This window comes from Populus trichocarpa, chromosome 2 (genome assembly GCF_000002775.5).
Source record: "Populus trichocarpa isolate Nisqually-1 chromosome 2, P.trichocarpa_v4.1, whole genome shotgun sequence".
Classification (NCBI taxonomy): Eukaryota; Viridiplantae; Streptophyta; class Magnoliopsida; order Malpighiales; family Salicaceae; genus Populus; species Populus trichocarpa.
In genome coordinates, this window is record NC_037286.2 from 6,443,993 (window position 1) to 6,565,888 (window position 121,896).

Below are 121,896 nucleotides of genomic sequence, written 5' to 3' on the forward strand. Positions count from 1 at the left end.
CGATATATTGTGACATAGCCCCTGGAATCGCCTCGTTGCCTACTGTAATATAAGTGAAGTTAACATCAGATCTGTAGGGGACAATATTAGCGGCGACCCATGAATTAGCTGCATCAAGGGTTGTTGCAAGGCTTTGTATGTCCTCGTTTCTTGTACCCAGAATAACTTGTAAAGGCTTCCCTCTCAATGCTTGAAGCACTTCTGGTCTTGGTTCAAAGAGCCGAACAGATGGAATGTGGCATCGTTCATAAAGGCCTACAACTGCTGGTGGGGCTGGAAGATTGTCTCCATTCAGTCCATAATTAATACCAATTGCACCTGCAATGATCATTAAAAATTAGCATTTTAATTCTAGGGCTCAAATACAGAGGAATGCCTAAGATGAAACCTTTAGGCAGTGTTTAGTTCGTGGGACTGAACAGGGCTTGAGAATGATAGTTTTACTCAAGTTGTTCTTGGTGTATACATGAGAGAGGAAAAGAAGCATGTTTTTTCCGGTCCTATTTCTAAATTTCTGGGCCACCCTCTTCCATGGGACATGGTTCTCGGTCTGGTCTAGTCTCCTTTGCTCACGAAATGTGTGTCCTTAGTCTTTCAGAACGAGAAAATCGGACTCTAGTCTTACACATGCTATTGAAGAACAAATAAAAAGAAAACAAGAAAGATGAAGCTCACTGATAAACGGAATCTGCAGAAGGACCCGCAATGTTGTTGCCACTAGAAAGATTGCTTTACACGGTGGGGACTCCATCAAGACCTAACTTTGTCTTATTCTGAAAACTGAGAGAGACAGAGCTAAGAATGTATGTGTGTGTCTATATCGACGGGACCAAGATTTTTAGAGCAAATATTTTGTCTAGAGGTCAAACAGGGAATTGAAGGACCTAAACAGATAAATATTTCTGCTGTGGTAAAGATTCTTATTTCTTTATGTCGTCTAAGCAGAGATTTTCCTCTTTGCTTGTCTGCTACTTTGTTTTGAGACTTTTCGATTCCTTTATCGTGTGTTTATATGCACATGGCAAGATTTATAACGTGGTTGGTTAGCCATTGATTCCTTCAAATTCAAGAAAATCTTTCTGATCTCGAGATTTTAATGACCAAAATTGTGCTCGGTTAATGTACAGGTAATCTTCGTTGCTTTCTTGATCAAATCCCAAATGAAATTAAAACGAATCTTTAAAACCAGGCCAAGTTTTAAGCAATCGCTAGTCACCATCAAAATTGCATGCCTAAATTTGTAACTGAGTAGCAATCTATGATATCAATTAATTAAATGACTAGTTGACATGATTTCTGAAGGCATGTTGCCTTGTTAAATTAAAAAAGATTTTCCAAGAACTAGAGCTTTTAGCATATTCACTGGATGTGCCGTGCGCTTCGCTGGGCCATACTAAAATTCTCATGAACATTTCCGTTATGGCCTGCACATTTCCAGCAACAACAAAAATCATAATCTTTATCTCTTAATCAAGTTTCATTTTTAAAAATTATAATAAAAAAATACTATCTAAGTATGTTAATAAATAGCATATGCTCCGTTGTGAGTTGGACAAAAATATTTTTAAACATTAAAAAAAACTCTCCAAGTCACAGGGAAATTTTTGCTCGTGTCATTAAACTCAACCTATTAGGTTAGCATTGAAACTTTTTAACCTTAATTTTTATCTAAGTTTTCAAATCAAACTATTTTGAAGTTTTTTTAACATAATTTGGTGACTCTAAAAGCAACTTTGATGATTTTTAAAATGTGGTTTGGTTTTTACAAAAAAAAAAATCAAGATTAAAACATTGATATATTGGACTCAGGTTTTGTGGTTTGACCAGCAAAACATGCGACCTAGTTCATGGACTCCACTGAGTTTAATAATTTTTTAAAATATTTTATATATAGTTATATGCTAACAAAAATAGTTGCTCGCAAAACCTATCATCAACCCAATGTTGAGATACTTGCTTGAGACTACAATATCTGTATAAAAAACAAATTGAAACTAAGTATAAAACTTAATTCCTAATCAACCCAAACTAACCCGCCAAACGAATGACCCGGGTCATGGACTTCATTGAGTTTAATAACTTTTTTTCTAAAATATTTTTTATTTAATTATCTGATAATTAAAAAGAATAATTGCAAAATCAAGCATCAACCTAATATCGAACTTTTGTTTGAAATCACGATAACCCAATAGAAAGAAAAATAAAATATATTATGAAACTTAATTCTCAATTAACTCAAATTAATCCGTCAAACTCGTGATCTGGATCATAGACTCCACTTATTTTAATAACAATGTTTTTTTCTAAAACTATTTTTTTATGTAGTCATACAACAACAAAAAAACAGACGCATGTAAAATTAAGCATCAACTATAAGAATTTTATTTGAGACGACAATAAACCTATAAAAAAAATTATGAAACTCAATTAAAAACCAACCAAATGTTGAAGAATGTAATTGACAAAAAAATAGTAAAAAAAACAATATTAAATAATAAAATCAACAAAAAAAATTCAAAGATAAAGATACATCGCTTGTTGTGGCAGGCAAGGTGTCACTTGCTATTCTATTAGCCGAAAATTGAGTTGTCATCTTTTAGGCCTGAAAAAATCCATTTTCACTTACTTTTCAACTAAAAACACCATAGGACCCTTAATAAACCTATTTATAGTCTTGGATTAGCATTTAATCAATCAAATATGAAAAATCAACTTCGGCAGAAAAAAATCACTAGGCTTGATCTATTTTTTTTTACAAGAAAAAATCTAAAAGAAACTTTCTTTGTTAAATAAAACTCTTTGATACAAAGAATAACTAGTTTCGTTTTCAAGAAATGACAATCCATCAACCTTCTATTTTCTTCTTCGTAATTAGATGACTCTCTCTCTCTCTCTCAAACTCATAGATAAAAATACAAGTAAAATAAAGTTTTAAACTAAATCATTTTATGTCCCGACTAAAAGGACCAAAGAGGAAATTTAGCATAAGTGCTCAGACACTCATGTGTGTGTGTTAAAAAGCCTCCCAATTCCTCCTCTAATTCAATTTTGGTTTATTTATTTTTAATTTTCCTTGAATAATAAAATCAAATCGAACACTAATCCAATAAAAAAAATTTTGTTTTTAAGATCGAGGTAGCTATATAAAAAATATATTAAAACAAATCACCAACCTCAAATTCCAATAAACACATTTATTGAAGAATAACACATTTATTGAAGAATCAAATTAAAGATAAAAATGTTGATGACCAAAAAGAAAAGACTGACCACTATTTTTTAAAAATAAAATGTGCCATTTTTTTTTAATTTTAATACTCTCATTTTTAATTTCTTGAAAACAATAAAATCAAAATCTTTTGTTGTTAAATCGATTACTAACCCGATATCAGAATATTTTTTAAGACCTTGATAGGTATATAAAAAATAAATATAAACAAATTACCAACCCTAAGTTTGACATGGTCAAGAGCAAGGGATAAAAAAATTTGTTACAAGTCAAAACTCTCAAAGACCAAAAACACTATAAGTATAGAAAGATTCTTAAAATAATTAATTTTATTTATCCACGTTTCCACTTGTTAAAAGGCTATTACAACCTTTATATGGAAAAAAACTAGAAAACATTAATTATATTGAATCCAAAAAATAAACTAGGAAAAAATATTATATTTATAAAGAAAAGAAACTAGAAAAGCATCATAATAAAGAAAAATGACGTATTACAAAAGGGGGGAGCCAGACATGAACAATAGCATGGGATCCGAGGCAAACTGAAAGAGGTAATAGTATTTTGAGCATTCTGTGACGAAACTGAGACTAATTGTGTGAACAACCTGAAAATAATAGAATTTGGCTTCTGCACAAGGCCATTGAAGAAACACCAGAGTTTATGAGATTTCAATTTATTACGTACCAAACATCTCAAATTCCAGAAAAGTTCCGCGGGTCAGCTTTTATGCTCAATATTGTTAGCACAGGATAAAAATTTACACAATGTAGAAGTATGTTCTGTCCCGTGGGTTAAGTAAGGATACATGCACTGCCAACTCCCTCCGTCATGATTCCAAGCTCCAAACATGTAAATGTACTTATCACCACAACTCATTCAGAATGTGAGGTCCAATAAATTAGCCCACTGCAGGAAACAAGAAAGAATGGGGACATCATTTAAACAATGAGAAAGAGAAGGAGCAAATGGTACATCCAAATTGGTTCAGGCAATGTGAAATAACATCTCTAAAATGGACATGACTGCGCATGTGAATCCACATTGTTATGCCTATTTGAATCTCCAGCATGAAATTGTTATTGTGACAGAGAGAGGTAGACCAGCAGATCCAAGTGACAACAACTTTTTCATAGCTCAAATCGACATGCATGGAACTATCATCTAAATTCTAAAATTGCATGTTCATCAGAGGCTAGGTGAAGTGATTATAGGAATAAAGAAAAAAATGAACGGCCACTTTAACTAGATCATCCAAAGATGACCAGACCAGAAACCTGAATAACTCAGGAAATTCTTCAGTCACCGCTACGAAACAAAGGCAAAGGATAAGCAGTTCATGGCAAAGCAAAGGCACTAACATCATGACCTAACAGTATGCGACAGATGAGAGACTCGCAGAACAAACCATTTACCTTATCAGCACGAACACACACTGCAAAACGCCAGCAGTTCCTGTCCACACTGAAGGCCCTGTTTTGACAATTGAATCTTGAATCAACAAACCCACTGATGCTGCTAAAGAGACGAAGGAGACGACATATGCAAAGAAAAGCCAAAGCTTCAATCTGCAATTAAGAGAAGCATTAGCAAACACTGAGCCCAAAAGCCAAGAGGAAAATTTAAACAATTTCATCTAGAAGCAAATGTGGCAATTGCTAGGAGGATTTCTAAATTATTTCAAACAGAGATGGAGGGAGAGAGTCTAAATTTTCAATTCAAATCTTTTAGCATAAAAGATAGACATAATAAATTAACAGTGCTATATCATCAAAGGTTTCGGATCATTCTAACATAATCACTGTCAATTCCATTGAGAACCCAGCACTCGGAAAGGAAGGAAAAACAAGAATTTTTAACAGTTTTGCTCCAGAGAAAATAACATCAAAATTAATCATAAATTGCTGCATCTCCTGTACAAGAGAACAGCTGCTTCTCAGGTTCATTCGTGTGTATAACATCAATGTATAACAGCTCATAACAATTTTAAGTATTCGATTGCATGGTAAAGATCCAATTTAGCAATCATGTACCAAGATTGCAACAGCACCAAACAAAGCCAAGATCAAAAGGGTGAAGTAAATGCAGAAACAAGAAGAGAAAACAATACAATCATCATAAAGATTGTAATGCCCGTCTATAATCTATTGGCATACAATTGGCTGAAAATCACTGAGCATAGCAGCAGATTTGACAAAAAATACACTGGAGAAAACATTTTGCACAGTCGCACACTGAACTGCACTCTAAGATGGTGACACTTTTTTATATCAAAACCATAGCTTCTAACGTCTCAGCGTTGCAGGAATGAACACGAGATAACAAGATCATTGTCAAAATCAGAAATAAATACTCGTGGTGCTCCGAGGCATTGTGTGCTACATAATAAATTGATAGTACAACAATGTCCCTTCAAAGTAAATTTCCGGAAAATATAGTTGCTAAGCAGATAATAATGCAACCCAGATTTTTTACTTTTTTATATTGTTTCTTAAAGGGGTTTCTAACAGAAAATTGAAGAATTAAAATAACATCGTAAGCAATGGAGAGAAAAAAAGGAGGAGGGAGAGATAGGAATTGCAGACCTCCACTCGCCTTCCTCGTAAGGAGAGTAATCAATATCCTCTTTTCTAACACAATTAAACATCAGAGCTGCAATAGATGCAAATATGCCTACAGTTGCAAAACCCTAGAAAAATCAATCAATCCGAAAACAACCACATACATAATTATATCGTGAAATTGAGAGATAGAAAGAGAAAATTAAAGAGAAGGAGAGATGACCAGGGAGGTAATGAACGAAAGAGACTGTAACGGAGCTACAAACGACGGCGTCGATCCAAAACCACCATCCAGTCCCAAATACCGCACCAGCGACTGCAGGACCGAGGATTGCCCACAGCTCCGGTAAATCCATTCGTATCTCTCTCTCGAGATTGCTTTTTTGGTTACTTGATACGGTGGTTAGTGCTTTGACTGTTGCTACTGCTCAAAAGTTCCAGGCTCTTATGAATTGCGTGAAATTTGCATTCTACAAGAGGGTGAGTCTTCGTTATCGGACTTAACCCCCGAAAGCTACACTCGTCACAGTGAAACGAAGGAATTTATTTGCCGTTCGGTTAATATTTGGTAAGAAATCTATTCTCGCGTAGCTCAATGATATTTTTGGAAATTTTATAAAAGTACATTGCATCACAATTACGCTACGTCAAAAAAAAAAAAGAGTGGTGATTTCCTTGTTCATCATCTTTTATAATATTGTGTCGATCTAAAGTATTTTGTGATTTTTTTATTATTATCATGTTTTTTAAATTTATATTTTATGTTGAATTAATTAAGAATTGATTTTAATAATTTATTTTATATAAGATTATTATTATCTCAAGAAAAATAATTGATACTCAATTTTATAAAAAAATCTAGTTTTATAGCTTGAAAAAATAAAAAATACAGGGATACAATTTGACATTAAAGCAAAAATGAAGGATTTATTTATTTAATATTCATCACGCACCTTTTTAAGATTTTTTTTCTTTAGAATTCTTTCACTTTATTTTTTATCCCTTTACTTTTAAATTTTTATATTTTGACCCAAGACATTAATTTCTTCACATTATAGCCCCTATGTTTCATAAGAGAGAGAGAGTCGTTGGAAAATTTGTGAGGAAAGAAAAAATAACTGGTTAATTTGATTTCATTGATAAAAATTATCAAATTTAGAGTTAATATGTTTTACTTAACGAGATAACTGTTATTAAGGTGTTTTTTAGTTTTTAGTTTATCTAAAAAAACATATCATGTTCAAGAGAGGGTTTTTAATTTGATTTTGTGTTTTTTAACCGATTTAAAAATATTTTAAATTGAGAAATTACTTTATTGCGGTTATAAGGGTGTTTATTTGATGTTTTTTTATGTGAAAATAGATTAAAAATTTATATTAAAAAAAAACAGCCCAATTTTCCAATCATATTTTTTGTGTCAAGAAACTAGGCTAAAAAGTCACAGTAATTTGCTTTATTTTTTTAAAAAAAATGTCAGGCAAATGAAATTAACCTTGTAAGCCTATAGACATCGAGTCTTCTTGTTATTCACCATGTAAACCCCGTAATAAATTGTTTAAATCGCAATTCAAAAATAATAGAATTAAAAAAATTATGAATCTCGGTAAATTAGTGTGAAACCATAAATAAATTAAAGTATGAATTTGTGAATAAAAATATCATATCATTGGTCAAGGTAAAATAGCACTTAACTACATAATTTTTAATGGAAAAATAATAAAATTTAAAGCGATTTTATTATTGACAGCGAAAATTTTCAAGTGAGTTGGTATGAAACTTGAAAAAAATAGTTAAAAAAATTATATGAAAAAAACACGACAAATAAGGATTTGACAATAAATACTTGCAAGAAATAAATGAGTGGAATTGTTCTGATTATAAAGAAAAAATCCTTCCTCTTCCCCTTAAATAACGCCTGACCATTGTCACGAAGAGAGCTTTGGAAAATTTGGTTCATCTCATCCATTATTCTCTAAATCTACTTGGATCATGGACATGGGAGAAGGAGTATGTGATTTCTATCCATTATAATAAATCAAGTTAGAGGGAGGGAGGGGTTGGAAGTTAGTGAGAGAAGGCATGCAGGGTTGAAGAGCAAAGGGAAAACTATGAAATCGTTGCAAGTAACTAGGGGCATTTGGCTTGCATTGTGCCCGCCCATGAGAGGTAACTAGGGGAAACGAAAACTTGCTCTAATCCTGTGATATTGATGTCAATGAATTAATGTGAGGCCTAAGATAATGAATTATATATATATATATAATCTGAGCATTGGTCCCTGCCAAATCCAATTAATATTTTGCTGATTTTGATGATGAAGTCCCTAATATTTAACCTTTCAATTTATAATTGATTGTTTGGATTGAATTCATATATATCCACAATTTTTATGTTGATGGTTGATCCTGTTTCGGGTGTGTTTGGTATTGTGTTTTCGAAGTGCTTTTGAAAAAAATTAAAAAAAAATTATTTGTTTTAAATTAATATTTTTTGAAATTTTCAAATCATTTTAATGTGCTGATGTCAAAAATAATTTTTAAAAAATATTATTTTAATGTGTTTTGGAATGAAAAACACTTTGTAAAGTAATTATTACCACATTTCTAGAAACATATTTCATGACGAAGTTGTCTTGCATAGATTTCCAGCAGAGAAAAAAAATTACAGGTTTGATTCAATAAATTTTGTTAGACTTGAAGGAATAAGGGCCTAGTTGCATGATTTTTCATATGAAGGATTTTATTGAGAACTAAGGATCAAGGGTATTTATATTTTTAATAATTAATAATTTATTAATTTTACTGTACTATTATAATTTTTATTTTCGTATGAGCAATCATTTGATCAATGATGAAGCTAGCTTCAAGCTAACCACAAGGTCAATAAAAAGCTATATTAATTTTTTATAGTTTTGCATGTGTAAAAACAAATCAACTAGGAAATAAAAAGCCAAGTACCAAGTGGAGAACAGCCAACTGGTTTTTGGACATGAACTTACAATTGACAAATGGGCATTGAACCCTAACATCACGTTCTTGCCTGTCTAGGCTCCAATGACCTAAGAGACTGGGATTTCTCTAGTCCTTAAATTACCTTAGTTAGGGTTTGATTACAAAAGACCCCCTAATCAACTCATAAATCAGAATGTTAATTACATCGAAGTGACAAATTCCCTTGAGCTAGAACAATGGTAACCTCGTCAAGGGAATGGTGGGGTGGCCATGGTCTTTTTAAATCGTGAAATCAACTTTCTCGGTTAAATTTTTCAAGTTACATGTGGTTAGTGTTTTAAAATAAAAAATATAAATATAAAAAATATTTAATTGAAAAAATAAAAATATAAATATAAAAAAATTACGAGTTTTTAAATAAATTTATATTCTTTTAAAATATAAGAACAATATAGCATGCTTAAGGAAAAAAAAAATCTTTCTCGTTCTTTATCTTTATTCTTAATTTCTATGTAATAATAAAACTATATTTGGTTTTTTTTATTATCACTTTATTTGTTTCAACCAAACTTTCTCTATTTGCATCATTTCACTCCTCACTTTCAAACACGATCTGCATTAACTGCGATCGCAACCAAACAGAACATGTTTTTCTTTTAATTGTTTTTGTAAGTTTTTTTCTCATCAACTTTATTGTATTGTAAGTCTGTGATGGATAATTGGTCGGTTTAGATTTTACCTAAAAAATAACTAAACTAAATTAAAAAAAAATGAAATTAGTTCAAACCGATCGGTTTCGGTTGTTTTATATTAAAAATAAAAAACTACATTGTTTCTTGGGGTTTTTTTTGTAATTTCTAATGAGTTTGGTTTAGTTTTTTTCGGTTTGACTCGATTTTTTCGGTTTGACTTGGTTATTAATTTCAGTTCGGTTTTTTGGTTTTAGACTTATAAAATCGAAACCAAACCAAACCGGTCGGTTTTTTAACTATTCTAATCTGGTTTTTTTACAGTTTGGTTTTTTCAGTTATTTTTTTCTAATTTTCTCAGTTTAATCGATTTTTTGATATTTTTTCACACCCTTAAGTAACAAACGAAAACTATTCATGCCAGCATAAAATTACAAAATCACCGTTAACTTTTGCCCTTATCTCCCTTGCCATTAAATTAGGAAAAATAAAAATAAAACGTGGAGATCGTGGTAAACTCTTTACATTGCCTTAGAGTACAATACAGTGACCTTACTGATAAATAATTGCATTGGTATACTATCTAGAGAGGTGGTGGTCCAGTGATAAAAATTTGGGATAAAAAAATTTGCTCGTTCTGTGGTTTCATATTCGAACCCTGTGATTGCTCATATGATGATCACTGAAGGCTTACATGATCGTTATTTTCAGGACCTGTGGGATTAGTCGAGGTACGCTCAAACTGGTCCGGACACCCACATTAAACTAAAAATAAAATAATTGCATTGATAATTCACTGTAGGCATTCATCATGCACATAGATTATAATGACTATTGATTATTTTTCTTAATGCTCGTTGCACAAGAAAAAAAAAAAAAACTTTTAACAAGTCGAGAACAGGGGCATGAGAAATTATCGGATATATATATATACACAGACACCTGATGGGACACAATTCTAAAATCACAGAGTATTCTGTCATTGTTTTCATTACAAAAATTTCTTTATGGCATAATTTTTTATACTTGTTGATGGAATATTCTATCAATATTTTTAATATTTTTTTGGCAATGATTTGTAGGTGAATAAATAAATAGTATACATGGTGAAACATGGCAAGAATCGCTAATAATCATTAGCCTTGTCAGTTAGATTATATTACATCATTGTTTTTGCTCTGTTGTCGGTTATCTTTTCTTTATAATATAAAAAATTATTTATGTGTTTTTAATATGTTTTTTTTTAAATTAAATTATACTGGGATTAATTTTATATTATCCGGTCGACTTGATTGACTAAAAGGCATTTCAAATTATCAATAAAAATATAATTTGATTTAAGAAAAATCAAGATGGTGTATTATTTAAAAAATATTGAAATAACAATATATTAGATTGATCTGAGTTAACTTGTCAATTCCACTACTCGAATTACGAGACTATGATAACCCTATAAAAAATAAATTAAAAAATATTAAATTAAATTATCAATCAATCAATCCAATGTTAATTGATGAAATTTAAAATAAAGTTCAATTATAAAAACGAGTCAAGTCAACTTGGGTTAACTTGCTAAACACATGGCATAAAACTTGGATAACCCGTAGAAAGTAAGTTAAAAAAATAATTATGAAATTAATTTCCAATCAACCCAATATTGAGGGATGAAATTAAAAAAAAAACTCAATTAAAAAAAACATAATAAACCACCTGAGTCAACTGACAAAACTCGTGATCCAGATTGTTAGACCAGGATAACCTTATAGAATGTAAATGAAAAAAATTACAAAGTCTAATTCTTAATCTACTCACTGTTGAAAAATGAAATTAAAAAAAAATCAACTAAAAATGACAAAAAACCTCGAATCAACTAGCATAACCCGCAAACCAGGTTATAAGATCGTGATAACCACATAGAAAACATATAAAAAAATTCAAATTCCCAATCAACCCAATTTCGAAGGATTACATTTAAAAAAATATAAAAAATAATAAAAAAATAACCCGAGTAAACTCGAGTTAATTTGTCAAACCTAGATTAGAAGACTGAGATAACTCTATAAAAAATAATTCAAACAAAAATATAGAGTTCAATCCTCAATCAATCCGAGTGATGAATTTGAAAAAAAAATGTTTAGAAAAAAATTGATTCAAGTCAACATGAGTAATTCGAAAAATTTACAACCTGATGAGAATAACTTCATAAAAAATAAATTAAAATAAATTATAAAATTCTATATTTAATAAATTTAATATTAAATAGTAAAATTAAAAAAAAATAAGTATCAAAGAAAAAAAAAATTCACTGTTTATTTCTACAGTGAAAAGCCAGGCCTTAACTAATTGTAAATGTATATACCTTTGCTGTGGGATACTGTGATGATTCTTGCTCAAGTAGAGTAGAAAAAATGAAGAATACACGCGCGCGAGGATTCTTTATCAACTTATTCAATAACAATTTTTTTTAAGAAAACTTAGAAACCAAAAAGCTCATTTCCTTTACCAACATACCCAGGGTATTATAAATTTAAAATCTCATACATTATTTAATTTAAAAATTACCGATTACCCATAAATCAATTCAACCCATTAAATTTCTAGATTATTTCAAGTTTAGTTAAATCAAGTTTTAAATTGAAACACTAACCCTCATGAGTCATGATTTCAATTTTTTGAACAAATTTGAATAGGATTCGTGAGTTAATATAATTAAATATAAATACACAAAATAAATTTATAAAAGCATAGAATCTCAAAAGCAATCATTGAACCATGGATGTCAAATTGATATTTATATTAATAATTAATATTTCCATTTTTATGAGAGCAAGCAAGCAGATGCATCATGCATGAACTAACCTCGACTTACTTAGAGTGTTTTTTATTGTTTTTGTGTTTAAAATTATTATTATTTAATTATTATGAATTATTTTAATATATCACTATCAAAAATAAATTTTATAAAATAAAAAAATTATTTTAATATATTTTAAAATAAAAAATACTTTTAAAAACAATTAAAACCATAATCCCAAAACAAGCTTAATCCAATTTACCAAATTTCAAGAGGTAAATGGAGGGAAACATTAAAAAAAAAAACGGACGAAAACAACTATAAACCACGCATAAGTAAATTGTCACCGAGGCTATCAACACCGACATATAGAAAGATGTCACGTGTAAAATTCCTGCAGCCACACGAGTACCTCTTTATCGCGTCACTACATGGTATCCTAACCCAATATAAAATATCTACCCCTACACCTGCTGTCCTCTCCCCTGCAAAAAACCCGAATCTCTCTTTCTCCATCCTCTCATCGAAAGCGAAATCGAAAAAAAACAAAAAAACCACTCGGAAATTAAACAACAAAACGGATCTCCAACATCACGAACCTGAGTAACTGAAACCCTAATAGCTGCGAAACTCTTTATCCTCTCTATCTCTAAAAGTCTCTACGCACGTGAAGGAACGAAACTAGGGTTAGGGTTAGGGTTAGGGTTAGGGTTAAGTTTCAGCTTAGAAAATTAGGTTTTTTTTGGTCCGAGAGATTTGAATTAGACCTAGACTGGAATTAGGATCAGGGTTGGTTTTGTGATGGAATGCGACGGTTGTGAGGGTGATAGAGAAGGTTGTTGTTGCTATCGTCGGGAATGACCGGAGGCCGATGCCACCGGCGAAAGAAGATGATGGGTAGGGGTCCTGATGGAGGTTGCGGCGCTGATGAGAGGCCTTGCCGTTCAGTTTCGAGGGTTCCGGCAGCCAATTCCCTCGCAAACGAACCTGAAATACCTCAACCAACAGTAAAGAAACCGACTTCACTCGAAGTCGATTTCTTCTCCCAAGCTAATAAGGTCTTAAGCGTGCACTCGCCATTCGATGTCGCAGAGAACGCGTCTGGTTCTGGTGTTCCAAGTTTTCCAATCTTGTCTACTTTGCCTAGCCGGCTGGCTAGTTTGTTGAGGCAATCAGATGGCAGTAGAAAGAAACATAAAAGGTCTCATTCTGGCGTGGACAAGAAGTCTTCATCACGGGTGAGTGACAGGTCTAAAGGAGGGAATATATGGGTCGAGACTGAAGAGTTCTTTAGGGGATTGACATTGCCTGATATTGATGCTTTGTTTGAACTATCTTCTTTATTTAATTCTTTAGGTTATACTAAGTGTTTCTATATTCCTTATATTGGAAATGAGAAAATAGAGAGAATTGAGACTACTGCCACAAATGTGAAAACTGAGGAAAATCTGAATGGGAAGGCTGAAGGAAACAACACTAATGAACAATCTGACACAAGTGCCAATGTGGAGAATGCAAATGATAATGTGGAAATGGATTGTGTGGATGGAAATGGAAAAAAACTCATAGTGAAAGATGAGGGCAGTCAAGAGGATGGGCAGTTTATGGAAATCGACAGCGTGGCTACTCAAAGCGATGGAGCTGAGTGTTTGACCCAGGAGGAAGCAAATGGTTGCTCTGTTTCTGATTTTTCTAGCAGTGTAGAATGGCTTTTAGGCTGTAGGAATAGGAATATATTGACTTCTGAAAGGCCTTCCATGAAGCGGAAGCTTTTAGGCAGTGATGCAGGATTGGAGAAGGTTTTGGTTGGTCGTCCTTGTGAAGGAAACTTGTCATTATGTGATTTTTGCTGCAAGGGCGAGACGGGTAATGTTTCAAACAGGTTAATTGTTTGCTCTTCTTGCAAGGTTGCCGTTCATCTTAAGTGTTATGGTGTGCAAGGGGATGTAAACAAGTTTTGGTTGTGTTCATGGTGCAAGCAGAAGAGTGATGACAACGATTTAGTCAAGCAGTCTTGTGTGCTTTGTCCAAAGGAGGGTGGAGCTTTGAAACCTGTTAATGTAGAAAATGGTGGGTCTGTTCTTGAGTTTGTGCACTTGTTTTGTTCCCAGTGGACGCCTGAGGTCTATATAGAGGACTTAACGAAGATGGAGCCAGTTATGAATGTGGGGGGAATTAAGGAGACCCGAAGAAAATTAGTCTGTAATGTATGCAAGGTGAAGTCTGGTACCTGTGTTCGGTGCAGTCATGGTATGTTTTGTTGCTTCCTTATTTTGTGCCATCATGCATTTATCATTTTTCTCTGGTACCCCGTGTTGGTGTCTATCACAACTGGAGCCTGTTTGGCAGTAGAGCCAGTGTCTAATGCAGCTTACAAGTCATATTGTGCGAATGCTTTTTGTCGCTCAAGCTAAATTGTATCTGTCTTTTATTGAATTGAAGAATGAGAAAGATTGTTCTTTTTTTTTTCATTTCATAATTGATTGTTTTTTTCTCAATGACTAGCTGCCTATGATTCATTTGCATCCCATTTTCTCCTAATTTTTTCCTTCCGACTAAGTCGTAGCATGGTGCACCATATTTATTTCTTAAAAGGATGGACATAATCATAGTAATCAGCACGAGATAATGTCTGTAGAACATTGAATGAATTCCTTTGGAATTTCATTGCCGAAGTTATTCTTGGAATGAACTGTGAAATTTAACCATGGTTGGGCAGTTAATTTTATGTCCACTGTTATAAAAATAGATAATGATTATTGAACCACCTTCTTTTATCTGTGATAACACTGTTGATCTCCCTTGTATTCTTGAGCACTCACCAGGAAATGTCATTTTATTGCTCTTTTGTCAACTCAAGCTGATGATGTTCATGTTTGATAAGCTTATGGATATTATGATTTGCTCCTGAATTGAATCATCTGCTGTCATGAATGTAAATTTCTGAATCTTTTGCATCTTTCTCCTTGGACATTCTGCAATCAGGTTGTTGATGCGTAACTTCATACACTGTTTAACTTCCTTACCTTTTATTTCTGGCGACTGTATCTGATATTTTAGTTTTCAAACTGTATTCATGGGGGCTGGGAGGATTTGATGTATGATCACGCGGAATGGTGCAAAATGATCCATATAGCCAATCCAAACTAGTTTGGGATGAGGCCTGGCTGTTGTTGTTGCATATTCATGGGGGGTGGGAGGAGACTGGAGATGGATTGGGGTGGAAAATGTTTTTTTGTAGAAGGATGTAAAACATACCGTTTGCAGTTTGGTATATGAAATCTCTACATTCTCAGGACTGTAAGATTCCCAGGAAAGTAACTCACGCTTCTTGAAGGGGAACGTTTGCTCTTCATGGAGGATATATTGCAGGCGATTTGACATCCTGAAAAAAAAGCAATAAACAATATCTCTCACACTTGTGGAACTCTGACATTACCTGATACAAGCTCAATATTGCCTCAAATCTCAGAATATAGTCTCTCATAAATCTTTATTTCCTGTACGCCAAACACCTAACTGATTGCAGTTGCATTTTTGCTGGATGCTGGATCACATGTTACATTTTGGTCAATAAAAGAATTAATAAAAAAATTCTATTAGGTGAATATCCCATTTCATTGTTATAATTTATGTTATGACCAGCACAATCTGGAAGATTGCATGAATTTTGTTTAATTGTGAGTGAAGTCAATTAATCTAAATAAGTGTAGGATGTATTAATTGTGTTCATATGTGATGAATTCCATGTTTGTATCTAATGAAACTTTTGCAAAAACAAGGTCGAGGGCTTGGTCTAATGTCTAATACATTTGATAGACCTGTCACTGCATTTTGTGAACAGAGAATATGGTGATCGAGTGTAGCAAGGCATTGCTATGTAAAGTGTTTGGTGATGTATTGAGCACTAGTTGATGTTTGATGATGTATGTAGCAGCACTAGTTGTGATTGGGCATATTTTGGTTTGCTGTTTTACTTTCTTGCCCTCACTGTTTGGATGGATGTCTGTTAGCATTTGCTCTCTAGTGCTGAATCTTGTCTTTTTTGTACAAATCATGGAACCATGTGTTTCATGAGCCTTCACAGAAGAATGCCTGGTTGGATCTTGCCATGGTTTCTGGCTGGTGTTATTGCTATTTTACACCCCGATTTAGATTCTGTGTTGGCTCTATCCAGCAAAAACATTTTAGGGCTGTTCTTTGTTCTGTTTCTACTCAAGTTAATTGTCCAGTGTCCTTTCACCGTTTTCATTTTTTCCTGTCAAGATGATAATTACTAATATTGTTGTGCTGTAATTGTGCTGGTCTTGGGTGCTGCTCACTCTTGCTTTGGCAGTTTTTAGCTTGAGAGTTTACCTAAAAAATTATTGGTTATGATGGCCAATACTGCATTGTTAAGATATGCTGGGCATCTCATTGTATCATCTTCCTTAACTCATTTTAACAGCCTCATTCCTGTTTATTCCTTGCGATATTTTATTCTCAAATCTTGTTTTTTTTTTAGCCTTTGGGCATTAGTTAAAGCGTTAGCTAGATTTGGATCTTTTGTGAATAAGAAAGGGCACTGCCACTTTCTGTTCTTCCACTCTGTTAGTTTCCAACAGCCCTTTTAGCACTGCTCCTCATCTCTCCCCTCTATGTGTGAGTGTACATGTAAATGGATGTGTGTTTTTGTCTGTGCTACATTATTCTTAATAACTGAGTGATTGGATCTGTGATTATGGGTACTTCGCTACTAGAAATGAGGCAAGTCTTGCATGAGCACCTGGTTCACAATGGAGACAACAAATTGTTTACTGCAGCAGTTCACTGACCTGTATTGGTAATATACTTAATGTTGTTGTGTTTTTGTTCGTTGGTACATTTGCCAGTGTCATGTCTTCATCTTGGAAGGATGAGTTTGCCTTTTCCTTTGAGAAGGATGAGAAGTCTTTATTATGGTGTGAAGTAGAAAGCTGAAGGGAATCAATGTTGTGACGATTTGCTTTAATAATTGCATCCAGCTAGGCATTTTTGATTGCTGAGGCTTGCTTGCTGTGGGATTTTTGAGATCACTTACATATATACTTGCTCTTGATTTTTTGAGGTCACTTCAAATATACTTGCGCAGTCATTTCCTCCAATTTTCACTTGTGATTATTTTGCTACTCTCTTTAATGAGCCAATATTATATCCTCAATTTTTAAGTCTCTAATTTGTCAATTCTTGTACCGATAGCTGCAGCGCAGCTTTTCTTGTTTCCTTGGCCATTCTTGAAATGCTTTGATTAACATATAATGTTACCTTAGCACTCTTACCTCCTGTATCCTTTGGTTTAAAAATGTGAGCAGCTCCACATAGTAATGCCTTTCTGTTGTTCATGTGGTTTATTCAGGAACCTGCAGAACTTCTTTCCATCCTATATGTGCTAGGGAAGCAAGACATAGGATGGAGGTCTGGGGAAAATATGGTTCCAATAATGTAAGCCTCTTTCTTTTTCTCATCATGCAGAAGTTATAATTGCTCACTATTTTTACTAATGTTAGTACTACTACGGCTGCCTCCACCATAACCACCAGTGCTAGAAGGACGTTGTCGACTTAATGCTGTGACTTCTTGCCAGGCATGTTCTCTAAAATTCCTTATTGTATGTATCAACAGGTTGAATTACGAGCTTTTTGCTCAAAGCACAGTGAACTCCCTGATGATAAGGATACCCATCAATTAGGAGAGGCTTTTGTGGCTGCCAGCCACAACTGCTCTGTTGCCAGCCATGATCCATCAGAATTGCAAATGGACAAACAACACAAGTTAAATAGTGGCCGAAATGGAGATAAACTTGCAGTCCACATAGAAACTTCTGATACTAATTCTGGTAAACCTGGTGATGGTGAATCATGGGAAATAGAATTGAATGATTTGAAATCAGATGCCGTACCTTTGTCAGAATCTGGGGATGTGGACCAACTCATTGATACAGGGATATTTGAGAGAGGTGGCTATGGGGATGCTAGCCCTTCTGACTTCCAAAATCTTTTGCTGATTTTGAAGAAGGTACTGAAAAAACATATGTGCTCATGCACTTGCTTGGGCTTGACTTTTGATGAGTACAAGTATTGCTACATGCATGGCTATATTGTTTCTCTTTGTTTTTTTCCCTCACATTTTTATTTGACCTCTGGGGAAATTTGAATTGTGCAGCTAATCGATCAAGGAAAAGTCAATGCAGAAGAATTGACAACGGAAATTGGCATCTCACCTGATTCTTTAATTCCAACACTCGCTGTAATGCTTCTGATCACGAGTTTTACTTTCTGTTCATTTTTAGAAAGATGTTTTTATCCACTGACTGTTGCTGTTTGTTCGCTTCTTGACCTTTTCTCCTCAGGAAGTTAATTTGGTCCCTGATTTTCAGGCCAAATTAGTCAGGTGGTTTCAAAATCATGTTCACTTGGCTAGTCGACATAAAAATTTGAAAGTTCAACTAAAATCCACAATTTTTCCAAAGGCTGAGATTGGAACAGCAGATCATTCTGATGGTATAACTGTATCAGAGAGTGATATTACAGATGCTGTTGCTGTTAAGTCAGTTCCCCCAGGGAGAAGAACCAAAAGTAACATTAGGATTTTGAGGGACAACAGTGTAATTTGCTCACCTGAGGAAATTTTGAGCGCCAACGGTATCATAATGAATGGGATTAAAGCCGTTGATCAACTGGGAAGTGAAGAACCAGAAAATTTTAGGGAAGTATCCATCCCTAATGTGGCTGAAAAGGTAGTCCTATCACACTGTAATTATTTGCCACAAAAACTGTTTAGGAGGAAGTTAAATGGTTTGCCAATTTTGTGTTACCATATGAAGATGTTAATTTCTTTGTGATGATGAGCTAATTTTGAATTTTGAATTTCTTTTTTATGCTTGTTTATATTGCCATTAGAACATGGATGAGTGATTTTTATTAGTATTTGCAACTTGTCTAAGTGTTGTAGTTTACAATTTCCATAAGCTGAGCTGTGGGTGCCTGTTACAAGTGTTCCTATATTTGGAAGCCTTTTCATTTTCTGCATATCATCTAGTTCAAACTTTTGGTATGTTTCATTCTTTGGTCCCTATGTTTCCCCATAAATATTCCATATCTGTAGTGCTATTTTTCTCCTGTTCACCTAATTTACCTTTGTATCAAATGATAAAAGCATGGCAAAAATCTTTGATCTGGCAGTTGTGTATGCAAATGAGGTGAAGATGTCAAGGAGCTGTTTTTTCTTTGTGTTTTGATTCTCCACCAGTTTTTCTTTTTATGGTAACTTGTTCTTGATGTTATGCCATCCTTTCTCAAACTATGCTGACTATATTTTTTGTTAGTGGATATAGTACTAATGATAATTTACAAAAAAAAGATGATATGACTGCTCATGTGTTTTTTCCTTTGCTTAAATGAAAATTCTCCTTGTGATTACGAAATTGATTTTGTAGGAAAAAGAATATTATGGCAGCATTTGTTTCTTGTAATTTTTTTTCCTAGTCGACAGAATAGATCTTATTTAAACGTCATGTGTTATAAACATTGTATTTGTAGGTATAAACTATATAATTTATTATGTCTCTGAAAAGTTGGTTTCTTCAAATTCTTTTTTGCCTGTTATTTTTTTTCTTAAGAAACCTGTCCTCCATCCTCCTGAAACCTTCTTGTCTACCTGCACTATTCTAATACTCTTGAGAAGAGCTGTGCAGTGTGTTTGCCTTTCATCTCACACTTTCTTATGTTCTTTCTAAGTGACTTTTTTTTTTTGTTTATTCAAAACGGAAGTTGATCTAGAACACTTTTATATAGAAAATGATTTTTTTATGTTGAAAAAGTAGGGAAGATTTACAGAGATGGTGGATGAGAATTTCCCCAAAGCAGAAAGAGAAAATCTGAAACATAAAAATTCTAAGATAAAATACTATAGCTCTCCAGTCTCTCTGCAGTACCCTTAGGGAACACATCCAAAATATCTGAGGCAAAGTGATTGGGAACAGAATTAACTTTCCATATGGCCCTTGCTGCAACCTGTGAACTCAAACGTTTTCCTTGTGTGGGAGGCAGAATGCATAAGCTATCACATATCAGCACTAGCCCTCCTTCCAAATTTCATATGCCTAAATGTATAGTATTTGTAATTATATTTTCATTGCTTGAAATTGTTGAATGTATGAATTGACTGATTATAGTTTCCATCAGTGTCTAGTTATATTTTTTCTCCTATTAATAGGGTATGCTTGTGTACCATTGGAAAACTGATGACAGAGACACCTGCTATTTATGTGGTTCATTTCTGTAAATGTTAGGTTTTCTGTCCGTCATTTGTCAGTTTAAGACATGGGTTTTAGGTACTGAAGCTATTCCTTTACTGCTGATAGTCTATGCTTCTATTTTCATGTCCTAGTTGTTGATTGCTCAGCAATTTGTTCCACTTGTTTTCCTAGACTGCACATATTCTTGTCTATTTATTGACTTAGCCCAAATTGTTCAACCATCATTTGTGAGCCAAAGGAAGTTGTAACCTGTGCATATGTTGTCTGGATTTCCTGAAGCATGCATATAAATTTATTTGCTAGTTAGATGATATTCACACTTCTGAACAGCGTAGGACTGATAAATGCTTTGTCATGACACTACAAGTGGACCAGCTAAAAGGAAGTTTTGCCAACCTATGCATGATATGCAAATGGAAAAGGAGAGAATAAGAATTGCTAATTTAAATGATGAATTATTTTAGCATCATAACATGCATAAAAAAGCTTGTTTTTTCCATAAAAAAAGAAGAAGCATGCAGCAATCGAAGTGTTCAACGCTGTATCATCTTGAGAGAAGTTTGGGTAGTGGAATCCTTACCAAGAACCATTATGTTGTTTTTTAGACATTTCCTGGTTTCTCATTTGAGGTTCATAGGACATAGAGTTGATGCATTTTTCAGAAGGTTTCATATTGATTTTGATAAGAGGTAGCAGTGAGGTTTATTTTATGTTGGACTGGGAGTGACTGATAATGATATAATTTGTTATTTTTCTTTTCTGAATCACCTATCAGCTTTAAGATACAATCTTGGTAGGAGTGAAAAGAAGTAGCTTGTGGTTGTCTCTTACTGTAGTGGAAGTTACCACCATTTGCAATTTGTACCAAGATTCAATGTGCCTGCCAATGTGTTCTGTTCTGTCCTTTTGCTTTTAGGTTCTACTCACCATTTGGTAGTTTTGATTGTATATATAGAGATATATCCTTTCTGCTTGCCTTTTTTCTTTAATTTATATGTTTTGTTTTATTTATGCAGATTCCTGATGTGTTACAAGACTCTTCGGTTTTGCATTTGCCTAAAAGTGAAGGTATGCTTTTCAGAATAATCCTTCTGTATTTGGTGTTTCCAATGAACGCCCTTTCTATTGGATAAGGTTGCCATATTTTGTTAATTAGTCTTGTTTGGACTAATTTTATTCATGTGTTGTTTTCTACTTTTCTTTACTTGAGAAGCCAGTTAATTTTTTTTTCCTGGATAATTTCCTGGAAATCAGTTGATTTGTAGAGAGTTCAACTTTCCAAACCTTCTCTTTACCTTTCTTGACAATGAAAAGGTATAGTCTTAACATTAGAGCAAACCTGCTGCTGATGAATTAGGAAAGCATCCTCTTGGTCTTGGCTGTTGGATGTTTAATATGCAGATTGTTGTTCTCTGTATGCCCCAACTGTGTTAGTGGATTTATTTCATGGGGATGTTAAATCATCTTGAGTGAGAATAGAAGAATATCCCTGGTGAAGAGGGGAGTGGTCTAACTAATTTGCAACTATTGCCTCCAAAACCTCTACCTTTCACAGGAAGCTTAGAGAGGAACTGGAAAAAGAATAGGAGGATATAATTAAGCTTGAATGTTACAGATAGGATGAGTGTGTGGACAGTCTAGGATGTAATTAAATTTTATGATAAGATTGTGTGTTTTCCCCACTCATGAAGCTGGTGAACATAAGAGCCATGGTACATATTCGAAAAAATCAGAAATCTTCTTTCGAGGAAAAGCATCAAGCATATAGATCAGGCGAAAATATTATGTAAAAAGATGGTGACTTTGGAGTGATAGTTAACACCATCTTAGTTATGGACCCACTTTCACATGGAAATTTCTCATGCAAGACCTTATCCTTTCTTACTGAGTTTTGGGTGGGTACCAATTCAAGAAGGAAATCTTATGTATGCACATACTTTAAGGTTTGGTTGGGGAAGGTTGTGTAATTTAATGGAAAATGTGTGATACACTTTTTTTTGGTGGGTTGGAGAGGGGGTGGGGTGGTATTTTTAGAGTCTTTAAGGAACAATCATGCGGGGATTAAATATCTGTTTTTTCACCCTCTAGGGAGTATGATAGTGAGGGAATAACGAGTCTTGCTGTCCTTTATCTGGAGGGTTTGGAAATCTCTAGTCTTTCTTTTTGTTCTAGAAGGATGACAAGTATGCATCTCATATTGAGGAAGTGGAAATTTCATTCTCCTCTACCATTTTCCCTTGTTCATGGCTGACAATATGCATCTCATATTTTATGATTGAGTTTGCTTGCCTGCTGGCATATCTAGAAATTTTCATTTTATTACAGTACTCAAGTATCGTATGATCTTAAATGTTACTTGATATCATTGCATGATATTAAAAGCCATAGCTTAACCTTGTGATGTCCGGTGATGTTCCACGAAAAAAAGCAAAAGAAAAGAAAATAGAAGGCTGTAAATGTGTGTATTTTCAGATTGTCCCTTCTTTCTGAAAGTAATAATGATCATCTCAAGGTTTATAATCCTTTAACCTTCTATATGCTCTGATATGTCTGTTGCTAAGAAAGTTCAGATAATGTCTCAGATGGAAGCCTTTCTGTAAAAATTGAACAAGTGCACGCTGCTATTCCAGACAAGAGTAATTCAATTAATACAGATGGGGCAGTTTCTGTTTTTTCAGATGTTAACTTTGTCATCCCTAATCTCATGTAAGATTTGCGAAAGCTCTTTAATGTAGAATTTTGTGTTTCTTGATACTTTTTGGATGCTCCAAAAAGCTTCTATTTTCAGTACGGGACACTGATTTAACAGTATCTGATGAGATCTTATGCAAAATTATATATTATTTGCTACAGAGAGCCAGAAGCGTATTCTAATTCTTATGTCCATCCATGTATACATGAGAAGCTGTCACAGATACAAAGTGGAATGCTTTTGCAGAAAGGAATTTCTGAACTTGAAGGTAGAAATTGCACTGACATGAAAATTTGGTGGTCCAGGATTTTCTTCTTTTTGTTGCTTATAATTGCAAGCTTTTTTCTTTTTTATACATTGTATTATGTGTGAACCACGCTGGACAGGTTCAAAAGACGGAGAAATCTCTCGTTTGGAGGCCTCTTCCAATGCCAGTGTCTGTTGTAATCATCGGCATAAACACTCCAAGTGCAATGACTTGATCTGTAGTTCCAGTGAAGTAAATCCAGAGCAGCTGGCTAAAGCTAAGAAACTGGGAATTCTCAAACTATCTCCGGTGGACGAAGTGGAAGGAGAAATTATCTATTTTCAGAATAGGTTACTTGGCAATGCAGTTGCAAGGAAGCACTTTACTGGTCCTTTCCTTTTTCCTTTCATCTTTTGTTTTTTTGGATATGCTGGTTCTCTTTTATTTATTCCCCCCCCCCTCCCAAGTCTTGCATTATTCTAATACTCCATCCAAATTTATTTTTTTATTGAAAAAAGTAGCTTTAAATCAATATACATTTGCATGACTTTTTTTTCTGGTGAATTGTGCTTGCAGATAATTTAATATCTAAGGTTGCTAGGCATCTACCCCAGGAGATAGATGCATCTAGGGGGCAAAGGTGGGATGAAGTACTTGTTAACCGGTATCTTTGTGACGTTAGAGAAGCAAAGAAGCAGGGCAGGAAAGAAAGAAGGCATAAGGAAGCCCAGGCTGTTCTGGCTGCAGCAACTGCTGCTGCAGCAGCTTCTTCTCGGACTTCATCATTTAGGAAAGATGCCTTGGATGAATCTGCTCACCAGGAGGTGGTTTTTTTTTTCCATTTCCCTTCTGTATATTTTCTCCTTTTCACTTCTGGTTTTTTTCCCTTGCCTTCTAGAGAAAACTTGCAGTTATTTAATGCAGTTATCCACCTTGTCACTCTTACCTGGTTCCAGAAATATAATACTTCTAATGGGAGGGCTGGCATTTCTTCTCAGTTGATGCCACGTCCAAAAGAAATGCTTTCAAGGGTGGCTGTTCCAAGGATTTCATCAGAGAAGTACTCTGATTTTGTTCAGTCAATTTCAGATTTTTCTAAAGATCACCCTGGACCATGTGATATATGCAGACGATTTGAGACAATACTGAACCCTATTTTAGTCTGCTCTGGCTGCAAGGTTTTCTCGAATGGACCTTGGTATTTCCTCTTAGCAGCATACTATCTGCTTGCTTCTTGTTGTTGACAAAAGCTCTTCTGCCAACAGGTTGCAGTTCACTTGGATTGCTATCGTTGTGTGAAGGAATCTACTGGTCCATGGCATTGTGAATTATGTGAAGAATCATTGTCATCTAGATGCTCTGGAGCTCCTGTCAATTTTTGGGACAGGGCAAATGGTGTTGAATGTGGTTTATGTGGTGGTATTAAAGGTGCTTTCAGGAAATCTACTGATGGTAGATGGGTTCATGCCTTTTGTGCAGAGGTTGATTTTTTGCTTTTCCCCTTCAATGGCTTGATTCAGGATTTTCTTTCTTATCTTCTTTAAAGCACATATTATAATTATTTCCTATTTTTTCTTGTAGTGGGTCTTTGAACCAACATTCAGAAGGGGACAAGTAAATCCTGTTGAAGGAATGGTATGTGCATATTTTAGGTGCCCATATTGTCAAAAAAATTGTCCATTGACTCACTAAAACGCAAGTATATGTGAAGATCTCTTTGGTTGGAATATAATATGCAGAATTTAACCTGTTATTTCTAACCTTGCATGTTTATGACCATTGTAATTTTTCTTATTTCACATTTACTCTATCTGCATTGAAATTCCAGGAAAAGATTGCCAAGGAGATTAACATTTGTTGTGTCTGCTGCCATAGACATGGTGTCTGTGTAAAAGTGAGTTCCAGCTTTGATTGTTTCAGAACTTTTGTTTTTCTATAGCATCAATTCATATGTAATGAACATTGATGGTTTAATCAACTGCAATATAAAATGTGCAGTGTAGTGCTGGTCACTGTCAGGCCACATTTCATCCCACCTGTGCTAGGAGTGCAGGTTTTTACATGAATGTTAAGACTCTTAATGGCAAGATGCAGCACAAGGCTTACTGTGAAAAGCATAGCTTGGAGCAGAAGGCAAAGGTCTGTTCTTGTTGTCTGTACATAAAATGTCTTTTGACTTCTTGTCATTTTATAATTTTGCAGCATTTGATTTATGTAGGCTGAAACTCAAAAACATGGAGAAGAAGAGATAAAGAGCATGAGGCAAGTCAGGGTAAGAATGCTCTCGGATTAATCATGTTATTTTCTGGATAATAATGCTTACTCGGGTCTATTGTTTCTTGTTCTGAGATTGGTTCAACTGTTTATATTAATGACTTTTGTATGTTACAGTGATTACATGTTTACTATGCTGGTCTACTTCTTTGGAATTCATCTACTATTTTGAATTGAAAAGTTAAATAGAAAAATGTTTTTTTTCTGTGAACTTCGAGTGCCTCAGACATTGTGTACATGTCTATCCTCCAGGCATATACTGAACAAGTGTCCTAATGTAAGCTAAAATCATAACTTTTCTTCTGAAGTAATCCCAAGGCATATGACAACTCTCACTTGTTATTATAACATTTTACTCTGGTCATGACATCATTATGATATTTTTGTGGTCAAGGTCTTATTTTCTATGAAAGCTCTGGTAGCTTAATTATTTTTCTTGCTATTGTAAATCTGTTGCAACTGGTTCATGAGGTTGATTTAAATATTGGCCTGCCTTTGCTTCTTTGCAATCTGGTGTAACATTAAGCAATTTCTCCTGATGTTTTGTGCATTGATGGAATTATCTTATGTTTACTGGAAGTTCATTGCTAATGCTTCTTTGTTTCTTATGTTTGCAACTGTATGATGGTCAAGATTTAATCATATTTTTGGGGGTAGGAGAATTACAGTGATCTAATTAACTTTGTAAATTCTCCTGTAGGGTCAATTGGAGAGATTACGTCTTCTTTGTGAGAGAATTGTTAGACGTGAAAAAATAAAGGTAACTTTCTTGGAACCAGAAAAGTGCTCTTAACTTTTTTATGCAGTATTATGCAGCCAAGTCAGCCAAGAAAAATGTTCCTTTTAATTCCCTGTGCTTACGTCACTTTTTTATTTTCTAAGTTTTTCACTTGAACTTTCTCCTGTATCCTTGTTGAGGGCAGTATTTCTTCCTTCAGGTGGATTTTTCCCCATTCTTGATATTTACACGTTAGACCAAGTAAAATATGCTAAACCCTATTGTTTTTATTGTTTGGAGCAAGGTATGCTAAACTCTATTGTTTTTATTGTTTGGAGCAAGGTTGTCAAAAACATTTTTTGACACGACACGAAAAAAACAATGTAAACTCGGATAGTAAAATCAGATCGTAAATCATAAAATCGTAACTAAGTTTTTTTAACTAATTATATAGATAATTTCAGCCAAGTAGTAAATAACAACATAACACAATTAAGGCAAAAGTGAAATAAACAATACAAAAGTTCAAGCACCTTAAAATATATAGTTCAAATAAAAATTCATACATAGTTTAACTTAAAAACCATCAATAATACAATTATGTCCATAGAATTTCATTAACTAACAATCAACAAACCTAAAACAATCAACATGCTGGTGTGTTGTGTAAATTAAAACTAACATTATTGCCTTCATCTTCCTCATTATGTTTAAGACATTCATCAAAATCATTCCTAATACAAATGAAAAATTCTTGTCTACCACGAAAAGGAAAGGTAAAGAAAGAGTAATGATCAATAGGTGAGAAGCCACTCATTTTTGCAGAGAATGACTTTGTAAAAAAAATAAAATCAGGCGGGGGGACGTTTGAAATTCCTAAGCTTTACATTCAATAAAACTAGCTTCCTCAAAACTTTAATCAATAATACTTTAGCAGCATGCACAATGATCCATAATCACAGATATTATCATATGAAAACTTGTGTCAAGTGTACTATTAATTGGGGGAGTATTTATAATTCCATTAAACTCGTAAAATCGGAAGTGAACTTGTGATTTTGCATGATTTTGACCGAGTTTATCGATTATACTCGAGCCCTGTTTGATTTTGCTGGTTCTCGAGTTTTTAGTTCAATTTTGCATGTTAGATACATGTTGACTTGTAAAATCATGACAACTCGTGATTTTGACAACCTTGGTTTGGAGCAACACTCCCCGATACATTCAACTAGTTTAAGTTCTTTGCTGTTTTCGAACTTAGAACTTCATTTTAAGTGGACCATTCTCTGAAGATCTATTTTTGTTGCAGTGCTTTTTACATGGATATTTTTTTTTTGCAGCGGGAGTTGGTTTTATGCTCACACAGCATACTTGCTTGCAAGCGAGACCAAGTTGCTCGTTCAGTACTTGTTCGGAGTCCCCCTTTCCCTACAGATGTCAGTTCAGAATCAGCTACAACATCCCTCATTGGGAACACAGATGGGTACAAGTCATGCAGCGATGCTGTCCAAAGATCAGATGATGTTACAGTAGACAGCACCATTTCTGTCAAGCACCGAGTTAAGGTTGCTTTGACCATGGACACTGACCAAAAGACCGATGACAGCTCCACATCTCAAAACCTTTTTACTCCAAAACCTTCAGAGAGGATGCCTTTTGCTGGGAAGCAAATACCTCAAAGACCTTCCTCCGCATCACATAATCTTTTGGATGAAGGAGAATGGAGCTCAAAATCAAAGGTATATAATCGTTCTGCATCAATGACTGTTTTTGTTTTGCTAGAATTCCTGTGCTAGGGATAAAAATTCTGACAGATTTTCATTGCCATGTCAACTAACAGCATTATGAGACTTTTGAGAAAGAGCTGGTAATGACTTCGGATGAAGCATCGATGAAGAACCAGAAGTTACCTAAAGGATATTTTTATATTCCTGTGGATTGCCTTCCAAAGGAGAAGCGGAACAATCAGAATGCATGTTCTGGTGAGCCCTTGGAACATAATGGTTAGATGAAAGCAATTTCTGGACTTGTGATTTGCCCACTGGAAATCAACAGCTGTCTATTGTGGACAAGTACTTTCTTCCCGGAGCGACCAAATTTACCTGATTTATGAAGGGGAGACTGGCAGAATGATGCCGAGATTGGGTTCTAGACCGTGTATCAACTTGTCTGGATGTGTAATGTTCTGGACAAAGTGGGGGGGGGGGGGGGGTTGGGGGATGTTTTGGCATCATCGTTGTATAATCATCATGAGAGTAACTGTACAGTAGGGGAGGCTGTATTCCGTTAGATGTAATCCCAAGCGGCTCAGATTTCATTATGTTGATGCCTGTCCCTCTTGGCTGGGAAGCAACGCTTCTTGTATCTTTGTCCAAGGAATGAGGAGTTGCCTACAGAGTTTGCGCCGTCAAGTCAATGTAAATATTCTCAGCGTCATTTCTCACAAGAAATTTCTCTAGTAGTTTGATGGAGCGTCCAAGTTATCTTCCCATTATGACCTCACTATCTGTTTTTATTTTTAGCGCGTTACAGTCAGGTTTAGTTCGGTTCTTTAGCTGGAAGCTTCGTTCCATTGGTAACATGGCATCTGATTAGTGCCAGGTCTTGTTAATCCAGCAATGTATTATTTAATTAAGGAAATGCCTTTTTTATCCTTCCTTCTTTTTCCTTGTATTTCTTGTCAGGGGATATTTGAGAGTTTTTTAAAGTATTTTTTACTTTGAAAAATATTAAAATAATATGAAAATATTAAAAAAATATTATTTTAAAATAAAAAATAAAAAAATTTTAAATTTTTTTAGTAACGTTTTTAAAATGGAAAACTAAATATAGAGACTGCCTGATATGCTTCTGAAGTGAAATTTACGTTCATCATAGAAATGGAAGGGATGCGTGCTGGTAATTTAATTTTTTGTTTATTAATTATCTTGAGTTATTCTGTTTTATAGTCTTAATTTACAGAAAACATCTTGAATTTTATATGTTAAATGGTGTAAAAAAAACAACAAAAAATCTCGTGCAAAAAACTTATTATTTACAGGCTTGCCGCTAGTTATCGCTGGAGTTTTTTTTTTAAAAAAGTTATAGTTGATGTCCAATCTTGTAGATACTCCAATGCAAATTTTAAAACACACCAATTTTTTTCATCAAAACCTGCAAATGCAAATGTTTTCATATCAAAACACACATTTAAGCTCATGAAAACACAAATATTCTCATCAAAACATCTTTTTTCTCATCAAAACACAAATCTTCTCATAAAAAAAGAAGATCATCTTCTAATCAAAACAACACCCTTTTTTCTTATCAACCATTTATTCTTGTTATTAAAAAATCTCCATAAATTCACAAATTCAAAACATAAATTCATTTATATAAAACAATAATAACATAAAAGGTGGATTGGAGTTTAAGAATTGAAAGTATATGAAATGTGAGGAAAATATCGTTGTCAGGATTTTAGAGCTAACAAGAACAAGTTATTCTATAGATCTGATTACAAATCTTGTGACAACATATTGATTGGTGCTGAAATTGAATTAACTACGAGATGGCCTATATTCATAGTATGCAAACAGCAAAAGCAATTGCAGGCAAAGTATAGAAAATTGCAGTCCAAAAACACATCAAGGAAATAGAGAGGTCTGAAGCCTTAAAAATGTCTAATAAGAGCAAAACCCATGAGAAAAAGCCTACATACCCTCTCAATTAAAAAAAATGCCGACCCAATTCCAAGGTAGAGATAAAAATAATAAGATATGAACGTCACTCAATTTTAGCTAAACACTAGCATCCCAAACAGGCTAAGCAAAGATATGACCTGAAAAGCATAGAAAAAAGCAATTCCAACATGAATTAGAAACCAAACGTAACCAGATTCTAATGAGATACTTATCTCGGAAACATCAGATGAAATTGGTAAAGGAGCCAGAGAGAGCATAAAAAAACCAAGCAAGTCATCCTCAAGCAACCAAACATCTAGTCCATACAGACCAACCACCACACCCCCAGTGAACAAGGGAAATCCTAGGACATTGTTGAATAGTTTTAAAACAATGGATTACACACCCCACTCATCAAGAGGGCAGCCGTAATCAAGCCATCCCAGCCCCGCCAGAAAAAAAATCAAACGAAACAGATGCATCAACCTCAGACAATCGCACCTCGGCGCTCAGTCCTTGGCTCGCCTCAACCTGAACATGCATCAGACCAAGCTGACCAAAATATGCTAGAAAGCCCTATAGACGGATAAGAAAGCCTGGAAACAACAACCGTTCGTGCGAAAAAGAAAGGCGAGAATTAGATGGCAACAACGATAAACACTGTGTGAGTCCACAGTGGTTTCACTCAATCTACGGTGTTGAAAAGGAAGAAAAGAAAAAAAAGTTTCAGGGGCATATTTGTAATCTGAAAAAATAGAGAGAGGGAGACAACCATGGGCCCAGGTGGCAACATAAGGTCTCTCGAACTTTTTAATATTTGTAAAGTGTTCACAAGCCCACTCAAAATCTCATCACAAACCGGCAATGGGTTCGATCGACACCCCAAAAAATCCCGAGAACGGCGCCAGAACTCTGCCTCCCGCAACCGACGCCTACGCTACGTACGAAGGCGATAAAAACGGAATGCCTTCACGCGCCACCGAAATGACGCTTCCGGTCGAATCCGAAGCCATTAAGAAGAGGAAAGCGAGCATGTTACCGCTCGAGGTAGGTACTCGCGTTATGTGTCGTTGGAGAGACAGCAAGTACCATCCGGTTAAGGTCATCGAGCGCCGTAAGATGCAGTCTGTTGGGTCCATTGATTACGAGTACTACGTGCATTATACAGAGTGTAAGTGTCAGTTTTAACCGCGGATTTTCAGTGGTTAGGGTTAGGGTTTTGAAGTTAGGCATGTACGTATTTGTTTAATTGATGTGGGAGTCATTTCTGGCCTTTGATTGCTTATCCTGCTTTTTAATAATGATTGTGATTTATGCAAATGAAATTTAGAATGTCAATTAATTTGGTTTATCAACTTGTGATGCCTTATTATAATGCTATGAAGAATATGTACGAAAGAAAATGATTGGGTAAGAGACTGGTCAGGTTGCTGAATTTATATTTTGCAAAGAGGGCATTGAAGAAGCTCAGTTTTGGAGGTGAGGGATATGACTAGTAAAGCTATATGATTGCATGAACCCTTTCATTTTATTGGTGGCCAGATCATGCATTTGAGGGAAAATGTTGTTTCTGAAAGAGGAACTGATTCTTTGGAGTTTACTTCTGAATTACCCCTGTTAAGAATGGGTGTGTGTGTGTGTGTGTGTGAAAAGATAGCTATCATTCATCTTATTTTGTCACCAATTGGACTGAAAATGCCATGCTATTCAGATCTGAGTTGTGTGATTTTGCTTGCAAAATTCTATGCAAGGCGGAAGATTCTAGCTTTTACTCCTAGAGTTCTTCAAGGCGCATGTTCAAGGTCCTATTGCTCTCACCTAGTGTCACACGATTCCATCTTTAGACTGGAACTATATAACATTGATGGTCAGGATTAGAGAACAATGCTGTAAAAATTAAGATGTGTGACAGATTGGGGCATGTATACACATGAACCTAAGCACTGGGACTGGCATATGCACTTGCATGCAATTTCCTGTAGCAGCAAGATATATTTTCATTTTCTTCTCTGTTCAACCAGTAAATAGATGTGATCAGCATTCCATCTATGCAAATATTGTCATGGAGATTAGTTCTTTGGAGTGCCTTGTTTATCATTTTCTACATGATTATTAACCGGATACTTCAGTGAATTTGGAAGTTGTATTTATTCTAGTCTTCTTTTTTTTTAAAAAAAAATATTGTCAGTCAATAGGAGGCTCGATGAATGGGTGAAGCTTGAACAACTAGATCTTGATTCAGTAGAGACAGTTGTCGATGAAAAAGTGGAGGACAAGGTAATTCTTTTGTTGTTGTACCGTTTTATTAATCGCTGATGTTCTCTTTTCTATTGACTTTGAAAGTTGTCCATCTCTTGGACCCTTTTGCTGGAGAACCTGCCTTGCAGTATTTTCTTTCTTTCTTTTCTGTTGAAATGATTGGAGAAATGTTTTCAATTGATTTTAGGTAACAAGCTTGAAAATGACACGCCACCAGAAACGGAAGATTGATGAGACGCATGTGGAGGTATCTTACCAGTTTAAATCTTTCTGAACTGTTTGTCTTATGGTTGTTTGTATCATTTTTTTTAATGTTACTTACCATCGGAAGCATGCCTTTAATTTATTTACATGACAAATAATGAGACGCGTCACTCTTGAAAGAAGCTTAAGCATATATGATGCTACCGAAATTTACCTTTTAAAATATGGCCTCGTATATATATTTCATGATTTCTAACATAAATACATGTCCGAGTGTCACACACTTCAACTGGTGGCCATGGTAACTTTTTCTGTGTGAAATGTCACGATTTAATTGATGGAGTAAGCCACAGAGCAAACTACTGGCTGTTAAATGGTATCATAGTTCTTATTAACTTCTGTAGTATATAGGTCCATCAAACAACATTGAAACTTTGCATTTTATAATCTGAAGATATCATTATCAAATTTATAGGGCCATGAGGAGCTTGATGCTGCCAGCTTACGCGAGCATGAGGAATTCACAAAAGTAAAAAATATAGCCACCATTGAGCTTGGAAGATATGAGATTGAGACATGGTACTTCTCGCCTTTCCCACCGGAATACAATGATTGTTTGAAGCTTTACTTTTGTGAATTTTGCCTCAACTTCATGAAGCGTAAAGAACAGCTTCAAAGGCATATGGTGAGCTGTGCCTCAAATTCATCTACCTGCGTTGATTTATTGTACTGAAATTTGGTATATCTGCTGCAAATATAGTTTCATATTGCTAGTACTGAGCTTTCTTTGATATGTCTGCTCGTAGATGTTATTTTCCTGATTCTTCCCCTGCTATTCCTTTAATCAGCCTATCGCAACTGATCTCTATGACATGATGGCAAACAAAATTGGTTTTCATTAAGCCAATTTTCATGCTGTTGCTTTTTTATAATCAATTTGTTATGACTAGTTATCAGTTCACAAAAAGCTTCACTATGCCTTTCTCGTGTGAATGGCCTGGTTATGCTTATGTCAAAATTTTGAATTAGTATGTGAAATAGAGTATTTTTATTTAAATGGTTTGACTCAGTTATTTGAATACTTGGTGGTCATTTTCTTTCTCCAATCAGCGTTCTTATGGAAGATGCTCTGAGACTTTTATTCATCTTTTTTAATTTTTTAATTTGGTTTATGTAGAAGAAGTGTGATCTCAAGCACCCTCCTGGTGATGAAATTTATCGAAGTGGCACATTGTCAATGTTTGAGGTATGTCATAATAGCACATGACTGGACTGCTAGTATTTTTCTTAACTGGTTTCTTTCTTCTATATTTTCCTGGTTAGGTGTTTTTCAATTTTTTTGATAACCTACACTGGTCACAGGACATTAATGATGTTCTCCTCAACCCAGTTGTTCTTAATTTTTGCAAGTTACAGAAAAGGCCAATTGACCTTCAAGCATTCTGTTAACAACTTTGGTTATGAAAGTGTAGTAACCCAGTTTTTTATTCTAGTTTCTCCCCCCACTCCTGTTTTTTGCACAATCTTTGCTATCACACACTTTTATTGTTTTGTAGTTTTGCAGATCTCTGTAGTTGATTTGGCCTTTCTCCTGCTGTTTTTTTTTCCAGATAGATGGCAAAAAGAACAAGGTTTATGGGCAGAATCTTTGTTATTTGGCGAAGTTGTTTCTTGATCACAAGACCCTTTATTATGATGTTGACCTGTTTCTATTTTACATTTTGTGTGAATGTGATGATCGAGGATGCCACATGGTTGGATATTTTTCCAAGGTAATGCTTCTGCCTTCAATTGCTTATGCTATAACGCATGCGGCACCTAAAAATTACATCTAAATGCTTTCACAAAAACTTTTAAGGCACACCAAAAGTGACAGAACAAATCAGTAATACTTATCTTGGTGGACCATCAGTTTTTGTTTCTGTGTCGGCTTCTTTTGCTTTAAGGACAAGATATTCATATGATCATTCATTTTCACAAATCCACTTGTTATTCATCACATTTGATCATTCAGTGAAGTAATTTTTCAAAGATAGAATTCCTGGAAATCTTGGTTCTGATATTTTCTGAAATTTAATTAGTAAGGTAGCTTACTGTATTTTATGATCATGCAGGAAAAGCATTCTGAGGAGTCGTATAATTTGGCATGCATCCTCACTCTTCCTCCTTATCAAAGGAAAGGCTATGGGAAGTTTTTAATTGCCTTCTGTAAGCTCTCTGCCTTCCAATATCACGTGTTACCATAGAAATAGAACTGTGACTGTGTGTCTATTTTCATTCTTTGTCCTTGTGTATTGGGTTTGGGGTGAAGTGAAGGGATTATTATTCTTGGGAGATAAGATGTAGGCAGAAATTAGTATTGCATACAGAAATCAATATAGATTACTTAAATCCTGTAAACCAACTTCAGTCAGAATTTTTTTTATCAAGAATCATTGATGTAGGACAATTGCTTTGGAAGACACTGTAATGTGAAAAACAGCTTCTTAGGAGAGTAGCTATCACCTATACTACTGACTGTTTGTATTGTTAAACCCAATAGTGGTTGAATTGGATCATAATAGCTATAATGGAATAATCCAGCAAACATCCACCTCGGTTGCTAGCTCCAAATTCTAAGATCCTTGTTCGCATTTAACAGTTTGCATTTTATCATGCACAGATACAACAGTTCCATTTATTTTAAATGTTATTTGTTTATGACAACAGTTCCATTTATTTTAAATGTTATTTGTTTATGTAGTTAATTGATGTGTTTTTATGGTACAGCATATGAACTTTCCAAGAAAGAAGGTAAAGTTGGCACACCTGAAAGACCCCTTTCAGACCTGGGGTTGTTGAGCTATAGAGGATATTGGACCCGAGTTCTTTTAGATATCTTGAAAAGGCACAAGGGAAATATTTCTATTAAGGTAAGCAATTTCTCGAGAGATCAAGATAATTTTCTTTATGCAGTCTAACTGCTTCCATCATCTATGTATTTGCGTTGTGTTGAGAAATTCATGCTTGTTACTGTCTATTTTGTTTATTTCCATAGCTGTGGGACAATTCTTACCTTTCATAGTTGAGTTCAATAATCGACAATAGTACTATAGACTTGGACTTTCTCAGCTATTGCACAGGTGCGCGCTCGCACGGTTGAGGCTCGAGTATGGTGAAAAAAGGTGGTGCATTGTAAGGATTGGTTGCCAGTATCACACCTTGAACAAAAAAATTAAAATTAAAATACTAGAATTTCAGCACTTGCTTGCTTGCACGGGGCATATTCTGTTGTCTTCATTATGGCAAAATATTGGCCAAAAGTGGCCACATTCAACCACACTAGCCAGGGTGTTGGACAACTTTTAGAGCCCGTTTGTTTTTTGCATTTCAAAGTGCTTTTGAAAAAAATTGAAATTCTTTTATTTTTTTTCTTTGCTTCAAATTAATATTTTCTTAATGATTTCAGATCGTTTTGATGTGTTTATTTCAAAAATAATTTTTAAAAAATAAAAAACATATTATTTTGATGCATTTCTGAGTGAAAAACACTTTGAAAAACAACCATTACTACACTTCCAAACATGCCCTCAGCTATTGCTAATTTGGTTGAATTCAGGTGAAAATTTTCTGTCTGTTTATCAGCATTTGGTTCACGGACAGCCCTTGAAACCAAGTTAAATCTGATTGAGTTTGATTATATGTTAGGGCAAGGCCTTTGTGCTTTGGCAAAGGCACCATAAAATGCACTTACTTGATATATTTGACTTGCAAGTTTTATTGGAACGGGAAAGGAAATATTCCTCAAATGTAATCCTGATGCTGAGTCATGGTAAATCATCTCCAATAGTTTCTTTGTTTTACATATTTTCCCACCAATTTGGGTCTCACGTAGCTGGTGCCATGTTAATTCTATATTGACTGTCTTACCCAATAGTTTCTTCTTTGGTTTACATAGTTTCCCAGCAATTTGGGTCATGTAGCTGTTGCCATGTCATATTCACTGATTTCTCTACTCTCTACAGGAGCTTAGTGACATGACAGCAATAAAGGCAGAGGATATTTTGACTACCCTTCAGAGCCTAGAATTAATTCAGTACAGGAAAGGGCAGCATGTAATATGTGCAGATCCGAAGGTCCTGGATCGCCATCTAAAAGCTGCTGGAAGGGGTGGTCTTGAGGTTGATGTTAGCAAATTGATCTGGACTCCTTACAAAGAACAAGGTTGATGTTTGGAAACTTATCAATTGATTGCTATGTGTTTTGACGCATACCTTCAGCTGTATAAATGTAGATGTTACGAAAATTAATTTAGGAGAATGTGTTGATCACTGAGCCGTAAGCTTTCTGGTGAATTAATCCTTTTCTTTTACACTACCCAGTTAGGTATCTGGTATACGAGTTGTAATGAAAATAATCTCTAGATTTTATGCTTAAAATAGATGCTCGATGCCCAAGCTTCTGACCTTTGTCTCCCAAGAAGTTGCCTTAATTTAAGGCAGGTTTAGAAATCCAGAAGCGTTTATCCTGACAAATTTTGTTTTGAGAATCACCTGGATGAGAGAATTTGGTCTGGAGCCCGCACCTTTTCTTGAAGTGCTAGACTCTGTCGTTTCGTTTGACCATGAACAACAGAAAAGCCTTATTGAAAAAAAAAATAGACTCGGTTTAGGTTTTGGTTTTGGTTTTGTGAGATGAAACTTCTGTTAAAAAAAAAAAAAAACAAGAAGCCAATGCGATTGGAGAATATAACAGCAACCCAACAAGGGTAGCGCCAAATTTGGTGCAAGAAGTAGTGATTTGTGTTCACCTGTCCGGAGAGTAACTGGCGAGGGAGTACAAGACAACAGCAAAACCAGCCTTTATCACTTTCAGGGGTAATGGAGGAGATGAGATGTTTGTTGTCTTCCAAGGAACTCGAACACGTAGCGAGAAATAATTCCTCCATTACCTTGGATACGGTTGCTGAGCTATCAAGATTGCCGTCTAGACCTGTCCACGCCTGAGCTGATAGTTGAAGTCTTGCTAGTAATTTTCTACCATTTAACATGTCCTTGTAACATACTTGTCGAAGATGTTTGTCCCCACCTTTCCCAGTATTCTTGCTTTCTACTTTTCTGCCTTTCCCAGTATTCTTGCTTTCTACTTTTCTGCAATGGTGTTCAAATATATAGCTACGTGTTTGTCCTATTTGTTTCAAGTCGCCCCTCCCCTATTTGAATGTTGACTTACCTAATAGCTACGCGTGCTCCGTGCTCCCTCCGTCCACACTGATATACGTTTCCAATTCCTCTACCCACCATGACAATCATCGTATGTTTTAAAAGGACTTTTATGTGATTTTTTTAGGGTTGTGATTCGATTAACTTTACAAACTAAGCTTTAATAGAATAATCTCATGTCTGTGTGTATGACCCACAATTCACACCCAGTTGCCCTAACCACCGGCATGGAAATCAACTCACATGATCTGAACCATGATATTTTTTTTATAGAAAAAGAAAAAGGAATGCAGCGAGAAGGGTATAGATCTAGCCATTGATAGATAGAAAATCCATATACATCCTTCCTTAACATCACCACCTTACTGTGTTTGCTTTTACAACACGGATCAATAAAGAAATTAAAAACACCAAAATTGGACTTAGAATACAGTAACCATATACATTTTCTACGTTTGCTTTATATTACCTCCCCCTGCTGCTTGGAGTTGCTCATCAAACAGTGGTTGGTGCAAGACTACTTCTATTAAGTTGGATCTCTTGCAGCTGCAAATTCTTCAATGCTAACCCACCAGATCTCCTCTTCCAAAGACTGTTCGCTTCTCCATCTTCTGTTGGTTGTTGAACTCTCTTAACTACAGGCAAAGGAGGATCCATATTCTCTATGCTAACTGAAACAGAATTCTCTTTAGTATCATCAATCTTGGCCCCATTAGCACCATTCATCATCACCTCTCTTCTTCTATGAGCAGTACTAGTTGCTATTGAGACGGTGGCGCTAGTAAGAATATTCTTGCCAGAGAAGATCCTCTTGAGCCTGGAGTACTTGACATTAGCACCGTTGTAATTCTTGGTGGTGACTGTGAACTTGTTAGAAGTGGGGAAGCCAACTATCTTGTTGTTTCTCTTGACCTGCCCCATGCAACCGATCTTTGGAGATAAAGGGTCAGAACTAGAGATGGACATGGATCGGTCTTCCCATTTTGGAAGAGTCACATCTTTGATGGTTGGTCTTGAACATAACATAGGCAAGAATGTGCTCTTGTGTTGGGGGTGAATGTTTTGGTGATGGAGATGGTGGTTGTATCCGTTACCCATGACCTTTCTCTTAAGCCCTTACAGAGACCTTTCTCTTAAGCCTTTGCAGAGACCAAAACGAGGCCACTGAGACTAGAAAGATTTGGAGACTGCGGAATGGGTTGAGTTGTTAAAAAGAGAGCATTGAGCTCCTCATGTTTCTACTTTTCTTCATAGGCGTGGAGAGAGAGAGGGGGGGGGGGGGGGGAGATACTTGAGTTTTTCAAAGTTAAGAGGCTAATGTTAGTGTCAATAAGTGGGTACTTATCTTGATTTTGTCAACACTGTCTAGTTTGAATAAAGTGGATTGTACTTTGCCTTGTTCCTTCTGTTTTACGAAGTCTTTTTATTTCCTAATTACGAAATTGGATATAGATATAGACAGATGTCAGAACTCAAATCTCTTGAACATTATTCAAAATTACACCCTCAGACACCCAAAAAAAGAGAAGAGAAGAGAAGACAGAGGCCATTATTTTGGAACATTGCAGTATGCGTAATTCAAACTTCAAAGAAAGCTAAAATGAGGGTGGTAATAATTCAATGGTCCCTTGTACAATACCACATCCAGCCGAATTATGCCAAGTTAAAATGCTACTGCTGGTAAAATCATGTGCTGACCCCCTCTCTGTCCCCCCCTTGTTGTCTAGATTAGCATGTAGTTGAGGTAACAACCTAAACAGACCAGGAGTGTTATTTTGTTTCCAAAAAGAAATGAGTGTTTTCCCACGTTACCACACTACTGCAAAACTTATTTTCCAATCTTATCACAATTAAAAAAATTATTTTTATTTTAACATTTTAACATTAATGATGCATGTAATACATGCTTCACCACTAGTCATAGTCATGTACATAGAAAATGCTCAAACCTATAACCTGTAAATCACGCATAGACTACATACGCTGCTTATTAAAAACACAATACACAACATCATCAGTAGCATCACAAAATGTGACTGTAGCTCCTTGACACTGACGTGTTAAAAAATTCACTTAATATATTAAAAAAGATTATATTATAATTTTTAAGATATAAATAAAAATTTTATCACATGTTAAAAATAAATTATTTCATACATACTAATCTAATATATCTTGGTACACAAGAATCATAATTATTTGGATTATATGTCGATTAACACGGAGTGTCATGTCGATATCTTGTAACACGCTCTCATGGTGGTGTTATGAATTGCTTCGTTATGTTCATGTACCAAAACACGTAGAGATCTAACTCAATAGACAAATACAGCTCTGTAAATATGCGATCTCTCTTAGCATGCCATAAATTGACATATTGTGTATGAACCACAGACCAATCATCTTCCTCTTTACCTTAACGATTACCAACATGCATGTGATCAAGTGTGTCAACATCATTAGGCGAGTGTTGATGCAATCCAAACTGGTGCATTACTCAATCAAGGCAATGCACCTCAACCATAAATCAATTCCCTCCATGCATAATGAAGATGCTCTTTCAATCAATCGTCGATGTACAATGTCAATATCACATATATATGAAATCATAAAACATGTATATTAAAAAATTTCACATCAAGAAACAAAGTTAAATAAGAAAATAAATAATTGAGTTCACACATACCTAATAAAGCTCATGTGAATCCAACTCATCCCAATAAAACTCGTAAATATAGGTGGGATTTTGTGTAAAACACCTAAACCCCTCCTAACCCAACTAACATGTTCAAAATAGTTAAGTTAAACAATAAATTTAATAATGTGTTGATAACCATTATTACCGAGCTCCAATTAAAAATCATCTTCTCGTAACCATATCGAGCATTTGATTTCTCTAAATACAAGATGATCTATGTGAAGATACTCTTATGACCATAACTTCATATTTACAATAAAAAATTTAGTAAATATTTAAATTACATGACCTATTTTATCCCTTTTTTTGTTTACACAGAGAGTAATGCATGTCCTTCCCTAACACCTCGCATCTGGAATATAAATAATTAAACAGCATTTTAACTTCTCTTTCCTTCTCATTGTTCTTGCAAATAATTGCAGAATTGCCTTAGTCAATGTGCCGTTTATTAATCAGGGATAAAAAATAGTTGGTCCCTCACTAAAGATGTTGCATTACTCCGCAAAACTTTCAAGTCAATTCAGATAATTGTATCTATCAGTCATAAGGATAGACGGGTTTATTATTATTATTATTATTCTTAAAAATTTATGTGTCCTTGTTGAATTAAAATTAGGCATTCTTTGCTGCACCTTCTCACCAAGACAATAATATATATATATATATATATATATATATATATATATATATATATATATATATATATATATATTCGAGCATGTAGTTGATAATATGATGATCATTAGAGACTTACATGGTCATTAACTTTAAGGTCCGTGAGATAAGTTGAGGTGCTCACAAACTGGTCCGGACACTCACGTTAATATATATATATATATACACACACACTCTATCGGTTCAAATTCCCATTCAAAGATGTTCATCATTTTACGAATTTTTTTTTTTTGTCTGTGCTGAGATTGTCTCATTTGTACATGAACTTTTCGAATGCTTTAGTAACCTTGAATCCGAAATTCAAAACCATATTTATATTGTAAAGAATCGTTCGTCTACATATATTATATTGCATCAATGCATGTCGTCGTATTTTGAACAAGTAAATTTGTAATAACTCTGAAAAGCAACATGAAAAAAAAAACACAGAAAAATGTAAGGATATAAAACCCAATATTGATATAGAATTACGAGTCTCCTTAAGCGGTGAAAGTATTACAAAATACATTAAAAGCGTTTGGTAAATCATTGTAGTAATTCATAATATTCATTTTTCATTTTCATCCTCTAATTTATCTATTTTTTAATCTCAATCTTTTATGCCTAATTTCATGATTAATTTATAAAAATTTATTAAAGAAAAAAATTAACAATAAAGAACCAAAAGTGTAAAATAAAAAGAAATTTCAGGGTCAATCTTAAATTCGATTGAAAAGATTCTCTTTAGTCCACCTAGTTTCTTTTGTTTTTAATTTGCAGCCCTTTAGTTTTTACGATTATAATTTTGATCTAAAAATTTATTTTTCTTAACATTTTAGTCACTGGGCTTGAATAAAAATGTTATTTGAAAACAACAAATGAAAGGTTAAGTTGGCGAATGATTACTTTTTGAAGACGAAGCTCACTACTTTTGTGTCAACAAGTTTCATTCGATAAGGAAGGTTCAATGATGGTGGTTTTTTTCTCTAAACATGCCCAAAAAAATAGATCGCACTCGAGTTATATGTTTTTTATTCGATTGATTTTACTTTTTGAGTTATTTTAGAGTGTTTTAAGGTTGGTATATGATTTATGGAGATTTTTATGATGTTTTTAGATGAATATAACTTGAAAAATGATTTTTTAGGCTTTTCCCTGATTTTTCAGCCACATGTAGTTATCGAATTCCGGGTTGTCACTCGTTTAATAAAAAAGACCCAAGAGAGGACAATGCGTTGTTCACTCCTAAGACAAAAATTAAAAAAAAAAAATTTGGTGCAAACCTAGGCTTCAAGACCCCAACACGCGTAGGCTTTTTTATTAAGGCCAAACGCATAGCCCTAACCCATTAGTACTTGCCTTTTTTTGTCGTTTGTTTTTTTATTTATATTTTCTTTTAATTTCACCCTTTAATGGGACTTCATAATTTGTTTCAATTTACTTTATATAGATTTATTGCGGCCTCATAGAAATGTCCCATGTTGATGTTTATTTTTCCAAGTGTTTATTTTATTTTAATATAATGAAGTAAAAAATAGTTAAAAAAGTTATTAAACTCATTAAAATTCATAACCCGAGTCGTGGATTTAGTTGGTTAAACCGTGAAACCTGAGTTGGTTCAATGTGTCTTCTCAATATATATATATATAAAAAGATGTTATCTTAGATAATTTTTTGTAAAGTCAAATCATATTTTTACCGGTCCTTCATGTGCTTTTGGACTCATTAAGTTATCTAAGTTACATCAGGACAATTTTTAAATAGTTTAATTTAAAGGTTGGACTAGACAAGAAGTCTAGTCAAGTTGGAAGATTTTAAAATTAACTTATGAATTAAGTTTAATAACATTGTAAAGTATTTTTTTCATCATCGAGATATTTTTCTTCCAAATTTTTGGTCCATCTGCAATGTAGTCCGGGACAATTATCTTGTTTGGTGACTAAAACCAAAATGAGGGAACCGATCACATGCAGATCACGTGTACATAAACCGTCCAAGAAGGTAGATGTACACAACTCAGCCGACAGGTCATCTATGTAAGCATATGTGAGGCACGTGAAAGGTGCATTTGGTACTCTACTTTTTATTATGCTCACGTGACATGTTGGTTAGCTGGTGCTGTGAGAGTATTATTATTATTATTATATCTTAATTTTATTAAATGGATTATAATCCAAAAGCCGAAGGAGGACGCTCTATTCCATCATTTTATTTGTTTCACCTGCAGAATCAACCTTGATTTCCACCGAATATCTTCTCCATTTCCATCAACCTGAATTTCCACATCTCTTATAAGCCCTAACCTGCTGTTTTATTGAAAATACTTTCCATTATTGTATTGCATTATGCCATTTTGTTTGGCATCTATCTTGGAGTAGTTTGAACTGGCAGAGGTACACCTGTTTGCTTGCCGTGCCATGTAAAGTGGGAGAAAGATACCTAACCCTGCCAAAAAAAAATTGAAAATGCATGGCAGGACTTGTGCGGACTGAACTGGAGAAGTGCTCAGAAGCTCTGTGTGTAAGACAGAGATTGTCCTAGAAGACAACAAGCACATGCCTTTTTGACCCTCCATGTCCTGATCTACGTGTGCCTTAAATTATTGAAGGTTCAAAAATAATTAAAGGACTGTCCCCTCCATCCCTTCCTACCTCCTATATCTACTAGAAAAATATATGGTAGGTGCAAAGCACAAGAAAGAATCAGCTGATTAACCTGCCTTGCTATGAAGAAGCCTGACATGTACAGGCAAAACAAAGCAGACCCAGATGGCCAGATCCAGAGAAGATTATATCCAAGACACCATAAAATTGAATACACTTGGTTTTGTGGTTTTTGCAGCTTGTCCCACATGCAATACTACTACCTGTATGTTATTTCCACAGATGGAGGCGACTGCCTCTTGACATTATTGAAGTTAAGAGCATAGTTCATCGAAAAGCATTAAGAGGAAGAAGACGAGCCAATGTCCTATCCAAAATAGCGATATTACTGTATCTTTATTTCCGGCTCATTGAAAAACAAAATAGCAATCGGCTATTGACTCTTGACCCGTTGGCTACGAAGATTTAAACTACACGTTACGAACCAGGGGCATTAATATATGGAGTAGACAAGCTCTCATGTGCGTATCAATACCATGGACTCTCCCTCTGCTTCCTCCTATGGTTGCTTTGTGGTTTGAATACAGGTAATTTTGCTCTTCGACCATGCCATGATTAAAAGAAAGTGCCAAAAAAACCACAACCTTTAATCCCATTCCATACAGAAACAAACAGGAATGACATGATTTAGAGATCAGCCAACGTTACCACAATCTCTTGTACCATCACATCCTCACTAGCAAAGATGCCTGAATGAGAATGTGAAAGGAAAAGAGTTCAAACGGAACTACAAAGACATGCCCTTTGATTGAGCTAAACAGACAGGCAATGAAGCCAAGAGGATAATCATCCAATTTTCAAATGCAATCTTATCGTGGCTAATCGAATTGTTCTGCTACAAGTATATAACAAATTTCAAACGTTGTTCAGGGTTCAGGCTCTGAGCAGAGCTGCTATAAACTCCATATCTCCAGGGATATGCTATTTGATTAAAGTGAAAAAGATAAAAGGAATGATCAATTCCACTTCTTTGCTGATAGCTCTCAATATACACTGACTGACTGTTATAACTTACTCATTGCAACATCACATTGAGATGGTTATCCATTCAGACAAAGGAAGGGAAAGCATGTGGCTTTGATGGGTACTGTTGTACCGAGTCATTTTACTCCCACAGCAGACATGCCGCAATGGGCTATCGTTGACAATTCTCATCCTTTTTCCTCATCTTGAGGCTGTCTTGATAGCTATCATTGAGAATTCTCATCCTTTCCCTCATGTTGAGTCACCATTGCCTCGTTCTGCTCAGGCTTTAGTACAGCATTCTCTTCACAAACAAGAGAAAGCATATTAGAACCATCTGTCAGATCAGTGGGTATCTGTGACTCGTCATCTGGCTCTCCTGGTTTGATATCTTTATGGTTATTGGGCTTCAATTCAACATTCTGCTCATCAACAGGGGAAACCGTATTTGAATCACCTGTCATACCGGAAAGTTTATGTGGCTCGTTATTTGAGGCTACTGATGAGGTATCTTGGTGGTAGTTCAGAGTTTCAGCATCCCCGTGAACTTGAGTTTGAGAACTAGACAAAGGAGGAGATGGGTTAGCACCACCCAGCCCTTTAGAAAGACAAACATACTTGAAGACGAGTTGGTTGTAATTATTTAGTAGGTCTTCTACATCATTGATTGTTAAATCGACAACGTGGGAAAAAAAAAGTATGGGTTTTCTCGAAATACTTGACTTGCCAGATCCTCCTTCAAAAGCAAAGTTGCTCCTTTATTCTCTATATCTGAGAGTGACGAGATTTTTTCCATTGGCGACTCATCTTTGGCATGTTGCACATCCTTACTTGTAGATGTCGCTTCAGAAGATCTGGATATCTGACTGAAGAGTCCCTTTCCTTCTTAGAGCTCAAAGCTCGATGTTTGGATTCCATAAGTTCTGCTTTGGAATTGTTTCCTGCATTTTGATTAGACAGACCATTCAAATCAGTTGAAAGGCCAGCAAGGTCTCGAGCAAGTTCCATGTTTCTTTAAAATTCAGAGTCCTCCATTGAAATGGATTTTGCATCAATGTTTGAGATGAAAGATTTTGCAGAGAGCACTTCTGTAAGAAAATAGGCTGCTTCCCCAACTAATTGGGATCGATGCCTGTACCGCTGAATGTACAACAAATTTGAGTGCAGTTGTGGGGGGTTTGCCTGCATAATTTTGGTGAAGCAGATCGATCTGAGATATTCACCAAACGTTGATTTCCAGCAAAAACATGGCAAATGCGGTAGTTTAACGTGAAGCATCATATTTTTTTAGTTTAACGTTGGTGTCCGGCCAGCTTGCGCGCACCTCGATTAATCTTACGGATCTTGAAATTAACAACTATATAAACCTCCAGTGACCATCATATGAGCAATTATAGAACTCAAACCTGAAAACACAAAAAAAAACAAACCTTTTAGTCCAAGCTTTTATTATTGATTATTGATTTACCAACTAGATGGTTGTGTTAACATACTAAGATGGGTTATAGCAAAAAGAAACGAATCCCAAAATTCAAGACAAAAGATGATTGACAAAAGTCATGGCCACTTTATGGTGTTCCAGTAAACTTCTAATAAATAAATAAAAGAAGATTAGCTCAATTTGAATTGACGAATTTCTTGGTAGTTTCTCTTTTGATTTCCTCTTGAATCAGTAGATTATAGTGAATGTTTGTCTAACAGTTGTTTTCTTTTTTTCCATTTATATGAACAGTTACAGATGCCCTGTACAATTTGTAAATGAACATATTTGTGGGTATTTCATGCTAATCAAATGCACTACTTTTACCTTAGAGAAAATGCTTTAGATAAATAATTGACTGATACCAATACGACAAAAATATTTAAAGTTACTTTATCATCACAAGACATAAACAAGATTGGATCCGTCTACAGAGCTCTATAAGCTGTATATTACTGGTTTTGACACCATGCGTTTAAAAGGGTAATGCTGCGCACCGGCAATCCTAACAATGTGGAAAGAAAAAAGAAGTCACTTCCATCTTTGCGCAATTAGCAAGATTCTAAATATCGAAAAAGATGCGCCTTCCATAGTTATATTAATGTAAAAAAAGAGAGCAGTGGCAGGGCAGGGTTAACAACAACATCTCATCCATTCAATGTTTCAACGGCAAAAGTTGCTGACAAAAGTAAGTAAATCTGCCTCTTTTAAAAAGGATAAATTAATGTCACTGGTTTAGGTTGTTGCTTTTGTGTTTCTGAACTTGTGGCTTCCAGGAAAACATCCATTATTCAAACATGGATTTACAAATTGCATCTTGTGCAAAGGGGAAATATTATCCATGCAACAAAAAGAACACCAATGATAATGTAAAGCCATCAGCTCACCAGCCATGATGTTTCGTTTTGAAAGGCCAGCTTAATATCTAACTTTTCTGGTCGAATGAACTGTTGAATCAAGGGTATCTTCTCAGAAAGTTGCTTATCAGCTTCTATGTCATCTGGAACTGAAGCAAATACACGGGAAGATAACTTTGTCATGACATATTTCTCAAGTCCCTGTATATTAACGAAAGCCCAGAGTAAGAAATCAACATCAATGAGAATCACCATCCATTAGTCACGAAGTAATCACTTTTACAGGCATTTTATGATCATTTTCTCTATCTCTCTCTCTCTCTTTTTCTTTTTTGTTTATTTTTGGAGGGGGAGAACAGAACGTTACTCTGTTTGAAATCATCTGACTAACTTGTACCGAAACATTAGTGTATCAGGTTTTTATATCATTATGGAATGTCATCAAGCTAAAAGTCAAACAACTCCCTTCACCAGCACTCTCGAGCTCCTCCTCGGAACAACCAGCCCAAAGCGGATGAGCCTTGAAAGCCATTTCCATGTTGGCAAGGAACTCCTGTACGAGAGCACTGTCCCTTTCCGGATCAAGAGCATGATTTGAAAAGAAGACAATGAAGCTTGCATACAGAATTAAAATCCCACAATCAAACCTTCTATTGTAGGACTCAAACAAATCCATGGCAAATTCAGTATTAATAGGTAGAAAAGGTATAGAAAAAAAACTGCCTTCTCAATTCCAGCAGCTAAGTAGTAATAATTTTGCTCCCTATAGATAGATTGATCATCTGGACATGACAGAGACAAACGGAATTGAGCCCCCGATAGAAAATTCAAAATTCGAGGATCCAGAAAAGCATTCTACATAAACCGTAACTAAATATTAAGATGTATAATTATTACCACCAAAATTCAATTCAATTCTTGTCAAAAGGGAATTGCTTTCTATTCTTACTAGGAAAGAACCCAGTCGTTCCTAGTGGTCTAATTATCCTCTCTACAGTGCTTTTAAATAACTTCCAGAGTTATGTGGCAAAATTGCATTTCTTTTTTAAGTATAAAAAATTAAGCTGGGTAAAGTAATTGCATCTCATTTCGCGGAAAGAAAAACATCGACAAATCCGTTCAAGGAAATCGCGCAATCCCAGCGATGTGTCTGCGTTCTCTATGAATTTTTTTCTTGAAATTTCTGTTATTAGCAGCACTCTGTTATCTAGCTTATTAGCTATTAAAAAAAATTATCAGACTGATTTTTTTCTGTTCTATCCTATCCTATTCTATCTGTATTCAATTTACAGAGAGAGAGAGAGAGAGAGAGAGAGAGAAGGGAAGGAAGAGATTTCAATTTCAACTGAGGATGAACAAGAAAAGTCCACTGAGAGAGACTATAGTTCATTGACTTCGAGACTTCGTCGAGAGAGAGAAGTGCAGGAACAAACGTCATAATTCGTAAACAATAACGTTACTATATTATTAATTACCAGCTGAATCGGTTAGCAAATTTAATTTATTTAACATTTAAATTAACAGATAAAGGTGTTTTACTATGAATTTATTTTAATATTGTTTTTTATTTTTTAAAATTTTTAATTTTATTTTTTAATAATTAGTTTGTCAGTTTTGAGCTTAATACTTTATTTTAATAATATTTTTTATTTTTTATTTTTTATTTTTTATTTTTTATTTTTTATTTTTTAATATTTAGTTTGTTAAGTATTGAGTTTAATAATTTATTTTGATTTGTTTTATATAAAGTTATTTAATCTCATGATCCGGGTCATGAGTTTAGTGGATTAACCTGATTGATTTGAATTTTTTTAATTTAATCCTTTAATATTTTATTTATTATATATTAAGCTTCATAATTTATTTTAATTTATTTTTTTTATGAAATTACCTGATCTTAGAACTTAAATAACAAGTTTGACAAATTAGCGTAAATCACTGTATTTAGTTTTTTAAAAAATTATTTTTTAAAAAAATTATTAAATTAATTAGAAATTATATTTTATAATTTATTTCAATTTTTTTTATATAAAAATGGTGGACTGGTCATCACTCTATGAGAGCAAACAAAATGTAGCTGACTTGCCATTCTGGTCAAAGCCAAGCTCGGAATTTGCCGAAACCTGGAAATACAAAGCCATCAAAACCGGAGAATCGAACTCAATCATTAAAAACTTGAATGTTAAAATTTCCATTGATGATGATAAGAGTTGCATCAGAATTCAGAAGCAGAAGCAGAAGCAATGCCATCTTTTTCTTTTTGCCCCCATTTTTCCAAATAAAAAAAGTGTTGCCTGTTCAAAGAAGCTAATGCTACTAAAGAAAACTTATGCTGGAATGCAGCACGCCAGCTAGTGTGTGTATCTATATCATAAATTACATTTAACTATCTGTTTTCCTGTTTTCCCCAACTAAGTGACTCAACTCCCAAGTCCGTATCTGAAAGTTTAGCGTTGGGGAGTACATACACCGTGCACCCTCCCACGCCAAGAAAAAAGCTGGAAGATCTGTGGATCACTATCTTCTAAAACCCATATTTCAATGCAGGTTCCGATCAAAAGTTTCAACATAAATAGCCATTCCAAAGGCTCCAGCATTCTTCAAACAGGCATCTTTCAGAAGTTGAAGAAGCAATATGTTCAAAATTTGCAGACATGTACCATATCTATGTGGGACTGCCTTATCTCCACTCTGCATCCCGCCTACGTACTAATCACAATTGAATAACTTCATAATCTGGTTGCCACCAAATACAATCCCATCTAATTTAAAAGAGAGCACTCCATACAGATCCGTCTCCTTCACCACATTTTTCATGAACGAATTTGATCCTCTCCACCGATTTGCAGATTCCACTGCAGCTCCAGTCAAAGGATGCAATGCACACATCACCTGCTTGTGCCTTCCACGCACAGTCTGAAGTGGCAGAGTATAAACACCGGTTAAAAATAAAGAGTATCATGTGCGGAATGAAGAAGGAGAAGGGTAGAACCATATAAATGCATAGTTGTTCCAGACATGTCATTTGCAAGATTAGATTAAAACCCAATATTCAGACTTGAAACAATCTTAAGCATGAACCACACTCCGTTCTCCTTTTAACATTTTTTTTATGTTCCTAGCTACAATTCAATTTAAAGCTAAAAAAGCTGTTTGCGCCGATAATTTGAGAGCAATACCTGGTGGTGTCCCACAGCACATGCTGTGGTCATCAATGTGCTCGACCTCAAGACCGATAAACCATGCACCAAGAGACACATCTTCATTGGCATACTTGTGCAATATGGGCCTGCAGTAACAGCAAGAACCAGAACATAAACTGTCTTGAAAAAATCAATAAAAAAAGAACAAGTGAGATGCAAAACATCAAAATTGTGATGCTCCTTGATCCAATGATCTTTCATGCTTTTGTACTAAATAGACCTGTAATATGTTCCACAATTACACAAGAGATTAGATTTTTGTAACTACCATTTGGAATTGAACATAATTTTTTTTATCAGAACCTGAAATTGATTTTCAAACAATTTGATGCCAGGCCATAAGGCGAATCACGCCAACCAAATTCCTATTGGAAATTGCTATCCTTACTGGTTAAGGGAGATATAGGTGGCAAGTTCTTTTGAGATAGCATATATCTGCCCAGTTGCATGACGGAAGTATTTGTTCCCTTCCTCTCCAAATTTCCAATACTCTGGTTCATGATACTTGACATTCCTATAGAATAGAAAGGAATTTTAAGATATATTTAACACCAATTCATAGAGACAAAAAGATAAAGAACATTAATATTCTCATCAGTATAGAACTAAGGGTCTAGAAGAATTACTTTTGGGAGAGAACAGGTCCAGATTTCATACATCCAATGTACACCCTGGGCTTTGATCGATGGCGAGCAAGTGTAGAAGCTAGCATACCTACAGAAGAAAGAAGTGTGTGAGATCATCTTTGGTAACGGGGAATATTTTAAGGAGCTTATGTTTTCAAAGATGCTAAGAACCAGTGCATACCCAGATTAACATGAACATCATCATCCACCTTGACATAAAATTCTGCATCCCACTTTGCAACTGCTGTGGAAAAGAAAATTTTTGTTTTTGCAGACAATTCATGGTATCCTTCAACATGCTCCTACAAATTTTAATATAATTAGATCCGACTCCTGGCATAGTATATCCTATCTTTCAAGATACAGAAAAAGCATCATAGTTTTCTTACCAGCCTAAGGAAATCCTTATGTTGAGCATCTTCTGAATCAATGGCTCGGTCTAAAATGCTGTTGGATGTTGCACTGAAACAATAAATACAAATACCATTAAGGTCAATTTCAATTCAATTCAATGGAGAATTTTGTGCAGATATCCATAGTAAGATACAGCCTCATGTCAAGTCAACTTATCATGTTTGTATTAGTCAGGGTGTTCTAAAGATGATCTTTCAGATCAACTACTTGCAATTTGCAAGTTATATCACTGGATACTGCCATTCAACAACACTAAAGAAACCTCAGAGACAGGAACAGAAAGCAATGAGGAGGAAGAGAGGAAAGTAGCAAAGGACAATCCCTACTTCCCTCATCTTCAGAGTCTAACCTTTAACTCAAACCAAGCTCTCAAACACTGACCAATTTTCTTGATTATTCATCTAGGGAACATTCCACGAGGACAAATCTCTTAAGAAAAAAATACCACCTGACAGCATACATATAAGAACAACCATCTCAAAGACTGATTAATTACTTGCATGGACCACACGAAGCCTTGATTTCAGAGAAATTATGCAGTTAAAAGAGTAAGGGCACATAGCCTGTGTATTTTATTGTTATGTATCCCCCACTTCTTTCCACATGAAAAGATCGTGGATAGAATGATGACTGAGCATCATCATCAAGTCTAGCTGCAACGAATAGCCACCATATATGCTATATAAAGATGCAGCCAAAAAGTGATGATACATTCACATTTGCCTCTTGGAATAGACAGTGATACATTCATTAAATATATCTAGCAAACAATTAGACGATTCCACAGGAACCATCTTAATCCAATGAGTTTGACGTGCTTACAAGATCAAGTCTTCTAAACCACTGCAAGTAAAAATGTTTCCTACAGATGGTGTCAAGGTAATAAAGAAACTTCTCAGACTTGCACAATAAATGATTAAAAGGGGCAAAGACAAATCAATTCACCTATGGCCAATCATGAACCGGACAATAATACCCTTCTCGCGCTCCAATTGGACAAGCTTCTCCCCTAATCAATAAACAAAACAATTTGAAAAATGATTAAAACCATCAATCTAAAACACCCGGTTTTTCAGAAACAAACAAGAAATGCACAGAAGACAACTAATACCTTGAGGCATCCAAGTCTCTCTGACAGAATCACGTCTCTTTCTACTACTAAAAGCAGTGTTAATCCCAATAACCATGAACACTTTCTGCCTTGGTACGGGAGCAGAGCTTTTCAAACTCATCTCTTGAGAACTCTTAGATGCTAATTGCGTTTGAAGCACTGCAATTGACTTATCTAATGATCTGGTGGGCCTCCAAAAAGTCCACAAAAGTGAAACCAATGTTAACAAAGATGGAGAAAATGAAAATAGAAAAGATAATTAGGGTCAGTGCAAGAAACACTCACTGAATTACTTCATGGGTTTTCAAAACTTCGTCCATTACATCTTTATTCTGCGAGAGCTTCTAAAAAGAAAAACGATGACTTTAGAACCAAAAAGAAAGGGAAGAGTCAAATCAAAAAGATGGGCAAACTAATTTTGATGGTTCGTGATAAAAGAGAATAATAAAATAAAACCTTGTTAGTTGTGGAATCGCCATTGATGACTTGCAATTCTTGTTCATGTCGACGCTGGGATAGGAGCTGTTGACCGTTGGGTTCAGCTGAGGAATCCCATAATCTGCACACACGCACGCACGATGCAATTCGTGAACAAGATTTGACGGTAAGTAAAAACTAAAACAAAAATAAAAAGTCGAAAATGGAAGGGAAGAAAAAGATGCGTGAAGAGAGGGGGTGGACCTGTTAGAGAAGAGAATTCCAAGAGCGAAGCAAAATACACAGAGAAATGGAATCCATTTCGCAGGGGCAGAGGCTTTGGTAGTGACTCGGCCCTTCATTGCCGTGAGATAATTGAATAATTCGCAGAAGAGAAGATAAATTTCTAATGTCTTCCTTTTGTTTTTCTATTATATTGTGTATACTATCGTATATAAAGAAGGCCGCGGAGAACTATGAGTGTGTTTGATTTTTCTTTTTCCTTTTTCTTATTACATGGTTCGATGAAATTACGCGCCTTGGCTGTCAAACGTTAGGCCTCAAATATGCGACCTTTTGTCGTGCATGTCAGGGCGTGGATCTCACGTCGACGACACCTCTTCCTCGCCCAGTCAGTCACGCCACGATTTATGGTGGTTGCTGTATATGCATGCACCAACCCTAGTGCCCATGGGTTGCAAATGTTAAACGGGTTGGCCCGACACGCGGCAGTATAATGAAAGTGCCCCTTGAACACTATTTTTTATTTTATTTTATTTTGGACAGCGATGATCGAATTTGAAAATTTTAATTTAATTATAATTTGATATAAAGTGGGAAAATATTACATTTGTGTTCCTGTAGCCAAATTGTGTATACCTTGAAACTGAATTTCAGCTTAGGTTCCGTTTGTTTGCTAGAAAGTAGTTTTTTAAAAAAAATAAATTCCAGAAAAGTGAATTATTTTTCGATGTTTGGTAATGTAATGAAAAATAAGTTGAAAAACACTTTCCAGTGTTTGGTTATGTCATAAAAAATAAGCTGAAAAATAACTTATTAATGTTTTATTTTTTTCAAATTTATTAAAATAATGAGGAACAAATCTTATAAATTAAAAAGTTGAATGAGAATGAAATTTAAAAAAAATATAATTTCATAAATTATCTCAGATAAAATAAATAATAATCAAAATAATAAAGATCAGATCTAAAAAATAAAATAATTAAAAGATGAAGAAATTAAAATAATAATAATTACTATTTCATAAATTATTTCAAATAAAATAAATAACAATAAAAAAAATAAGGATCAAATGTTATTATATGTATACTTTGATGTTAAAATTTATTTTCATCTCAGTTTTTATGTGTGTGTATTTTAATCATCCACTTTATTCATTTTCATAGATAAAATATAAAATCCATGCAAATATGTCTTTCATCAATTATTTTCTGATTATAAAAAACGAGTTATATGTTCTTATTATTTTTTATTATGGTACACAAATTCTCAAAGAAAATTCTTCACTTAGGCATGCCCAAACCACGTGGTCCACGTCCAAACAAGGGCACATCCTTTTTTTTCTTTCCTTTTTTTGACCTGAAAAAATTTATATGGATCTCCGCCTGGGAGGCTGGTACTACAAGAATTTTCAATAATTAACACACGCCTCAATATATTTTGGAGTGCTAAGAAGTCACAACACCAATTCACACAAACATTTTTTATATTTTTATTAACAAACGTGTTTAAAAGACTAGAAGGGAAGTACTCGAGAGAAAAGAAAAAACCTTCTCCACACTATTTGGGTTAGGCATAAACGGTGTTAGGTGACACCAAACTTCATTGATTTTTATCTCCAATTCTTTTGATGTATTTTTTTTTTTTCTGAAGATATTTTGCTATAGCCTAACAAAAAGTTAAATCAATATTGCTTGGTCAATCCAAATTTTGATGCTTTGTTATTTTATTTTATTTTATTTTATTTCAAATTTCTTGCTTGACTTGTTTTTCTTTTGATATATGAACATATGGATGGACATAAAAGTCCATGAGGACCATAAATTTCAATCATGAACAAATTGGAATCTTAGAAACATTGATAAACTTCCTTTTTAAAATAAAGCAATGGAATTTTAAGTTTGGAGGTATCCTCGACCTTTTTTCTCAATAAACCCTGGAAAATGACTAGCATCCTTGTATTCCTTTTACTTTATTTAAAGGCTTTAACTTATTTGATAGGCCAAGTTTTGAAAATAGAAATACTATTTAATAACTATTTATGAATGAACTTCTATAGAAATAAATTACCTAAATTCCATATATAGAATATTTATAAAAAAAAACTCCTACCCTCACCTTCTTTATATAGTACTAGTTAAGTTTCATGTACTCCATTACGAGTATGGACTCGAGGTGTCACTAGCATCTCTAGATTCATTTCTATGTAAAAAATACTTATAATCTCATATTTTACAAAGCAAACTCGATCAAAACTTGATATGACCATTATGGGTATGGCTTCTAGATGTTAGTAACGTTCTAATAAGCATTTTTGTATATATATATATAAACAAGTATAATCTCATAATATACAAATTAAACTCAATCAAAACCAAATATGATTAAAAGAATAAATAGAAGATGATGTTGCCCAAGTTTTTATCTTGAATAAAAAGTATAACTGACATTATTTTATTGAACATAAAAAAAAAATTATCATGCCATTTAAAACTCGTTAATAGTGACACCATCACAGCAAGCCAACCTTGAAATCTCACGACTCAATTAATTACATGGTCTTATATGAAATTAACCATGTGTGAGTTTTCATGATGTGACCAAGTCGATTTAACAGGATCAAAGATAACCAAGATAGCTGATAAAAATATGGATCGATTTTTTTTATAAAAAAAAGGTGATATTTTTTCTTGTTTTGATATTTAGGCAAATACCTTTATTCAACCCAAGTTAAACACCAAACTCGCGACCAATTTCATGGGTACGATCACAACATACTAACTCGGTCAAGGAGCTATCTATTTCTTTATCTTTCCTTTACCCCCCCTTGAACAAGCCTTTACTAGATCCGAGTCGAATGTAATGCAAATCTAAATTGAAGGGTCGTTAGATAATTAGATACTGGGGTGAAAGAAAAATACATGGATTTAGGTGAGATTAAATCTGAGACTCAATTTAAAGTTGAGTATAAATGAATGTGCCAAATTAAATGAAGTAGGTAGTAAGAATATAGAGTGTAGAGGGCACATGCAGGAGCGTGGTAAGACCCACATGATGTAAGCGACGTGTGCGGTGTCTTCTAGCCTCCAAAAATAGTTGTCTTTAGTGTCTTTAGAAGCATCTTGATGGGTTCTTCTAGTAAGGGTGGCGCATGTCGACCTTTTCTCCTCTAGCGCATCGCCAACAACATTCCTTTCTTTTCTTCATTTTTATATGTCTCCTCCCCCTTGAATTTCACATTTTCATTTTTGTTTATTCCTTTAAGGCATGATTTTTTTCCTTATTTTTCAATTACAAGCCCTTATTTTTTAATCCTTGGAAAAATAGAAAACCCCAAGTAAAATAGAGGAATGTTTTTTGCCCCCGAGAAACTGACATCGAGCTCGTCAAAACAAATCGTCACATAAAATTATGAATACAATAAATGAAGAATGGTCGAATCATACGAAAAAAGTTTCAAATAATTGGTTTATTGCTCGGTTGATACTCATTTTGGTAAAATAAACTCAATTTCATTGATTTGAAAGAATTAAAGCTTCGGGGACCAAATTCAAAGCTTTGACAAATATCCAATCCTTTTTTTTTTTAATACTAGGAACTAATTTGTACAATCAAGGGAAGAGTTCATATTTTATTTTTTAGTTACTTAACTTTTTCTCTTTTAATTTGATCCATTCATATTGACTTTATCTAGAATTTGACTTAGTATTTTATTTTGGTTGCTTAGATATGTGGTTCTTGCAATATTGAGGGAGAATTCTAATTTTCTCAGTTGATGCTCAATTTAGAATATAAAAAAATTATGTTAATGTAAAACAATTAAGTATTAAAGTGACTAAAATTGAAAATAAAATAAATATAGCAGACCAGGATGAACGGGAAGGTCAACTTGGCTTGAACAAAGAGCACATGCACCAACACGTGGAGGAAGTCCACCACATTCAAACAGTGTATATGACTTCCTCTAATGGCAAAAAATAGTCATATATGGTTACGTTTAAAGTAGTTGATTGAGTTTTATTTGGTGGGGCAGCGTGTGTAGGTTAAGAAACAGTGATGAGGCACCAACAACCTTTTTTCCCTTCTCCACAACATTTTCTCTATTCTTTCATCGGGATTCACACTGGTTCGACCAAAATTAAAAGGTGTCTTATCATTTTGTTTATATATCAAACTTAATTCTCATTAATCTAATTTACATTTTTTTCTTTAAGTCCTTTTTTAAAATTGATTTTTTTTCAATTTCACCCTTTAATATTAGATTGGTTAAGAATCGAGCTTCATGGTATTTTTTTGCGTGGTGATCTCAACCTCATGAATAAGATGATGAGTCTAAGAGTTTAACTCGAGTTGACATCTGTCTTTTTTAGATCCTTTTTTACATTGATTTTTTTTTTAATTTCATCATTCGATATTGAATTTATTGAAAATTGGGCTTCATTATTTTTTTTTTGTACATTTATATTGGTCTCATGACATAGATCACGAGTTTGACAATTAGGCATGGGTTCACTTGAGTATTTTTATAGGTCTTTTTTTAAGATTGATTTTTTTTTTAGTTTTGTCTTTTAATATTTGATTGATTTGAAATTAAGCTTCATAATTTTGTCTTTTATTAGCTTATCTTATTCGCATGATCTAGCTTACGGTATGGGGTGTGGTGAACTTGCACGGGTTTGTTGGTGTTTTTTTTAGGTATTTTTTGTTAATTATTATTTTTTATTTTATTTTACATTTGGATTATTAAGAATAAGACAACATATTTTTTTTATTTTGCTTTATATAATGTTGTCCCGACCTCATAACTCGAGCCACGTATTTGATATGCTAATTCGGGTTGTCTCAGGACACTTGTTTTATCAATTTTTATTTTTTTAGTTTCATCTTTTAACGTCAGGTTGTCTATTAATTAAGTTTCATGGTTTTTTTTTTTTGGCAAATGTTATTTTTATATAGGTCTTCATGATCTTTTTTTATAAGAAGTCAATCTATTTATTCTTATTGTTTTTTTATTAAATAATTAAATAAAAACAAGCTTGTTATTGGACTTTTGTTGAATATCAAAATCATGATTTGTTTTTTATTTTTTAAAATATATTAACACCATCTAAATATTATTTTACATTAAAAAGATTTGATTTGACCTGAGCTATATCCTATCAATTCCATGATATGCCCTCTCATCCCCGTATGGAAGGAAATCATTTGGTTTTCATTTTCAAAAGTACTCTTAACCAATATAACTTCGTTGGTGATTACCTTTTTTAACTCTGAATTTCGCTGGAGCTTTGTTTGAATTGGGAATTTTATGTTTTTCATTGCATAATTGCGTTTGATTTCATGACATTTATGTTTTAATTTTTTTTTCTTTTTTTTTTCACTATTGTCGATATTTTTTCCATCACAGATTGATGGGATATTCCGCCGATACAAGCAACTTGAAAGGGTTTCTTTTTTTTAAAAGGATTTTAGAATCCTGAATGCAGGAGTTTCTCCCCTTTATCAGAGATGATTCAATAAACACGGTGACCCCATCAACACTGTCTCTGTACTTGAAAGGCCTAGTTTGTCTCATTTGAGTGCATGTGTGGGGCCCTTGGGTTTTTCATGGCTGGTTCAAAGAAACATCCATTTTAGTTCGAAAGCTACTTAACTGAGCTATGCTGCGAGTTAAATTAATATTTTTTAATATAGAAAAAATTTCGGGCCATAAAAAACTCTTTATAATGTCATTAAATCTGAAGGAAAAGTAAAATACTCATAAAATCAATCACCTATTAAATATCTATTAAATATCAAGATTTCTTTTTTAAATTCATGATATTTTAAAAAATAAATTAAAATAAATTATTAAATTTAATTATCAATTAACTCAAGTTAACTAATCAAGATTCCGATTTAAATAATGAACTTAATTAAATTTAATAACTTTATTTTTTTTTAAAATCATTTTTATTTGATTATACGACAATAAAAATTAATGTTTGTAAAATTAATTACAAATTAAATGTCTAGAAATTTGTTTGAAATCGTGTTAAACCTATAAAAATCAAACCGAAATAAATTATGAAGTCTAATTAAAAACTAACCAATAAGATGAAATCGGAAAATAATGTCAATAATAACCTAATATTAACAGATAAGATCCAGAAAAAAAAAACTTAATATTAAAAAAATATCAACAAAAAAAAAAAACAAGTCATTCATGCAAAGGTTGCCGGCGCATCCAGATCTTTAAAAACAAAAAGTTAAGCCCATAGACCTTCCAACTCATGCTTGGGGCTTATTTTTTTAAAAAAAAATGATGAATGATTTGTCGTTCATCTCTTATATTTTTTTTAAAAGCTTGTAACATGTTAATTTTTTTAGTCTAATATCTGACCACCATTATATTGGCCGAAAATTGAGGGTTGAGGATTCTTTACTCTTTGCTTGCTTCTGCTCAGAATCCAGAAGTGGTAGTCAATGCTCTGTATTGAGAGGAAGAGATGACCGTTGCACGTTCAAATATTTTCAACGCAGCGTTTCATTTACCAACGCAGCGTTTTATGTTATGTGTCTTTCTTTGTTTTAGAGGCAATGCGTGGCTTGGTTAATGGATGTCAGGAATTCCTATTTTGTAGGAAATCCCTTGTACTGCTGCTATGTAAGCAGCAGAATGCACCGAGAGAAAAACAACTAAGAAATTATAACAAACAATGAATGAATGAATGAATGAAGTATTTCTAATCAACCTTCTGCTCTATCCATCACTAATCCTCTATTCCTTCCATAGTTTTCTTCTTACTCCTGATTATTCTGCATAAAGTATTTTTTCCTCCTGATTAATCTAATTTATTCGTATAATAAAAAAAATATTTTAAAAAATAACTGTTATCCTTCAGACAGCCGGTCGTTCCCTTTTTTGTCTCTTTCGTTATTCATTAATAGCAGGCTTCCTGGTATACTCGATTTGGGCTTAAGGCCCAGAGGCTATACACATCATAGCAGTAAGTGCCTGAAGAGAAACGACTGGTTTTCTAAAGCCCACTTGGACTTTCAAGTGTTATCTGAATCATTCAAGCACGTGTTAGTTCGGAAATGCCAATCAACGGTTGGATACTGACAGCTTAGTATATCTGCAAAGGGGATACAGCATCAAGTGGACAAAAGAACTCGATGCTGAGAAATCTCAGGGCTCGAGAATTGCTGAGGATGACAAAATGCCCACATAGACAAGATTGCAGTTTCTGAATCACGCAGATAGAGCAGGTTTATAATGCTTACGACGGCAATCAGCAGTATGGTGATTCCAGCCACATACCTGGCAGGGCCCCTTCTTCTTGTTAAGCCTACCCATTTCGAAGAGGATTTAACCTCCCTCCTGACATGAAATTTCCTCCGGAGGAGTTTCCGTATGAAGGGGAAGCTGAAGAAAAAAGACCACCAGTCTGCTGAAGTGGGTACTAGATGTTTATATGCCCACATTGGCTGTAGGAGATTTGCTCCTGACATGATTCAGAAACACCTCATTCGCCAGAAGCTGACCATGTAGATCATATAAATTTGCTTGCTATCATTGAACAAATAAGGCTGCGCCTGCAATGATGTTATGATAATATGATCCAAGATTTTTATAAATAATAGCATTGAATCCAGAGGGTTAAAGAGGATTTCCAGGGGCAGAAAGTTCATCAGCCAAGTATTTGACTAGCTGGAGAAACTGAGAAAGAGATTTGTCGTCAGTGGTTAACTCCTGAAGCTGGACATGAAGCTGCAACTGCCTACACTCTGATGCAAGATCAAAAGCTTTCTCGAAAGTACTACGTACCTCAAAAGTTATCGAGTCCAAGTGTAAAGCCAAGTTGCACATGGAGGATTTGGTTCAAGAACGGATGTAGAGTGATTCGGAATTTCTGGCGGGGGAGGTGGAATATTGCTGCCATCAATAAAACCAGTAAGGTTATGGAAGCTCGATAGCAAGAGGAATATCGGGCAAGAAGAAAAGCGGTAGCAAAGGAGTTGCTTTGGGATGGTTTATGGAAGCGATAGCAAGAGATAGGGTCTTCAGACTTAGTTGAATTTAAATTGTATTCATAAAACTCAAAGTCGTATAGTGGATGGCTTATTCTTAATTTTATATATTAATTTTATATAGAATTTATTTATTTTATACGGGATTGGTGGTTGTAACATCTATATAAGTTTTTATTTGAATTAACAATTCAAATCAAATCCAATATAGTTTTGATGGGCATTTCAATTTCAATTTTTGCCTTGAATAAGAGAAGGGGATTCAGGAGATGAACGAAATAGCCCTTTCAGTTTGTTTTTGGGGCTGGTAGCTATTTTTTAAAATTTTAATTTTTTTAGTTTAAATTAATTTTTTAATATTTTTAAATTGTTTTGATATGGTAGTATAAAAAATAAATCTTAAAAAATAAAAAATAAATATTATTTTAATATATTTTTAAACAAAAATTACCTTTAAAAATAATTATTAAAAAATTATAAAGAGATGCTGGTGGTTGACCATGGTGGCCGGCTGGATGAAGAATTGGAGATGAATCGAACCGAAGAATGTATAATCTTTTTACTTTAAGAGTCTTTTCAATTTCATTTCGATGTTGGTGGATAATGACTAGACATGGCCGACCGAATGGATTGGAGATGAATAGTAAGCATTATAATGTTAGCGTGCAGTGGCTTTTTAAAGTTTTTTTAAAAATATATTCAAATAATATTTTTTTTTATTTTTAAAAAAATATTTTGATATTAATGAAAACAATCTAAAAAAATTAATTTAAAATAATAAAAAAAATAAAAAAATATTTTTTTAAAAAAGGTTTTTAAAACAGGCTTAGACTAGATTACTGATTTGTGTTATACTGGAGATGATTTTTTTTAATGGAAAAAAATTCCTAGATGACCAAGAAAGATCCAAAAACAAGGATTCAAAAAAAATAAAATTGACACACTTATTGAATTAATTTTAATTAACTGTGATTAATTTATTAAACTCATGACCTGTATCCTGAAACCATAATAACTCTATAAAAAGCAAATCATAACCATTTAATCCTACGGAAACCAAAACAAAACATATAATAAAGATTAATTAAAAAAAAACTGAGACTACATTATATTGAATCGAACCTCATTTCTTGGTTTAATTCGTCAAACTCGCGATCTAGGTTAGAGATTCATTTAGTTAAATTATTTTATTTTTTAAAATTATTTTTTACCTAAACATATGATAGCAGAAATAGATTTTTTTAAAAAAAATGTATATGAAATTGAAAGATAAAAATTAAATATAAAAAAGACTAAAATATATTGGATTAACTCTGGTTTCGTGGCTTAATTTGTTTAATCCACGATCTGAATCATGGATTTCATTGGGTTTAATAATTTTTTTTTTTAAAATAGCTAAATATATGATAACAAAAATCGAGAAGGAATTTTTTTTTTAAAGCTAAAGAATGTAATTGAAAAAAGAAGAAGAAAAAAACAAACAACAACAATAACAATAATAATAACAAGAGGTCAGGTGCACAGGTCTGGCCTGGGTAGCCAAGCATGCTTAAGCCTTAAAAAAAAACCTCTAGTCCATGCCCGTGCGTTTAGACCTTTTTTTTTGTTTTTCCTGTAAATGGTGAATGACTTATCATTCTTTTTTTAAAAAATAAAAAATAAAAATAAAACAGACGTTTCATTTGTTGTTGCCTCGATTTCAACTACAATTAGTGGCTGAAAAATCATGGGTTGATTTTTTGGGGTCAACAATTTTTTTTTTTTATATCTAAAATCACTTGAATAACACCCTTATAACATAAAAAAAAAACCAATTTATCAAACTAAAAAACCCAAGAAAACAACTTAAGAACACAAAATCAAACCGGGTAAGAATTTCCTTTCTTGACTTCGATTTGTATTTAAGGCAACATTGAAGTTTTTAAAAACCACCATCAAATTTCTCTTGACGAAAGGAATTAATTAATACAAAAGTCAATATTTTTTTATTCCTGGAATCAATGACAACCACTAACGTTTTCTCTTATTGTCATAATTCAGTAACTTTCTCTCTTCTCAATAAAAATATCTAAGGGTACATTTAGCATAGCGATTGAATTACTGTTTTTTGTTAATTTTTGAATATTTTTTAAAATTAATTTTTTTATATATTTTGGAATCATATTGGAATGTTAACGTCAAAAATAAATTTAAAAAATTTAAAAATATATTATTTAAATATATTTTAAACGAAAAGTACTATGAAAAATAATTTATATCATTGTCTCTAACACCCTCTAAGTCATGTTAGCATGCATTTAAGATTGTGGTACAAAGTGATTTTTAAAATATTTTTTATTTTAAATATATTAATTTATTTTATTTTTTAAATTCTTAAAACGAACACATTAAAATTATTAAAAAAAATTTAAAAAAATTAATTTAATATTTTTTTCAAAACTAAAAATACTTTTAAAAACTCCTATAATAAATAAAAGATATATAGCCTTTCAAATCCTATTTTTTTCGAGGTTCGTTTCACGGCACACGCTGTACACGTGTAAGCCCCACTAATTCATTTATTCACCTTTCACGCGCCGTCAACTTTTCCTTTTCGTAATTATTACCTGTCACTGCCAATATAATTATGTGTACGAGATTTGTATTCATTCCTTTTAAGATCTCACTTTAGTAACTGCTTGTTGCCACAAATTGGAAGCACCATCGCTGCACTTGCAGAATGCAGTTGTTTTCTTAGTATTTTTATTTTAAATATTTTAAAATAATTAATTTTTTTAATTGTATTTTAATTTAAACATATAAAACCAATCCAAAAACATTAAAATAAATTTTAATTTTATACAAACAGAATTATGGTCAAAATGCAAATCACCCTCTCATTAATATAATTTGATAAAGTTTCTTTCAGTCTCATTTCTCATTAATATTACATAAATTACTTCATCATTTGTATTTTAAAATAATATAATTTTTATTTTTTAAAAATTTATTTTAATATAAACACATAAAACCAATCCAAGAACATTAAAATAAATTTTAATCTTGGATAAATAAGATTGTGGTTAAAATACCAATCACCCTCTCATTACCTCTCATTAATATAGTTCAATAATATTTATTTCAATCTCATTTCTTATTAATATTACATAAATAATTGTTTATCTGTAGCTGATAGATCTTATAAAAATATAAAAATTTAAGTTGATTTATATTTAGAAAAAATACTAAAATCATATATTTTAAAAAATAATATATTTAAATTGATGGATAAATCTGAATACAAAACAACTAGTAAAATCACTCTACATAAATTTATTATATAAACATTTTTCAAGATAACTATTGTCAAAATAATTCACAAAATATATTTTTAAATATTATATTTAGAAATGCTTTTGATAATATCACTAAATTACTGTGGAAATCTAAATAACTATAGTAGAATAAAAATATTTTTTTTATCTACACCTAAGAAATTGGATTGTTTTTCCTTTTTTAATTCATACCTGATAGAGTGTGGTGCACGCGTCTCGGGATAGCGTGGAGAACTAAAGGGGTGAAGAATCCTGAAGTTAGTTGGCAAGAGTGTCGTGGCTAAAACTGTAAAATACAGTGTAGCCAATTAAGCAGTCCCTAAACTTCTCCATCTTTTTTTGCCCGTTCTCCGACCCCGAGACGGCACTCTCTTTCCCGTACTTCATCTCAGACAATATTTAACTCTCTCTCTCTCTCTATATATATAAATATCTCTCTCTCTTTCGACACACTCAGAGCTCATATGTTAGGAAACCGTTTCAATTTCACTCTTACCTCTCTCTTTGGTTTCGGAACCCAAACGAACTAACAAATGCCGCAGCCGCAACTGACTGAGCTCAGTCGCGTCGACCCGCGGTTCTGGCGAGCCTGTGCAGGATCCTCCGTTCAAATTCCCGCCGTTAACTCTAGGGTTTACTACTTCCCTCAAGGTCATTTCGAACAATCCTCATCGTCCACGGCACCTCATCCTCCATTCCTCACCAATCTCGCTCTCTCTAAACCCTCAATCCCTTGTCAAATCTCCGCCGTTGATTTCCTCGCTGATCCAGTAACTGACGAGGTCTTCACCAGACTTCTCCTTATCCCTCTCGATAACCCCTTCTCTAACCTCCCTCTCTCCTTTCTAGAACCTTGTAGAAGTGAAGGTGAAGGTGCTAATGACGTTGATGACGACGAAAGAAAGATTTTGGCCTTCTCTAAGATTCTAACTCCATCAGATGCGAATAACGGTGGCGGCTTCTCTGTCCCGAGGTTCTGTGCCGACTCGATCTTCCCTCCGTTAAACTACCAGGCGGAGCCTCCGGTCCAGACTCTAACGGTTGCCGATATTCACGGCGTTAGTTGGGATTTCAGGCACATTTATCGAGGTACGCCACGTAGGCACTTGCTAACTACCGGTTGGAGTAAGTTTGTTAACAATAAGAAGTTGATTGCGGGAGATTCGGTGGTTTTTATGAGGAATTTGAAGGGAGAGATGTTCATTGGAGTGAGGAGGGCTGTTAGGTTTAATAACAGTGCCAGGTGGAGGGAGCAGGTTTCTGACAGCGGTGGAGATGGGAAAGTGAAGGTGGAGGAGGGGTTTTCAAGGAGTTGGAGAGGGCGGTTGTCTCAAGAGGCTGTGGTGGAGGCAGTAGAGAGGGCGGCTAAAGGCTTGCCGTTTGAGGTTGTCTACTATCCGAGGGCAGGGTGGTATTCAGATTTTGTGGTGAGGGCTGAAGTGGTGGAAGCTGCACTATGTGTGTTTTGGACTGCTGGGATGAGAGTGAAGATGGCTGTGGAGACTGAGGATTCCTCCAGAATGACTTGGTTTCAGGGGACTGTTTCGGGTACTGGTTTGCCTGACTGTGGTGCATGGCGTGGCTCTCCTTGGCGCATGCTTCAGGTATGTATGTTAATAACGTGTTTGCTGATTTACATTTTTGTTTGGTTTATAGAGTGATTTGTTCATTGTTTTATACAGTTTATGGTCATGTGAAAATAAGTGATTTGGGAGGATAATGGGGTCTTTTGCTTTTGAGCTAGGAAGCAAAAATACATTCGTTTCAAACGATCTTAAATCATTTTTGTGGCTTGCTTATGCCCTTAAACAATACCTGCTAGTTTTGATTTTGAGCAGAAAATTATGATGAAATGCTAAGGGCTAATCTCCCCTGCTGTGATTTTTTTGTGAATGATGCCTGTAGTGTATGTCAAACAATAAGAATAGATGTAAATGATGCCAGAGAAAATGAAGAGCAGTTGGCTGTCAATGAAATGGAGCAATTTATTCTAATCGGATATTAAGGTTGTGCTTGAAATAGTCGTGTTCTTTTTACAGTTTCCTATTTTTGAATTTTATATGTAAGCTGTTTCCTGTGACTTTGGTGCTTGGATGCAATTGTGATTTGGGTACTGAATATTTAGGGCACTGAATAGCTTGCTGCAACTAAGCTAGTGTACTGTATACCTTGTTTTTCTTTGTTCTTCATCCTACCCAAGGCTACATTACTTGTCTTGAAGCTATATGTCATGAAACATGATTAAGGTTTTCTTCGATTACTTGCAAAGGAGTACCACCTAAAGTCTTAAGAACTCTGTTACTATTTAAGTTAGAATTTCACTGCGGCACTTGTTAGGGACTTCTGGTTTGTTCCACGAGTCATTTTCCCTTTCCTAGGGTCATTTTCACAATCTCTGCAATTTGATTTTGAAGGTTGTCTAATTTTAACCAAGTCTTTCTCTCTTCGTAAGTGTTTAACAGTTTTAGGTCAAGTAGTGAGCTCCACTAGCGATTATCTGTTAATGATTCTGTTATATAGTTGCAGTTTTATAAGTTTCCTTCATAGTCACAACATCAAACTTTTGATCCTTTTACCATATTTGCTGCCATTTCAACCTTTTTCTCTCTTGCATAGATTACTTGGGATGAGCCTGAAGTTCTGCAGAATGTAAAGAGAGTGAGCCCTTGGCAAGTGGAATTTGTTGCAACCACACTGCCAATTCAAGACGCATCCCCCCCAATGAAGAAATTGAGATATCCTAATGATTCTGGGTTCCTGACAAATGGAGAACTTTTCTTTCCGATGTCAGACCTAACTAATTCAAGAACGGGGCACATGAATGCTTCAATGTTGAATTATAGTACTTTTCCTGCTGGCATGCAGGGAGCCAGGCAAGATCCTTTTTCCACATTCAGTTTATCCAACTTAATAAGTGAAAATGCTTCTCAGGTGTTTGGTGACAAGGTCTTTGGAAACAACTTGGTACCCAAAATGAAAAGAATGCCCAGTGAGATGAACATTGGCAGTTTGCAGTCTGGGGACTTATCACCTGAGAGCCAGAGTAGTGCACATTCTTTTGGCAAAGACTTTACTGGAAACAGGAGCTTCAACCCCAAAAAGGTTGGAATTAGCTCTATTCAGTTATTTGGTAAGATCATTCACATGAATCAGCCGGTTGAAAATGGTTTTGATAGTGTTGGCTTCATGGACAACAGCAGTAAAGGTTGCAATGAAACTGAGGGTGTTAATGCACTTGAACTTTCACTGACTTCCTCCTATACAGAACTACTTAACAGGATTGATGTCCAATGCCAAAGCGCTTCGGCTGTTGAGGCATGTTCTGCATGAACAAATAGTTCTGTAATGCCATGCTAATAAATAGCTGTGCAGGTATGTTGTCTGTGATTGAACACCACAAACTCTATTATGTTATACTTGCGTGAAATATTACTGCTTTAAATTTGATGGTGCAAATTGGATAGTTGCTTACTAATAATTAATTTCCTATAATATGGTTACTGCCATGCAATCACAACTAATTGAAGCCTTATCCCAAATGCTCTTCATTTAGTTTTGATGTCATTACATGGTTGCCATGTTTCTCTTCACATGTCATGCTTCCCAGGGGTTTTGTATACGTGCATTAATACTAGAGTGTACATTGTTTTGTTTTCGTTCATGTATCATGCTCCCCTTCCGTGCCTGTCGTCTTGTTCTAGATTTAGAGAGTGTGGGTTCAATGTCTGAGCAATTCCCCGGTCTCCTTACACTTGTTCATATGTACATTGAATTATAGAGATCTAAAGTACTTTACTTGCTTTAACTTCTTCGTAAACAAAGCCTGTTTTTTTTTAAAAATAAACTGCAGGGTTTTTTCCCCCATTAGAAGGTAAATATGATAGAGCATTGAGGAATAAATGGTTCTATCCTAATTTACTAGTTACAGTCAGATTAGTTGAAATAAGCAGCACTTTGGCTCCCAGAAGCATAACATGGTACGCCATGCACTCTTTCATTTTGAGTCTTGATTTTCTAAGAGCTCAAGAGTCAGTCAAATGCGTCTGAAGAACTAATTCTTTTCTAATAGTAAGTGCTGAAATAATTGTCAATACCGTTTCTTTAAACGAGCAAGTTCATAGTTTTCTATGAATTGCTGGGTAGTAAAAGTGTCATGCTATGTGGTCAATAATATAGAAGAATCTGTTGAAATTCAAAAGTTTGCGCTGCACATTCCGAAGGATTCCTTCCGATCTCCTTATTTTATCATGTCGGTGGAAATCAGATAAAGGAAATTCCTGTTTAACATATAAAGTTGTGCAAAGTATTTTACAAGGAAGAAGCAATTGTCTCTTGTACAAATTCTTTATTATTAATTTACCATGACTACCGGGTACTGCATTCTCGTGAATTACTAAATTATAAGAGTGACCCACAAACGCCAAAAATTTCTTTTGTTCCCATCTCCATCCTGATAAGCTGGAAACAAAGCTCATGTTTAGCTTTGTTTGTCACCGAAAAGGCGAGTGCAAGAACAGACCTTTTATATTAAATCCAAGGGGGCAAAAAAATCTACTTGCTTCTCCATTCGGGCGCAACATTTATAGATTGACTTGCCTTTTTCATTGAGAAATTAGGCATTGAATTGCCTTTTAATGAACTCAGGCTTTCGGCCTCATTTTGCTGTGCTTAATTAGCGTTACAAATTGTTCCCTTGGATCTGAATGGGTGGTAACAGAAAAGGAAAAAAGACCAGGGCCAAAAAATAAATGTGGCCTTCGTGCTGTTTTAGTCAAGAAAACCATTCCTGACATGTCCTCTGTCTGTTCTTGTTCTCAGGTTTTATCTGCATGCAGAGAGCTGACTTCTGATTAGACCCAGGCAGTAGTGACTGGTCTCCAGTTTAGTGTACGCTGGTTTGTTCTAGTTAGCGATGCGGGCAACTTAGAAAATTGATTTGGCAGATGTTTGAATTCAGTGTTGGATATTTTTGTGGCGTATGCGTTTTGTTTTGGTTTCACGTTATTTGATATTTCTTTGCTTGATTTATTAGGATGTACATTATTAAAAAAACTAACAGGGATCGGTCACTCATAATTTATTATGGATTCTAATAGTAAATTTATGATTTTATCCTTGTCACACGAACATTTAGCTATGTTAGGAGGTTAATCCGGTGTTTTCCTTGGGACACAAATGTCCAAGTTCATAGAGAACATCATGGAACATTATGGTGAGCTAGATCTTTAATGCACAAAAAAATTACTAAATTGCACTTGAAAGTTACTTTCATTTAATTAGCATTAAATGTTATTTTTTGTTTTTTACTAATTGGATTGACTAAATTGCCCCTAAAATCAAGTTTCATAAGCCTGGCATCCAAAGATGTTTCTATCATTTACTTTGATTTTTTTTTTATTATTAAGTTGGGTTATAAACAATCAAGTCTTCTTTTATTTTTAAAAATTACTTTTAAAAAAAAATTGTTAGTGCATGTTACTCATGCATCTGCATATGGAGCGATTTTGTGCTCTTCGAGTGGCATGGGAGCCAAAGCATTTGAGCTTCTCTCAATTTCAAATCTAAGGATAAACCCAGCAGGAAAAAAAGAAGAAGCAAAATAAGGCACTACAAAGAAAAAGGCAGATTAACAACCATGAACATGTAAAGAAAGCAACTAAAAAACATGAAGATGAAAGTAGCAAAATTGAACAGAAAATGCAAAGAGGAAGATAGAACACCTAAAAATCAGTGGGAGAGGCACTAATCATGCTAAAGACCAGAACAAACCGAAGATCAGTCATCTACAAACTCTCAGTTGATTAGAAGAAAGCAATATAAATGTTGTTTCCATCTTCTCAGTTCAAAGAATAGCAACATCCAACCAACAAAAACCATCACATCAAAAGCTATAGATATTTCAGACCTTTCAAAGTCGCAATCCAGTCAGAAATCAAGGAAAAATACCCTTTTCCATTGAAGTTTGCTTATCTTAACAATTTTTAACAAATTGAGCATTAAATTGGGCATAGAATAATGCAATTGAAATAAAAAAAAAATTGAAGAACGATTTGGACAAAAGAAATTTAGACGCTATTGTAGATTCCTTCAGTGTTTTAGCAGGGCGTTTTAGTATACTTGGTAAATCTGCAAAAAATAATTGGAGCTTTGTCAGTAGTTAATGAAGTCTACTGCTTGGCTGTAATGCTCTATACTAAGAAATCATTCTTCCATTATGCATGTAATAAAAGGAGAAGAATACGAGGAAAAGGAAAGAAGGGAATACCCAGAAAGGAATGAAAAGGGATACATAAGAGGTAAAAGGTACAGTGAAGGAAGAAGATGGCAACATAAGAGGGATTTGAAACCAACCACTATGACAGTTTTTACTCTTTTCTATTTTTTTTTGGCATAGTTCTAATATTAGTTTTACAGTAAAGTGGTAGTTACATGTTGGATGGCAAAGTTGTGATATTAATAATTTAATATTATAAATGTTGATTAAGGCGGTTTTTTATTACTATCTCGTGACAGAATAGACGAAATAGTAAAGACAAGAAAGATTAGATAGAAAAATAAATAGAAATATAATCGTGTTTGTGGTACTGATATGCAAGACAAAATGAATATCTTTATATTTTATCTTGGTTATGGTAGATATGATAAAATAAGATATATAAAGTTTATTTTACCTTTAATATGTATTACCGTCAAACTTACACATCTAAAAAATAATTATATATTATTTTTTTAATTTTATTTGTACTGGGTGTTGAAATTAATAATATTATAATAAATCTAATTATAAAACCAGGATTGGCCCAACGGGTCGACGTGTGACCTAACTAACCTAGGGCCTGAACCCGTCTGACTTAAAAAAAACAGAGGAAATTTTGACCCAACTTGACCTAGTAAAAAATCCAGATTGACCTGGGATAAAAACATGGGTTAAAAACCTGTTGATTTTTTTTATTTGAATTTTTCTTGGTGAAAACAAGATTATTTTGATTATTTTTTTAGTCAACTTGGATTTACCCTCTCGATCCGTGACCTGGACCTTGTCTTAGATCAACTTCCAAATTGATTTTTAAAACTATGATAATAACCAATTAATTCTTATATTGACTTTCTTGACTTGTGACTTAAGTTTTGCTCCAGGTCAACCATCGAGTCTGGTTTTAAAACCAAGATAATAATAATTTTTATTTTACATGTCTTAGTTTAAAATTTTTGAAATTGAGTGTTTTTTACAATTACATTTTAAAAATAAAAAATAAAAAATAAAAAATATTGTATTTTGAGACATATCATATATGTATCTTCTGTTTTTAAGTACAAAAATTCACTCTAATATTACTAGATGGATAATTTTATTTTTGTCTTTGTCTTTTAAACCAAAAGCATTTTTGTTTTCACCGTCTTTATTTTTGTAATCTCAAAATAATAACTAAATGTTATTTAATTGTAAATAATTTGATATTTTTTTTAGCACATGAGCATGAGGATATACAATTTTTTAAACTTATAAACTTTAGAATAGAAAATACATTTAAAAAAAATGAAAGAAGAATAATAAAATAAACAACTTATAAAAGACTTGGTGTAACTAACTTCTATATAAAAATAGTTAAAAACTCAAGTAAAAAAAAATATATCATCGATAAATCACGGAAACTAACTTGGGGTTGAATCAAAATAATCTGATTTGACTATTTTCGATGTCAGACTAAAATTTTGTCCTCTCTCTTGTTGAAGAAATAAATAAATTAAGCTCATCCTTCCAGACAAATCTTAGAGAGAGAGAGAGAGAGAGAGAGGAGGAGGAGGGAGAGGGAGAGCTCCAAAGTTCAACCGAGGATCAAGTAAAACAACCAAAATAAACAAACTGTACATTTCCGATTGAGAGCCCATAAATCATCACCATCACTCGTCTTCGTCATTTTTTTTTAATTATTATCATCATTCAATGGCTATTTCCCTGTTCAATTACACTCTCTTAGCTCCTCCTCGCCTCTCTGCTTCTTTCTCTTCAAAACCCTCCATAACCCTAGAAACCAAAACCCCATCACCTCTCCACCAAATGCCCCTCCGTCAATGCAAACCCATCAACGCCTCCCTTCTCTCCAGCTCCTCTCCAATCCCAATCAACAACATTAAAAGGCGTTCTTTGAAGACTTATCTCGCACCTGAAGACTCTGCACCCACTGTATGTTGTATTTTCTTTTTCCTTTTTAACTTTTTTTTTTATCATTTCCCAATCACTTGTATCCATGGAAATAAACAGCCAAGATCACAAGATTTTTCGTATTCAATTTTGTTTTCTATTAGAACAAACACAAGTTTCATATCAAATCATTATGTGATGTTTTCTATGTGATGTTTTCTTATTCTTCCTTTCTTTGCTATCTTTGCCATAACTACTCTTATTTAGACGAACGGGAAGGAGGAGAATAATGAGATTCAAGAAGGTCAGAAACGAGGACCCAGTTTGAAGAACCTTATGAAAATTTACAGGCAGGCTATTTTTTACGGAGATGAGAAGACTATATTGGATATTGAGGCTAAGGCAGCCACCATAGAAAAAGAGAATCATGAATTTCTCCAGAAAGTTTCATCTTTATCCGCTGAGATAACCTCTGGGAAGGAGAAATATATTCGCTTGCAAGCAGATTTTGATAATTTTAGGAAAAGGTCAGACAAAGAGAGGGTTAACATTAGGAGTGATGCCCAGGGAGAAGTGATCGAGAGCCTTCTTCCCATGGTGGACAGTTTTGAGAGAGCAAAGCAACAAATACAACCGGAAACAGAAAAAGAAAAGAAGATTGATTCAAGTTACCAGGGTATATACAAGCAATTGGTGGATATTATGAGGAACTTGCAGGTGGCTGCAGTGCCAACGGTTGGAAAGCCTTTTGATCCTTCTGTAAGAGAGAATTCCTGGAGTTTACTTCGTTATGTACATTGTGTTATGCATGGTGCCTTTTCTTGTTGCTTTTGGTCTTGGTTTTATGAATGATGCCTTTTCTTGTTGCTTCTTGTTTTTGCTGATGATTAATCACTGGATATGAGATAGTACTTAGGGTTGTGATTAATTTTGGTATATACTTTATTTTTATCATCTCTGCATATGCATGCAATAATTTCCAGAACTCAATTTATGCATGAATAAACAAAATAAATAAATAAATAAACAATGGACTGCCAATGTTGTTTGTCCAAATTGAGAATAAATTGAAATTGGGTGAATTTTGAGATTTTGATTGGCAGTTCCCACTGCTAACCTCTGCTTCTTAGATTTACTTCCTGATTAGAAAGTCAAATTCATGGCGCTATGATGTTTGAATCAAAGGAACTATATTTGCTTTTGCTATAAGAGCTGCTATACTGTAAATGGTTTTGTCTGAATCATCAGGGAACATGTCTTCGGGAAGGTAAGACTGGAATAATGCTTGTAAACTTGAGTAATATGGGTGTTAGCTCATGAACAAATTCAATATGCCTTCTGTTAATAATTGAGCTCTTTTTTCTTGTAGCTGCATGAGGCCATTGCCCGAGAAGAGTCTCAAGAGTACAAAGAGGGCATTATAATTCAAGAATTCCGTCGTGGATTTCTCATTGGGAATCGGCTAATAAGACCAGCAATGGTTAAAGTTTCTTCTGGGCCTGGAAATAAGAAATCCTCAGTGGGTACCGAGACACGTGCTGAGCAACCTGCAACAGCTGCTGGAATGGACTAACGATATAATTGCTGGGCAAGCAAGTTTTGAAAATGAGTATTTCATTTGACTAGCCGTCATGTGATTATTGTTTATCAGTTCCGAAAGGCTGTAGAATTCAGTTTTTATGCTATAAACTTCTAGGAGACATTTGAGCTCGGGAAAGGGCATCAAAGTCGTCTTGACAAGTGTATACCAACACTATGCGCTAACCACTTGGTTCATCGCGTGGAAGTGCATCTCTCGTTTAATCTGTGTTTATGCCAGCGTGTTTTACCATTTGCTTTCTGCATTTCTTGGAAGATAAATCCCCTACCATCCTTTTACTTTCTCTTTTGACGTTTCAGTTTGTGGAGATGTGGAAAACAGGCTCTAGGAGCCCAATAATTCCATTCTGCGTTAACGGATGGCATACATATCAGACTGGAAATCGACTCCTCAATTAGCATTGCGAGACCTGCAACCTATTATTATGTTTCTTTGACTTGAAAGTTGAAACCACGCAATGCAAATTCCTTGTCTTCAATGCAAGCAAGATTTGGTTCCTACTATTTGGGACATGTCAAGCCATTTTTACCAGCTCCTTGATGTCTAGAATCATTTATAAACTAGCTATTAGAAGAAGTCAAACCCCATCTGTGCTTATGTTTAAACACTGATATCTATCATGAGCTGATGACACGATATAGCTAAATCTACTCTTTCACATGCACTTTGGAAGCCACAAAATGCTTGTTTACTTAAAAGAGCTTTTCATTAGAGCACAAATTCGTTTGATACAAAATACCAATCAGCAACGACAAAGACACGTGGAGCATTAACTGGAATCAAGGAACTTCAGATTGAAGCTGGCTTCTCGAACAATTAACATCATGGAACTTCAGATTGGGAAACCTGCTGTGATCAACTGACTTTTGTATCAATGCAACTTCAGGGTATTGGCAAACGTATGTACAAGCACAATCCCCGATAAGTCTATGATCATCTGAAACTTGATTTCTCTAATGGGAACCAATGATGGGTGTGGTTTTTTATTCCTCTGCCAAACCCCACCCCACCCCCCCAAACAAGCAAGAAACCAAGAGGTTCAATCTGCTGCTGATCTAGAGCTGTTAATCCTGCATTGCCACCAATCCTATCATTAGAATTCATAATTTACTAACAGATATTCGTTCAATAATACATTAGATGCTAATAGAAAGTTTAATTATATCATTGTGTTTCACGTTTCACCAACACACTCCCTATATCCATACTGTTCAATGAACACTGTTTATATCCCAGATCCCCTTAACTTGAGCATCAAAGATTACACCCTTCTTCCCCTTCTTGGACTTGAGCATCAAAAACTACATGACCTTGTTAATTCCTATGCTACTTGAAGAAATGCGATGTCCTCAAATGCAAGTGCCCAAATCTTCCGTAACAAACCAAAGGAGGTTATTCTTCATTTCAACTTGGTATGTCTTCTAGGCTGTGCATCATAGATTATGAGCTGAAGAGATGAACTGCAGAGCAAAAGAATCAACACAGCAAGGCCCAACAACCATCCCAAGTTACTTGTTTACAGAACCTGAGACCCATCAAGTCACTGGAAATTGTCCAGACGAATCCTCTTTTCTTACTAAGCCATGGGAAAACTTAACCTACGATGTCAAACACAGGAACATCTCCCCTCTATTATTACTGCCTTGACCTTTTCTTTCAGTAAATCCTCACCACAAGAAAGAGTTCTCAAGCAACTATGACAATCAATCACATTTGATAAAGACAATTGTTTCCCAGGAACAAACTATCAAAACAATATACTGTATCTAAAGTGAAACCGATCAACTCATAAGGCCTCATATGGCATTCAATGTGAGGTTTGACTATCCACCTTACATTTTCTTCATAGACTATCTAACCCACAATAGGCCAACAATAGCCACGAAAGAAGCCATCAAAACCCATGCGAAATATATAGCATGCCAAAGATCACATCCATGGCATTAAAATCAATGAACACAACCATCTAAAGCCCACCATTCAACGATAACTGCATTGCCTCAATACCCACAGATATCTCATGCTTTTTTTCGTGACCAGGTATCCATAAAACTAATGAAAAACACCTTGTGGGTCGTTCTATGAAACACTCTCAGCTGTCGTAGTATTCAAGATCAGCATAACAACTGGAAACCCACTACCGTTTTTCCGGATAAAAACTAGTACAGCTAAAATCCTGGTTATTGAGTCATCATCATCACAATATTACTTGATTGATTTCTAGCTAAGAGCCGCACTTTGTGACCCGTTTTCGAACAGGAAATCCTAGAACAACAACAACAACAACAACAACAGTAATAAAAAAGGAACTATCCAATTAACTATTTACATAAATCAAAGTACAGGACTTTCAAATTCAGACTCTGACCTAAACTCTTAATTTAATAAAATAAATCAATGAACAACAATAAACAAAATTAAGGAGAACAAAATTACCCAGCAGGAGTGAAATATCGGGGATCAATGGTATCATAAATTCTTGATATTCGAAGGGTCAGTGGCTTAGGCTTGGTGGGATTTTTACGCGGGCCGAAAATCTCTTGAACCAAAGGCACATGTACCAGCACTAGCATCCATGCCAAAAACCAACCTGATCATCAAATTTCCACCAATCAAATCCTCAAATTTACAGTCACACACGAACGAAAAACTGAGGAAAAAAAAAATGCATACATACCAATAGATATAAACGAAAACACAAACAAGATAGCGAGAACAGGTCGCAAAATTAACAAACCCAAATAATCCCAATGAGAGAGGGAGGAGGAGGACTCCATGGACAAGCAACCGCAAGGTTTTGTCTACTTAAGCAAGCAAGAAAATGGGCTTTAGCCCATAGACAGATTGTACATTTGGGCCCCAACTACAATTGCTCTCAATCAAGGACGGCCGGTCGGTCGGACGGACTTGAAAGTTTATTAAAAAAAAATAATTAAAAAATAATAATAATTAAAAAAGAACAAGCAGGTCAGGTGTTACTGAACCTGACCTCAATTTAGTCCACGTGAGCTCACACTTCACCTAGAGTTAAACTTGATGTTACCGGCTATTCCCGGTCAATTCACCAACGTTCCAATTTTCGGTCCAGGCTCATTCCCCTTATCATTTAACAACCCTCTCCAAACTCCTAAACAACAAATCTCCCAAGAGTTTCCAAATTAGGGTTTGTTCTTATTTTAATGGAAACCTCCTCCGTTAACACATTAAGAGTTCGTTACTCCCGTTGCAATTGCTTTAAACGTTGTTGTCACTGTTTCTGTTGTTTCTACTCTTACCCCTGAAAACTTATAACCAAAAATCCCTGAAAAAAAGCCCCAATTTTTATTTTTATTAGAGATGGATTTAACACAAGCAGCGCAATCAGGTCTCTCGCTTCGATTTCACTCAAGTTCAATTCCAATTCAACTGCAATTACTCGATCAAAAACAAGAGACCCACATCGATAACGAAGAAAACCAAACAGAAGATGAACAATTTAGCATTTTGGGTCATCAAGTGTGTATAAAGAGACCAAGAGATAACAGTTCTCAATCATCATCTTCATCATCGACGACAAGTTCTTCCAAACGGGTTGCTATGGATCCGGGTTTGGAGTCTCGTCGGGCCATGGTTCGGGCATGGGGTAACCACCGTCTTCCCGTCGCGGATCCTGAAATTCATGAGATTATGGAGAAAGAGAAGCAAAGGCAGTTTAAAGGTATTGAATTGATTGCATCTGAGAATTTTGTTTGCCGTGCAGTTATGGAAGCTCTTGGTAGTCATTTAACTAATAAATATTCGGAGGGATTGCCTGGTTCCAGATACTATACGGGAAATCAATATATTGATCAAATTGAATTGATTTGTTGGAGCCGCGCGCTGGCAGCTTTTGGACTTGATTCTGATAAATGGGGTGTTAATGTGCAGCCATATTCGTGTACTTCAGCGAATTTTTCTGTTTTCACTGGGCTTTTATTGCCTGGGGATAGGATCATGGGGTTAGACTCGCCTTCTGGAGGGCATTTAAGTCATGGGTATTATACACCTGGAGGGAAGAATGTGTCAGCTTCGTCAATATTTTTTGAGAGTCTGCCATATAAAGTGAATCCACAAACCGGGTATATTGATTATGATAAGATGGAGGAGAAGGCTATGGATTTTAGACCTAAGATACTGATCTGTGGTGGGAGTTCGTACCCGAGGGAGTGGGATTATGCGAGGTTTAGACAAGTTGCTGATAAGATTGGTGCTGTTTTGATGTGTGATATGGCTCACATTAGCGGGCTCGTAGCAGCTAAGGTTTGAGATTTTGATATTGCATAATTTCCACGAGCATTCTACTTTTTATTTATCATTTTGATATCGGTTTTGAATTTGAAGATAGGGTACAAAATTATCTATCACTTAATGTCATGAGTGCTTGATTGATCAGCTTGTGCTTTTAGTCTCATGAGTTGCCACTTATTTAACAACTTCTAATTTGTATCTGAGCAAGATACTGGGATGCATTTAGAAATACATGCGGTGATTTAACAAATGACATATCAATAACAGATAGATACACACCCTTCTCAAGTAAACTCTCTAGCCATTCTGTTTCTATTTCTGGTGCTGAATCCTTTCAGGAACAATTATTTTTCCTGAAATGGAATTTAATAGCTTAGAATTGATTGGTTTTTTATCTTTACCACTTGCCTACTGCTGTAAATGCCTGAACTAAACATTAGCATGGTTTTTGTATTAGGATTCAGATTGTAATGTGGATTTATTTGCTAAAAGCATACTTTTTCGAAGTGCTTGATGACTGAAAAAACAGTTTCCTATTGAGTCCATATTTGTATTGAGAACGAACAATATTGTGCGACAGAAGTTATACATTGAACTGCAATTAAATTAGCAAAATATTTTTCAGTAGTTTTTCCTTACTATTGTTTTGTCTCTCTTTCACAGGAATGTGTAAGTCCATTTGAATATTGTGATATTGTTACCTCTACAACACACAAAAGTCTTCGAGGTCCTAGAGGGGGGATTATTTTTTATAGGAAAGGCCCAAAATTGAGGAAGCAGGGCATGCTTCTTAGTCATGGTGATGGTATCAGCCATTATGATTTTGAAGAAAAGATAAATTTTGCAGTCCATCCATCAACACAAGGGGGTCCTCACAATAATCACATCGCTGCTCTTGCCATAGCCTTAAAACAAGTGGCCACACCAGAGTACAAAGCATATATGCAACAGGTGAGGAAAAATGCTCAGGCATTAGCATCTGCTTTGTTGAGAAGAAAATGCAGACTCGTGACTGGTGGGACTGATAACCATTTGTTGCTGTGGGATCTAACTACTTGGGGATTAACAGGTATTATATTTCTATCCTTGCGCAATGTTTACATTAGTAGCCCAAGATTTAGTTTTTTCTTATGCATTGAAGTTAATAGCAATCCTGCTTTAGCTGTTTTGCAATTCGGTCATTGTGCCTCCTCCTCCTCCCTTTTTTTTTACACTTCAATGTCAATGGATTCTTTTTTGGGTGTAAAGTATCATTTATTGCTTGATGAAAATCATGTATTATGAAAATGGATAGAAATGTTATTTTTTAAAATGAATAGACATAATTATGTAGACTGATTCGGCAAGTAAATGGCAATAAATTTTTAAATTTTTCCACTTGTATGAACCTCTTTGTAGCCTGTTTTATCTTGATTGTGAGAATGACCACCAAAATTCATAATTGGCCCAGTTATACTGGAAAAACAAAAGCTGAATCAAAATTTACATATTCTTATGAAGCTTAAGGTGGTTCATCACACTATATTGTCTTTCTTTTTTATAATTTTTTTCATTAATCAGCAATTTGTGTTTAGAATGCATAGATCTAGTAACTGCCATCACTTCCTAGGTGCTGTAATATAGAATTTTGGCAAACTATACAGTCAGCTCTAAACAGAACAAATTCAAAGATACCATCATATTTTAGACTTTTAGTCAACATGTCATCTGTGCTAAATAGTTTACCCTTGAAATTGGATGTGCAAGTTCTACTTGTTAACGCTTTTCATCCGCACATTTTTTGCCTCGTCTTGATCAGCAATGAGTTCTCCTCTCCACTTAGTCAATATTTTTCCTTGTTTCATAATGCTAAAACCTTTTTTTTTGTGAGCATAAGATGTTTAAAACTCAGAAACACTCTGCTCACAATGAGATTACATACCTTGCACGGTGGCAGGCCGCCATCTTGACTATATTGATATTCAAAATTGAAATGTAGTATGCTCCTATTTCTTGAGATTATGTGGCATTGGAATTCTAGATAGAATGTATTTTCTTAGTACATTGACTACTTTGAGTTTCAGTTTGATTCTCGTGTGCATTTCTGTTCTACTGCCTTTTCTCGTTATAAAGATTCTGGTAGCCATGAACTAGAAAATCTAGGTTACCTCTAGTATATGCAGACTTCCAAGTTTGGCTTTGAGCAGAAGTATCTGCGCAGAAGAGTGAGTAATCATTCAAGTGGAGAAGATTTGAATTGCCACTGGTGGAAACGTTACTCACCTATATATGCATCACCATTCAAGTCAAAGCATGGGGAAAGGAACATTTGAAATGACAAAGTTACTCTCTTGTGTAATCCAATTGCAGCAAACCCCTTTCTGGAATATCCCCCTTCACTTAACTTCTAACTTATTTTTATACCCAAGGGGGTTAATGTAGGCATTAGGGTTAAGCCTGTCTTAGATAAAATTATCATTTATCTTTTCAAGATAACCTGATTCTTCTTGGGACCCACATTTCAAATTGGGACCCAGTGGATGATGACAGACCATGGGTGAGTGCATATATCATTACCTGCCCGGAGAAGGAAAACATTGGAGGGAAAAGCTCAAGGGCCTTCCAAACCACTGCTCAAAATATTTATATTATCTCCAAACACTGCTCAAAGTAGCAGTTCTATATGATTCCTGATTCAACTTCCTTTTTTCCTTTTAGCTTTATAGTTGTAGAATCTTCTTATTAAAACCTTTTATAGCAACAAAGTCTACAGTAGATGGAGACATGGGTGGGGTGCTCATGCCAATTAAATAGCATTGACTGCTTATGTAAATTTACATCCTTTCTGTGTTTATGTAACTTTTCTTCTCAGTTTTATCTCCTAGTACACCTGAGAAAGGGAGTGTTTATGCATGACGTTGACTCTTTTTTTTTATATATAAAATTATCAGTGCATGTGTTTGTATGTTCCTTTTGCTCTCCTAATGACCATATTTCCTGTTCTTTCTTCCAGGCAAGTGTTATGAGAAGGTGTGTGAAATGTGCCACATCACTCTAAATAAAAGTGCCATATTTGGTGACAATGGTGCGATCTGTCCTGGAGGAGTGAGAATTGGTAAGTTGTTATATTGTCAAGCTTCAATTTCCAATTAATATAAAGCCACCTATAGGTATATTGAGTTTAAAATTCTCAAATCAAATTTCTTCATACATTAGATATAGTTTTAAAGCCAGCACAAAATGATTTTCTTCAGCAGAAAGTAGAGATGTTATTAGCTTCCAATGGGTCTTATAATAGATCATGTTTATTCCCGCTTCCTCCTTTTTCTTCAATTCCAATTTTTTCGTTGCGTTGAATTCCTGCATGTAAATGTCAAGTTACTATCATGTTAACATGAGGACCATGCTTTCTTCAATTTCCAAGTTTTTCATAATTTTAACCTTTTTCAGGTGCTCCTGCTATGACATCAAGAGGTTGCATAGAGGCTGATTTTGAGACGATTGCTGACTTTCTTCTTAAGGCTGCTCAGATTACTACTGTTGTGCAGAGGGAACATGGAAAAAAGGATTTCCTCAAAGGTCTTCATAACAATAGAGATATTGTTGAGCTTCGAAACCGGGTTGAGATTTTTGCTTCTCAGTTTGCCATGCCAGGATTTGACATTTGAATATATAAAAGAGGCAACTTGCATGCAGCTGTAGGTCTTTTTTCCTTGCCATTGTGGCTTACTGTCATTTCCGCATGGTCACCCATCCATCCCCCCCCGTTTTACTGTATTTGTTATTCTTCATTCATCTTGTGTAAAATACCATAATGAATTTCTGGGATGTTGCCGGATTATTACAACGTCCTATTGTAAAGTTATATCACGAGTTATTTAAAAAATTTCAATGATGGACTAAGTTTCTTTATGTTTGATTGCTCGGAATCAAATGGCGTTATTTTGATACATCGTTGATTATGATTTAAACAGGAAGACAGGATGTCTGCTGTATCAAATGCATATAACATGCAAAACATTGTAATGACATCTTGCTCTGGGTGATGACCTTGCTCTTCTTCTTTAATGAACCCAATGCAGATTCAAATGGTGATATGCTGCTGTGCTTGAAGCCATGTCAATTTCGGTATTTGCTTGGCCGCCTGTCTTTCTGTACTTGTCTAATCGTGTGTCTTTCTGTCTCGGTTCTTTTACGGGGATCTTTATTCTTCTCACCCCAGATTAGTTCACCGTACAAGGGAGGTGGTAAGGTGGGGGACAACTGTAAATGGTTGTTTTTTTTCTTTTAGCATTGCTTCCTTCATCTGTTATTAAAATCTCGTTGCAAGGACGGAATGGAAAAACATAATTGGTTGTGATAATTAAAGGCATGGTGCTGGGGTTTCAAGAGTAATGATAATTCGCAGTATGCTGCCGGCTGCCGGCTGCCCACAGCTTTGTTGGAACACAACTTTGCTGCCAAAAACTGCCTGCTTCTGGCGCAGCTAGCTTTATTTATTTAGCTAGATTTTGTCGTTATCTTTTCTCCTTTTATTCCCCGTTATTTTACTAGTTAGTTTATTAAGCATACTCGTATGGAACCCATGAAGGGAAGCAAGGCATGAATTTCCGGCAAGGGACAAAAAGCATGAGATACGGTTAGAAAAGAGAAAGTGACCCTCCATATATATATATATATATTGTGTTTTTTATATTTTCCCAAGCCCAAAAAGGGGGGAGAAATTGGCAAGCATAACATGATTATCATAAAGAAAGATAGAGAGTTCAGAAGCGACATGTCAAGAAGAAGAGTGCTGTGCTAAGAAGCTTTCATCATCAACTCCATTGCTTTCAAAGTGAACCCGTATCAGACACCGTATCAGACAAAAGATTTCTTCCTAAGGAGCTAAGAGGGAGGGCTTCTTTTGAAATTAAAGCGAACCCAGGAATATCACAGTCCTCTCTACAAGTCCTAGGTCTCCTTTTTCCATCATTTTTCACTCCTAGAATGATTGGTCATTTAGTGCAACAACTAAAGAGCACTTCCATGACTACGCAACCGGAACAAGAGGAAAATCTAAGGATTTTTTCTAACATGTCGTATCTCTCTCTCCCTACAAGAAGCAGCTTTCCTTTCGTGTTGTTTCACTGCAATAAATGGGTAGGAAGCAACAAGAAGCTGGATTTTCATTTTCATGTCAAAAAAGCGTAACAACGTAGTCCCTGCATAATAACTCGATCTCCCTGAACTAACTGAACTGAACTGCCCAATCTTTTTCATGTTTACTTCGTTCAGTTCAACATCTTTTCCTTTTGGTTTCCAACCAAAACCTACAGAACTACCACAGCAACCGTAACAAACAAGAAATCCACATGGAAGGGGAAAGGAAAAATATATGAAAATTAAGAGGAAAAGGAGAAAAAATAAATAGAGAAGAGAAGGCTTAAAGGTACAACCACCCCAACAACTGCTTCATCTACCTTGTATTTTTTTTTTTTAATTCTCAACCGTTCTATTTCTTCTTCTTTTTCTCTCTCTCTCTCTTCCTACCTACCTATGACTGCAAAAGTCCAAAAGCTTCTTCCTTCCTTCAACAATCTCATCAAAGAAATCATCAAGCTGCCCAATAATATTTTCAGCTCCAGATCTCAACACCCCAAAACACCCTCTTAAGTTGTCCACTCTTTCTCTCATCCCCACCTCTGTTTCCCACTCTACAGCTCCTCCTTGTCCACACTTTCTCTCAAGCTCCCCTCTGAGCTCCTCCATGGCCATCTTTGATCTCCTGAACTCGTAAAGCAGAATCCCTGGCCTCCCATTTATCTGGTTTATCTCTGCTGCTACTCTCTGCTGCAATCTTCCTGTTGAGATCATGAAAGCTGATCCAAAAAACAAGCACCCTTCGTACCCTCCTCGCAGAAAACTTGATTCTGGCCAACAATAGACCAGTCCATAGAGCAAGATCATTAGTAGCAAAGAGCTTACGTTTCTCATTGCATACAGAACTCCTCGAAAACCATTGAATCCGTTGAGTTTGGATTCAATAGAAATCTTCTCATCAAACCTCAAAGATAGCGGTTGGATTCTTGTTTCCATTAAAGCTCTGTTATCTTCTTCTAATCCCACTGCTTCCCTTCTACACCCGGAAATTGCCCTTATGACCTGTTTCAAGAATTCAAAATATATATATATCATAAAGAACAGTACTTTTGTGATGTTAATTTAGATATTCTTGTATAATTAATCAAGAAATGAGAGGAGGGATGGGGATAAGATTTTCTGTTTTTGAACCTGGCGAGAGAGCTGGGGGCTAAGATGGCGATGATTGTCAAGAGAAGAGGTGATATTGAATCCAGCAGAATAGTAATTCTCGATGCCAGATACGCCTGATTTAAGGACATGACATGCCTCCCATAGCTTAGAACTCTCGTCCATGTATTCATCAAGCCACTTATCACCAACAGGCAAATGGAGTTTTTGGACAAGCAAAGTCAACTGAGAATGAAAAGATCTTAATAAAGAAAGAACTCTTTGAAGGAATTGAATCGACATGAAGTTGTTGGCGAGATAAACACGTTCAAGATCATCGATCCCTCTGGTTAGAAAAGAGTAGAAACCATTGACAGAATTTGTAGAGGAAGGATCCATTGTGCTAATTTCAAGGGGAGGAATCAATCAGGGGAGGATCACTGATCACTCACACTCACTATAACAGCTCTCCGTGCAAGTATAAAGGAAAGAAAAGTGATGGGATGGTAGCATAAGAGTTGGAGGAGGAGGAGGAGGAGGAGGTGGGTGTGTCTTTGGAGGGGAGGGGGGAAGAAGGTAACAATAGATGGAGGGGTATTTAAACCGGGAGAAGAGAGGGGAAGCATAAGAGAAAAAGAATGGAAGGAGGGAATATCTTAGAAGCTCAGGTTTCTAAGGTTGAAAAGGATTGTTGGGAGCAATGATGGTTGTTTCCTATACAGGGGAAAGGATGATTGGTAAAATGGCATTTTCATTGTTTAATGGGCATCAAGGAAGAGAAAAGAGGAAATTTTTAAAACAATTTAGGAGTTCCCAAATAAATAAAGTAGAATTTACCTTAAAGAAAACAGAGACATATATATATATATATATATATATATATATATATAAAGGCTATAAGACATTAATATATTCCTATTAAAGAGTAAATTAGAGCCATCATGTATTTGTCAAAACACACACACATATTACAATATAATATATGTGAGAGAGATCGGCAGGACGTGATGCTGATATACACTAAGTATTATGAATATATAGTTGGTAATATTCCATGATGATTTTTTTTCAACCATTAAGAGATTAAGTATTTTATTAAGAAATAATTTTAAAAACATTTTTTTCATATTAACAAGGTATATTAGAAAAAAAAATAGTTTTTCACTCCATTATTTAAAATCTAAAAATCAATAAATAGAACACACGCTTTAATCATCAAACCGACCATTGAAGATTTAATGTCATATGATAATGGAGTAGGGATTTCTGGGTCGCAGAAGGTTTGACTGGATTGTTGACTGAGATTGTGCTTCTATATCCTTTATTTCATCCATATAGATACCGAGTCTTCGCTTTTGATTTTAGTGCTTGCTTTGGCTTCTTCTTCCCTGCTTTTCTTCCTCGAGCAACTGAGTCTGTTCCTTCACTTGTTGAGATTTGTGGGATTTTATTTCTCCTAGATATATTTTTATTGTCTTTTTTTTCTTTTCTTTTCTTTTTAAAAGGAGGAATTGGAATGATGAGGTTCTTTATATGAGTGTTCCGCAAACTTCTACCGTGGAAAATCAGTCTTATTTAATTTTATATTTTTCTTTTTCTTTTCCTCCTTGGATTATTCTTCCTTCTTCATTCCCTTGAGTCACTAGTCCCCTTTGCAGTCTTATTAATTTCTTTTTTTAAAAAAAAAAAACACCGAATCCCATCACTCTTTTACTGTGGGGGGAGATATATTTCATGGTAGAGATTGCTGCACTGCAATGAAATTTTTATTCTTATAAATAGTTCTATAAAATTAATGGGGGTTATAATAGTCTATTAAAAAAAATTTGCACGGTTTAGTGGCATAAATATCCTTAAAAGATAAATAAAAAATTAAAGGATGAGAGGGGCTTTTCCATTATTTCATCTTCTAAATAAAAAAATTATTCCGTTGCCCTTCAAGTAAAAAATAAAAATAAAGGATGGGTAAATAGGTATTTAGGTATTTTCATCATGGTTTTATGTTATAATCTATTTGAATATGAGACAAACCAGTCTTTTAACAATAAAATTAATAAAAATAAAAAATAGCTAGCATATGTGTAGCATGCTCTCAACGAGTGGACATTGCCCTTCTAATGGTGTGTGTGGCGTCTTTGATAGCCAAAAAATTCAACCGTTGTGTCTTCTAAAGCGTCCAATGACGACATGACTAATGGGGCAGCGCGTGTAGTGCAATTTGTGGCGACTTGAAGGGGTGAAATTTTTTTCTTCTCCCCCTCTTTACTTTATCCTCTTCTTTAAATTCGCATAGGATAAGCTAAAATCTAGGGTTGTCTTTCCATTTAATTTTTACTTTAGTTATGGTCCTTCTTCTTTTTACTAGTCTTTATTATTTTAAGATTTTTTTTCAATTTCATTCATTCCATTTGGTTTTATTTAATTTTTATATTAAATATGGTATTTATTCTCTTGATTGTAGTTTCTTAATACTTTTCTTGATTTTTTTAATCTTGTCCCTCAACATTTTATTTTATTTGTTTATCTAATCATGGTCTTCATTTTTTAAATTGCTCATTTTTAATCCTTTCTTATTTTTTTTAAATTTTCCTTAATATTTTATTTTATTTATTTATTATCCAATTTGGTCCTCATTCTTTTAATTACCTTTTTTTATCCTTTTCTTAACTTGACTTTTTTATTTTTCCCCTCGACATTTTGTTTTATTTTTTTAATTAAATTTAGCTCCTCATTCTTTTTATTGTTATTTTTTTTATCATTTTCTTATTTATTGGGTTATCCCAAATCGCGGGTTAGTTAAGTTAACCTAGGTTGTTTTAGTTTTTTTTTTCCAATATTTTTTTAAGTTTATCTTTTTTTTTAATTTCATCATTTGATATTAGGTTATTAGTTTTGAGTTTTTTAATTTTTTTTATGTTTTTCCTTTATGTGGAGTTATCTCGAGTCACGGGTCAGTCAAGTTAACCCATAGTAACTCAAGTTTTTTTTTAATGTTTTTTTTTAAATTTATTTAACTTCAATTCTTTTTTATAGGTTATTTTTTATATAATTTTTTTTAATCATGATCTCATGTCGTGGATGGCGGGTTGGTAGAGTGAACTCGGGTTGACTCGAGTTTTTTCTTTGACTTTTCTTTTTAAAAATTGATTTTTATTTTATTTTATCATTTGATGTTAGGTTATTAGCTCTTAAGTTTTGTAGTCTTTTACTTCCCATTCAACAAGGTATTCTTGTCTAATATTTTATGTGCTTATCAAGTTTATCTGAGTTGATTTAGATTATCATTAATTTTTTTTTTTTTTGGTGTTAAAAGAAATTGACTAAAAAAAAGTCTAGCAATATACTATGCATCCTAACAACTTAAAAGTCAATCCAAGCCATTCATTTGGCAGAGCTTTAGGACCCATCAGACGGCGGATCTGAGAAAAGGGATTCTGTGACTCAGTCTTTCGGAATCTGTGTTTATAAATATATACAGTATGATATCTCTGGCTTCCAAGAATTTTCCATTTGACTGAATGGGTTTCTAATGATTAATTGGTCTTATCATCACTTAATCAACGGCAATAGAATGTTTAAAGGAAGTATTTTCCTTTATTCTCTCATTGTATTTTGCCTCATTTCATCTCTCAATCCTCTGTTCTTTTTTTTTCTTTCTTTTTTTAAAGCTGCCGGGTGGGGGACCATGAAATCTTTATTTACAATAGCATGTCTGGTAACTGGTGTTACCGTTTTTTTTAAAAAATATATTTTTTATTTTAATATATTGTTGTTAAAAATAAAATTTAAAAAATAAAAGATATTATTATTTAAAAAAACTCGAAAAAACTGAAGTGTTACTTAGCGGGGTGCTCGCTCGTGGGTTTTTGGAGAGGGGGACATTTTAAGAGGATGTTGGTCTTTTGAGATTTCTTTGGAGAGGGAAGAGGAGCTAATGTATTCAAGGGCATTGATATGGGCGCCCATTATCTTTCGATACAGGGAGCACTTCAACCATATTCATGTACGATAAGGTTTGCCCCTCTCTAATTGTTCTTCAGCATAAAAGGGCTCCTTTGATTTATTTTTCAAGTCGGATGAATTTAAAAGTAAACAGATTGTTTTATTTTTTATCAACTAATTAATTTAACTCGAATTTAGCAACAATTCTTTAATAAAATGGTCATTTTTTGAAAGGAAAGAAAAAAGCATGCCTTCATTGTGAACTCAGAGACTCTATCGCGAATTTGCAGTATCTATTTGGTGATTATGCATCGAGGCTAAAACCGACGACAAGATACATGAAAGGATGGTTTTAGAGGCAGATTGCAAATCTTGACCAAGCTGGTAATTAAAACCTTGGAAACTCTCTATCAAAAAAATAAAATTCCAAACAAATATAGGAAATAATAAATAAATTAATTAAATAACAATCATAAAATATTAGATTTCTTTTATCTCTTCTAGTTTGGATCTTCAATCAATAATCTTTGATTTCTTAATTGATTATAATCAGTCCACATTGTTCAATGTTATAGTCTCTGATAAAACATTTCAGGGACAAGTCTAGGCCATTTCCAGGAAAACAATTAAAGATTTCAACCTCTTCTTATTATTTATCTTCTTCAAGATTTTCCCAGTAATCTACTGGAGGGAAGGGCTGGGAATCATTTCGCTTGCCCTTCTATCGTGACTGGAACTCTAGGTTACGAAGCTCCACGCTCCTTTAGACACCTGTATTGCGTCGACATATGCTAGAACAGGAATGCATAAATTCACTACATGCATGACTCGATCAACTTGTAGCAGCAAGTGACATGGCTAACTCATGAACGTAGTGACAACATTGCCGAAACCATCTCAAATTGCAAGAACCTCCCCAGACTTGACAAACAAAACAAATTAAAGCGCTTCGCAATTCAAATGTTGCCAGGTAACATGGGGTTGCCGTAGCCTACAGGTTTAGGATGTGGTGGGTTGTTTGGCGAGGAGTAGCCTGGTTATCTATTGCAGAAGATGGTCTTTTCACTGATATAGCAAAGCAAGGAGGAAAATCCATCCTCAAATAAACCAAAAGCAAAAGGGCACTGTCTGTCCTTCTCCTTCTCCTTCTCCATGTTTATGATGGGAAGTGTTTTTTTTTTTTTTTCTTAGCAATAACGAGGAGGATTTTACATGGAGATTCCAACATGTCATTTGAATTTACATCATGCGTTTGCATGGGAACATGAGCATAATAAGAGATAAAATCACAATAATTTATTAATCGACAACGAAGCTACAGTCAAGTCAGCAACACTTGATTTTAACCTGGATATTCACAGCAGAAGTAGTTAATGGCATAATTTAGAGGGTACGTACCCTTATTAATGGCTAGATTTGGCTGGTGGATTCCTTTCATGCCACCATGTTATCACTGGACGAAACCCATATAGGAGAATGTTTCATTTTCTTATTGATGATCCTAGCTAGAAGGACACAACTGGATGGTCCATAGGCACTATTAACATTTGAAAATGATACAAAAGGAATAGTTGTTCATGCAGAGATTCAAAAGGAATTAAATGGAGATTTCTAATTATTTTTATTTTAATATAACATTGGGGGTGGGGGAGGCCATATATATCAACCGAGGAAGTCAGGGCTTGATAGTCTTGCAAGTGGGTACCGTATTAATTTCTAAATTAAATCGGGGGTTAGCCAGGGGACCACCAATGCTTCCTTTCATTCTTCAATTTTTATGTTTATGGTAATGAAGGGATTTCTGAAAAGCCAACTTTGATTCAAAGCCAAGTGATTTGCAGACATTTTTGCAGATAATAATGAGGCACCCGACCATGGCTTTGATTTTATGGCGTGGAATGAAGTGAACGTGACTTCAATTCAATATGATGTAGATTGGAGTTGGAGTTGGAGTTGGAGTTGGAGTAATTTTAAGTCTTATGTTAGATCTATTAACCACCTATGAAAAGTGATTTTTAACTTTAAATCATAATTTAATTTATTTTTCTGCAAAATCACTTATAATAAAAATAATTTTATGTTAGAAGTGTGATTGATAAAAATAATTTTTTTAATAGAAGTAATATAAGTTAAAATTCATAAATCAAAATGTAAAATTTATATTTTTTATAAAACCAGAATTCTTACTCAATTTTATAACAATTATCTATAATTGGACATGTTTATAACTTTTTATAATTAAAAAAAATAAAATCAACTTGTAAAAGTCATGTAGTAAATGAAACATCCTGATGGTGTTCCAAAACCTAATACGCTCAGGAATAATATTTTTTAGTGTTTGAACAATAAGTAATCACATGTTCACGTCAATATTCTCATCTCAAGAGTTCACAAAGTTGGTGGTTAGTGATACAACACCTGTAAAAAAAAAAAAATTTTGTGGGATTTAGGGATACTCCGATAATAAAATCAGTAACTTTTAATAAGATATTGCAATAAATAAGAGAATAAACTTTAAATTCTTTGAATAAACTTTTTTGTTCTTGTTTGTGTGTGATAAATGCTCTGGTAATAAGAGTGTGAATTCTTAAAGAATAGAAAAATATGAACTACTTACCTGAGTGATTTGAAAAGTATATATAGTCTCTCAACATTATCATATTTCTTTAGTAGAGGGGTTAAAGTGACATATTCCCTTAATAACATTAATAAGAAATAAATATCTTTTATACAATATTAATGAGAGATATATATCATTTACATAATATTAATACATATAGAAATATAGTAAGCCTCTAGAAGACTTTTATACATCCACAGATATAATAAGATGATTATTTTTTATTTTTAACATTTTTTATTAAGGGTCGTAAAAATAAACAAGCAAAGTCACTTAACCCAACATGAAACCTATAATAATTATCAGTTTCATGTGCATTGGACCTGAAATGATTTCAAGTCTAAAGGTAATGAGCCTGACATCTTACTAGATGTTAGGTTTAACAACTCTTAGACCCATATATATTTGAATTCGATGCATAACTGAAACAAAAAATATTAGGTTTAAAAGTTAGTCAAACGCATATTATTTGGACTTATAATTTTGTCACGTCTAAATATGTTGTGTTATTACACTGCTTTTGAATCCTTTTTAAATATAGATTTTAAATAAAAATAATATATATAATATACAATTGAATCTTACGGATCATGAAACAACAGCTGAAGTGGACAATTTCCTTTTTCTTCTTTCCCACTATAGATTATGCACAAATTTATTTTTTATTTTTTAATTTGAAAAGCGAATTTAACGAGCAATAGAATCTATTTCCGTCAACAAACCTGAAGAATCCTGCTCGAAATTCGACAACAATTGAGAACATTCATAAGAGAAGAAAAATCAGAAAAAGAGTTACAAGGAAAAATAAAAAAGAATCGGGGTGTCAAAACACAAAATCTTGATACAAAGTTATCAACCTACACGGTGCGTTTAAATTAATTAAGATGAATATGAAGAGCGGCATTACATTAATAATTAATTAAGATGATTTTAATTTCTTTAGCTGGGGAAGACGAAATCTTGATCTCTTTTTGATGATATAAAATTAGATATATAGATAGATTGATCACACATTTGATAAAAATATTTCGTCTTTCATAGCTATGATCATCATGTCTAAAGAGATTTACGTGCACACTAACACTTATGTTAGGATTGAAACTTAAAATATTTCTGTAAAGCTACTCAAACATTGATATGTTAATTATATTTCTTCAACAAACAGATGACAAAACTCGAATATAAAAACTTTAAACTGAGTTTTTTTTCCCCTGCCGGCCATCTAAACCCGCCTCTTAGAAGCAATAAGCCTTACTACGCCGCATGTTAAATTATTATTTTTTTCCAGCCTTTTAAAAAATATAAAGTTGTTGGGAAGTAAAAAATTTGATATATAAATTTAAAAAAAAATAAAAAAATGACTCGAGTAAACCTATATCAGTGGTTAATCAGTTGACTCTAGGATTTCTAAAGAAGTAAAAGAAATTCATGACTCGGGTCATTCAGTCGATTGAGTTTAATAAGTTTGGTTCATTTAATAATAAAAAAGGCAACATTAATAATTTAATAATATGAAAAATCAAGCAAATTTGGATGAATCTCCTCAATCTAAGTTAATCTTTTAAAATCATAACCCGTAAAATCTCAAATCCGGACTCAGACAAGAAATCAAATTTTCAATCAATTTAATATTGAAGAATAAAATAGAATTTTTTTTTGTCATGACAGAAAAGTAGCAATAAAATAAATAGGGATCAAACCCTAATAGGAAAAAAAAAGGAGGATGAAGTCGTCAAGAAAAATCAATTTACAAATCATCTCAAATAAAAAAAATAATAAAAAGAACAATAACCAAGTTCGGGATATGAAAAAATTAAAGAAAGGTGAAATTGAAAATAATTTCAATTTGAAACAATTTTTTTTTTAAAAAATAAATTGCAATTAAAAGAATAAAAACTAAATTTGAAAGGAACATAAATTGAATGGAACATTAATTGAAGGGGTGTTGTGAACTGCTTAAAGCAGTGCGCAAATCATGATAGAGGAGAGATAAATGAATGAAAAAAAATGAATCAATGCCAAACCAGATAAAATAACCATGCATGCGCTATTTAGCGAGGAAAAAAAATGCCAAGATAAATCAAATGACACTACAAAGCAACGATTTCTACCACCATAGTCGGTTGCACGCATCGCCCGAAAATAGTGGAGCGGCTGATGCACTGATGCGTGCAATACACATATCATCAATTTTTTTATTTTTTTTATTTTATTAATCAAATTACCACATCACCCTTGGACCCAAATGATAATTGCAAAAACAAATCCCTTTGAAATTGCAAAAAAAATCCCTTATAACCATGTTTTGAGAATTTTGATTCTAAAAAAAATTAGGTCATTACACCATGCTTAAAAAACAAAAAAAAAAGTCTCTAAACCATAGTGAAGTGTATTTTATTTTATTTTAAGGATATTAAAGTGATTTATTATTTAAAATAATTGAGAAAAGACTAAAATAACAAATGGATCCGGTGAAAATATCATTTACCCCTAAAAACTAGTTCATCCATTTTTTTGCCAAGGAAAAAGGTATAAATTTACTATTTCGATTCATAGTGAATCACGTATTTGATACAATATTTTTTTACGGGGAATTAGGTTATGTTAATAATATATTGTTATAATCACAAGACAATCGTATTTGACTATACATTGGGTTATAATTATCCTATAAATACTTGTATTTTCGTGAAAACTATCACTATATTTCATGCATAACTTGTTTTACTTATATTCATTTAAGCTAGTTTTTGAATTAATATGTTTCTGGAATAATAGTTAACATAGATATACTAATGATTATTTGTTCAACAATTAACTAAAAACTAAAAGAACCGCACTTGAGGGTCTAGCTGCTGTGGTCAATCGTGTGACTTGTTCCGCCCCCGTCCCGGGTTCGACCCTCTATGTGCACGCCTGTCACCCCCGCGGTGCCTTACCTGCTCCTGGGCTTGCAGGGTGTCCAGTGGGCCGTGGGGAATAGTCGTGGTGCGCGTAAGCTGACCCGGACACCCCACGTAAATAATAATAATAAAAAAAAAGAACCGGGGTAACCAAGCTCATTCAATGGTGATGTGAAATGTGAAAAGTGAAGGAACTGTACCCTTTTTTTTTTTTCCTTTTTCTTTTTTAAAAGTCTCTCTCTCTCTTATTAAATCCTTTTTTTTTTCTCTCATTATTTTGTTAATTTTGAAATATTTTGGATGAAGTTATTATAATTTCAACAAATGTTTTTATATTTGGTTGATGCTCTAATTTGCGAGCGTTTATTTTTGTTGTCATGTCATTAAGTAAAAGATAGTTAAAGAAACAAAGTTGTTAAACTTAATGAAGTTTATAATCTGGATCACAGGTTTGATAGGTTAAGTCGCAAAGTCTATGTCGATCCAAAATATCATCATCTTGATATTAAAAAAATATCATTTTAAAATTTATTTTAAAGCCAAATAATGCTTTTTACTAGTCATCTGAGTTGCATTTGAATTTGTCATGTCGACAAGGTCACATTGAAGCAACTCTCATATATATTATTTTTAAACTCAAGTTAGGCAATGAGTCGGATCAGAAAGTTTCAAGGTACCTGTTAGGTCGGGTTTTTTTTACACTCTTTTTTTTTAAACAATTCCATCTTCTTTTTTTCTTCTTTCAATTGAATGCTTTTTTGCTTTATTTTTTCAATTTATCCTTTAACATTCAATTGATTTTGAATTGATTTTTATAATTTGTCTCAGTGTGTTTTTTATAAGGTTATCACAATTTCAGATAAACAACTTAGTATTTTGTTGATACTCAATTTTGTGACCGTTTATTTTTTTTATTATGTCATTAAATAAAAAATAGCTTTAAAAAAAATTCTAAACCCAATGGAGTCCATGTAGTGAATTTGGCAAGTTAAGTCGTGAAGCCTTGACCATCTTAATATTAAGAAAAAGATATCATCATTTTTTTAAGTCAAACCATGCATTCTATCAATTAATCATATGCATTTTGTTTTTTGATCCGCCAAGTCGACCATGTTACATCGAGACAACTTCAACATGGAGTTAATTTCAAATTTAGGCTATGTAAAGAGCCGAGCTTGGAGGTTTCAAGGTTAATATAATAGATTGAGTTTAATAATAATACTAAATAATTTTATGTAATTTGAATCTTTTTTTTATATTTAATTTTTTTTATTCAACTCGTAGTATAACGTAACTCAATAACTAATTTTAAACTAAATTAAGATGGTAGAGAGAAAGTATGTCGAGGATCTAAAATATTTTGCTATTACTGTTTTGTTGTTTTATTTTTTATTTAATTTTATAAAACATGACCTCCACAAGAATGTAAATTGTAAAGTGGACATTTACTGGCCTTTAAAATATTGTTGATTTTTAATAGCACAAATATGCAAATAGTAAAAATAAAAACTCACGCATTCAAATAGAAGGAAAAAAAAAGTACACAGGCTTGATTATGAATAAAATCAAATATCCATACATACTTTGCATAGAGGTTAGTACATATTCGGTGGAATATATATATATACATTTATATTTTTTAAAATTTATTTTTGATTTTAAAACATTACAGCAATCTAAAAATATATATATAAAAAAAAAAAAAACAGCATTACCCTATTCCATTGTTAGCTTCACTGGTAATAATGATGAGGGAGCAGAAAAACACCCTCTCTCTCTCTCTCTCTGATATAGAGACACACACGAAATTGATGATACCTTCGAGACTTTATGCACTCAATAATTGAATACTTGAACAAAAAAAAATCGAATACTCGTACCTCAAACTCAGGCCTGTTCTAAGGAAAATAAAAAATAAAAAATAAAAAATAGGCAAATAGAATGCTACTCTTTCTAGCACAACATCCTATACGTTGCGATTGCTGGCTCCAAAAAGATTTTGTATGCTGTAAAATGTACTCGGTGGATTCTATAAGAAAGCAAAGATGAAGTTTACAGTACACAGAGGAAAAGGAAAAGGAAAGGCAATGATGGAAGGGCATCATTGTCATCCTGTCAAGAAGCTGCTCCTATTATCATAAATAAGAGCAATTAAATCACTGTTAAAGAGAAAAAGGTGGAGTCAAGCTAAGGTTGCCTCCACACTCTAGGACAGATGGCCACCGAGAAAACTACACAACTGGATAATTTCAACCTCCCAAGGTATTCTTCTGTTCTGGGCCTTCTGGCCACATGATGACCCTCTTTAACCCTATTTCTTTCTTCTTCTTCGAGCAACTCTTGTTGCTATCAAATTAGTCTAAGATTTAAATAAAAAAGAAAAAGAAAAAGAAAAGGGAAGCAGAGTGTGGAATACATATGATCCACACCTTGCAGGTTTTATTGGGCCCTCTATTCTGGAATCTGGATACAATTATCTTACCTGCCTGTGCATCCTATCCCTAGTAGCTCTTTTCTTTTCTTAATTCATTATTATCTCATTTCGCAGCATGTATTCACGATATTATCTTGTAACGTTGATGCTCCAATCATGCAGAGGAGGGAGGAGAGGACGAGTCACTACTCACTAGTGGCATCGAATTTCTTTAAAAACATTAACAATACGGATTCAAATAAATGAATATTTTGTTAAAAATGATCGGTAATAACAAATGTTTATCTGTGATGGATGGAATCTTTTCCCTTTTTTTTATTTAAGCAAGTTGAATCTCTCGAAGACGAGTCATTAGGCAGTGATCTACGCAGGCTGGTGCCAAAGACACACACACACACACACTAGGCTACATTATCTACTTAATCATTCGAGCACAAAATCTTCCTTGATCAACGGTTGAAATTGGCTGGATGGAGAATGTCCTTGACTATAACATGTTTACGTGTGGACAGCTTTCTTCGCAAGAAGATGATGGGCCACGCACACGTTATATTGACATGACCGAAGAGCTTGCGATTCAATGGGTTTCTAGACGTGCCATGTATGGGTCAGGGGGGATAGATATACTTGCTTTTGTTTTTCATGCACCAATATTGTGATGTTTTCTTTGTTAATACTGTTGCCCATCAACATGGTTTGGCCTTTGTGACTCCCATACCAAGTATATGCAAGCATCCACACCTGAAAAAAATCTCACTTACCAAAGTGCAGATCCATCAATCAATTCCACTCATAGCAGCTTGATTTATGAAAAAAATAATCTGCTTAAACCGATACTCCCTTCTACATGCACCCCTATGAAGGATTGTTTCTCTACCCACTTGTGCATAAGCGTGCATTTTTATCTAAGTGTATGTATGCATGTACGAGGGTCTCCCCTGTGAGGGGAGCAAGGATAAGAAAATGGAGACAGGGTCAACTAATAAAGGAAGAAGAAGGGGACTTGACATGATGATACACGAAGAAAGGACCCCATAATCGTATTTAAGTCCATACCTTATTCCTTGGGTCTAGTTCCCATAGCCCATTACCATTCTTTGTCTAACATTCGATGGCGAGAGGGTACAGCTACGAGGGTTTTACTTGCCTTGCTTTTTAGTTCAACTAGGCAAAACCCACTTCAGGATTCCTTCCCACTATAGGTGCCTTTTCTCCCCTGAAAAAGGGAGTCTTCTGCGAATTATAGATCTATTACTAGCAAACTACTATCAACTAAGCTTTTGTAGTCGCAATACACCAGTAGTGTGCTACAGGCTGTGTAGGCTTTATAAATGGGTTATCGAATGAAAGTCATAGGGCAGGAGGTGCTTCACTTTTTCATGATTATGATTTTGATCTAGAACTTGCATGCCAATATGGTTAAGCCTTTACCTCATCATGTCCTAATGGGAGCACGCCACGTGTTATGAATCCAGTGGTTGCAACCTCAATAAAGATTGTGAAGAGATGCTATAGCAACATGATTTTTGACAGGTGACATGTTTGTTGACACTGACCAGGAGCGGCTTAACCTCCTTCGTCTGTCTTGTGTCAATTTGCATGTAAAAAGAAAAAATAGACCTTGAATTTTGCCAAGAGAACTGGCTTGCGTGGTCTTAGATTTGGGCACTTAAATGGTCCGAGACCCATCATAGAATTTTGCAAATCATCATGTAATTGTTAGTTCATCATCCGCTCCTGGCTTAGTTAAGAAGAACCCAGTTTTCTTATTTGGTCCCCAGTCTCCTTTTCAGGCCATGGTGTGCTGTGACAAATTTGGGCACCTGTGCATATCCCTTTCTCTCTGAAAATAAACAAACAGAAAGTCACTATAAAATCTGGTCGGCATTCCAGCTGCAAAAAGGTCCGCTCCCTGCCATTCCCCACGCTGCCTTGTTCTAACCAAGGAGGAGAAGCCAGAGTAGTTAGTGCGCAGAGCTGCCAAGGAAAGTATAGCTCATGCTTAAGAATTAGCTTCAAGGTACTGGTGGTCCAAGTATGACATGAATTCTAAGCTGAAAAACTGATTTTAGAAGTGATGCTCTGCATTGTGGTTTCATTTTGATCAGAGAAAAATATAATGATTTCACAGAAGTAGTAAAAGATCTACCCTTTTCCTTGGCTAGAGGAATAGGGTTGACGATGGGATTTCCAAACTGGGTAGAGCCTGGGTTGAAAAAGAGGCTTAAAACCCAATCAAGATCTTGTGTAGGCTAATAGGTCCCCATTATTAATCCTTTATATAAGTTGTAAAAGTTGGGTTTAAGAGCTGAAATCCTATATTTAAAGCGTTTGCGGCTGGTTGGTCCTTTTAGGTCTACAGACCACTGCCTTTTTTCTTCCTTTTTCTTGAACTGAGTAGGCCACAGCATGATGTCTCCACTGCAGTCCTGGAAATGAAGAAAGAAAAGAAGTTAAAATAGGAAAAACAAAAGGGAAAATGTTTGGGCTGGACTGGAGAGAAGTTGCTCGGCCCATTTATCCTACAATATAATATTTAGAAAATAATACATTGCAAAACAAAACAGACACGCCCAGTGGGACTCGAACCCACAATCGCCTGATTAGAAGTCAGACGCCTTATCCATTAGGCCATGGGCGCTGATTGCTCGGGTTCCTAACTACAAATATAAAAACGTAATTATTATAGGTTACTCTTTATATGCCATTTTCTCCCTTTTTCTCCCAAACTTAATTGTCAAATCCAGTGCTATTAAACCTGGTTTGAAAGGTCAACTTGGTGACCCATCAACCAGGATCAAGTCTAGGCTAAAATCACCAAATTATTTTAAAACACAAAATAATGCACTTTATTGTCATTGTAGACAAGTAAGCAAGGGTGAATTTACCAATCCTACACTTATCCACTATAGAAATCACAAGTCTATAAAGAATTTTTTAAAAAAGGTTCCTTCCATCTTTATTCTCTTCTTAAATAAATTATGAGAAAAGAAAATTTCGCACATTGACTATATTGGTTTGATGTCTAGCTTCCTACTGATCCAGCCACAAACCTTTATAAGCAATCTCATCCAAGAAATCATCAACATCATAGTTAATATGATAGTAAACATGTTCCAATTTTTTCAAAGTAATTTATTACAGATAGTTTAATTCACTCTATTTAGATATCCTTATAGTTAATTTTGTGAGCGTGAATTCCATCTTATCTTCACATGTGTGATTAGAAGGGACAAATCAATCATTTGATCTAACTGATTTTCTGACACCAATCACTCCCCCAATCCTAAATTGTTAAATGTAAAATCGAGGAAGAGCAGTCCCTAATGATGTTTGGTGCCTGACAACTGCAATAAGGTTGCCGGGTTAGTCTCCGAAGTCTGAAGTATGCATTTCAATGAGTTTGACTCTCATGTTTCGGTTGAAAATCAGGTAAAAATATCAAGATCATTCATCCAAAGATAGCATCAGTGACACAGCCTTGTCCTATTATTTGTAATTTGAGATGTATATTCAACCTTGTCCTGAATCAAACGCTATATATATGGCACCAATTGAAAAGGTATGCATGTATTTCCCATGTCTTTCAATATTCTCAAAGTAAATGCTGAATCCATAAGCTTTCATTTCCAACTACGCGAGTGATGCAGCCTTTTCCTACGTTTAGTGTATGTCAAGGGACACAATGCTACGATTCTACAGGCAGATAGAACTAAATGGCTGCTCGAGGAAGACTGGCATTCAAGTGTATACGGTTCTGTCTATCGTTACAGAATTGGCAGCAGCAGATATGGGTATGTCACGAGCATATCAGAGTGCATAAATCCTGTGTCCTTTCTTGGGAAATGTTGGTGAAGGGGAAAACTCTGAAGTTCCCATTACCCATGCAGGTCAACGTCAACTCTTTGTCACCTCCCATGGTCTGCAATTACAATTTGATCGGAATTAGCATGGGTTGAAAAGCATGCAAATCTAAAAAAGTAAGTAACTGATGAGAATTCAGTTCTAATTTAACAGGATGCCTTTGTTGTTTAAGCCCTGCCTGATTCATGATTTTGTTGAACAGAATCATCTGTTGTCATTGAAAGCGACTTTTTCAGCCGTTTGTATCTATGCCTAATCGAAATCGTGAAGATCTAATAAAATCAATTCTTTAGCTCTGATTTTATTTTGTTTCGAAAATCAATTCTCTCCATAAAACTCAGTTATCTGAAGCGCACTAGTTATGCAGAGTGCCTTTGAACACAACTAAAATATTTCCTTTTTCCAGGTCCATTTCATTTCTCTACCTCTATTAACCAATCCTCTTTATGCTTGCTAGTCTGTCATAAGGAATGAGAACTTGAAAACTCCAATTTATACAGCATTTTCAGTTTTGGATTCTTCTTTCACGTGCCTGAGCAATCAATAGTTTTTCAAATAAATCAAAATTATACCTCACAAGATGACGTTAGGTCATTGCAACTCCACCTTTTGTAAGGAATGCAGTCTATGTATCTACACCACCTGCAATAATGGCTTATATTGATGCCTAGGAGTACAGCCACAAGAAGTCCCACAAAGCTGTGTATAGAAGAATCTCCTCTTAGTCTCACAGAATATAAAGTTGACAAGCAATAGAAGAGAACTTGCTGTACAAAGAAGAAAAACTCACAGAAGAGAGAAAAGGATCAGGGAAGCACTCCTCAGCACAGGCCTGTCCAGCTTCTGCTTCCAGTTAAATGAACTTTTGACGCCATACTCACAAAGACCTATTTTGTTTTGAGCCACTTGCCTAAGTTTAGGGGTGTAAAAAAGCACAAGTCCAAGTAGAAATCCTGATATCATACTTCCAATGCTTGAATAGTTGTCCATGTAAGGTAGCAAGCCAAGCATTAAATTGAATCCAGCCACAAAGAAAAGCGTCAGCAGAGCTGCAACCTGAGATAAAAGAGAGGAGGGACCGGTAAGCTGGTCATCAAAATCAGCGGAAGGGAGAGAAGTGGAGGATGTGAAAAGAATGAGCATTACCTTATTGGTGTAGAATTTCCAATTCCTTGTAAGTGCAGAAACTGTAGCCCCTAGTAAACCAAAAAGAGCACCGGAGGAACAAACTGCTGGACTATCTCGGACAAAAATTGCAGTTACCAAGGTACCAGAAAAGGCAGACAGCATGTAGATTATCCCAGTTCTTACTGCACAGAAGAAACAGACAGCGATAATAAAAATCACCATCCCAAGTCCAACTGTAAATCTAGCAACATAGTTGAGTGCCCAGAGAAAATTAGAATCACACGATTACTTGATCCAAACTCTTTCTCCAGGTAAATTCCTAAAAAGATAATGCAGAGAAGGTTGATCATAAAGTGGAAGACACCAGCATGCAATAATGGGCACATAAAGAGACGCCAAGTTTGATGTTCTGCCAACAATGTCTTGCGAATAGCCCCCATTTTATCCAGACTGTAAAAGAACGAGCAAAATTTCAGAAAATGATATTACACATACTGTTGAATCTTTTGAAGAACTAAAACAATGACGTTAGAGTTAATTACAGATATATCCTTCCAATTACATGGTAAGAAAAACACATATTAGGAACACATCAGACGCATAATAAAGCACTAGCTTAAAAACTATCCCAATTATCAAATATAAGCATCACTATAAAATGCGCCAGATGAGCAAAACATCAAGAGATATCCTTTTAATTACTCGGAGACAATAACAATTTTTTGATATCCTTACTGATATTTCATATTTCAGAAGCACCTTTCTTCAGTTTTATCCACAACCGCATTTGGCTTCCAATAAACAGGTCTAGACATTCTCAAACATGGAGAGAAAATGGGCCTAGAATCACCTTCCAAACAATTTATCAATTACTGAAGTGGAAAACGATAGAAAGCTACAAGCTTAAATTGGAAAACACACAAGTCTGTTTTGGCATGCACTTGAAGGCAATGATAGTTAAGTGCATATTCTGCAATGGACCTTTTCCCTTGTACTCTTACGAAAAAACCGCATTCGCCACTGGAAGGGGTGCTGTTTATGTCCTTTGACAAATGATTGCAAATTAGGTTTAACAAGTGGAAACCAAAGCCACACTAACCAGAAAAGAAAAGGGATGCCAAAGCAAACAAATAAGCACCAAACCCCACAAAAACAGAAATCAACTACAACCATAATCAATTTTGACACAAAAAAGAAGACCTAACTACATATCCTCTCCTGTAATAAACAGGTCGATACATTCTCATACACACAGAAAATATGGTCCTAGAATCACCTTCCAAAGAATTATTCAATCATAGAAGCTGAAAAAGATACAAGGTAAAAGCTTTAATGACAATTAACCAACCATTCTACAAAGCAGCATTTCCAAAATACTAAAAAGAATTTGCATTAACATTTGACAGCGCTAATTCATCAGTGCGTGATCACGAATTGAGATGGATCCAATTTCATTAGTTAGAGCAGCAATTAAGAATATGAAAAAAGATAAATATCAGAAGCCCATAATAACAGAAGCTAACAGAGCCCAATTTTCAAGCAAGAAACACAGAAAGACCAAGAAAGGAAGAAAAGTGCTCACGCGGAGGCAGAGGGACCAAGAAAAGGGTTTTCAAGAAGAGGCTGAAACGACATTCTCCCCAAGGCCTTGAAGGCGCAGTCGCCGTGAGAGTTATAGCCACAATCATTGACGGCCATTGTGATAAGAAAGACTACCAAGTGGATGATAACGAATGCAAAAATGACACAGGTGTCTCTTCTTCTCCTACGAGAACGGGGTTTAAAGAATGGGGTCTTGTTTTCATCTTGAAGAAATTCTGTTCGGAAATCGAAAGAGAATGTGGTTTCTTGATGATCTTGAATTGGGTCTGCAATGCTGATCTTGGTATCATCTTCTTTTTCTTCCATTTTTCTTCTACAGCAAGACTGAGTGATTTTCTTGGTTTTATGAGTTCCAACCGAAAGAAAGCGTTTAAAAGAGACTTCGTTATGGCAGTTGGGTTTGGCGGGAAGCATGTGTACCGGTATACAGTTTAGCTCGAAGCTAAGCTCTATTAATTTATTTGTTGAGACAGTTACTCACCAGTGGATCCGTGGCGCAATGGTAGCGCGTCTGACTCCAGATCAGAAGGTTGCGTGTTCGATTCACGTCGGGTTCAATTCCTTTTTTATTTTACTAAATTATATTAATATTGGTAAAAAAATAATTTTTGATACGAAAATAATTTTAAAATATTAAAAAAAATTGAATTTACAGTATTTTTTTTTGAAAAAATTATTTTTTAAAATAATACTTTTAAAACATAAAAATAAAAAAGCTTTTCTTGACCGCTCCCAATGATATCTTTGGTTTTGAAATGTGTTTTTTTTTTTGATGTGAACCAGGGTATCCTAGGCTTCGCCCAGACTAATCCCCGTCCCGGGTGGCAAGGGCTCCTCAAGAGACCGGCTACAGACGAAGAGAGGGGTCGAACCCCAGACCTCGTAAGCGATAAGAACGCACCTAACCGCTCCGCCAGAACTTCTTGAGTGGTTTTGAAATGTGTTTAAGAACACATAAACACAGATAATGCAGCCCCACCTTAATATTTTGTGCTGTGTTGTTGCTGAAATTTATCATCAGCGAGTTGATGGATGGTTATATTGACCATCTACTAATGCAAGGACTAATTACGCAATATACCTATATTTTTCCATCATATCTTTGGGGCTATATCAAAGATTAATTTTCTCTATATAGTTTGGGATTAAAAGAGATTTTAATTTATCTTTTAAAATTTGAGAATCAAATGGTTTCCAAAACTAAATTGCATAAGTGACTTCATAAGTTTGACAAGATCCAATATTAAATACCCGCTCGAGCCAAAAAAAAATAATTAAAAAACATCGGCATAATAATATATCACAAGCTCGAATACATACATATATGTGCGTGAGAGAGTAATTAAAAATATCGTCATCCCGAGTTTTTGATATATTGACTATCAAATAGTCACAATACAGGAACATTATTCTATCATTAGTATTTTTAACATTAATATATTTAAATAATATAAAAAAATAAAAAATTTACAGCAAGCCACGTTTCCAAACATGCTCAACTAGGACTCCTCACGAGTCACGACTTTTTAATTGTAGAGGGACTAAAGTTATATAAATAAATGAGGGTGATAATTAATTACATAAACCGCCTCCTCTTCGCGACTGCCTACCTGACAGTCCTCTCCTCTCCATCACTTTTAAGTTTCTGGGTAAGCTCCTAATTTCTCGAAGAACCCTTTTTCATTATCGTCTATCCGTGTTTTGTTTTATTTTATTTTATGTTTTTCTTTATGTTGGTTGCCATTGCCATTGGATGTCTAATTCTCTAGATTCAAGAATGGTATTTACCTGTTAATTTCTCAGGGGATTCGGAATGGATTCTAGAAATGGATCAGTATCTGAAGCTCTATTGGATGCAGAAATCGAATCGTTTTTTGATTCGGCTCCTCCTCTAAAAGACAGAGCTGGGATTATAAAGAAATTGAAGGAATTCATTGAATACAATTCTACTCCACCTGGTAAGAACTAACTCAATTACTTGCACATCTTCATAGATAAATAACCATAATATTAGTGTTTAATTAGGTGTTAGTTGTATTGATAGGTCAGTAAATGCAGGAAAGGGGAGTCCTAGAAGGGTTGTGTGTGTGACATCTGGTGGCACCACAGTTCCATTGGAGCAACGTTGCGTCCGTTACATTGATAATTTCAGCTCAGGCCATAGAGGAGCTACTTCTACTGAGTAATCAAATTTTGCAACCTATCAAATAGAGAAGCCCTTTTATACACTCTTCTCAATTGTAATGATTTTATTGCAGATATTTTATCAAGGCTGGGTATGCTGTTATCTTTTTATATAGGAGGTAAATTTCTATGTTTTTATAAAGCTGTGTGTTTGTTGCTCCTTTCTATTGCTACTAATTTGTTGTTGGGAAGTGAGTAAAGGAAAAAATAAACAATCAAGAACAGGTTTTTATTTTGGATAATATATGGCTTTCTTATGCAGAGGAACTTTCCAGCCTTATTGCCAATCTCTTCCTGAGGATCCGTTACTTGAATGCTTTGAGTGCTCTGATGACTCTACTATTCAAGGTTTGTTACTTTTTTTTTTCCTGCAAATAAATTGAACTTGCTGATCAGTTGATATATGTCTGTTAGTTTGATGCATTTGACTTGATCATAAATGATTCTTATATGGCCTGACTTAGGCGTGTTGCCTAATTTGTTATGATAGGCTGGCATTCTTTCCATTTCCAAACATTGTATTGGTTGGAGATAACGTGTCCAACATTGATGGTTTAGGAGTTTTGTGGTTGATTCTTCAGATATTATTATTGTGAGCTATTTTTTTTTTCCTGGAAGATTAGCTATAATCGGCAATATCTTGTTGATTCTGTCATATAATCAAACTGTATCAACAATTGAGGGTTCCATTTATTTAACCAATTTTTCTTTATATTTCAGTGCGCCAACCACACACCGAAGCAGTGAAGAGAGCTGTTAGTGATCATCATGCTGTATGAACTATTAATAACTTACATCCAGCGTTCTAGAAATTTCACTCAGTTGACCCTGTTTGTTGTATAGTTTGAGGGCAAAACTTTAGCTCACCGTAACAATGAGCCAACTCAGGATTTCGGGTTTATTGCAGGCTATAGCTGGAGGTCACCTGTTAAAACTTTCATTTACAACCATATTTGAGTATCTTCAGGTTAGCTTTTAAAATTGTTTCCATAAATTCCAAAGCAATGTGCTAGCTGCCACAATAATTGCCTATCATTTCTTGTCCTGGTAAAAAATCCATTTGTTTGTTCATGATGGATATCAGTTTTTCTGTTCTTTCATAGGTTTTCACATGCAATACATACTTTTTATGAATGAGTTGCCTATTAGATGAGTTTAGCTCCAATTGTGACTAGTATGTTGAACATTCTGGCAAGAGTTCACATGCCTTTCCTAACCATTGCCATATCAGCCCAGGGATTCTTCATTAACCATTCAGTGGTTTGGCTTTTTATGTATAAGTTAAAGTAATTTTATTTTTTTTACAATTTTCTCTATCTGTATTCTTTTCTGTCCAAGCTGTTTTTTATTTCTCACACACTGAGATATGTGTGACAGCTATTTTACATTTGTATGTGTTGAATGCATGTCTTGAATTGTTGGCAGATTTTACAAAGCATTGCAATGTCAATGAAGGATCTTGGGTCGCTTGCTGTGTTTTATCTTGCTGCTGCTGTATCTGACTTTTATGTTCCATGGAAGAGCATGGTAATACTCAAATAAAGTAATACTCTCTTGATTGATAGCATTTAGTTTCAGGATCATCTGTTAGGAAATACAGATTGAAAGTTGGCAACTGATTATTCCTGGGACCTTGACAGTTAATTGATTTGGAAGATGAAATTGCTTGAGTGTATGTTATCAGTTGTAATTCGCTCGATTATATCTGCAGGCAGAGCACAAGATTCAGTCAGCATCTGGTCCTTTGGACATGCGACTAGTGCAGGTCCCGAAAATGCTCTCAGCACTGAAGAAAGAATGGGCTCCCATGGCCTTCTGCATATCATTCAAGGTTAGATATTTGTGTTTTTTTTTTAACAAACTCAAGATTAGATGTTGTGCCACCCTTCTTAATGTCTTTTTTGGGAATGCAAAGATGTTTGAGCATATCCTTGAAAAGGTTTATTAGATGACGAGCTGTAGTTGGACTGGTTACTGTACAATATGTGAACAGTAGAAAATGTTTCCAAAAGTTATATCTGGGCACTGAGCATTTATATTGACAAATTGGTTGATAATTGTTGAACAGAAACCTAATTTATAATTCCAATTTTTTTCTCATTCTCAGTTTTACTAAATACGTATGCAGGGAAGACAGTGTGGTCCCTTATTATTTCCTGTTTTTTAACAAAAGACTGATGAAATGTTTGTGTATTTGGACAATGCACTAGTACCTTTATGGTAGAGAACTTCATATAGAAGTATTTGAATTTGAATGGAGGTTTAATGTGATTCTATTGAAAGTTTTTTGTGTACTCCTTTCACCTGCTTTGAAAGGAAAAGGTGATCACAACTTGACTTGTTGCGTGTTACGATTAGCTAGGTTTCAACCTGGGATATTTGCTAGTTGGCCCTGATTTTTGTCGCTGCTTTTTTTTTAAAAGCTTGAGACAGATTCAAAGATTCTTTTGGAGAAAGCTGAAATGGCTCTTAAAAAGTACAGAATGCATATGGTTGTTGCGAATGAGCTTTCGACTCGCAAAGAGGAAGTTACAGTTGTCACTGGTAATGAAAAGATTCTCGTGTGTCGTGACAAGACGCAGGCTGATTCTGATGTGGAAGAACCCCTCATTGAATTAATTGTGGGCAGGCATTCAGCTTATGTTAAGGATTCTGATTTATGACTTTTTAGCTAAACAGCATCAGATACGCAACACATACACAAAACACTTTTCTCACTCTCTCTGAAGTGAAGCTAAAAGACTTGTTTGGCATTGCCAAAGTGCCTTTTCTCTTCTTTTTTAATTTCTGTTCAAGTTGATCAACAAAAGATATTGAATAGTTCTGTATCATGTAACCAATCCTTGTTTGAAATGAATAAAGATAAATGTCTGTGACCTCCCCCTCCCCGGTAATGTTTTCCAGTCCGGAAGAAACGCTGAACAGCAACTGTACTCCAAATGTATACTTTCTTATTCCAAACTAATTCTGCAACTAGTAGGTTCATGTGCTTCATTTCACATGGTTTTAGTGGTCACCAGTGCTGGTGGCGCAAACAAGTCATCATGTTTCTTTGCCTTTTTCTGATTGGAGGATAATATTCAGCTGCTGGTGCCGTGGCATTATCCGTCAAGGCATGCTGTTTCCCAGTGTCTTCAGCCTTCAGGTAACACCTTGGAACCAATTTTACACTAGAACTGATTTCCATTACTTAATTAGATTGAATTCATGTTTGAAATAGGTTTATTGCGGAATATATCATTATTGAAAATTGAAAATTGAAAATTGAGGAATTTATTTGAACAAAATTATTGAAAATATATCATTTACCGCTTATACTGTCATTTCTATCTAACTTGTATTTTGTTCTTTGAACTTCAACCAAACCACCGGCTAAATTTCTACATGCCAAACACTTCATCAGATTTTTCTTTTCTTTATTTATTTTGGAAAACTCAATTACGATCCAACAAAATAAAATTAGCATTGTCACAAGTGAAAATAAAATAAAATCATGTTCCACGTGCCTCTAACATTAACGAAAGTCAATAAACCAATTGTCTTGGGATTGAAAAGCAAGCCAACAAATCGACTCAAAACACTGACCATCTCCACCAGTAAACCAAGATGATATTTGACTAATTTTCTTCAACTCATCTTAGTTATCAGATTATGGGTATTTTATTGCTAGTATAGAGGATGAGATTTTGAAGATCAAAGAATTTTTCAAGCAGGGGAGAGAGTTGGGGTGAATTTTTTTATGGTGAATTCTGAAGTCGTTTTCCTTAGGTTGCGATTTAGAATCGTACGGAAATCACTTTATTTAATGGATTGTAGAATTCGTTTCTGTTGCTTTGAGCATTCTAAACGTTGGAATTGGGCTAACAGTGCTGGGTTGATTTCATTATTGCTAAATTCTTAATCGTGGGGCAACCATACCTTGCCAATCCTGCAACTATTTGGTCACTCAGGCGGTGCCTTGCACAATCACAACCGCCGTCAACAAGGTAGTCCATAATCTGGACTTGCCTTTTATCAACAATTTAACCCACTGGATACCTTTTTTATGGAGGTGCCACCCCTCGCCCAACAAACAAAAACGAGAAAAAAGAGAGAAACCGCATAACTCATGTGCAGGGGAGGTTAATGTTGTCGTACTGGCTCTGGCTCACAAAGATGTTTCCAACAGCTCTAGAATGGGGACAACGATCTTCGAAGACCTATACATCATTCACGCTCTACAGTATGCTACTAACTGCCTCGAGCAACCTTCTAAGCGGCAACCAATGTACCATAAGAAAGTCTTCTTAAAAAAATGAAAATAAATGAATAAAAAAATATAAAGGGAAAAGAAATGAGAAAGATACTATTTGAGATAAGAGTTTTTCCGAGGTAAGTGCCAACTTGTCATTCATTTCTTACTCGGAAAAGTAATCATATGTACAGTTTACTTTTGTACAAGTAGAATACGTGCTGCAATGCAGCTAGTAGACTAACTGTATTGTATCTCTACAGTGTTTCATCAGCATCTGTGTCCAGCTCAAGCCCTTCTGCAGCTAAAAGCTGGCTAATGGACCGTTTTTTTTCCTCTGCTTTCTTTCGCATCAAATCCCTTTTCTTCAATACAAGTGTGTGACGCTTCATTGTGCTGGAAAAGTATTCCATGGATGCCTTTTTCTCTTTTGCTAGAATCCGTCTCTCTTCATCAGGGTCAGTCTAAACTTCCAAAAAAGGACAAGTTTTAGAGCGACACAAGAAAGAAGTAATTGATTGAACAGTTGGCAAATCATCCAAGGAAAGGAGTTTTATAAAAACTTTTAAAGATTTCAACGAAAAGAAAAGGATTGGTAAACCCCGCCGATGAAAAAAGCAAACATAACATAATATTTAAATGGTGCCACTTGTTTCAGCCAACAGCGAAAATAATGCAACAGAAGTGTAATTGAAGCTGCTGATTGCAGCTTTGATTACCAAATACAGCGGTAGCAAAATTGACACCAACAGATAAAGTTCCGTTGATGCTTGCTAGTGGTACAAGATAAGTTCTATTGAAGCTTGCTAAGGTTCCATCAATTGTTTACTATGAATGATATTTCAATCAGATCTCATCGACCAGAACAATATGATTCATATGGCTAACTACAGACTATAATATGATTATTAAATCCATTGAATTTCACCTATGAATTGCAAATTTTGAATAAAGAAATATATAGATGATGATAAAGGAGCTCCAGTGCAAGACACTTGAGAAAGAACAGAATTACTCAAATACCTTTGTACGAGAAAGACGGCGCACACGGAGATTCATCTCACGCTGCTGTTGCTCAGCCCAAGCCATGATCGCCATATCACCCCGTTGATCAAAAGCTGTTCTTTTTTTCATAAGCCACTCCATCCATGCTTGTGAGGCCTGGAAGAAGAGAAATTGTAATTCATTAAGGGGATATGCCTGACACTAATACCACATTGGCACGGCTATAACAGTAAGTAGTACCTTCATTGGATTGACTCTGTTATCCATATTGTATTGTCTTCGCTTCTCATCATCCATTAGCAACTCATATGCAGCTTGAATCTTGATGAATCTAGCTTCAGCTGTTTCTCCTTCCTCAAGAGTGCCTCTTCCGTCATAAACTTAACATGGAAAAAATGAAGAGATAAGCTCCAGCACAGAGTAGTTAAAGAGACACGAGTGGATTTTCTAGCAGCACAGCAGATACAAGAAATTATGCTGCAAAAACTGCCTATAACTCATCATAAAACTAAATACAACCATTTAATACAAGAAGCAGCACCAGAAGTTAACTAATATACAGATCCATTCAACAATAACGACAATACTTCTTCTTCTTCTCATGAGGCATTGGTCCAGTGTTTAAGGCCGAAACCCCTGGGATTAAAGTGTCCAGATTCAGGTCTCCAATTCCAAATAACAAATAGACGAACACCCACAAAACAACAGCAATACTAGTAGCAAGTTTCAACTAAATAAAATATTATTGATATGGGAAAATCAAAACTAATATTTTACTATAATAAAGAAGAGTAAGGTGACTCACCATCTGGATGATAATATTTGGCCAACCGTCTATAAGCAACCTTTATATCCTCTTCATCAGCATCCCTTTCCAATTCTGCGCTCGAAAAATATAAAATATAAATGACGTCTGACACGAGTTTCTCCTTTTTGCATCGATTTTCTCAGCAACCAAACAAGAGAGCAATAGAGAAGAGGAAAATACCATACCTAGGGTTTCGTATGGAGATTTAGGCTCGGTCCAGGCACGAACTATAGTTCTCTTGTGATTAACGCGGAACCAGGGGTCGTTGTTATTGGTGTGAATAAGCCAAGGAGAGAAGAAAGAGGAATGACGCTTGTTGCAATCAGGGGGGGTTCGAAAGGAAACCCTAATTCTGGATCGAGGTTGGTGCCTGCTACTGCTACTGCACGTGAATGACGTTAAAACTGTGTGAGGCCTACATGCCGTTCTCAAACTGCTGCTGCTGCTGCTGCTCATTTTAACGAACCTCGATCAACAGAAATGAAAAGGGAGAAATTCAATTCGAGAGGGGAATTCAATAATTGATTGTTGGAGACGTGAAGGAAATGAATTATTATTAGGAACCTCACCAACGGAATCTGAGTGAATCTCCCTGGTAGTTTGCCCCGCTTTTTCTTTCTTTTTCTTTCTTTTTTTTTCTTTTTTTTTTTTTGCTTTTGACTTTTACTGCCACCTTTGCGGACGTCCACAGCTTCATGTTCCCGTGACAGCTTGGATAATGGACATTTAACCATTTTACTTTTACCCATTTTACTTTTACCTCCTCCTTTTTATTTTATTTTTTAATGTGCAAGTATTGTGGGCCTAATAGCTTAAATAAACCCATTCTAACCCATATTACAATAATTACAAGGATTTGATTCGTGTTTCACCGAATAATTTTTTTTTAATAAAAAATAAATAAATATACAAGATTTTTCAAAATATTATTTGATATAAAAAAATCTTAATCATAAATGAAAATTTTATGCATATATTTAATAAAATAAATACTAAATTATTAAAGATAATTAAATACTAAATTGAAAAAAAATCAAATAATAGATATATATCAAAATATTTGATCTTACAACATGTGTTATTTAATCGGTTGTATTTAATGAATTTATTTATTATAATTATTTTTTTATTTAACCAAATGATTAGACACCCATATGAAATTGATTAATTAAAATCAAAGTGAAAAAAAATATTATGCAAGGTTATATATATTAAAAAAAATGTTATCATTTTATGTGAAAAACCAAGTAAAAACCATACGATATTTAACCAAATAATAAATTGGAAAGTTGAAAGATAGAAAAGGATGTAAATATTTGATATAAAAGGATGTAGATATTTGATATTGAAACATAGACCATTAACTCGATTGTATTTAATAAAATTATTTATTGAAAATAATATTTTATTTTATAATTAAAAAAACTCGCATAGAAAAGTTAACAAAAGAATAAATTGGAAAGTTGAGAGGTAGAAGTAGATGTAAATATATGATATTTAAACATGAACCATAAACTCGATTGTATTTAATAAAAATATTTCTTGGAACTAATATTTTATTTGATAAAAAAAACATGCTTAGAAAAGTGATTCAATAAAATAAAAGAGAAAAAAATTTAGTAAGGTTGAATAGAAAAAATATATCTTTTAAAATAAGAAAAGAAAAAATTGAAAGCGTATTCATAAACTTGAATACACTAAGTAAAAATTAAATAACACTTTATTGAAAAATCATATATAAAAAAACAAAAGAAAAGCCAATAAAAACATCCAATAAAAAAATTGAAAAATGAAATTAGAAGGAAAAAAGAAAAGAAAAGCAAAAAATTAATTGACCCAAAATAAAGTCTAGGCGTGTAGGCCTGACTTAAGTGGCCCGATGTATCTAGACTTATAAAAAAAAGAGGCTAGGTGAGTGGGCTTTCCATCCCAAGCCCACGTGTTTGGGCTGAGTTTATTTTCTTTAATGAGTGGACGACATGTTGTTCACCCCTTATGTTTTTGGAAAAACAATCAAGTAATATATCACTTGTTGGCCCAAAACGACCAAAAGGTTACTGGAAATTCAAATTATGAGTTTTTTTTATGAAAAAACTTTTTTTTTAACCCAAAACATTTTATACACATTGACAAATCTATCAATGGCCTCAGATAACTCAAATAACAACTCAAAAATCTAAAATCAACTCGAAATAAAAAAATTTCTTGAGTTCAAATTTATCACGATGGTAAGGATAGAAAAAACACTCAGATAAGACTCCCCTCATAAAAAAAAACTCATTAACAACAATATCGACTTTTTTCATAGCCTAAATCGGTGCCAACCGAGACTTTTTCTCTCTACCAATATTGGAATCCAATAATTCTCTCTTCTCTCTCAAACGAGGGACTAAAAGTGAGAAAAATGAAGTTCTTGATCAAAATTGAAATCTCTAAAACCAAAAGGACCAGAAAAATAAACAAATTGAAAAGTACAAGGGCAAAAATGATCCTTTTCACACAAACTTTGAAGGTGTCACCAAGTTTTGCCACCTTTTTCACTTTTATCCCTTATCTTTCAATTTTGCTGTTTTTCAACAAATTAGAGCTGATTAGCCATCAATTTAGCCACAAAATACCTAAATCAATGAGGAAAAAACTTTGATGATCAAAGTGAAAAACAATTCATCATGGCAATTCATGATGAATTGTGAAAGGTGAATTGTGGTGTGGGGAACAATATTTCCCCCATGTCATTTAGTGTTTTTTATAACAAGAAGTACAAAACTCATAGCCCCACCACATTTCCATATCTTAGTTGCTACTAGATTATTGACCTGTGATGTGATGTAAGTCGGATCAATTTATTTTTAATATAAAAAATATTGAAGCGTTGCTACCATATTTTATAATAAAAGAAATTAATAATGAAATATTTTATAATAAAAGAAATTAATAATGAACTTTAAAAAATTGATGCATATTGGAAAACATATTTTTTAAAATATTGAAACAAAGACATATTGGATGATATTTGTTTTTCAAATATTGAGATAATGACATGTTGGATCGACCCGGGTTAACCTGTCAAATCTGCAACTGTGTCATGAAACCGTGATAAACCTATAGAAAGCAAATCAAAATAAATTATGAAAACAAATTCCTAGTAAACCCAGTATGAAAAGATGAAATTGAAAATAAAATGTTAAATTAAAAAATGACAAAGAAACTACCTGAGTTAACTTAGAAATCAAGTCAAAAAAATCATGAAGCTTAATTTCCAACCAACTCAATGTTGAAAGATAAAATAACAAAAATAACAAATAAAAAATTACCTAAAAAAATACCCAGTTTAATTTAGGATAACCTGTTAAATTTGCGACTTAAGTTATGAGACTATGATAACTTCATAAAAAAAAAATAATCACCGAACTTCATTTCTAGCAGATTCAATGTTAAAGGTTGAAATTGAGAAGAAAAAACTAAATCAATGAGATCGATATATAACATAACAGAAAAAATAATAAAAAATATTATAAAGTATAATTTTCAATACCATCTAATATTAAAGGATGATATTGAAAAAAATTATTGGATTTTTGAAGGGTGAAAATTAAAAAAATAAAAACTAAAAAAAAGCAAGAAATAAAAAAAACACTATTCTAATTAATAATATTATGTGAATGTGGGTATAGTGATTTAGCCACACTTTTTTATTGTTTTTAATAAGAAAGGAATCGGTGAATATAATCGGAAACATACATTTTCTTTGAAGACAGCCGGCACTTAGCATAAGAAATGAAGGAGAAATTTAATTCCGCAAAGCCATGGTTTTTTAAAAATAGCCCAGGGAGTTTTGTGATTCTTCTACTTCAAATTATTATTTTTTTATCACATTGATATTAAAAATAAATTTTAAAAAATAAAAAAACATACCATACATGTATCACTTCCTGTCAAAAAGTGTAATAATTTTAAAAAGTGCAATAAAAAATAGTTTTTATTTGAAAATATATTAAAATAATAATTTTATTATTATTTATAAATTTATTTTTAACGTGAATATATCAAAACAATAAAATAACACAAAAAATAATTTAAAACTAAAAAAATTAAAATTTTTAAAATCACAATCCTAGTCACCACCTAAATGTTCTGTCCACGGTAATCGGAGAACAATTTTCAATATCAAGAAAATCAACTGTCAATTTCAGCATTTGGAGTATATTTTAATCAGACGTGGGTGGTTTTCTAGTTTCTCACTTGTGCCTGTCGTTCAAGAAATTTGATGATCCTACCTCCTTCGCCCACTGAGCCAGCATATTAATCTTGACAGATATTGACGATTCAAGAACGGCAAGGAATTTGGCTAAACAACACGCGTATTCCTACACAAGTAGCCAAGGAGTACAAACATAGCCTACATTTCAAATGAAACTTTCTAACACTTTTAACTATACATCCTGCACCGAGTATCAACTTAATTACCTAAATTTGCTGCTTCAGACACAAATCATTACGATTCATATTTACATCTGCTTTGGAAAAACATATAACTGGATCGAATACTTGTCCGTATTACAAATGCCACAAGAACCCGTTCCCCTGCAGAGGGCACAAGTGCTGGTGGGGATCAATATAGATATAGTGGTTTTCTAGGGTCATACCTCTGCTGACTAGGCAGGTTCACAAGGACGAGCAGCCCATAGAGAACTGAGAGTACGAAGACGGTGGAAGTACTCTCCTAATGCAAGTAAACCTCGGGCTGCTTGGCGTATTGTTAAGATCCGAGACATGTGGTGCAGAGTTTGTTGCCGAAGGTGATCAGCCTGTTTTAAGAAAGAGTATATCATGATCCAGTTACAAATATGAAGTCAAGGGATAAGTTGTCGAGTGCTCATAATTAATTAATATTATCATTCAACATTCTCAACCGTGATATTTGTTTATTATGTATGATTATGACTTGGTTTTGTTTTTCTTTGTTCAAAATAGTTAAGCATGCTATGACACGAGGAAAGAATTCGTGAAACATGAGTGAATTCAGCTTTCAAGTGCACAATAACTAACTAGATGACTGCTAAGAAATTATTACCTGGTTCACAAATCCCTCAAGCTCGTCAGCCATCTTATCCCCATAACCCCCATCACCCATTACATCAGCTGCTATGCTTTGGGACAGAGTCTGCTGGAGTTTATCAATTCCTTGAGTTAGAGCATCTTCAGCTTGCTGAGAAGATTGACGAAGGTTACAGACATCCGCAAGCTGTTGATCAGTCAAAGGCTCAAGTTGTGACATGAGAACCTGCAGTGGGGATTTAGAAGTGTGATGTATAAAATCAAGATAGCAATAGTAAAATATTCACCAAAAAGAAAAACAAGACAGTGAAATAAGAGTTTATGCATGTGTTCTAAAGATATGTCAGGCGAATTGTGATAGGATTAACTCCTCCGGGACAGGAACCAATAAAGCGTAAAGCAAGCTGAGGCACATTGTCTTCTTTATATGCTACTATTAAGAGCCACAATCCTATAGCTAGGATATATAATGCTAAAAAGGTAGCTTTATGTCAAGTGTTAAAAAGAACTGAAAAAATCATGAGCAGAGCCCACTGGTATTATCAGGGACACAGGGACATCAATACCTAAGCAATTTTCAAATGATAGATTATACGGAACTAAGCCTTACATTTAGAAGTTCTGATGGGCGGAATCCTCCGATCCACAGAAAGAAGCGTTCTACTGATGTTCTCCATTTTCCAGAAATCAGATAGAAGACATCAGCCTTCGCAGCATCTGTTTTCATGCGGAAAAGATTGTTATAGTGATTCAAGCCATTCTCAACTAGGATCCGGAGCTCAATATCAGTTATACGAGCTTGCAATGCATTCCTAAGTTCAGAAATTTGTTTGAGTTGTTCTTCAACCCAATGTCCATATTCCATCTCAAATGCAGCAATTCCTGAGAATTCATAATCAGAACCCTTAGATGACAGCACAGATCAGAGCTTAAAGGAACAAATGCAATCACAATGATGAGTATGCAAAACAGTTTCAAGGGATAATTAGGCAATTAAAGGCCAAAACTTCCCAGCTTCCTTGAATAGATATTAAATACACATAAAAATAATCTACATGGAGAGTTAAGGAAACAAATTTGGAAATTGTAGGTGGAGTATTTAGTGTCTAGTTTGTTAACTGCATGGATGCATCCAGCAGTATTTTGCAGTAAAAACTGAAAAGACGAGAGAACAGGACCTATGATGCTTTACAAACATGAGCTGTAGCACAGAACAGTTAACAAAAACTTTTTGAGCATCCTTCTGATCTGTATCCAGCAAGAAAAAATGAGGAGAGGCATATGGAACCCATGTTTTCAGATGGATCTCTATAAGAGAGAAGCCATCAAGGCAGGTCAGTTTCTGCATATAGTCCTAAAAGTATACTGTTCTGTCTTCAAAATTCCTTCATGGGTGCTTTTGCCTATGTCAAGAGTTACTATGATTTTCCATGCCATACAAGTATCATCAAGTTAACCTACAAGCACATAAATAAAAAGAACCTGGATTTCCTGTTCCTGAAAATCCCAAATGACTAGAATCTGATGCACTGCCTCCTATGTAAGCACCCTGCAGTAAGGCATTCACAGAGCTGTTAGAGGAGACAATTTGCTGTTCCAGGCAATCCTCGCTAGTATTTTAATCAGTGCCTGATAATTAGGGAAATGCATCTAAATAAATGGTGAAACATAATAGAGAGAATAGAATTCTCGTCTCACCTGGTGCCTAGCTCTTTCAAGTTCCTGCTCCAACTGGGCCAACTTCAAACGGCTGGATTCTAATTGTTGAACATAGGCCTAAGAAACAATTTTGAAATATAAATCTTCTGCACTACAATCTCAAAACACCTCCATCAGCATATACTTGTATAAGAATGCATTAAATTATACCTTTTTCCGCAAGCGACTTTTGCGAGCAGCTTCACGATTTTGTGCCAATCGTCTTTGTATCTGCAGTTCGATTTGTGCAAATTTCAAGTGTCTTTTAGTCAGCTATTCGTTGGCTTTTCACTTTTTCAAAAAAGAGAAATAGAACAGGCACTTCCATTGAGTTTAATCATGTTTAAGCAATGTCGCTAATAACTCAAACATTTACAAACTCATTATCCTTGATACCATATTCTTCATGTGAGAGACACGATAGATTTCCATTTGTGGATTTTATTGAAGCAGATTTTTCATTCAGTTTTCAGAGGGTTCAAAATTTACACGATCTTCATGAAAGTTAATATAAGTTCATAAGAAATTGAAGATTAATAGCTGATATGTTTTTAATTAATTGGGAGAGCAGGAGGGAGTTTCATGACCTTATCAGCAGGTTTGTGCGCTTCTTGATCACTTCTGGATGGTTCCATTGATTCATGTGAAACATGTTCAGTCTAGACAAAGTCAGTCAGAAAGGTCAGGCCACCTGGTAAGCAGAGGTAACTCTGACATTCACTAACTAGAAGGAAAATATCATTAATCATAACCTTGTTGTCTAGCCCAGCATCCACCTGTACAATTGTGGATGGACCAATGTTTAGGCTACCATCATCTCTATAGGCATGTCCCCATGAGCTAATCTGGTGAAAGGGCTCATAAAAACCCATTCCTCTCATTGCAGCAATTTGAGTTGATGTAGAGCCCATGCTCTAACAAATGGAACAAAAAACAGAAAAACAAAACAGAAAACAGGCACATTTAATAAGCTGCAGCATGACAACAGTGCAGTAATAAAATTGCATGAAGCTTGCCATTCTTAAGCAAAGAAATCAATAGAATAGAAACAAAAAGGGAAAGAGAATTGTGGTCAAACTGATGCTCATCCATGGACAGTGCTCAAAAGGATATCTACGTATAATTGACATTTCAAAAAACTCCTGCCAAGTTTTCATGAATTGTTGTGCCATCCAGGTGACAAACATACAAAAGAAAACCTGTAACTCTTAGTCATTCAGACCAGGTAGACTCACAAAGCTAAGAGATCAAACACTCACAAAGGTTAAACTATAATGCTCAGACACACTCCACTGACATGGCAATGTCAGTTATTCCTGTTCATTCAAGCAGGCAAAAACTAAACACTTGAAAAAATTGTTGATTAAGAGTGGCAGCATTAGCAACATCAATAAGGAAGACAAAAATTAGGGGGAAGTAAGGCAGCCTTGTTGTGGACATGAAACAATGAATCATATCATATTTACTTTGCCAGAGGAAGTAGGAACATGGGAGAGAGTAGACAGACAAATTTTTCAGGGTAACATGCAACATTGATTCTCTCACAGCACTCCCATGTTAGAGATTCCTCCTAGTATATTGAGCTAAATCAGCAACGATGACCTCATGTCTTGCTTAAGATAACTTTGGCTTGCTAATTAACATTTTCTACAGTTTTTTCACTGGTTTTGATTCTAGAAACCTCTTTACCATGTGAAGACATGCTATAGACTGACAGTGAATCGAAGACCATTCAGTGTGGAACCTCAAATCAGAATAAATCTTTTCAAAAAGCTTCAAGACTTGTTTTTCTTAAAATAACTGGAATATGGACTATGAACTCCTAATAAATATAGTATCGGCAAGATTGACATAGGACAAATAGTCCAAGATCAGCTATAAATTACGTGGCAATTGCCTCCAGAAACCTATTTAGTTTCATGCAACAGGAAGGTCAACGAACATTATAGCCTAAATCCATCTCAAGTTTATCCTTTTTGAAGTTAGGCTTCAGGAGATCATTATTTTTTCCACAAAATTCAATCGCTCAAAGCAAACCATGCAAAACAAGAAAAATTAAAAACAGAATCGATGGTGAATTAGACTCAATCTTAATCAATCAGGATTTTCTTAAATATAGCATCAAACACACAAACCATTGCTTGAACATAAAGAGAACATCCAAAAGAAAGAACCCCTTGTCTAGCCCAACACACAAACTCAGAAACGACCATCAAACACAGAAAAGCATAGCAAGTGTGCTGCTTTTTATACACTACCAATACTGTGTAACTTCAGCTTCCAATTAGTCCGAACATAATTTTAAACAAAAACAGATCTAGCTAATACTAATTAAGTCAGTCATCAGCCTTTACTTACCTCTTTACATCATGCTTCAATGGGTCATTAATTTGCAAAAATGGCGCGAAAAGTCTCAACTTTCCTGGCTAGCAAAAAAGAAATTAAACGTGTCCCCCGCGAAGGGAAATAAAAACAGTAAAATAAATTAACGAAGTTTGCTTCCTTTTCTCTATCTGCGTGTAACTTGGTTCTTCCTACCAAAATCTCTCAAGCAATTGAATTCCAGCAGGTCCAAGAAATTAAACCCAGAAAATTTAACACTAGTTCACTGTCCTTAATACTAGTTAGTATCAGGAATCAACATCACCGCCATCCATTCCCTAAAAGCAATCAAAACCCAAAAGAGACACCCCTCAGAGAATCAAAAAATTTAATCTAATAAAAGACTCTTCCTTTTATTTATTTTTTTCCTCCTTCTTTGAACGTTACTACAGTCAACCCGTTAACGTCGCTATATTCATAAAATGCGCACCCTCGTCACTTTAACGTACGCACGCCCAACACTCCCAAGTACTTACCTAATACATTTAAACACTCCTTCTCGCATATATATGTTATGTCATGTTGACAACAAAGCGTGGTTAGCTGACGTAATTTTGCGGCGAAGTGGGGTGGCCGGCGATAAATAAAGTGCTACGTGGGGATTAATGAATGGCTGGTGAGTTGAGTGGCGGGTATCACTTATACTACTAATAATAATTATGAATTTGCTTTTTTGTGTTTGTTTCTTTTCTCTTTTTTTTCTTAATTGGTTCTAAATAAAGCAGGAGAGAATGGAAAGAAGGGGATGGTGACTGGGGTAGGGATAGAAGAGAGAGAGAGAAAGGGGCTCAGAAGTTAAGACACGTAAGGAAGTGCGTGTCAGTTATCGGGGCAAAAGACCCACATGCCTGTGATGTGTCTGATATTTTCTGGAGACAGTTTGCTTTTCGCTCCTGTGGCTATTGGTAAGGAGAGGATCCACATGTATCTCTCCTTTTAATTTATTTTTTTATTTAATAAATATACTAAAACTACTAGGTGATTCACCGTTACCCCTCACATTTTCTATTAACCAATAAAGTGCGGTGATTTTTTGATCATTCACATGAAAATTTGCTTGCATTTAAACTAGGAATATTTTTAATCTTTTTATATGGTTTCTTGGGCATAATAGATTTGTTTAAAAATATTTTTAACGATTCAATATATTTATGAATAGTAAAATAACCAAAATATATTGAGGTGTAAAAAAATAATGAGTTCCAAGTAGGAGTATTTTGATGTTTTTGTTTTTTTTATACACAATAAAATTACACATGTACCCTTAAATTAAAGAAATTAAATTAAGTGGGGGCAAGGGTATTATGGTCTTTCAGCTGTGATTTTTCTTGTTGTTGGTTGTTAGTTTGGTTAAGGGTAGTTATGTAATTAACTATTAAATAATGTTTTTAATCTTAAAAAGTTGTTAG

The 121,896-nt window shown here is 34.5% G+C and overlaps 15 protein-coding genes, 2 non-coding genes and 1 pseudogene across 22 annotated transcripts in view; 7 read left to right on the top strand and 11 right to left on the bottom strand.

Annotated features, from left to right (window-relative positions):
- Positions 1-751, bottom strand: part of LOC7495119 (glucan endo-1,3-beta-glucosidase) — a 1,383-nt gene extending 632 nt beyond the window's left edge. Inside the window, exons 1-2 of the mRNA XM_002302225.2 lie at positions 676-751; positions 1-318 (exon numbers count right to left, since the gene is read on the bottom strand). The exon at positions 1-318 is cut by the window's left edge and continues 632 nt beyond it. Of these exons, the coding sequence (XP_002302261.2) occupies positions 1-318; positions 676-751 (394 nt within the window). The remainder of the gene's footprint in view (positions 319-675) is intronic.
- A 3,121-nt stretch (positions 752-3,872) lies between these two features.
- LOC7463183 (uncharacterized) lies at positions 3,873-6,358 on the bottom strand. The gene is made up of 4 exons (XM_002302226.4): positions 6,014-6,358; positions 5,815-5,902; positions 4,645-4,797; positions 3,873-4,138 (listed from the first exon to the last, which is right to left on the bottom strand). Exons 1-4 carry the CDS (start codon positions 6,144-6,146, stop codon positions 4,105-4,107), a joined length of 408 nt encoding a protein of 135 aa, XP_002302262.1. The 5' UTR covers positions 6,147-6,358; the 3' UTR covers positions 3,873-4,104.
- Positions 6,359-12,691: 6,333 nt separating this feature from the next.
- Positions 12,692-29,084, top strand: LOC18096224 (uncharacterized). Of its 2 annotated transcripts, none has more exons than XM_006386322.3 (19): positions 12,692-14,474; positions 17,599-17,684; positions 17,865-18,257; positions 18,405-18,488; positions 18,592-18,978; positions 21,516-21,567; positions 23,082-23,205; positions 23,353-23,459; positions 23,578-23,826; positions 24,015-24,262; positions 24,395-24,616; positions 24,704-24,919; positions 25,020-25,073; positions 25,267-25,332; positions 25,437-25,577; positions 25,657-25,710; positions 26,413-26,472; positions 27,771-28,169; positions 28,271-29,084. In XM_006386322.3, the coding sequence occupies exons 1-19, from the start codon at positions 13,082-13,084 to the stop codon at positions 28,436-28,438; spliced, it is 4,503 nt and encodes a 1,500-aa protein (XP_006386384.3). In that variant the 5' UTR covers positions 12,692-13,081; the 3' UTR covers positions 28,439-29,084. The 2 variants fall into 2 exon arrangements, with proteins under 2 accessions (XP_006386384.3, XP_024451591.2); XM_024595823.2 differs by having other exon boundaries at positions 24,437-24,616.
- Positions 29,085-30,906: 1,822 nt separating this feature from the next.
- Positions 30,907-37,001, top strand: LOC7495120 (histone acetyltransferase of the MYST family 1). The gene is made up of 9 exons (XM_002300982.3): positions 30,907-31,263; positions 32,281-32,369; positions 32,539-32,598; positions 33,031-33,240; positions 33,733-33,801; positions 34,166-34,327; positions 34,670-34,763; positions 35,325-35,467; positions 36,560-37,001. Exons 1-9 carry the CDS (start codon positions 30,957-30,959, stop codon positions 36,761-36,763), a joined length of 1,338 nt encoding a protein of 445 aa, XP_002301018.1. The 5' UTR covers positions 30,907-30,956; the 3' UTR covers positions 36,764-37,001.
- A 1,043-nt stretch (positions 37,002-38,044) lies between these two features.
- Positions 38,045-39,052, bottom strand: LOC7495121 (uncharacterized). Its single transcript, XM_002302227.4, has one exon. It carries the CDS (start codon positions 38,852-38,854, stop codon positions 38,252-38,254), a length of 603 nt encoding a protein of 200 aa, XP_002302263.2. The 5' UTR covers positions 38,855-39,052; the 3' UTR covers positions 38,045-38,251.
- A 5,528-nt stretch (positions 39,053-44,580) lies between these two features.
- LOC18096225 (vacuolar protein sorting-associated protein 9A-like) lies at positions 44,581-46,097 on the bottom strand (annotated as a pseudogene).
- A 3,141-nt stretch (positions 46,098-49,238) lies between these two features.
- On the bottom strand, positions 49,239-53,339 carry LOC7463186 (beta-1,3-galactosyltransferase 7). 4 transcript variants are annotated; one of them, XM_024596186.2, is made up of 11 exons: positions 53,107-53,339; positions 52,882-52,984; positions 52,711-52,766; positions 52,426-52,616; positions 52,260-52,323; positions 51,290-51,362; positions 51,082-51,202; positions 50,901-50,988; positions 50,663-50,788; positions 50,251-50,360; positions 49,239-49,987 (listed from the first exon to the last, which is right to left on the bottom strand). In XM_024596186.2, the coding sequence occupies exons 1-11, from the start codon at positions 53,202-53,204 to the stop codon at positions 49,839-49,841; spliced, it is 1,179 nt and encodes a 392-aa protein (XP_024451954.1). In that variant the 5' UTR covers positions 53,205-53,339; the 3' UTR covers positions 49,239-49,838. The 4 variants fall into 4 exon arrangements, with proteins under 4 accessions (XP_024451954.1, XP_024451955.1, XP_024451953.1 ...); XM_024596187.2 differs by having other exon boundaries at positions 52,426-52,607; positions 53,107-53,337; XM_024596185.2 differs by having other exon boundaries at positions 52,711-52,769; positions 53,107-53,336.
- An 11,375-nt stretch (positions 53,340-64,714) lies between these two features.
- Positions 64,715-69,530, top strand: LOC7495122 (auxin response factor 17). The gene is made up of 3 exons (XM_002300984.4): positions 64,715-66,013; positions 67,026-67,781; positions 69,228-69,530. Exons 1-2 carry the CDS (start codon positions 64,943-64,945, stop codon positions 67,737-67,739), a joined length of 1,785 nt encoding a protein of 594 aa, XP_002301020.4. The 5' UTR covers positions 64,715-64,942; the 3' UTR covers positions 67,740-67,781; positions 69,228-69,530.
- Positions 69,531-72,169: 2,639 nt separating this feature from the next.
- LOC7495123 (uncharacterized) lies at positions 72,170-74,365 on the top strand. The gene is made up of 3 exons (XM_002300985.4): positions 72,170-72,594; positions 72,820-73,311; positions 73,922-74,365. The coding sequence occupies exons 1-3, from the start codon at positions 72,355-72,357 to the stop codon at positions 74,123-74,125; spliced, it is 936 nt and encodes a 311-aa protein (XP_002301021.3). The 5' UTR covers positions 72,170-72,354; the 3' UTR covers positions 74,126-74,365.
- Positions 74,366-74,836: 471 nt separating this feature from the next.
- On the bottom strand, positions 74,837-77,036 carry LOC7495124 (uncharacterized). The gene is made up of 3 exons (XM_024595434.2): positions 76,830-77,036; positions 76,589-76,742; positions 74,837-75,222 (listed from the first exon to the last, which is right to left on the bottom strand). The coding sequence occupies exons 1-3, from the start codon at positions 76,927-76,929 to the stop codon at positions 75,192-75,194; spliced, it is 285 nt and encodes a 94-aa protein (XP_024451202.1). The 5' UTR covers positions 76,930-77,036; the 3' UTR covers positions 74,837-75,191.
- A 206-nt stretch (positions 77,037-77,242) lies between these two features.
- LOC7463188 (serine hydroxymethyltransferase 7) lies at positions 77,243-82,309 on the top strand. The gene is made up of 4 exons (XM_002300986.4): positions 77,243-78,430; positions 79,082-79,487; positions 81,411-81,512; positions 81,848-82,309. Exons 1-4 carry the CDS (start codon positions 77,489-77,491, stop codon positions 82,063-82,065), a joined length of 1,668 nt encoding a protein of 555 aa, XP_002301022.3. The 5' UTR covers positions 77,243-77,488; the 3' UTR covers positions 82,066-82,309.
- Positions 82,310-83,179: 870 nt separating this feature from the next.
- On the bottom strand, positions 83,180-85,403 carry LOC7495125 (uncharacterized). The gene is made up of 2 exons (XM_002302230.4): positions 84,671-85,403; positions 83,180-84,541 (listed from the first exon to the last, which is right to left on the bottom strand). The coding sequence occupies exons 1-2, from the start codon at positions 85,025-85,027 to the stop codon at positions 83,930-83,932; spliced, it is 969 nt and encodes a 322-aa protein (XP_002302266.1). The 5' UTR covers positions 85,028-85,403; the 3' UTR covers positions 83,180-83,929.
- Positions 85,404-99,095: 13,692 nt separating this feature from the next.
- On the bottom strand, positions 99,096-99,168 carry TRNAR-UCU (transfer RNA arginine (anticodon UCU)). The gene has a single exon. It is a non-coding gene; the product is annotated as a tRNA-Arg (tRNA).
- A 754-nt stretch (positions 99,169-99,922) lies between these two features.
- LOC7463189 (RHOMBOID-like protein 8) lies at positions 99,923-103,475 on the bottom strand. Its single transcript, XM_024594256.2, has 6 exons — positions 103,102-103,475; positions 101,809-101,969; positions 101,538-101,701; positions 101,182-101,447; positions 100,964-101,090; positions 99,923-100,449 (listed from the first exon to the last, which is right to left on the bottom strand). Exons 1-6 carry the CDS (start codon positions 103,425-103,427, stop codon positions 100,327-100,329), a joined length of 1,167 nt encoding a protein of 388 aa, XP_024450024.2. The 5' UTR covers positions 103,428-103,475; the 3' UTR covers positions 99,923-100,326.
- Positions 103,476-103,606: 131 nt separating this feature from the next.
- On the top strand, positions 103,607-103,678 carry TRNAW-CCA (transfer RNA tryptophan (anticodon CCA)). Its single transcript has one exon. It is a non-coding gene; the product is annotated as a tRNA-Trp (tRNA).
- A 989-nt stretch (positions 103,679-104,667) lies between these two features.
- Positions 104,668-108,181, top strand: LOC7463190 (phosphopantothenate--cysteine ligase 2). 2 transcript variants are annotated; one of them, XM_002300987.4, is made up of 10 exons: positions 104,668-104,770; positions 104,925-105,079; positions 105,180-105,303; positions 105,380-105,424; positions 105,568-105,653; positions 106,026-106,078; positions 106,213-106,272; positions 106,731-106,832; positions 107,017-107,136; positions 107,729-108,181. In XM_002300987.4, the coding sequence occupies exons 2-10, from the start codon at positions 104,935-104,937 to the stop codon at positions 107,966-107,968; spliced, it is 975 nt and encodes a 324-aa protein (XP_002301023.3). In that variant the 5' UTR covers positions 104,668-104,770; positions 104,925-104,934; the 3' UTR covers positions 107,969-108,181. The 2 variants fall into 2 exon arrangements, with proteins under 2 accessions (XP_002301023.3, XP_024451714.2); XM_024595946.2 differs by having other exon boundaries at positions 104,688-104,770; positions 104,898-105,079.
- A 1,443-nt stretch (positions 108,182-109,624) lies between these two features.
- Positions 109,625-111,964, bottom strand: LOC7495126 (uncharacterized). Its single transcript, XM_002302232.4, has 5 exons — positions 111,535-111,964; positions 111,347-111,421; positions 110,782-110,921; positions 110,560-110,697; positions 109,625-110,000 (listed from the first exon to the last, which is right to left on the bottom strand). Exons 1-5 carry the CDS (start codon positions 111,803-111,805, stop codon positions 109,794-109,796), a joined length of 831 nt encoding a protein of 276 aa, XP_002302268.3. The 5' UTR covers positions 111,806-111,964; the 3' UTR covers positions 109,625-109,793.
- A 3,728-nt stretch (positions 111,965-115,692) lies between these two features.
- LOC7463191 (transcription factor TGA7) lies at positions 115,693-121,159 on the bottom strand. Its single transcript, XM_002302233.4, has 9 exons — positions 120,464-121,159; positions 118,858-119,019; positions 118,693-118,764; positions 118,277-118,336; positions 118,106-118,183; positions 117,890-117,956; positions 117,018-117,289; positions 116,424-116,633; positions 115,693-116,157 (listed from the first exon to the last, which is right to left on the bottom strand). Exons 2-9 carry the CDS (start codon positions 119,014-119,016, stop codon positions 116,005-116,007), a joined length of 1,071 nt encoding a protein of 356 aa, XP_002302269.4. The 5' UTR covers positions 119,017-119,019; positions 120,464-121,159; the 3' UTR covers positions 115,693-116,004.
- Positions 121,160-121,896: the final 737 nt, after the last annotated feature.

Coding starts and splice junctions, on each gene's coding strand:
- LOC7463183 (XM_002302226.4), bottom strand. CDS start 6,146: ATGGATTTACCGGAGCTGTGGGCAATCCTCGGTCCTGCAGTCGCTGGT. Junction 4,798..5,814: donor TACGAGGAAGGCGAGTGGAG/GTCTGCAATTCC, acceptor TCTTAATTGCAG/ATTGAAGCTTTGGCTTTTCT. Junction 4,139..4,644: donor TGTGTGTTCGTGCTGATAAG/GTAAATGGTTTG, acceptor TGTTTCCTGCAG/TGGGCTAATTTATTGGACCT.
- LOC18096224 (XM_006386322.3), top strand. CDS start 13,082: ATGACCGGAGGCCGATGCCACCGGCGAAAGAAGATGATGGGTAGGGGT. Junction 18,258..18,404: donor TTTTGCTGATTTTGAAGAAG/GTACTGAAAAAA, acceptor TGAATTGTGCAG/CTAATCGATCAAGGAAAAGT. Junction 24,263..24,394: donor ATGAATCTGCTCACCAGGAG/GTGGTTTTTTTT, acceptor ACCTGGTTCCAG/AAATATAATACTTCTAATGG.
- LOC7495120 (XM_002300982.3), top strand. CDS start 30,957: ATGGGTTCGATCGACACCCCAAAAAATCCCGAGAACGGCGCCAGAACT. Junction 31,264..32,280: donor CTACGTGCATTATACAGAGT/GTAAGTGTCAGT, acceptor AAATATTGTCAG/TCAATAGGAGGCTCGATGAA. Junction 32,599..33,030: donor TTGATGAGACGCATGTGGAG/GTATCTTACCAG, acceptor TCAAATTTATAG/GGCCATGAGGAGCTTGATGC.
- LOC7495121 (XM_002302227.4), bottom strand. CDS start 38,854: ATGGGTAACGGATACAACCACCATCTCCATCACCAAAACATTCACCCC.
- LOC7463186 (XM_024596185.2), bottom strand. CDS start 53,204: ATGAAGGGCCGAGTCACTACCAAAGCCTCTGCCCCTGCGAAATGGATT. Junction 50,989..51,081: donor TGATGTTCATGTTAATCTGG/GTATGCACTGGT, acceptor TTTCTTCTGTAG/GTATGCTAGCTTCTACACTT. Junction 50,789..50,900: donor GGACCTGTTCTCTCCCAAAA/GTAATTCTTCTA, acceptor TCTATTCTATAG/GAATGTCAAGTATCATGAAC.
- LOC7495122 (XM_002300984.4), top strand. CDS start 64,943: ATGCCGCAGCCGCAACTGACTGAGCTCAGTCGCGTCGACCCGCGGTTC. Junction 66,014..67,025: donor CTCCTTGGCGCATGCTTCAG/GTATGTATGTTA, acceptor TCTCTTGCATAG/ATTACTTGGGATGAGCCTGA.
- LOC7495123 (XM_002300985.4), top strand. CDS start 72,355: ATGGCTATTTCCCTGTTCAATTACACTCTCTTAGCTCCTCCTCGCCTC. Junction 72,595..72,819: donor CTGAAGACTCTGCACCCACT/GTATGTTGTATT, acceptor ACTCTTATTTAG/ACGAACGGGAAGGAGGAGAA. Junction 73,312..73,921: donor GAAAGCCTTTTGATCCTTCT/GTAAGAGAGAAT, acceptor TTTTTCTTGTAG/CTGCATGAGGCCATTGCCCG.
- LOC7495124 (XM_024595434.2), bottom strand. CDS start 76,929: ATGGAGTCCTCCTCCTCCCTCTCTCATTGGGATTATTTGGGTTTGTTA. Junction 76,743..76,829: donor GTTTTCGTTTATATCTATTG/GTATGTATGCAT, acceptor TTTGATGATCAG/GTTGGTTTTTGGCATGGATG. Junction 75,223..76,588: donor CGATATTTCACTCCTGCTGG/GTAATTTTGTTC, acceptor GTGGCAATGCAG/GATTAACAGCTCTAGATCAG.
- LOC7463188 (XM_002300986.4), top strand. CDS start 77,489: ATGGATTTAACACAAGCAGCGCAATCAGGTCTCTCGCTTCGATTTCAC. Junction 79,488..81,410: donor AACTACTTGGGGATTAACAG/GTATTATATTTC, acceptor TCTTTCTTCCAG/GCAAGTGTTATGAGAAGGTG. Junction 81,513..81,847: donor TCCTGGAGGAGTGAGAATTG/GTAAGTTGTTAT, acceptor AACCTTTTTCAG/GTGCTCCTGCTATGACATCA.
- LOC7495125 (XM_002302230.4), bottom strand. CDS start 85,027: ATGGATCCTTCCTCTACAAATTCTGTCAATGGTTTCTACTCTTTTCTA. Junction 84,542..84,670: donor GCCCCCAGCTCTCTCGCCAG/GTTCAAAAACAG, acceptor TTCTTGAAACAG/GTCATAAGGGCAATTTCCGG.
- LOC7463189 (XM_024594256.2), bottom strand. CDS start 103,427: ATGGAAGAAAAAGAAGATGATACCAAGATCAGCATTGCAGACCCAATT. Junction 101,970..103,101: donor CTTGGTCCCTCTGCCTCCGC/GTGAGCACTTTT, acceptor GTTCTTTTACAG/TCTGGATAAAATGGGGGCTA. Junction 100,450..100,963: donor ACCTAACGTCATCTTGTGAG/GTATAATTTTGA, acceptor TTGTAATTGCAG/ACCATGGGAGGTGACAAAGA.
- LOC7463190 (XM_002300987.4), top strand. CDS start 104,935: ATGGATTCTAGAAATGGATCAGTATCTGAAGCTCTATTGGATGCAGAA. Junction 106,079..106,212: donor CTGTTAGTGATCATCATGCT/GTATGAACTATT, acceptor GGTTTATTGCAG/GCTATAGCTGGAGGTCACCT. Junction 106,833..107,016: donor ATGTTCCATGGAAGAGCATG/GTAATACTCAAA, acceptor TTATATCTGCAG/GCAGAGCACAAGATTCAGTC.
- LOC7495126 (XM_002302232.4), bottom strand. CDS start 111,805: ATGAGCAGCAGCAGCAGCAGCAGTTTGAGAACGGCATGTAGGCCTCAC. Junction 111,422..111,534: donor ATCTCCATACGAAACCCTAG/GTATGGTATTTT, acceptor TTTCGAGCGCAG/AATTGGAAAGGGATGCTGAT. Junction 110,922..111,346: donor CAAATATTATCATCCAGATG/GTGAGTCACCTT, acceptor TTCCATGTTAAG/TTTATGACGGAAGAGGCACT.
- LOC7463191 (XM_002302233.4), bottom strand. CDS start 119,016: ATGGGCTCTACATCAACTCAAATTGCTGCAATGAGAGGAATGGGTTTT. Junction 118,184..118,276: donor AAAGTCGCTTGCGGAAAAAG/GTATAATTTAAT, acceptor ATTGTTTCTTAG/GCCTATGTTCAACAATTAGA. Junction 116,158..116,423: donor TTGAGGGATTTGTGAACCAG/GTAATAATTTCT, acceptor TTCTTAAAACAG/GCTGATCACCTTCGGCAACA.